The sequence below is a fragment of the Canis lupus genome, chromosome X (assembly GCF_048164855.1).
Source record: "Canis lupus baileyi chromosome X, mCanLup2.hap1, whole genome shotgun sequence".
In the NCBI taxonomy this organism is placed as follows: domain Eukaryota; kingdom Metazoa; phylum Chordata; class Mammalia; order Carnivora; family Canidae; genus Canis; species Canis lupus.
The window spans coordinates 68195924-68338855 of NC_132876.1; the positions used below are offsets into that span (position 1 = coordinate 68195924).

At 45.1% G+C, this 142932-nt stretch overlaps 5 protein-coding genes across 7 annotated transcripts in view; 3 read left to right on the forward strand and 2 right to left on the reverse strand.

Annotated features, from left to right (window-relative positions):
* The first annotated feature begins 8292 nt into the window (after nt 1-8292).
* Nucleotides 8293-13706, forward strand: RPS4X (ribosomal protein S4 X-linked). Of its 2 annotated transcripts, none has more exons than XM_072815576.1 (7): nt 8293-8393; nt 9353-9430; nt 9941-10121; nt 10480-10577; nt 11812-11983; nt 12928-13085; nt 13540-13706. In XM_072815576.1, the coding sequence occupies exons 1-7, from the start codon at nt 8391-8393 to the stop codon at nt 13639-13641; spliced, it is 792 nt and encodes a 263-aa protein (XP_072671677.1). In that variant the 5' UTR covers nt 8293-8390; the 3' UTR covers nt 13642-13706. The 2 variants fall into 2 exon arrangements, with proteins under 2 accessions (XP_072671677.1, XP_072671678.1); XM_072815577.1 differs by having other exon boundaries at nt 8387-8672.
* A 528-nt stretch (nt 13707-14234) lies between these two features.
* On the forward strand, nt 14235-64833 carry ERCC6L (ERCC excision repair 6 like, spindle assembly checkpoint helicase). 2 transcript variants are annotated; one of them, XM_072817299.1, is made up of 2 exons: nt 14235-15312; nt 61131-64833. In XM_072817299.1, exon 2 carries the CDS (start codon nt 61231-61233, stop codon nt 64801-64803), a length of 3573 nt encoding a protein of 1190 aa, XP_072673400.1. In that variant the 5' UTR covers nt 14235-15312; nt 61131-61230; the 3' UTR covers nt 64804-64833. The 2 variants fall into 2 exon arrangements, with proteins under 2 accessions (XP_072673400.1, XP_072673399.1); XM_072817298.1 differs by lacking the exon at nt 14235-15312 and adding an exon at nt 44268-44413.
* A 5284-nt stretch (nt 64834-70117) lies between these two features.
* On the reverse strand, nt 70118-79165 carry PIN4 (peptidylprolyl cis/trans isomerase, NIMA-interacting 4). Its single transcript, XM_072817300.1, has 4 exons — nt 78984-79165; nt 75807-75880; nt 70915-71034; nt 70118-70295 (listed from the first exon to the last, which is right to left on the reverse strand). The coding sequence occupies exons 1-4, from the start codon at nt 79024-79026 to the stop codon at nt 70137-70139; spliced, it is 396 nt and encodes a 131-aa protein (XP_072673401.1). The 5' UTR covers nt 79027-79165; the 3' UTR covers nt 70118-70136.
* Nucleotides 79166-96647: 17482 nt separating this feature from the next.
* The window catches only part of NHSL2 (NHS like 2), a 254111-nt gene continuing 207826 nt past the window's right edge, over nt 96648-142932 (reverse strand). Inside the window, exons 3-9 of the mRNA XM_072815873.1 lie at nt 119226-119381; nt 116082-116209; nt 115579-115774; nt 113612-113743; nt 110100-112427; nt 108265-108397; nt 96648-107477 (exon numbers count right to left, since the gene is read on the reverse strand). Of these exons, the coding sequence (XP_072671974.1) occupies nt 107153-107477; nt 108265-108397; nt 110100-112427; nt 113612-113743; nt 115579-115774; nt 116082-116209; nt 119226-119381 (3398 nt within the window). The 3' untranslated portion in view covers nt 96648-107152. The remainder of the gene's footprint in view (nt 107478-108264; nt 108398-110099; nt 112428-113611; nt 113744-115578; nt 115775-116081; nt 116210-119225; nt 119382-142932) is intronic.
* RTL5 (retrotransposon Gag like 5) lies at nt 119703-124388 on the forward strand. Its single transcript, XM_072815874.1, has 2 exons — nt 119703-123340; nt 123792-124388. The coding sequence occupies exon 1, from the start codon at nt 119923-119925 to the stop codon at nt 121654-121656; it is 1734 nt and encodes a 577-aa protein (XP_072671975.1). The 5' UTR covers nt 119703-119922; the 3' UTR covers nt 121657-123340; nt 123792-124388.

Here is a 142932-nt window from a genome sequence, read left to right on the forward strand (position 1 = left end):
TTCGGCTCAGGGTCTGATCCTGGAGACCTGGGATCGAGTCCCGCATCGGGCTCCCTGCATGGAGCCTGCTTCTCCCTCTGCCTGTGTCTCTGCCTCTCTCTCTGTGTGTCTGTCATGAATAAATAGAATCTTAAAAAAAAAAAAGAAGAAGAAAGAAAGAAATGTTCATAGCAGCTTTCTTTGTAATCGCCCCAAACTGGAAACAACCCGAATGTCTATCCATAGGTGAATGGATGAGCTCATTGTGGTATACCACACAATGAAGCACTACTCAGCGATAAAACAATAAACTATTGATACGTGCAACAACATGGATGAATCTAAAAATAATTATACAGAGTGAAAGATGATAGACAAAAATAGAACATACCGTAAGATTTCCACTTCTTTAAAATTCTATAAAATGCAAATTAATCTGTAGTGACAGAAAGCAGATCAGGAACTGCCTAGGAATGCAGGGGGAGGGGCTAGAGTGAGGGATTACAAAGTAATGGGAGGAAACTTTCAAGGATGATGAACATGTTCTTTATCTCAGTTGTGATGGTTCTGTTGAGTAGGGTATATATGTCCACCAAAATTTGTCAAACTGTATACTTGATTTTGTTTTAAAGACTTATTTATTGGGGCACCCGGGTGGTTGAATCCGTTAAGTGTCTGATTTCTGCTCTGGTCATGATCCTGAGGTCCTGGGATCAAACCCTGCAGCCAGGTCCCTGCTCAACAGGAAACCTGATTCTCCCTCTGCCTCTGCCCTTCCCCCCCCCCCCCCCCCCCCGCACCCTCCACTTATGCGCTTGCTCTCTCTCTCTCTCACTCTCTCTGAAATAAATAGAGTGCGCTAGCAGAAGTAGACGGAGAGAGAATCCCAAGTAGACTCTATACTGAGCAAGGAATCCCATGCAGGCCTCGATCTCACAACCCTGAGAAATCACCACCTGTGTGGAGATCACTGACTGTGCTACCCAGGCGCCCCCAAACTGTACACTTTAGATATGTGCCATTTATTTTATGTCAATTATTCCTCAACAAAGCTGTTTAAAAAAAGGGATCCCTGGGTGGCGCAGCGGTTTGGCGCCTGCCTTTGGCCCAGGGTGCGATCCTGGAGACTAGGGATCGAATCCCACATCGGGCTCCCGGTGCATGGAGCCTGCTTCTCCCTCTGCCTGTGTCTCTGCCTCTCTCTCTCTCTCTCTGTGACTATCATGAATAAATAAATAAAATCTTAAAAAAAATTTTTAAAAATTTAAAAAAAATAAGTTTAAGAAGGGAGTAGCCTGGGCGGCCCAGGGGACTCAGCGCTTCAGCACCTGCCTTCAGCCCAGGGCATGATCACGGAGACCCCGGATCGAGTCCCACATCGGGCTCCCTGCATGGAGCCTGCTCCGTGTGTGTGTGTGTGTGTGTCTACCATGAATAAATAAATAAATAAAATTTAAAAAAAAGAAGGGAGTAGCCAGAAGTGGTCAGGGGAGAACTGGAGTACTGATCCATCCACTGATTGATTCACTACTATGTCCAATGCACTTGATACACCATCCCTGATCCTTACAACCACCTGAAGAGGAAGGATTGTTATTCTTATTTTCTGAAAGGAACCTGTAGTTCAGAGAAGTGAAGCCACTTGCTCAAGCACACACGGAGACAGACCCAAATTGTGCTCTTTCCACTCTGCCTTACTGTGTCCCAGCAATGTGAGAAATGGAGGAGTAGGCTGTGCTGGCTCATTGATTGCTGACAATTAGTGGATCAGGGAATATGAGACATGAAGGGCTACTCTTAAGATGGGGAGGGAGGGGTTTGGACTGCTCCACTCATAGCATCACTTATGACCATGAACCACTCATACACATCCCTTCCCTATGGTAATCTGGAACAGGATACTGAGGACTCGTGTCTCAGTTCTTTCCTCACCATAGACTTCATCTCCCAAGCCCTTATAGAAAATAGAACCATGTACTATATGATTTCATTTAATGCTAAAGCTGTTCTTAGGATACAACAGAGAAGAGAAAGATCATTCAATACACTGCAATGAGAAAATTGGTTAGCCACCTGGGGAGAAATAGAATTTTTTCTTTTTATTTATTCTATTTGTCTTTATCAACCCCAAGTTGATACAGAATTAAATATATGCTACTAAATAGAATTGAGTATTTAGCAGATCTTTGAACTGATGGTAATCTTCTAAGCTTTGAATTGACGAGAAGAAATTGCAGGAGAAAAGATCGATAGATTTAGTTATATAAAATTTTGAGGGGCTCCTGTATGGCTCAGTCAGTTAAGTGTCTGCCTTTGGCTCAATTTGTGATCCTGGAATACTGGGATCAAGTCCCAGGATTGAGTCCCACATCAGGATCTCTGCTCCCTGGGAAGCCTGGTTCTCCCTCTGCTTCTCTCTTTCTGTCTCTGTCTCTCATGAATAAATAGTCTTTAAAAATATATCTAGGGATGCCTGGGTGGCTCAGCGGTTGAGCGTCTGCCTTTGGCTCAGGGCGTGATCCTGGGGCTCTGGGATCGAGTCCCACATTGGGCTTCCTGCATGGAGCCTGCTTCTCCCTCTGCCTATGTCTCTACCTTTGTGTGTGTGTGTCTTTCATAAATAAAATCTTTTTAAAAATCTAAAAATATTTTGAAACTCTGTATATCGAAAAATATAACCAAAAGGAAAATAACCAAATAGTAAAAATATCTGCCTCAAATACAACAAAAGATGAACTTTCATGTTTTGTAGAGCGTTCATGCAAATCAATCAGAAAAACACGTCCCCTAAAGATAAATGGGCAGAGATACTTCACACAAGTGGAAATGGAATGGGTAAGTACACATATGCCAAAATGTTCAACCTCACAAGTGATTCTTTTAAAGATTTATTTATTTATTTATTTATGATAGACAGAGAGAGAGAGAGAGGCAGAGACACAGGAGGAGGGAGAAGCAGGCTCCATGCTGGGAGCCCGATGCGGGACTCGATCCCAGGACTCCAGGATCACACCCTGGGCCAAATGCAGGCACTAAACCGCTGAGCCACCCAGGGATCCCCTCACAAGTGATTTTTTAAGTGCAAATTAAAACGATTGCATAAGTAAAAATGAAAAATAAGTAATTACCAGGCTAGCATGAGTATAGCATAATTGCAAGGCTCTTCTGAGAAAAGTTTTTGGCAATACACGTACACTACTGCAAAGTGTTCAGACTCTTAATGTAACGCTCCTTCTCTGACAGTTATTGCCAACCACTCTTGTGGACTAAGCACAGACCCACCAGTTCTCCCAAATGTAAGTCCTCAGTCCAGACCACACACCTGAGCTCAGACCTGTGTCTATAAGCCATCTCCAATCTGATGTCCTCCTCCCCGGCTGTGCATCTCACTCACACCAAGAATACCTCTTTCTTTTTCCTAGTGGAGTCACCAAACCATAAACCTGAGAGTCATCCTTTTTTTTTAAGATTTTTATCTATTTATTCATGAGAGACAGAGAGAGAGAGGCAGAGACACAGGCAGGCTCCATGCAGGGAGCCTGATGTGGGACTCGATCCTGGGACTCCAGGATCAAGCCCTGGGCTGAAGGCAGGCGCTAAACCACTGAGCCACCCAGGGATCCCCACCTGGGAGTCATCCTAATTACCTCTTTGTCCCTCACTCCTGCACATTCATCTTTTGCATCAGATCCTTCCAATACTCCATTTGCAATGTCTTTTGAATCTGCCTCTTCCTCCTCCCTGCAGTCACAGATATGGGTCTCACCTGCTGTTTCTTGCTCATATAGTTGAAATAGCCCTAACCCATCCCCTCCAAGCCACTGACACTTGCTTCAAGCTATTCTTTAAAAAAAATTATTTATTTATTTATTTATTTGAGAAAGAGAGTGAGAGAGAACAAACACGGGGAGCAGCAGAGGGAGAGGGAGAAGCAGACTCCGTCCTGAACAGGGAGCCTGATGTGGGGCTGGATCCCAGGACCCCGGAATCATGACCTGAGCTCAAGGCAGACGCTTAACTGACTGAGCCACCCAGGTGCCCCTCCTTCAAGCCATTCTACAGGGAGCAGTCGGAGTTATCCTTATAAAATACAAAGCTGATTCTGTGTCATCCTTCAAACCTTTCAACGCCCCCTGCCTCATTGTATACCTACAGGCTAAAGTCCAAGATTCTTTTCTTTTTTTTTTTTTTAATTTTTATTTATTTATGATAGTCACACAGAGATAGAGAAAGAGGCAGAGACATGGGCAGAGGGAGAAGCAGGCTCCATGCACCGGGAGCCCGACGTGGGATTCGATCCCAGGTCTCCAGGTTCGCACCCTGGGCCAAAGGCAGGCGCCAAACCGCTGCGCCACCCAGGGATCCCCTAAAGTCCAAGATTCTTAAGATTCAGCAGCACTCTGTATTCCCGACTGCCTCACCACCATCTTTTCTCTGGTGAGCTTCTCCTGATTTTCCATCCTCTCCTCCTCACTTGCCTCTCCCATTGAGAGCCAGAACTAGATCTTAATCATTTCTGCATCCCTGGTTGGTAACACTGAGGTTGACACAGAGTAGGTGCTCAATAAATGTTGGGTGAAGAAGTGGATTTAGTCTAAAGAACTCATTCGACAGAAGCAAAAAGCTAAGAAGGAAATGGTTCACTATAACAGCATTCATAATGAAGAAAAAGTGCAGAAAACAATGTTCAACAACAGAAAACTTTTATTAATTATGGGACATCCATTTAATGGAATATGATGCAGCCGTTAAAATACTAATTATGAAGATTATGTAGCAAGTCGGAAAGTGTTTATTATATAGTAAAAGCAGAATACAAAATGGTCTGTATGCTAGGACTTAAATTATGTAAAAGTATGCATGCACACAAACCGATCGGAATGAGAACAGGAAAAGGAACAAATGAATACAGATGATGTGTCTAGGGTGTTGGGGGAGGTACTGTTTGTGATTTTCTTAAGCTCTTTGCAAATTCCCCTCATTGTTGTTAGAATGTCTTTGTGCATAAATACAAATTGACAGAGGGAAATATATATATATATACCGAGAAAGGTACTTTGATTCCCCTCAAGTCCTTTGACAAGCCTTAGTACAAACCATGAACCTGGGAGGTCAGAGACTGGCTCCCAACCCGCCAGTCTGGCCCCCACCCCTAACTGACCATGTGATCCTGCTTAGGTAAGATCTGCAGCTCTTACCTAATTTACTTACCCCATTTCTCCTGCCCTCTCTGGCTGGAAGTCCCATGGTTATTCCTCACTCCCAAATCAACTCCCATCATTTCTGTTAGCTATACCACTATCTCCCCAATGATCTCAGACCGAAAACCTCAGAAACCACTGTCCATTCTTTGCCTCATCACCTTCACTCTTTCTAATCCCCACCTCCAATCAATTGCCCCTTCCTTCCAATAATCATTTATAGCATGCTTTACTATGGGCCTAGTTTTATACAAAGAGGAATCTAGTGAACACTCCTAGTGAACAGTGTGTGGTTTAGAAGAGCCACAATTGGGGATCCCGGGGTGGCTCAGCGGTTTAGCGCCTGCCTTTGGCCCAGGGCGCGATCCTGGAGTCCCGCAATCGAGTCCCACGTCGGGCTCCCTGCATGGAGCCTGCCTCTCCCTCTGCCTGTGTCTCTGCCTCTCTCTCTCTATGTCTATCATAAATAAATAAAATCTTTTTTTTAAATTTTTGTTTATGATAGTCACAGAGAGAGAGAGAGAGAGAGAGGCAGAGACACAGGCAGAGGGAGAAGCAGGCTCCATGCACCGGGAGCCTGACGTGGGATTTGATCCCGAGTCTCCAGGATCACGCCCTGGGCCAAAGGCAGGCGCTAAACCGCTGCGCCACCCAGGGATCCCAATAAATAAAATCTTAAAAAAAAAAAAAGAATAGCCACAATTTTTTTTCTCTATTGCACCTCTGCAGACTGCTGAGGGGTCAACTCTCAGAAGTCGAGTCTCAGAGAGGAGTCACATATAAAATGGGACCTTGTGAGGGCAACCCCGGTGGCGCAGCGGTTTAGCGCCGCCTGCAGCCCAGGGCATGATACTGGAGTCCCGGGATCGAGTCCCACGTCAGGCTCTCTGCATGGAGCCTGCTTCTCCCTCTGCCTGTGTCTCTGCCTCTCTCTCTGCATCTCTATGAATAAATAAATAAAATCTTTAAAAAAATAAAATGGGACCTTGTGAATAATGAGCTTGACCACGGTGGGAGGAGTTCAGGCACAGGCTGGACACTCTTGGGGACAGTGTAGCAAGACTTAGGTAGAATAAGTGGGATGTTGACTCAATTTATTTATTCAACAGGTACTTGCCGAGTGCCGGACACAGGGCAAAAGTTCTCTGTTAGGTGGCAAAGGGCCTGCCCAGATGAATTAGGACAGTCTCTGTTATGGAGATTATGGAGATGCTCAGAGTCTAACAGAGGACAGACAAGGACACTACTCATTACAACCCAAAATGTTAAATTCTGTCATGGAGTCTGAACAAAAGGCTCTGGGGCAGAAGAATGTGGGATTGATCCTGCTTGAGGGGGCTGCAGGCTTACAGAGCCAGGACTTGAGCTGTTCTATATCTCCAAGGCTGAGGAGTGGGATATCTGTGGCAGTTCCAAGCTGAGGAATCATCAGGCCCACAGGCAGGAGGCTTGAAAAGAGGTAGCTTTCTGAGAGCAGGAAGTAGTTTGGAGTGGTTTAATCTTTGAGTCTTAGGATGGGGGAAGGGAGCAATGAGTGTCCAGGCACAGTAGGCAGCAGGTGACAGGTGCAGAGATCTGACAGACCAGGCGGGAGCACCAAGGGCAGTTTCAAAGTAGGAAAGTAGTGTGATTAGATCTAAGGTTTAGTGAGATAACCAGATAGTCTCTAATGTCTCCTCTCTTCCCTGAGACTTTATGATATGTGGCAAAAGTGTGGTACAGGAAGTTAGGGGCAGGGTGCCAAGGTTCAAGGAAAGATCCTACCCTCCTGCCCCCTACACTGCACCCCCTCAGCCATCTGTGAGAAGCAAGAGAGAATAAAAATGTTTGTTCTTCCTGGGGTACCTGGATGGCTCAGCTGGTTGAGCCTCTGACTCTTGATTTTTTTTAAGATTTTATTTATTTATTCATGAGAGAGAGAGACAGAGACAGAGAGACAGAGACAGAGGCAGAGGGAGAAGCAGGCTCCATGCAGGGAACCCGATGTGGGATTCGATCCCCAGGATCATGCCCTGAACTGAAGGCAGATAAACGCTCAACCGCTGAGCCACCCGGCTTCCCTGACTCTTGATTTCTTTTTTTTTTAAGATTTTATTTATTTATTCATGAGAGACACAGACAGAGAGAGAGAGGCAGAGACACAAGCAGGCTCCACGCAGGGAGCCTGGCATGGGACTCCATCCCGGGTCTCCAGGATCTGGCCCTGGGCTGAAGGCGGCGCTAAACCGCTGAGCCACCCGGGCTGCCCTGACTCTTGATTTCTGCTCAGGTTTTGATCTCAGGGTCCTGGGATGGAGACACTCATTGGGCTCCATGCTCAGCACAGAGTGGGCTTGGGATTTTCTCTCTCCCTCTCCCTCTTCCTCTGCTCCTCCCCTTGCTCTCTCTCTCTCTCTCTCTCAACAATCTGCCAAATAAATAAGTAAATATCTTTTTAAAAATGTTGGTTCTTTCCGACTTATAGTGTGGGCAGGCTGGCTGGCTCAAGGGAACTCGGAAAAAGGGAAAAAGTATGTTTAAGTATTAATAGGGGTGCCTCATTGGCGGGTAGGTTGCGCGTCTGCCTTAGGCTAGGGTCCTGATCCCTGGGTCTTGGGATGGAGCCCTACTGCTCAGTGGGGGGAGCCTGCTTCTTCTCGGCCTCTGCTCCCCCTGCTTGTGCGCGCGCGCGTGTCCTCTCCATCAAATAAATAAATATTTTTAAAAAGATTTAATATTGGGCAGCCCCGGTGGCACAGTCCCACATCGGGCTCCCTGCCTGGAGCCTGCTTCTCCCTCTGCCTGTCTCTCTCTCTCTCTCTCTCTGTCCCTCATGAATAAATAAATCTTAAAAAAAAGAATATTAAATATCTTTTAATATATATTATACTGATTCTACAATTGTGTGTATGTGGGACTTTAGGTAGCCTCACTTTGCCCTGTCCTTCACGGCAGGGACCATATTCCAGCAGCTAACGCTGAAATCAGGCGCGCACCGGAGGCGCGCAACAAATGTTGCTGGGGGGGCGGGGGCTGGAAGAAAAGAGTGAGAAAATTGCCCAAGCTTCGGCCCTATGACCTCCCACCAGTAGGTGGCAAGATAAAATCCTGGTGTGCCGCGCAAGGGCGGAACTGGGCGGAGCGTTGAAGGCTCCAGCGCGCGCGCAGCCTCTGACCCTCTTTTCTCGTGTACCGGAAAGAGGCGGTCCTCTTTTCGTGCCTAGCGCAGCCATGGTAAGGAGGTTTCTTCGGGAGCTCTCGGGGTCCATCAGCTTCCATCCTTCCAGGGCTGGGGGTTCCCAGGGCTCCGGGGTTCATGCAGAGGGTGGCCGGGTGGAGGCAAAGGGACTGCAGCCTGCGAGTTGGCCCAGGAGAGCGAGGGCGAGTACCGGCCCCGGAGCAAGGGGAAATCGGAGCGGCTGGCGGGAAGGCCTCGGTGTCTGGCCCGGCCACGCCCGACCACGCATCCTGTGACCCTAGGAGGGACAGTTTTCACCGGCTTGAGCCGCGCGGGTAGGCGGGATGGGCAGGTGATGGGCCCGGGGTGAGTGGGCACCGCTTACGTTGGACCAAGAACTCTTAGTTGCTTTTTTTTTTTTTTTTTTTTGGTACGGCCTGACTTGACGTAGTGTGACTGGTAAGCATGTGTACATAGTGTTAAAGTGCTTCCTTTTATTAAAGTGAAAGCGGCTCGGCTTTTGCCCCCTAGAGTACAAGGGAGTAGCCATTGGCAGGCACGTGGTTCTGAGAAAAGCAGGTCGATCTCGGCGCAACTTCCTATGTGATTGAGTAACCAGTAGGAGCACGGATTGGGCTCTTGGCCTTTTCTGTTGCTGGCTCGCTCCGTGACCCAAGGTCCAGCCCCTGACTATTTTGCCAAAATACTTTTCTTAGGAAAGACCGCGTTGAGAAGCGGACACATTTTAAGGGGTAGCTTGAAACTACTTCGAAGAGCCCTCAAATAGAGAGTAATAAGTGTTCTCTGTCCAGTGAGGGGGAGAGAGGTTACAGTCGATGGAGCCTGTAGTATTTGCTAGGTAACTGTATACCCCACGCTTTTAACATTGTACACATTTTGCTAGAGAGAAAACAGACTCACTTGTTTCAAGAAGTTGAAGTCGTAAACTATTCTTGAAACCACCTGTAACCATTTTAGCAGCAATGAAACTTAAACCCCTGAAACTCTCCTTCAGGCTCGTGGTCCCAAGAAGCATCTGAAGCGTGTAGCAGCTCCAAAGCACTGGATGCTGGATAAACTGACCGGCGTGTTTGTAAGTATCCTATTGTGAGCATATCTAGTAAATTCTAAATGTCTTAAGAGACACTTTCCTTTTCCCATTTTGATAGAGATCTGCTTTGACACGTTCAGGGGCCTGTTTTATAGTCTTTTATGTACCCAGGCATCCCTGATTACTATATCCATAGCTTATTTGGGGACAGAACTATGGGAAAAGTCTTGTCTTACTCTGCTTTTGAAGGCCTTGTGCTGTCTACCTGCACCCCACCTCACTCTTAATAGCTCTCATTTATTCCCCGTACCACATAGAAGATGGACTCCGAACTGAAATGTTCTTAATGGCTCTGGACCGCTGAAGGGAAAAAATGCTAATAAAGCTTTAAAGTCTGAAGTAATTTAACAATTTTTGAACACCTGGTTTACCCAAGTTCTGGGGCCGATGTACAGTCTGGTGCCTAGTTGAGGAGTCTCAGGCCGTAGGAAGTAGGTTTGCGTGAATCCCAACAGTAGTTAAAGCTTTTTTCTTTCCCCCATCATTTTACAGGCCCCTCGCCCATCTACTGGCCCCCATAAGCTGAGAGAATGTCTTCCTCTCATCATTTTCCTAAGGAACAGACTTAAGTATGCCCTAACAGGGGATGAAGTGAAGAAGATCTGTATGCAGCGTTTTATTAAGATTGATGGCAAGGTCCGAACTGATATCACCTACCCTGCTGGTTTTATGGGTAAGTGGTTAGTGGTGGGCCCATGGTGCTGGTTCCTTTTTATTGATTTCCCTTCCTCTCCAAAATGGTGATCATATTGAATATCGGTGGGCTTTTAATCAGTTGCTGGAGTAAAGCATGACCTTCCACTTAAGCTTTTTGCTGACCAAGTATAGGGCTGTATATAACCAGGAAGCGGTTCTCAAAACCAAATTCGAATTCACTTTCAATTTTACATATCAAACACGGGGTTTTGAAACCTTAAAAGATGAGCTGGCTGTGATCATTAGTCTTAGGAATTCTTGTTGGTATCAAAATGGAAAGCGGGGGGGGGGGAGAGTAGTGGCTTTATAGTAACCCTAGTTACTGTTGATATCAGATGTCATCAGCATTGACAAGACTGGGGAGAATTTCCGTCTAATCTATGACACCAAGGGTCGCTTTGCTGTTCATCGGATTACACCTGAGGAGGCCAAGGTGAGTGTTGCAAACAGGCTGGGCCTTCATTCAGTAAAGTCACTTGGTTCTAAGTGACAGCCTGGATTGAGTATATGGAGTGGTCCATTGCAGTGAGATGGGTAGATCTTAATGACTTAACAGTCTTAATACCTGAAAATAGCCAGTTCACAGTTTGGGATTCTCTTGTATATGCAATTTTATGTCCTCAAAAGTCCTACCAATCGTTGTATCACTGTCCATTCCTGGATATCTAATAATTGGCCCCCAATTGAAGTTAACACCTTCAACATTGTGTTTTGATGCAGAAATAAATTCCAGTTTAACAGTGGCTTCCAGGTTGACTTTTAGAAGCAAGGAAAGTAATGGAAAATTTATTAGTGCCTGAAGTGCCTTTAAGTATAAGGGACCGGGAAAACCAATACTAGTCCAATCTGATTGGCCCTTTATCATGTCTCCATTTGTGGGTCTAGCTTTACTCTGGAGAGAGGAAAGGTGTTAATGGAGGAGACTGATCCCCCTTGGGGCATTTAAGATAGTTCAAAAAAAAGATTGCAGACATTTAATCCAGTTTGTTGTGGTTTTACAGAAAAGTTTAAGACCCCTTCAGTTATTGGCTATAAATGAGGGTTAATTCAATTGCATGATTCGGCTCCTAATTGCCTTAGCTGCCTTATTATCAGCAGGCTGGAGGACATGTCCAATGGCATCAAAGTGATTTGATTTATTTGGAGAGGTAGGTGGTCAGGGAGTAAAAGTCCAAGGTTGAAATGTTTTGTGTGAAATGTTTGTTGATTAGGGGAACTGGTAATACAATTGCAGTTTGTGAGGCAAAATTCAACTGTGTGATAGAAGGAGCCACCAAATAGCACTTGTTAGGGGGCTGATGCGGAGAAGTTGGAAGAATTCAGGGGACCTGGGAGGCTGACACAGCCTCGGGAAAGAAGGGTGATCAGCTCACTCGCTGAAGGAATCTCCCTGTTGTGGGACCTTGGATGCCTTGGACTTGGACATACAAAGAAAACCTGTAACAGGAAGAATACCTTAGAGAGGGACAGCATAAGAGAAATTGAGGGTGGGAAGTCCAGTCCATTCAGTAGTTTGGGAAACGAGCATTTCCTGTGTGGCTGTTGCCTTTAGCTGCTAATTGAATTTCTAACCCAGTGACTTGCAGTTTTGAAACTACTGTTTCATACATTTCTGGAGCATGTGGTGCATGTGAGCTGAATTAAATGAGGCTAACTTACGTTTCCAGTATAAGTTGTGCAAAGTGAGAAAGATCTTTGTGGGAACAAAAGGAATCCCTCACCTGGTGACTCATGATGCTCGCACCATCCGCTATCCTGATCCCCTCATCAAGGTGAATGATACCATTCAGATTGATTTGGAGACTGGAAAGATTACGGATTTCATCAAGTTTGATACTGGTAAGCAAGGCTCAGTGCAACCTGGGCATTTTCATGAAAGCCCAGGTATAAGAACTATTCTTTGCTTCTCTCCCATTAAATTAAATTAAATGAGAATTTAATCAAGCTTTAGGACTTAACTTGTATGGGGCCTGGCTACAGGGTTTGGTTTTGTTTTGAGCTCTCCTCGGTGATTCTGATGTGACCTAATTAGCAACCAAAACTAGAGGTCTTTTGATGTGGTAAAAGGTCAGGAAGGGGGCAACTTGTGAAGTTTTAAGAAATGTGCGGGAATGTGTTAAACCTTAATTGTGTGTCATCAGCATGGCTTTGTAGTGGTAGTAAGGGTTAGAGATAGGGATGTGTTCTGAATGGGGGAAGGAGTGGCTTTGATGAGGTGTGAGGGGTTGAACAGATTTCTGTTGGATGGAGGGCAGAAACAAATGCCCAGAGTCTCTGCTCCAATACCCAGGTATATGGTGTGTTCACTTCCAGAAGCCCAAATGCTCAGAATATTCTGAGTGGCTGAGATGAGCCTATTACAAGACACCTCAGATCTCCTCTAGAGGTCTCAAAACTTCCCTATCTGTAAATGCTTGAGGGCTAGGCAGGAAGGTGCCCAAAAAGCAAGCCACCCTAATTGTGCTACAGCTCTTAGTCACTTGGGCACCATCCTCAACTTCTGTGAGCAACTGCAGCAGAGAATTGGGCCTTGGAACCGAACAACCTAGGCAAAACATGGTGACCTGGAGAGGTGTGTTTGATGGAGCTTAGACTTTAAGGGGGGAGGGGGAGATGCAGGGCAAATCCTAAGAGGGCCCTGAGTGCTTGCTTGGCTAACAGATTTCCATAGAAGTAAATTCAAATGAGAGAACTTTGTTTTAGGCCTATCTCTGGTCATTCATCACATCGGGTTATAGATTGGCATGGTGCCTTGCCCTGAGCAGATTGCTTCTTCTCTCTAGGTAATCTGTGTATGGTGACTGGAGGTGCCAACCTGGGAAGAATTGGTGTGATCACCAACCGAGAGAGACACCCTGGTTCTTTTGATGTAGTTCACGTGAAAGATGCCAATGGCAACAGCTTTGCCACCCGACTCTCCAACATTTTTGTTATTGGCAAAGTAAGTCCGGGTTTCCCTTCTCTAGCCCAGGGAAACCTGTAAATGTAGGTACTGCTGGGAGTGTAGCACCTGGCTCCTGGCTGGCTTTTGAAAAGTACCAGTAATGAAGTGAATATGCCTTACACTGTGGTTCTTCCAATTAGTGCCTGGGGGTTGGGGAGACTAGTGGTCAGCCTCGGACACTACTTAGTAATTGTAAGTCATTAACTACGAAGGACATTAAAATAATTCACATCTACGTGTATAGGCAGCAAGTTTAATAGGGTGGCCCCAGCAGCCCAGACAGTGGATATTTCTCATAAGCCAGCATCTAAAGGTCTTAGGACTGCCTGGCTGTTGCTTAATGTTCTCAGGCCTCTGTTTCTTTAAATGAGAGGACAAATAGAGCACATGCCAAGCTGCTAATGGGAGTTAGTGTGTGGTGGGTCTTGACACTCCTTGTTCTCTCCTCCAGGGCAACAAACCATGGATTTCTCTTCCCCGTGGAAAGGGTATCCGCCTCACCATTGCTGAGGAAAGAGACAAGAGACTGGCAGCCAAACAGAGCAGTGGGTAAAATGGTCCCTGGGTGACGTGATTGGAAGTCTTTATACTTAATTAAAGATTCTACAGCACGCTAAATGTCTCATGGTGTTTGTTGTGGTCTGGGTTGGGGTTTTGTTTTCTTTTACAGTTGCCTACTTGCCTACTGTTTTATTTCTAACATGAAAAGTAGATTGAATCCTCCAGCAGGCTTGGGCATTCTGTGATGGAGGTCTTCCTGTGAGTGGTTTGGGTTTTTTTTGTTTTGTTTTGTTTTGTTTTGGCTGGACTTGGGCAGTGGGAGGGAGAACACACCAGACTTAAGGAGCAGCAACTAACCCAGGAGGGGGGAGAGCCCAGATTGTTGGCCATAACTCCTCTGTACTGTTGACTCTTCACTTGGAAAAAAAAAAATCGATACCCTCCTTCCCCTGGTTCATCTGTTTTTTATTTTTATTTATTTATGATAGTCACACACAGAGAGAGGCAGAGACACAGGCAGAGGGAGAAGCAGGTTCCATGCACCGGGAGCCCGACATGGGATTCGATCCCGGGTCTCCAGGATCGCGCCCTGGGCCAAAGGCAGGCGCCAAACCGCTGTGCCACCCAGGGATCCCTCATCTGTTTTTTAGAGCAAGGTGAAGCAGTGGGAGAGAATCTTCAGCAGACTCCCCACTAATCATGGAGCCAGATGTGGGGCTTGATGTCATGACCCTGAGATCATGACCTGAGCAAGTCACCCAGGTGCCCCTTGCCCACCAATCTTTTCCCAAGGTTTATTTTAGAGGTGGAGGAGGGGCAGGGAGAGAATTCTTAGACTCCCTGTCCAGCACAGGGCCTGCTCTGGGACTCCCAGGGCTTGCTCTTAGGACCTTGAGATGATGACCTGAGCCTAATCAAGCTTAGGCTGTTGAGCCACCCAAGTTCCCTGCCCACCAATCTTAAGAATTGTCCTTGCTGCGAGGGGCCAGCTCTCTTCCTTTTTCCCTATAAGGCAAGTCTGCTAAAAAGCCTCTTTACCTCCTATAGCAGGGCTTGTCAACCTTCATATTCTTGGTCCAGATAACTTGTGGGTGGCTGTCCTGTATATTGGGAGATAAACAGCATCCCTGGCCTCCAACCACAAGGTTAAAGCATGCCTTCCTCTTCCACCCAGTTGTGATAATGTAACAAAGTAACTCTTGATGTAGCCAGATCCCTCCTGAGGAGCAAAACTGGTCTTGTGTCTCACCATCACTGTTGGTTTTTTTTTTGGATTTGATTTATTCATGAGAGATCAGGAGAGCTAGGCAAAGACATGGGAGAGGGAAAAGCAGGCTCCCCATGGGGAGCCCAGTGTGGGACTCATCCTGGAACTCTAGGATCATGCCCTGAGCTGAAGGCACTCAACCACTGAGCCACCCGGGTGTCCCTCACAATTGCTTGAACATCTTGTTGCAGACCTAACTTACTAAATGATTCCACCATGACAAGTTTTCAGATAAAAAGGCCATTTGGACTTTATTTTTTTAGATTTTGTTTGAGAGAGTGAGCATGAATGGGAGAGGAGACAGAAGAAGACTCCCCGTGGAGCAGGGAACCCATTGGGCTAGATCCCAGGATCCCAGGGATCATGACCTGAGCTGAAGGCAGACACTTAACCAACTGAGCCCCCCGGGGCCGCCCCCCGTTTTGGGCATCTTTATCTGAAGCATGATGAGCCTGGGTAAGTTCACTTCACATGTTTAACTTGGCGCACACAATGGTCCTCCCAGGTGCCCAGGTCTGTGGTCTGACAGAAGGAGGTATGCTGAAGACCTGTGGCTTGCAGTGTCTCCACCCCAGCTGGATCTTGGGCTTGGAGTTAGCCACAGGTGCAAACTGAAAAGCTAAAGGAGGGATCAGCTAAAGGACTCCTGAGGGAGTCTTCCAAGCCGATTTGGTCTCACAGGGCTTCTCTGCCCTTCATTTTGCAAACTCCAAAGCACGACTGGCTGGGGCTTGAGAGCAGTCAACCTGAGACCTCAGCAGGAGAAAGGGATTTTTTTCAAGAACAAGTTCCAATCAAATCAAGCCAGAGGGGTGTGATATTGGGCTTGTCAGACATGTTGCTAAAGTGTAATCCTGTGGAGCTCATCCAGATAGGCAGTTCTGATGAGGAGCCAGGCCAGAAGTAATCTGAAGGTGTCCCTTGGGACGCCTGGGTGGGTCAGTGGTTGAGTGGCTGCCTTCGGCCCAGGGTGTGATCCCAGAATTCCGGAATCAAGTCCCGCATTGGGCTTCCTGCAAGGAGCCTGCTTCTCCCTCTGCTTATGTCTCTGCCTTCTCTCTGTGTCTCATGAATAAATAAATAAATAAAATCTTTGAAAAAAATAAAGGTGTCCCTTGAAAAATAGGCTGATGAGACAGTGAAAGGCCAAAGGGCAGGAGTCCTAAATACTGGTGGATTCTCTTGCTGCCACCCTGCTCCCTGCACCCATGGATGTTCTTTTAGAAGTCTCAGCTCTGCAGATGATGGAAATTATTTGAATTTTAGCTAAGGAAGCAAAGCAAATAGGAATGAGAGGCCTCTCAATTGGATCTTTCCACATGGGCAGGGGTTTCCTAGATGCTTCATCAGCCAGCCATCTTGTGCAATGGGGGAATTGGTGTGTTTGGCTGCAGTCTGCTCACATCACAAGTTTTTAAATGCTTTTTTTTAATGCCTCTACACATAAGTATTTTTTCACATTTTTTTTTTAAAGATTTTATTTATTTGACAGTGAACAAGAGCATAAGCCAAGGGCATAGAGGAGAAGCAGACTTCCCACTGAGTGGGGAGCCTGACAAGGGGCTTGATCCCAGGACCCCAGGATCATGACCTGAGCCAAAAGCAGATGCTTAACCATCTGAGCCACCCAGGTGCCCCTCAAATTTATAATTCCTGTTAACATGAGTTACCAGAGTTATATTAGTCTCAAGTGTACATACAATATAATGATTCAACAATTCTGTACATCACCTGGTGCTCATCACAATTGCCTTCCCTAATCTCCGTCGCCTATTTAACCCACCCCCTACCTCCCCTCTGGTAACCATCAGTTTGTTCTCTATAGTTAAGAGTTTGTTTCTTGGTTTGTCTCTTTTTTTCTTCCCTTTGCTCATTTGATTTATTTCCTAAATTCCACATGAGTGAACTCAGAGTATTTGTCATTCTCTGACTGGATTATTTTGTTTAGCATTATACACTAGCTCCATCCATGTCATTGCAAATGGCAAGATTTCATTCTTTTTATGGCTGAATAATATTCCATTGTGTATATATACCACATCTTTATCCATTCATCAATCAATGGACACTTGGGCTGCTTCCATATCTTGTCTATTGTAAGAGAGAGAGAGAGGCAGAGACACAGGCAGAGGGAGAAGCAGGCTCCATGCAGGGAGCCCGACATGGGACTCGATCCCGGGTCTCCAGGATCAGGCCCTGGGCTGAAGGCGGCGCTAAACCACTGAGCCACCCGGGCTGCCAAGATAGTTGTATTTTTAACTTTTTGAGGAGCCTCCATACTGTTTTCCAGAGTTGGCTGCACCAGTTTGCCTTCCCACCCACAGTACATGAGGTTTTTTTTCTCTGCATCCTCTCTAACACCTGCAGTTTCTTGTGTTGTTAATTTCTGCCATTCTGACAGGTATGAGGTGATAGCTCATTGTAGTTTTGATTTGCATTTCCCGGATGGTGAGTGATGATGAACATCTTTTCATATATCTACCATTTGGGTGTCTTTGGAGAAATGTCTGTTCTTGTCTTCTGCCCAGTTTTTAATTGGATTAATTGTTTTTTGGGTGTTGAGTTGTCTAAGTTTATATATATATATAAAATATGCTAACCGTTTACTGGATATGCCATTTGCCAATGGCTCCCATTCCATGGGTTGCCTTTTAGTTTTGCTGATTGTTTTCCTTCACGGTGCAGAAGTAAACAACATTTTAAATGTCTTTTTTTTTATTTGTGAAGCTAGTGCAGGAATTTTTTTATTTTTTTTAAAGATTTTATTTATTCATGAGAGACACAGAGAAAGGCAGAAACATAGGCAGAGGGAGATGCAGGACTCCATCCCAGGACCCTGGGATCACAACCTGAACCAAAGGCAGACACTCAAACGCTGAGCTACCCAGGTGCCCCAGGAATTTTTTTATTAAAAAGTAGCCCTAATGTGGGAAAGATTTCCATGCTAACAACCAGGTCATGTGGGTGTACTTAGCCAAAGCAGCTTGTATCATCAGACTGAGCTACAGTTTTCCAAATAAAATTGCTCGTGTGTTTGTAGGGCTTTTGAAGGCTTCCAGTTTGATTCATAAAATCTTAGAGCTGGGGCGGCCCGGGTGGCTCAGCGGTTTAGCACCGCCTTCAGCCCAGGGTCTGATCCTGGAGACCCGGGATCGAGTCCCATGTTGGGCTCCCTGCATGGAGCCTGCTTCTCCCTCTGCCTGTGTCTCTGCCTCTCTCTCTCTCTCTCTCTCTCTCTCATTCATGAATGAATAAATAAAATCTTAAAAAAAAATCTTAGAGCTGCAGGGAATCTTAGCGATCATTTCAGCAGGGATGCAGGCAAATGATATTGAGATGAAACTGACTGAAGAAACAGACCTTTACTGGGTTTGGTTTACTTCCCTTGTGCCTTCAGTGGGCTGGGGCTAATGTTCCAGTCAGAGAGTAGCACAGCACAGCTTTGAGAAGAATACAACTAGGATTCATGTAGCACTTTATAGTTTACAAGAGCCATCTTGATTTTTTTTGATATCCAAATCCTGTGTTCCTGCTGCTAAACGAGACATTACAGAGAGAATGATATCCTCCCCACTGCCTCCTGACCGACGCCAGTCAGTTCTATCCATTGTCTTTCCCATCTCAGGTCAGGGCAAACTGTCTTACCAATTACTCAAGCCAAACACTTTGGACACGTCCTTAATCCATCTCCTTTCCTCACACTCCATGTAATTTCATTAGAAAATATCAGGAGTGGAAGGGCACCTGGGTGGCACAGTCAGTTGGGCATCCACCGTCGGCTCCAGTCAGGATCTTAAGAGTCCTGGGATCAGGCTCTGCTCAGTGGGGAGTCAGCTTCTCCATCTCCCTCTATGCTCTTTCTCCCAAGTAAGTAAATAAAAATCTTTTTTAAAATCCCATTGGTTCTACCTTCAAAGTATGTACAGAATTCATGTTTCATGATATTTAGAAATTAATGTTAATTTTTTGTGAGACAATCGTGAAAAGTTTTCCAGAGATACATACTGAAGTATTTATAGAAGAAACCGACAATCTGGAATTTGCTTTAAAATAATCTTGGGGGCAGCCTGGGTGGCTCAGCCATTTAGCGCTGCCTTCGGCCCAGGGCGTTATTCTGGAGACCTGGGATCGAGTCCCACGTCGGGCTCCCTGTGTGGAGCCTGCTTCTCCCTCTGCCTGTGTCTCTGCCCCTTTCTCTCTGTGTCTCTCATGAATAAATAGAATCTAAAATAAAATAATCTTGAGGCGTCTGGGTGGCTCAGTTTGTTAAGCCCCTGCCTTCAGCTCAGGTTGTGATCCCAGGTTCCTGGGATCCGGCCCCACATTGGGCTCCATGCTCAGAGGGGAGCCTGCTTTTCTGTCTCCCCACTGCTTGTGCTCTCTCTCTCTCTCTCTTTCTCTCTCTTTCTTTCTATCAAATAAATAAATGAAATCATGGGATGCCTGGGTGGGTCAGTGGTTGAGCGTCTGCCTTTGGCTCAGGGTGTGATCCTGGAGTCCCTGGAGTCCCACATTAGGCTTCCTGCATGGAGCCCGCTTCTCCCTATGTCTATGTCTCTGCCTCTCTTTCTCTGTGTCACTCACGAATAAATAAATAAAAATTTAAAAAATAAAATCATTTTTATAATGGTTACATGAGGCTCATTACACTAGTTCTACTTCTGTATAGGTTTGACATTTTTCTTTTTTTAAAAGATTTATTTATTTATTCATGAGATGTTCAACTGCTGAGCCACCCAAGCATCCCTGACATTTTTTCATAATAAACTTATAAAGGAACAAATAAATAGTATAGTGTCTGCCCTCTTCCCCACCCCAAGTAATACTGCACTATTTCTTATCACCTGCATTGCTACCACCCTAGTCTGAGGCACCAACAATCTTGTGTACATTACACATTATAGCATTAGCCCCTGACTGGTCTCTCACTTCCAATCTCGACCCAGAGGCCAGAGGGACCCTGTTAAAGTAGGTAAGTCGGGGTGCCTGCCTGGCTCAATCGGTAGAGCATGTGACTCTTGATCTTGGGGTCCTGAGTTCAAGCTTCATGTTGGACACAGAGATTACCTAATTAAAATCTTTTTTAAAAAGTAATAAAGTGTGGGGACGCCTGGGTAGCTCAGCAGTTGAGCACCTGCCTTCAGCCCAGGGCATGATCCTGGAGTCCCGGGATCGAGTCCCACATTGGGCTCCCTACATGAAGCCTGCTTCTCTCTCTGCCTACATCTCTGCCTCTCTATGTCTCTCATGAATAAATAAATAAAATCTTTAAAATAATAATAATAAAGTGTGTTTAGTCAGGTCAGGTCCCTCCTCTGCTCACAGCCCCTGAATGGCTCCTATCTCACTCAGACTAAATGCCACAATCATGAGGCCCTACAAGGCACTCACAACCTGGCCTCTCATTTCATCTACTACTCTTACCCTGGCTCAACCCGTTCCAACCACACTGGCCCCCTTCTCTTTCATGAACACAAGAGGTACTCTCCTCTCTCAGCACCTTTCCCTAATACCATTTTTATATATGTAGTTTATATTATGAACATATTCAAATATATAGAAAAGCCAAAAGAGCAGTACAATGATCATCCATATAGACACCAGCTAGATGCAATAATTAACATTTTGCCATATTTGCTTTATTTCTCTTTGTAGACATACACACACACATCCCTATTTTACCTCTTGAAAGTAAGTCGCAGACATCATGACATTCCATTCCTAGTGCCAAGAGATGGCCAAGGGCTGACTCTCAGGGGCTCCACCCAAAGTTAATTTCCATATTACCTTGGGTACAAACTAGATACTCAAGAGAGATGCTATCTTTTCAGGTAGGACTTTTCTACCCTGAATCAGGGGAATCCACTTATCTGCCCAGATTGTTAGGCTTCAAAAATTCCCCCAAATCAAAGATCAATCCTAAAGTTCAAAGAGAGAGAATGAAAAAGGTTTGATTTGCTCAGGCAGGAGTTTGTGGGTCAATTTCTTCTACCATTGGGCTATGTTTTAAATTTATTTATGAGAGAGACACAGCGAGAGAACATGCACGAGCCTGGGGAGGGGTAGAGAGAGACAGAATCTCCAGCAGACTCCCTGCTAAGCACTGAGTCTGGAGCCAGACACAGGGGCTCAATACAGGGCTCAACATCGAGCTCGATCCCACCATCCTGAGACCATGACCTGAGCTGAAATCAAGAGTCAGTCACCCAACCAATTGAGCCATCCACATGCCCCTACCATTTTGGCTTTTGAGAATGTTGTACTTTTTTTTTAAGATTTTAATTTTATTATTTATTTGACAGAGAGAGAGGAGTATGAGCAGGGCGGGAGGAACAGAGGGACAGGGAGAAGCAGACTCCCCGCTGAGCAGGGAGTCTGACATGGGGCTCAATCCCAGGACCTCTTGATCCTGACCTGAGCTGAAGGCAGAAGCTCAACCAACTGAGCCACCACCCAGGTGCCCTGAATGTTGTAATGTTTAAACAATAATAACAACAACGTTCCCAAGGGACAACAAACATTGTTCAACAACAACATCATCAATAGAAAGAAGAAACTTTCCAAGAGCCAACAATGTTTCAGTGTATTCCTGGGGTTTTCCTAGGGATATACTCATGCATTTTTCTTGGCTTTTCTAAAAATGGTAAACATGTGTAATCAGTGGTGTGGTGGTAAATATTTAACCGCTAACTCCCTAAAAAAATGGGCACATATACATGTTCATAGGTTTATTATAAGTTTCACTGATACAAAGAATGTATGACACAATTTACAAATAATAATGAAATAGGCAATACTCAATTTTTTAAAAGATTTTATTTATTCATGAAAGATACAGAGAGAGAGGCAGAGACATAGGAAGAGGGAGGAGAAGCAGGCTCCACTCAGAGAGCCCAATGTGGGACTCGATTCCTAGGACCCCAGGATCATGCCCTGAGCCAAAGGCAGACACTCAACCACTGAACCACCCAGGTGTCCCATAGGCAATACTCTTTATTGTGAATTCCATATAGTCAGTTGGTTCTCACAGAAAGCTTTCATCGATTTTTGCCAAATTCTTATAGCCATATCAATCTATGATTATGGTTACAAATGATCAAAAAATGTAGTTTTGACAAAAGTGTTGGTTGACATCTGGGTCTGCATTAACAAATGAGACAAAAGCAAAACAACAAAGACATTCATAAGAACTTCACTCATTTGTCAATGATGTGAGCAACTTCTTTGCTGAATCAGATAATAGTTTTCAAATGTCGAAAGAGTATCTTCTTAATTTTTTGTACTAGTTATAATATAATGGCTACAAGACACAACATACTAAGTTTAATCTGCATTTTTAAATTTTTTAAAGGTTTTATTTATTTGAGAGAGAGAGTGGAAGAGCACAAGCAGGGGTAGAGGGAGAGAGAGAGGGAGAAGCAGGCTCCCTATTCAGCAGGGAGCCCGATGCTCAATCCCAGGACCCCAGGATCATGACAGACAGAGGCAGATGCTCAGCCTATCAAGCCACCCAGGCGCCCCAAGTTTAGTCTGCATTTTAACATTTTCTCCATTGCTTCATTTATTCATGAGAGACACAGAGACAGAGAGGCAGAGACACAGGCAGAGGGAGAAGCAGGCTCCATCCAGGGAGCCTGACATGGGACTCGATCCTAGGTCTCCAGGATCATGCCCTGGGCAAAAGGTGGCGCTAAACCGCTGAGCCACCAGGGCTGCCCTCTCCATTGCTTCCTTAACTTTAGGCCATCAACAAAGCAATTAATCAAGTCCTGATTGAGGTGTTTACCAATTTCAAGCTACCATCATGATGTCACTGAATGGGGAGCTGGAAGGAGGTGCACAGCAGCACACCACTACATAAGCATTTCCCCCACATATATACGATGGCATAAATAACCTTGAGTGCATATATAGTAAAATGTAAAATAATTAGGAAGTAATGAGTGTTTAGTATTTATTACCTTTACATTTAATATAATTTGCTTAATTGTAAGTTTATATATTACCATTAAATAGAGTTTTTTGAAAAAGATTTTATATATTTGACAGAGAGTATAAGCAGGGTGAGCAGCAGGCAGAAGGAGAGGGGGAAACAGGTTCCCTGCTGAGCAGGAAGCCCCAAGTGGGACTTGATCCCAGGACCCTGGCATCATGACCTGAGCCAAAAGCAGATGCTTAACCTACTGAGCCACCCAGGTGCCCCTCTCTTCATATCCTTTTGACACTTTTCTTCTAGGAGCTTTTCCCACTCTCAGCTATCCTTCGGGTGTCAGTTGAGATATTGCTTCCTCTGGGAAACTTCTGGGAATGCCAGGGGCCCTCAGCACTCTGTTTCCCTGTTCTTGCCATCCTAGAATCTGCCACAGTATATTAAAATGGCCTATTTACGGGGCACCTGGCTGGCTTAGTCAATGGAGCACTTGACTCTTGCTCTCAGGATTGTGAGTTCAAGCCCCACCTTGGGGGTAGAGGTTACTTAAAAAAAATTGTTTATTTAATTGTCTGTCTCCTTCAAGAGTTGGTGAAGTCCATAAGGCTAATCTTGCTCACCACCATAATCCCCACTATCTAGCCCAGTTACTGGTGTGTTGTGGGTGCTGAACAAATGAATGAATGAATGAGTAAGAGGTATATCCTGCAGTTCCCTTAGAAACCTACCCTCCATCTGTCTTGTTTCCTCTCTGTTTCCCCAAGGACACCTTGTACTTTTTCACTTCCAAAAAAAAAAAAAGAAAAGAAAGAAAGAAAGAAAGAAAGAAAGAAAGAAAGAAAGAAAGAAAGAAAGAAAGAAAGAAAAGAAAGAAAGAAAGAAAGAAAGAAAGAAAGAAAGAAAGAAAGAAAGAAAGAAAGAAAGAAAGAAAGAAAGAGGAACCCAAAGTTTTTGCTTGTGCTTGAGGGGACAAGGTCAGAAAATGTTACCTTCGGAAATTAGAACTAATAGAATCAACATTGAATAGATGAAAGCAGCCATCTGCAAAATAATCCACTTTAAAAGGGTTGGCTTGTAAATGTGGTACAATGCGACTTTTCGGGTCTCTATGGTTACCAGCATGTTGCCACAGGCTGGAGATCTGCCAAATATAAAGAAAGCGATAATGTCAATCAGTTGTAACCTGATTGTTAAAGATAATGTTGTACAAGCAGGAGGGCCCTTGTGTACATGGGTCTTGAAAAGAATGGAGCCAAAAAGCAACACACTTTTTGTGTTTGATCATCATCAAGTGCTACACATGGTCTTTTACAGCGTACAAAGCACTTCCAACGTGTTACCTCAGTGAATCTCCATGATGACCCCACCAAGTAGATCTTGTTCATCATTTTACAGATGACAAAAGTAAAGTTCAGGGAGGTAAATCAACTTGCCCTAAATCTCCCCTCCTATCCCCTGCACAAAACACATATCCTAACACCCACACCTTCACTAGGCCCACAGAGCATGAGATGGTGATGAACCCAAGGAGAGAAATATCCCTAACCAGAGAAAGTTCTTATGACCAGTTGGTTAACTCACTTGCTTTGGTTCATTCTGATTCTATGCTCAGGTAGTAGCTTTTAGCTTTGGAAAGTTTTGGCTCAGGGCCTTGGACCCCCTGAAGAGAGTCAGGGTCGAGGGCAATGAGGGAGGACTGCAGCCAGGTTGGTCTCTTGTTCATTCAGCAGATGTTTATTGGACAACTACTATTACCCAGCAGTGCTAACAGCATGGGATGTAGTGGTGAATAAAACACAGAGCTCCTCACCAAGCTGATGTTCTAATTACAGGCATCTGACAAATAGTATAGTAGTCCCTTCTTATCTGCAGGGGATATGTTTCAAGACCCCAGTGGATGGGGCACCTGGGTGGCTCAGTGGTTGAGTGTCTTGCCTTTGGTTCAGGTTGTGACCCTGGGGACCTGGGATCGAGTCCCACATCAGGCTCCCTGCAGGGAGCCTGCTTTTCCCTCTGTCTGTGTCTCTGCTTCTCTGTGTGTCTCTCATGAATAAATAAAATCTCAAAAAAAAGATTAAAAAGACCCCCAGTGGATACCTGAAACCGAAGATAATACTGAACCCTATATATACTATGTTTTCTCCTCTATGTGCCTATGATAAATTTGAATTCATAAATAGACACAGGAAGAGATTAACAATGACAATGAATAAACAGAACAATTATGACAATATTCTGTGATAAATGTTATGTGAACATGATCATCTCCCAAAATATCTTATTGTCCTATACTCATTCTTCTTATGATGATGATGATGATGTGAGATGATAAAATGTCTACATGATGAGATGAAGTGAGGTGAATGATGTAAGCACTGTGACGTGGTGTTAGGCTACTGTTGATCTTCTAATGCTATGTCAGGAGGAGGACCATCTGCTTCTGGGCCACGGTTGAACTTGGGTCACTGAAACCACGGGAAGCAAAACTGCAGATATACTTACAAATACGGTTATGATAGAGGCTGTAAAAAGGGAACACGGGGTGCTCTGGGGGCCCATTGAAGAGCCATCCACAGTGGTCTTGAGGAGGGTCTGGGCAGGTGTCCCGGAGGAATAGATAGATGCCTGAATTGATACTGGAAGGGACTTAGCAATACAAAAAGAGGTTGGAGGAATCAGGATGGGCAGAGAAAAACTTAATAGAGATACAGAGTGAGAAAACTAGAGGAGGATGGGAGTGTGTGAAGAAAGGTCAGGGGAGGGGGTTGTGAGAAGTGCGGCTGGAGAGATAATCATAAACGCCAAATCAATAATAATGTATAGTAGAATTTAACAAGATCCATGAGGTCCTGATCATGATTATTAATCATTAGTTGATTACACCAATAATAATATATATAGCTGGTACTGATGACTTTATACTTCTATGATCTAACTTGCAATGAGTGATTAGAGCACCTCATTGTGGGGCACAGAGCTCAGCACACTGCACGCACCCTCACAACAACCCTACCTTGTACGAACTGTTATGTCCTACTGTGCAAATGAAAGAATGGCAGGCCAGAGTGATCAAGAGTGTATCAAAAGTCACACTGGCTGTTATACGGCTTGTATGGCATCAGGACTGAGGTTTGATATAGACTCCAGAGTCCATCCTGGAAAATGACTTGCTTAATAGCACAGCACTTCATCAGACATGTATAGGAATTTCAACTTAATCCTAAGAGAAATAAAGAGGGTGCCTGGGTGGCTCAGTGGTTGAGCACCTGCCTTTAGCTCAGGTTGTGATCCTGGGGGTCCCAGGATGGAGTCCTGCATCGGGCTTCTTGCAGGGAGGCTGCTTCTCCCTCTGCCTGTCTCTGCGCCTCTCTCTGTGTGTTTCATGAATAAATAAAATATTTTTTAAAAAGGAAGGAAAGAAGGAAGGAAGGAAGAAAAGAAGTAAGAAAGAAAGAAATAAAAGAGCTGTGGGCCAGAAAGAGACAGCCAGATTTTGCTTTATTTTTATTTTTTTTTCCAGATTTTGTTTTAAAGAACTCACCCTGGGGGGCACCTGCAGGGCTCAGCCGGTTAAGCACCAGCCTTTGGTTCAGGTCCTGATCTCAGAGTCCTGGGATCTAGCCCTGTGTCAGCCCCCTTACTCAGCTGGGAGTCTGCTTCTCCCTCTCCCTCTGCCTTTCCCCCTGCTCATGCTCTCTCAAATAAATAGATAAAGGGGCACCTGGGTGGTTCAGTGGTTGAGCATCTGCCTTTGGCTCAGGTCCTGATCCCGGGATTCAGGGATCTAGTTTCACATCGAGCTCCCTGCAGGGAGCCTTCTTCCTCCTCTGCTTATGTCTCTGCCTCTGTGTGTTTCTCATGAATGAATAGATAAAATCTTAAAAAAATAAAGTTAAAAAAAAGTCATCCTGGCTGTGGGGTGAGGGATGGGTTAGAAGGGGAAGAATAGAGGCAGAGAGGGCAGGGGAAGGCTTTTGCCTTTTACTTCATCTCTGATGGTTGTGGCTTGGACTAGGGAGGTAGCAATGGGGATGGAGAGAAGGGAGTAGATTCAACAGATAGGTAGGAGGTAACATTGCCAGGCCCTGGTGCCTGATGAGGTATGGGGAGTGAAGGCAAAGAAAACTTGAGCATGACTCCTGGAGTTCTGCCTTAAGCAGATGGATTAATGGTGGAGCCATTTCCTGGGAAGAGGAACACAGAGGGAGGAGGAGGTTCTGAGCAAGAAGATCATCCCAACCCTGTGCCACCCCCCCATCCACCCCCACCCCTGCTCCCACCACTGAGTTCACACTGCAGGTGGAGCACAAAGTCCACGCGAGACACAAAGCTGGAGAGATGGTTCTAGACTTCAGAGAAGAGATCTGGAGCATGGATCAAGATAAAGAAGGGGCTTCCAGTGGTGGAGGGATGAAGTCTCCCAGGTGTGCAGGGTGAGAAAGGCAAGGGCAGATGGGCACCACTGTTTGAGGGAGGATGAGTGAAAAGTTTGTATAAGGTACTGCATAGGGTCTGCTTGTTCTTCTGGGAGGAGAAAGCTGGTAGGCCTGAGACTTCAACTCTATGAATGGAAAGGACCTTCAGAAGGTGTTCAGTTCAATTCTCTTGCTTAGAGATGCCTCCCCGAAGAGGGGCATTGCCAGTTTGAGCAATGCTCATTGAGGACGAGGGCTAGGGCTGCCTCTCTACTCAGGGTGTGGGCTGTTGTTTGACATAGGGCAAGTCAGTTCACACCCCTGGTTCTTACCTTTCCAACCTGCAGAAAGGGGATAATAATTATATAAACCTCACAGGGTTTGTTTTGAGGATAAAATGAAGTAGAATATTCCCTGTGGCAGGTGGTAAATTCTATTGAATGTTAGCTGATCCTGGCCAACAGAATGTGTCTGACCTATTACAGTTTCCAAATCCATATTCTCCTCAGCCCAATTGCTCAATAACGTTGCTTAGGGCATTCAAAAAGCAGGAACAACAAAAGTATTTGGGAAAAGAACATAATAGTTGATATTTCAAAGGACTCACTTTGAAATTCAAGGACTAATTTTGACTTTCAAAGTAGTCATCACAGGAAAAATCAGAACTTGGTTGGACTTTCTTTTCCTTTTTACAGTTTGGTATAATTTTTACTCTGAATCACCTAATGATAAGTGGTAGTATTAAAGTGTGGAGTCAGGGGCAGAGGTCAATCCACTCTTTTCAGTCCTTAAAGCCTCTGAGTCACAGTCTCAGATAATCCCATTAGAGCTTTTCATCAAGCCTGCAAAGGAAGTGTCATTTATATCCTTCTTTGTAGAGGTGGAAAATAAGGCTTAAAGAGATGGAGAACAGACATGGGACTGGATGGGAACCCAGGCAGATGCTGTCAGAGCCTCCCATGAAGTGGGGGGATTGGATGGTTCATGGATCTAGAGGGGAGAGTTCTTTGGCATTGGCTTGTTTGTCCCATGTAAGAGGAATTCGTGCTTTTGTGCAAGAAGTAAGGCAGTAAGGGGGCCATAGCAGAGTGATTCAGGCCAGAAGGCAACGATGGCTCTCAAGGCCTTTTGGAAAGCCCCCTCCTTGGGAGCCATATGTTCACAATCAGCGTGTATTTGGCCAGAGTTAAGGGGCCTGTCTTGGCCAGTGGCCAAGGCAGATGTTTGTTGTGTGACCCCTCATAGCATGATCTCAGTAAACCCTCACCATACCAGGAATGTGTATGCCATAGTTATGACCAACTTCATCCCGTAACTGAGAAGGTTTCAAAGGTCCTCTGGGCCCAGGCTGGCCCAAGGCAGAGCCAGAGAGGCAGAAGGTTAGCCTCCCATTCCCTCACACCTCCCTGCTGGGGCCCCTTTCTTTGTAGAAGACTTTCTCTTCCACTCTTTCCATGCTCTCAAGTGCTCCCTGTCCTCCTGCAGGCTTCCCCACCTCAGGACTTCCACTAAGGCCTGCCTGGCCATTGGCTTCATTCCCCCTCCACCCACCACCTCCACTTATTGTGAAGGATGAGTCCCTTTGCCCCTCATTTTCTTTCTTTCTTTCTTTCTTTCTTTCTTTCTTTCTTTCTTTCTTTCTTTCTTTCTTTCTTCTTTCTTTCTTTCTTTCTTTCTCTTTCTTTCTTTCTTTCTCTTTCTCTTTCTTTTCTTTCTTCTTTCTTTCCTTCTTTCTAAGTAAACTCTACCCCCAAGGTGGGGCTTAAACTCACGGTCTCGAGATCAAGTCACATGCTGTACCTGAGCCAGCCAGGTACCCTACGTATCCTTTACAATCTCTAATCTTGCTTGGCTCTGTCGTGAAGCTTCTCCAATTTCCCCAGAAAGGGAAGGACAGGAGACAAGTGTTCAGTGAGCATCTACCCTGTGCCAGTTGTGGAACCTCATTAAATCTTCGCAACAGCCCTGTGAGTTTCTATTCTTTCTTTCTTTCTTTTTTCTTTTTTTTTTTTTGCCCTGTAAGTTTTTACAGGTAAGGAAACCTGGGTTCAGAGATGGCAAGCAACTTGCCCAAGGTACACAGCTGATAAAGGCAGGGTGTAGTTCAATTTAACTCCTGAGTGCCTGTGACCTTGAACTCTCTCCAGTTCATACCACAATGCCTGTCCCAAGACATGTAAGCTCTTGATTACCTTTGACTCCTCTCTTCACCCCACCAATCCTTCAGCAAATCCCACTAGCTTTACCTTCAAAATATATCCAGAATCCACCACTTCCCACCATCTCCACAGGTGCCACCCTGGTCTAAGTTCTCATCATCTTTCATCTGGATTGCTGCGATAGTACCAATAGAACTGCTCCTTTGCCCCTAGCAATGCTCCTACTTCATTCACCCTTGTCCCTCCCTACCCTTCATACATGGTGTATTCATTCCTCACAAGCCAGAGGGATCCTATTAAAACACATGTACAAATCATGTGTCTCTACATCAAAATCCAGCAATGGCTCTCATTTCACCTGTAGTATCCATCCTTACATTGGTCTGCATGGCCTGCGTGTTCTGTCCCTGCCTCTTTTCTAGCCCTCTCTCCCTTGCTGCTCACTCTGCTCCAGCTATACTGGACTCACTGCTGTTCCCCCAACACACCAGGCATGCTCTTGCCTTAATGCCTTTGTACCTACTGTTTCTTCTGCCTGGAACATTCTCGGAAATTAGCATGGCTGGCTGCCTCCTGTCCTTCAAGTCTTCATTCAAATGCTACCTTCTTAGTGAGACTTTCTCTGTCGCCCTGTTTAAATTTGCAACCCCCAACCCACTACTGCTTCCATTCCTACTCTCCTGTTTTATTTTTCTCCCTTGCTTGCACTTGTCAGCAGCTACAGCCACACCTCCCACTGAGCTGTGATGGTTCATTTTATGTGTCAACCTGACTGGGCCACCGTGTGCCCAGATACTTGCTTAACCATTATCTCTGAGTGTGTCTGCCAGGGTGTTTCTGAATGAGATTAACATTTGAATCTGTAGACAGAGGAGAGCAGATTGCCTTCTTCAATGTGGGTGAGCTTCACCCAATCCATTGAAGGCCTGAATACAATAAAAGATTGAGTAAGGAAGAATTACTTCCACCTGACTGTTTGGAGCTGGGACATTAGTCTCCTCCTCCCTTCGGACTGAGACCGGAACTTATACCATAGGGTCCCTTGGGTCTCCAGTTCACCTAGTGCATATCGTGGACCATTCAACCTCCAAAATTGTATGAAGTAATTCCTTACAGTAAAATTCTTTAGGTATATGTACATGTCCTATTGGTTCTGTTTTTCTAGAGAACCCAGACAAATACACCAACTAACAGTATACTTTCATTATATTTTTAAAAGATTTTATTTATTCTTAAAATATTTTATTTATTTATTCATGAGAGACACACAGAGAGAGGCAAACACATAGGCAAAGGGAGAAGCAGGCTTCCCGTGGGGAGCCGGATGGGGGCTTAGTCCGATCCTGGGACTCAGGATCACGCCCTGAACAGAAGGCAAATGCTCAACCACTGAGCCACCCAGGTGCCCCATTTATTTATTTGACAGAGTGACATAAGCAGAGGGAGATGGAGAAGCAGGCTCCTCACAGAGCAGGGAGCCAGATGTGAGGCTGGAACCGAGACCCCAGGATCATGAACTTTTTGGCTCGTGAGACAAAGGCAGACACTTAACTGACTGAGCCACCCAGGCATCCCACCTTTATTATACTTTAAAAAGTTATTGTCTCTCTCAGCTGCAACTTAAACTTCTTGAGAGCAGGAACTTTGGTCTGTTTTGTTCACCGCTGTATGCTCAGCAAGATGCCTGGCATAGAGTATGTACTTGATAAATATAAATTGAATGAATGATGGCCCTTATAATTGTACCCTGTTTGTCTCGCTTTTTTGTTTTGTTTTGTTTTGTTGTGTCCCGGGAGTCTGTGAGCCACTCCACCACAGGAACTGACCTTTGCATCCCCGATGCCAGGCGAAATGCCCATCACCAAAGCCCCAGGGCATTTACGATCCATCCAGAAGATCACTGACCATTCAGGTTTCCAGAACCACACAGGGCAGAACCCTTTCCCAGTGCCGAATTCAGGAAGACCACTCGTCTTTCCCCCTACCGGCCCGTCAAACGCCAACCCCAGCAAGGCTAGGCGCCTCCGCCTGCCTGGGGCGCCCGCCCGCCCTCCCTTCCTCGCCTCTTGCCTCCCTTCTCCCTCCCAACCCTCCTCGCCCGCCTCGGTACAGGCGATTATCTGGGGGTGGTAATTATTGCGAGTAAATTGGAAGTTGTTTTGCACAGGGCTGTGTCTCACGCAGGTCGATTTGTATGCTTCTTGGGCACTTGTGACACTCCAGAGACGCCATAGCAACGGCCCCGGCGCCGCCGGGCTCACTGACGACAGGAGACGAGGCGGGGGAGTGGTGCGAGCCGCGGGCCTCGAGGTGGCGGGCAGGGCCGGCGCGGGGGAGGGGATGGGGAGGGCACCGCGCGGCAGGCGGCCGTCGCCTCTCCCGGCCTGGGTTTCCTCCGTGGGTCCCAGGGCCAGAGCAATGCGACGGAGGCCGTCGCGGGGCACAGATGAGATAGTGGCCTGAAAGGTTTGTAAACCGGTAGAGCCAGGGCTGGCTGTTCGTGCAACGACCGTTCTCTCCCGCGCCATTGTCTTCTCTCGCGCTTGCCCCGCCTTTCCGCGGCTCCCCCTGCCCGCCTCGCCCCCGCCCCGACTCCTTGCCTGCCAGATTCCCCGCCGCGGGAGCGGGGTTCCTGCCGGCCCTCCTTTATTCGGTGCAAAAATCACTGCCCCTGGAACACCTTTTGGCGATGAGGCCCACAGAGACACCGCCAGCGCATCCCGCGGGGGCCGAGCCACTGATTAAATTGTATTCACTCTGCCTTTCGGTCATTCAGATTGGCTGGGACGAGGCCAGCTGGAATTAGTGACAAATTTGAAGCGAGAATATTCACAAAGGAAGGCCATTTTATTGCTTGCAATGACATGATAATTCAAAGGAGGCTCCCCGGTGTTTCCAAGGGTAGCTCTACTTAGACTTTTCTTTTCTTTTATTTTTTGCTAATTATTTGCATACATGCAGACCGCAAGTCCAGAAAATCAGTTTTGTTCCCTTCTTGGTATTGGAAAAACAACCCTTCCTTCTCCAATGGCCTCCTCCCTCTTTAAATTTGAGATCCTGACCAGGAGAAGGCTTTGAAAACAAGACAGGCTACTGAACAATTAATTTCTTCTAAATCCTTTTTGAGCACCTACTATGCCTCAGAACTAGTGTTGGAGACGCAGACATGGAGCTAACATTCTGGAGGAGGAACAGATAATATGGAAGTAAACATAAAGGAGATACTTTTCAATAGTAGTAAGGGCTCTCTCTAAAGGACATAAACAGGATGAGGGAGTTGGGGTAGCTACTTTAGAGAGGATGGGTCAGGAGAGGTCTCACAGGAGAGATAGTGGAGATCTGGATGATAAGAAGGAGCCAGCCATGCTAAGATTTTAGGGGAAAGTGTTCCCCGGCAGAGAGAAGAACACATGCAAAGACCCTGTGGTGGAAATGGCCTGGGTTGTCTGAAAAAGAGAAAGAAAGCCAATGTAGTTGAGGTGAAGTGAACAAACAGGATGATATTTGGACCTGTCAGGTCCCTGGGAAATTGCAGGCCACAGTGAGGAGGTTGGATGGTATGAGTGCATTGTGAACTCATGAAAGGTTCTAAGCAAAGGAGTGATGTGATCTGGTTTCTATTTTTTAAAAAGATTATTGGCTGCTGTTTGAAGGATGGATTAGATTACCCTAATAAGAAAAATGGACCAGGAGACAAGAACGGGAGTAGGGAGGCCAATTAGGAAGCCATTGGTAAATGCCAGGTGGCTTGCAGCTGGGTGGGGAAAAGTGGAAAGATTCAGGATGTATTCTGGAGATAGAGCCTACATGGCTTGGTGATGTGTTGGATGAGGGACAGAGAAGAGACAACATTCCTAATTTCTAGGTTTGGGGCTTGAGCAACTGGGTAGATGGTGGTGTCATTTATAGAGATGAGAGAGAATGGAGCAGATCGGGTTTGAGGGTGGGTTGGGAACCCATACTTTTGGATGTTTTCAGTATGAGATGTCAGAGAGGCCTTGATATAGTAGTCTGGGGCTCAAGTGAAAGGTCTGGACCTAAGAGAGACATTTGGAAGTCCTTGATATTGAGGAAAGAGTTCTCAGGATTCTTGGTGACTTGTTCAAAGCTAACCTGATGCTAGAACAGATAACCACTTCCCTCTCTACCTCCAAAATGACACCCTTGTTCTTCACTTGACCTGTATCAGTGAAGACCTACTCATAGGAGAAATGCAGAATGAAACAATGACTTTTTAATAAGCAGAAGGGCAAAGAGCAAAAGGTTGGAAAACATTGTTAGCAAAGGTGTGGGGAAACACTCATCCTCATTTATTGCTGATGGGCATATAAATTTGCCCATCCCTTATGGAAGGCAATTTAGCAGTTTCTGTTGAGATGAGAAAGACACATACACTTTGACCCCAACAATTCCACCTGTAGGAAATTATCCTACAGATATACTCACAGATATTCACAAGACTGCACGTCCCAGGATATTTATTGCTGCAATGTTTGTAATAGCAACAGATTGGAAAAATATCCACCACCAGGGGACTGGTCAAAGAAATTAAAGTACACTCTTACAATAGAATATATGCAGCCATTAAAATTGAGGAAGTGGGGCAGCCTGGGTGACTCAGCGGTTTAACGCTGCCTTCAGCCCAGGGCCTGACCCTGGAGACCCAGGATTGAGTCCCACGTTGGGCTCCCTTCATGGAGCCTGCTTCTCCCTCTGCCTGTGTCTCTGCCTCTCTCTCTCTCTCTCTCTCTCTCGCTCTCGCTCTCTCGCTCTCTCTCTGTCTCTCATGAATAAATAAAAAAATCTTAAAAAAACCTGAGGAAGTGCTTGAATTTTTTTTAAATTGAGATGAAACTCATGTAACATTACATTCGCTATTTTAACCATCTTATTATTTTAAAGATTTTCTTTATTCATTCATGAGAGACACAGAGAGAAGGGAGAGATATAGGCAAAGGGAGAAGCAGACCCCTGGCAGGAGCCCGTTGTGGGACTCGATCCCAGAACTCCAGGATCACACCCTGAGAAAAGCAGATGCTCAACCATTAAGCCACCCAGGCATCCCTATTTTAACCATCTTAAAGTGTAAAATTCAGTGTTTTCCTGTATTGATATGGAACATCTTCTGAGACATATTGTAAGTGCCTATTCCCACTCACCTGTTCCCACCTGCCTACCTCTGCTGGTGATCCTAGAAGGGACTTTTTTCAATGGGCACCTTTGAAATGTTGCCATGACACAGGAGGCTGAGAGAGTCTGTTGCTAGGGGAAGGTGGTGGTAATATTAATCAACAGTTCTCTACCAGCTGCACATTAGTGTCACTGGGGAAGATCTAAAAAAAGGCCCTTGCCCAGGCCCCACCTCTAGAGATTCTGATTTAATTAGTCAGAGGTGGGGCCTGGACATGATTTTTAAATTAAGGCATAATGTACACACACGTTCAAATGCATAGGTCTTAAGTGTATAGCTCAATGAACTGTGATAATTGTGGGCAGTATGTAACCACCACCCCAGTAAAAACATAGACCATTTCCACCGTTTCCACCATCCCAGTCAATGCCCCCATTCCTGCCAGAGGAAACCACCATTCTTTCTATTGTAGATTCATTTCCATTGTTCTTGAACTGCATATAGGTAGAATCAAGCAGTATGTAACATTTTGAGATTGGCTTCTTTCACATACCATAATGCCTTTGAGAATCATCCAAATTGTTGCATTGATCAGTAGTGATCTCTTCTGCTGCTGAATGGTATTCCCTTGTGTGGACACAATTGTTTGTTTAGCCATTCACACATCCAGGGATATTTGGGTTGTCCCAATCTTTCTGCAGGCACATGCACTCATTTCTTTTGGGGTGGAATTGCTGGATTTATGTTGAACTTACTTGAAACTCCCAGTTTTCTAAAGTTCTTTTTTTCCCCAGTTTTCTAAAGTTCTTGTACCAATTTACACTCCCACCAACAAAATATGAGAGTTACAGTTGTTCCGCATCCTTGCCAACACTTCGTATTGTCATCTTTTTAATTATAGCTATTCTCATGGGTACATGGCGGTATCTCATTGTGGTTTTTTTTTTTAATTTTTATTTATTTATGATAGTCACACAGAGAGAGAGAGAGAGAGGCAGAGACACAGGCAGAGGGAGGAGCAGGCTCCATGCACCGGGAGCCCGATGTGGGACTCGATCCCGGGGCTCCAGGATCGCGCCCTGGGCCAAAGACAGGCGCCAAACCGCTGCACCACCCAGGGATCCCTCATTGTGGTTTTAAATCGTATTTCCCTAATGATGATGTTGGTTATCTTTTCATGTGCTCATCCACCATTCATATATCTTGTCCTATGTAGTATCTATTCCAGTCTTTTGCCCGTATTTTTTAAGTTATCCTTTTATTATTGATTTATAGGGGCTCTGTATATATTCTGGATAGTCTTCCTTTATCAGATTCATGTATTGCAATACAATTCTTATTTAAAAGGTCCCTCCAGGGCAGGGGCAGCCCTGGTGGCTTAGCAGCGGGGGGTGGGGGGGGGGTGGGGGGTGGGGTGGCTTAGTGGTTTAGCGCCACCTTCAGCCCGGGGCATGATCCTGGAAATCCGAGATCGAGTCCCACGTCAGGCTCCCTACATGGAGCCTGCTTCTCCCTCTGCCTGTGTCTCTGCCTCTCTCTCCTTCTGTACCTCTCATGAATAAATAAATAAAAATTAAAAAAAAAATAAAAGGTCCCTCCAGTGACTCTAATATGAATCTAGGGTTGAGAACCCCTGGTACGCTAAAGATCAGCTCCAGAATGTCCCTACTTCTATGAGTCCCTGAATATGCTCCCTAGCAACTATGCCTGATGATTGGTTATTTTTTTAAAGATTTTATTTATTTATTCATGAGAGACAGAGAGAGAGAGGCAGAGGCATAGGCAGCGGGAGAAGCAGGCTCCCTGCAGGGAGCCCAATGCAGGACTCGATCCCAGGACCTGAACCGATGGCAGACACTCAACTGCTGAGCCACCCAGGTGCCCTGATTGGTTCTTCAATCCATGTGAACATATGTGGCCATGAGGATTTGGAAAGTGAGGGTGCCTTGTCAGGCTTCCTCCTGTGGATCTGTCTGGCTTCTTGGATTGGTTCATTTATCTAAACTGTTCTCTCAAAAAATAAAAATAAAAATAAACTGTTCTCTCATCCTCTGATGTGAAACCTTAAGTAAAGGTTTACTTGGCCCTAAAATCTCCCATGTATGAAACTTGACCTTATTGCCTGACCCATTCCTACTATCTGGATATGGTGTACGACAAAGGGTTAAAGACATATTTTCTCCTGGATGGAGCTAGCTATGTCCTAGGCATAGAAGGAGTGTGACTTTCTGTATCCCCTCCCAGCCATTATCCTCAGGCGGATACCTGCTCACTGAAAGGGAGAATCATTTTCTCGTAGCCTTGGCAACCATTTACCAAGGGTTGGGGAGTTGATGGCCTGGTCCTGGTCTCTTTGAATCTGCTGTATACTGCATGACTTTGTGTAAAGCAGTTAACCATCTGAGCCTTGGCTCTTGTGACTCATAAAGGAGAACAGTAATTTCTTGCTTGTTGTGGGGAAAGTGCCTGGGATAGTGTAGGTGTTCACAAAGCCATTGGTTCCCTTGAAAGGGTATCTGGGAAGGCTTGGCTCTGGGAGCACTGCAGCTGGGCAGTGAGAGGAGCTCTCTGTTTGGGGATTTGCTATGCCCTCGACGTGCCCTGGTGTCATGTATCTGCTCCTTCCCTCCACATACAGTTTAGGAAGGCCTAGACTGACCAGGATCCCTCCTGCTGTGTCATCTTCACCCTGCCCTTCTTGGCTAATTTGAACAGAGCATCCAGCAAGGGCCCCTAGACTCTTTAAGCTCAGAGCAGATGGCTGGGAAGCCAATTCTCTGGGACATACAGTTCCTGACTCAGATCCAGGCAGGGGGCCAAGGCCTTCAAAGGGCTGTAGAAAAATGTAACCCTCATCCTCCCCTCAAGAGCTTGTAGATTTTATTGTTGGTCTCTTTTAGTGCCAAGGAAGAACAGCAGAGGACCACAAAGGTTAGGATTTGGTGCCCCCAGTAGTCCCTTCTTGGGCTGACACTGGGGAGTAGCCTTGACTTCAGCCTGTAGGGTAGGTGCCCATGCCATAGAGGGAGCGTTTGCTGCTGCAGGAACAGACACAGGTGGCTTTCTCCCAGTCAGAGATTTGGGGAAGAGAACAGAAAGGGAGAATCCCATTCCTGGGTGTCATTCTGATGGCTCTGTGCTATTTCCAGGTCCTTCCTGAGGCAGGTTTAAAAGGCAATTGCACCCAAAAGCATAAGATACCTAGGAATAAACCTAACCAAAGATGTAAAGGATCTATACCCTCAAAACTATAGAACACTTCTGAAAGAAATTGAGGAAGACACAGAGAGATGGAAAAATATTCCATGCTCATGGATTGGCAGAATTAATATTGTGAAAATGTCAATGTTACCCAGGGCAATATACGCGTTTAATGCAATCCCTATCAAAATACCATGGACTTTCTTCAGAGAGTTAGAACAAATTATTTTAAGATTTGTGTGGAATCAGAAAAGACCCCGAATAGCCAGGGGAATTTCATTTTTTTTTTATTTTTATTTTTATTTTTTATTTTTTTAATTTTTTTTTTAGCCAGGGGAATTTTAAATAAGAAAACCATATCTGGGGGCATCACAATGCCAGATTTCAGGTTGTACTACAAAGCTGTGGTCATCAAGACAGTGTGGTACTGGCACAAAAACAGACGCATAGATCAATGGAACAGAATAGAGAATCCAGAAGTGGACCCTGAACTTTATGGTCAACTAATATTCGATAAAGGAGGAAAGACTATCCATTGGAAGAAAGACAGTCTCTTCAATAAATGGTGCTGGGAAAATTGGACATCCACATGCAGAAGAATGAAACTAGACCACTCTCTTGCACCATACACAAAGATAAACTCAAAATGGATGAAAGATCTAAATGTGAGACAAGATTCCATCAAAATCCTAGAGAAGAACACAGGCAACACCCTTTTTGAACTCGGCCATAGTAACTTCTTGCAAGATACATCCACGAAGGCAAAAGAAACAAAAGCAAAAATGAACTATTGGGACTTCAAGATAAGAAGCTTTTGCACAGCAAAGGATACAGTCAACAAAACTAAAAGACAACCTACAGAATGGGAGAAGATATTTGCAAATGACATATCAGATAAAGGGCTAGTTTCCAAGATCTATAAAGAACTTATTAAACTCAACACCAAAGAAACAAACAATCCAATCATGAAATGGGCAAAAGACATGAACAGAAATCTCACAGAGGAAGACATAGACATGGCCAACATGCATATGAGAAAATGCTCTGCATCACTTGCCATCAGGGAAATACAAATCAAAACCACAATGAGATACCACCTCACACCAGTGAGAATGGGGAAAATTAACAAGGCAGGAAACCACAAATGTTGGAGAGGATGCGGAGAAAAGGGAACCCTCTTACACTGTTGGTGGGAATGTGAACTGGTGCAGCCACTCTGGAAAACTGTGTGGAGGTTCCTCAAACAGTTAAAAATAGACCTGCCCTACGACCCAGCAATTGCACTGCTAGGGATTTACCCCAAAGATACAGATGCAATGAAACGCCGGGACACCTGCACCCCGATGTTTATAGCAGCAATGTCCACAATAGCTAAACTGTGGAAGGAGCCTCGGTGTCCATCGAAAGATGAATGGATAAAGAAGATGTGGTTTATGTACACAATGGAATATTACTCAGCCATTAGAAATGACAAATACCCACCATTTGCTTCAACGTGGATGGAACTGGAGAGTATTATGCTGAGTGAAGTAAGTCAGTCGGTGAAGGACAAACATTATATGTTCTCATTCATTTGGGGAATATAAATAATAGTGAAAGGGAATATAAGGGAAGGGAGAAGAAATGTGTGGGAAATATCAGAAAGGGAGACAGAACATAAAGACTCCTAGCTCTGGGAAACGAACTAGGGGTGGTGGAAGGGGAGAAGGGCGGGGGGTGGGAGTGAATGGGTGACGGGCACTGGGGGTTATTCTGTATGTTAGTAAATTGAACACCAATAAAAAATAAATTTAAAAAAATTCATCTGTTCCCTTAAAAAAAAAAATAAAAGGCACAGTGCTGGCAAGTGCTGGCAAGAAGTGTGGCTGGTATCATGTTTGGACCACCCCCCTTCCTTGGTTCATGGTCTCCACTATTGCTTTGGATATATCACTCCTACCCATGGCCTCATTATAGCTCTCCAACATGGTGTCTGTTGCTCTCCTTTGAGACTCGTAAATTGACAAATTCATCCATCCATCCCAAAATACTTACTTATTAGCTACTATATGTAGGTACTGTGGTAAGCTCTGCAAGGCTATAATGTGAAAAAGACAGATCTGTCCTTCACAGAGCTCACATGATCCTGGGTGAGCCAGAGGTAACAAGGCAGCTACATTCCATCGACTAAATCCAATGACAAAGGCAAGGTGTGTCACATTGTGTCCCAGAGGATGACTATTGGGAAGGATTATGGAAGAAGGTCCCTGGAAGAAGGGAAGGGAGATTTGAGCTGAGAGCTGAGGAGTGAATAGGAGATAGTGAGACAAAAAGGAAGGGAAGAGGGACACCTGGGTGGCTCAGTGGTTGAGCGTCTTCCTTTGGCTCAGGACGTGATCCCGGGGTCCTGGGATCGAGTTCTGCATTGGGCTCCCTGCAGCGAGCCTGCTTCTCCCTCTGCCTATGTCTTTGCCTCTCTCTCTCTATCTCTCATGAATAAGTAGATAAAATCTTAAAAAAAAAGGAAGGGAAGAAAGTCCAGGCAGAAGAAACAGCATGCAAAGCAAGATTTAAGTGGAAGTGGTTCAGTTTGAGAAGAGTGGTGTGTGTGTGTGTGTGTGTGTGTGTGTGTGTGTGTGTGTGTGTGTGATTAGACAGGAGAAGCAGTCAGTGGCCAGATCAGGAAGGCCTTGAAAGCCATGGTGAGGAGCCAGGACTTGATCTGGAGGGCAAGGAGGAGGCTTCAAAGGGTTTAAACAGGCCATGACATGGTCAGGTTGGTGTTTCTGGAAGATCACTCTGGTTTCTGGGTACAGACACAGTGAGGGGGTGGACACAAAATAAAAGCAGGAAGAAAGTCAGGAAGCTATTGCAGTCAGCCAGGTGCAAGATGACCATGGCATAGACCAGAAGGGTGGCAGAGGTGATTAAGAGAAGTGTTAGGGTTTGGGATATATTTTGGAGGTAGAGCCAACAAGACTTATTGTTTTTTTTTTTTTTTTTTTTTAAGACTTATTGTTGAATTGGAAAGATGCCTCCCAGTTTCTGACTTGAACGATTAGGGGAGGGGGTTGGTAGTACTGTTCATGGAAATGAGGAATACTGAGGGAACAGGTCTTGGGGAGTGGGGGGATGAGTTCATCAGTGTCATGTTGAGTTTGAGCTTCCAGGAAGATACATCCTGTAGCCAGTTGGCCATCTAGGTCTGATACTCAGGAGAAAGGATGAGGCTAGAGACAGAATTGTGAGGTTTGGGGAGTGGATGAGGTAGCTCAAAGAGAGGGTAGAAGGCCATGTTTCTTCCAGCACCACTGCCCTGTCAAATGGTTCCTTACCCTTTGGTGCCTGCCTGCTTCAGCTCAAATCCTACGAGGCAGGTTTAGAAGACACCAAAAACTGCAATTCGGTGCAAAAACGTTGCGGATAATCCTCCCTCTTTCCCCTCAGTTCCTGTCATTTCCACAGCATTCTGGACTGATTTGACTTGCTTCCAGTAAGAATTTACCCAGCCCAGGGGGCCAGGTTGGCCGCCATTCTTAGGAAGCTTGGTTTCCGGCTCCCCCTGCTGACAGAACTGGAGATGACTCACAGCTGGGCTGCAGAGCTAGGGAGCACCTTCCCCTCCCCTCAAAAGAGGGGATGGAGATCTCCGGGTGGCTCGGCGGTTTAGCGCCGCCTTGAGCCCAGGGCGTGAGCCTGGAGACTCAGGATCGAGTCCCACGTTGGGCTCCCTGCATGGAGCCTGCTTCTCCTTCTGCCTGTCTTTCTCTCTGTGTCTCTCATGAATAAATTAAATCTTAAGAAAAAAAAAAAAAAAGAGGGGATGAAGACCTCAGCCCCCAGAACTCTTCTCCAACCCCGAGCCCAAATCCCACCCACTTTAGAACCCTTGCTAGAAATAGCGAGAGAAAAGCCTAATTAGGGATCTGGGAATCACAAAAATTTTTAAGTTTTTAAAATTTATTTGACAGAGAGAAAGCAGCGGCAGGCAGAAGGAAAGGGATAAGCAGGCTTCCCACGGAGTAGGGAGCTGGATTGATGCGGGGGTCCATCCCCATCCCAGGACCTTGGGATCATGACTTGAGACAAAGGCAGGCGCCTAACTGACTGAGCTGCCCAGGCACCCCTGGGAATCACAAATTCAATCCTTCCTGTTTCCAAATTACTTTCTTCTTTTTTCTGCCCCAAACTCTTGTTCTCCTTGCCCAGGAAGATTTCATTTGGTTATTTATACCCATCTCTAAAAACACTCTTCCAGGAAGCCTGGGTGGCTAAGCGGTTGAGCGTCTGCTCAGGGTGTGACCCCAGGATCTAGGATAGTCTCACATCCGGCTCCCTGCAGGGAGCCTGCTTCTCACTCTGCCTAGGTCTCCTGCCTCTTTCTCTCTCTTTCTGTTTCTCAAAATAAATAAATAAATAAATGAATAAATAAATAAAATCTTTTAAAAAATCACTCTTCCATTCTTAGTCCCCATGAACAGTATTTTGCTGACACCCAGTTTACCTATCTCCTCCTGTGCCATGATCGGTGCTCAAAAGAGCACTGGGCTAGGAGTCAAGGAACCTCGGTTGAGTCCTGTTTCTGCCACTGAGTCACAGTATGACTTTGGACCAGTCACTTCCTTCTTTACCAGTGACAGTTTGCTCACCTGTGACTCTGGACTGGATGCCAAAAAAGTCCCCTCTCAACTCTAGTATTTTAGGCACCATCACCTGGTGCTCATCACAATTGCCTTCCCTAATCTCCGTCACCTATTTAACCCACCCCCTACCTCCCCTCTGGTAACCATCAGTTTGTTCTCTATAGTTAAGAGTTTGTTTCTTGGTTTGTCTCTTTTTTTCTTCCCTTTGCTCATTTGATTTATTTCCTAAATTCCACATGAGTGAACTCAGAGTATTTGTCTTTCTCTGACTGGATTATTTTGCTTAGCATTATAATGCTAGTGTATACACTAGCTCCATCCATGTCATTGCAAATGGCAAGATTTCATTCTTTTTTATGGCTGAATAATATCCTCGGGGTGTGAGAAAAAAAAAACAGAAAAATCCAGTAGCCTAAGGGCAGGCAAGCTGCAAAGTAGTTCCTTTCTTCCCAGTATTCAGAGTCTTTGGCAGATCACGACAGCTGGGAAACAGGGAGGCGGGAGCCTGGGTCCTGAGGGAGTTCCTTCTAAGCTTTTCTCTACAGCCCACAGAAGGGCAGCTGCCTAAGACAGTAATCAGGGTTTTGCTTTGCTCCATTTTGAGTGCTCAAGTGTTCCAAGGATATAGAAGTGATGATGGTAGACCCTGGAGCCAAAGCACAACTGGAGATGGCCTTCCCCAAATTGACGATGAAGATTTTTTGTGCTCCTCTTTTTTTCCTTTCTTATGGAATGCTCCCCACCAGCCCTTCTTCTCTCACACTCATACTTTGGGTATCCAGCACACCTGCACACTCAACCTACCCCCATCCCAACTTGTCTCCAGGAAAAGAAGTGATCAAACACTTCAACAGGGTAAACAAGCTCTTTCACAAACTGGCTTCTGATTACTTCATCACCCTCATTTCCCACTACTGTCCTCTTCTTTCCAGCAATAAGCAGTGGACACAGTGAATGAACATTGATTTTTGTCTGTATAGACATGGTATTGAATTCTGGCTCTGCCATCTTCTAGCTTTGGAACCTTAGGCAAAGTCACTTGATGTTCCTGAACCTCAGTTTTTGCTGAGGATAATAGTATACCCAAAGCCCTCTTAACAGAAAAGACTTAAAGCCATATGAAAATATGACTAAACATCATGTGAACCAGGAAAATAGCCCATATTCTCTTTTCAGAAGATACCTTTTTAAGCTCCTAATGATCTATGAAATTTACAAAAAGCTTAAAAACCTCAGGACTTAGGGTGGGCATGACTGGGTCAGTTAGGTGAGTTTTCAAATACTGAATGTTAATTAGTACCTTGAAGAATCACAAAGTACGTTTTGAACAATGTAAGAACAAGGACAATTTTTGTTGGCCCACAACCTATTTAGGATCCCCCCAAGCAAGCCACTTAAACTCACTTAGCACGACTCCTGCCTGAGCTCTACGTTTGAAAATATGATTGCATCCTAGTTGGAGCTTCTAAAGAAATGGTGACCATGCTTTATAGCACTACTAATTTCTTAAATGAGAGCTTTGGCTTGGCTCTTGAAGACCCTTCAATGTGAGTTTAAGTCATGGGGACCATGCCTCCCAGGGTGTTTGAATTCAAAGCCTGCTCAGCGCCAGGCAATGGCGAGCATGGAAAGAAGGAAATTTTGGGGCGTGGGCTATGAAGGTCTCTAGGGGCCACTACAATGACTGAGATCATAGCAGGCATTCTACTTCACTCACGAGGGTGGCACACGCACAGGCACAAATGTGCTGAAGCACGGTTTGGATTGGATTGACTACGCTAGAGGAACAGGACACGAAGCCGTCCCACTCCGCTGGGGCTGCAACTGCCTCTTAGCTCCAGGGCGCGTAAGCGCGGGCGCGCGACCTACGTGGGCGGGCTCAGGCGTTAGCGCCGAGTGCGGCGCTGCGGATTGGCCAGCCAGGAGGCCAACGGTTGGTCCTGCCTCTCCTGAGGCGCACGGCGCATGCGTAGCGTGGGAGCGGGCGAAATTCAATCTTCGGTTGAAATACCTGGAACCAAACTGAGGGTCATGGAGGCGTCCCGAGGGTCTGTGGAAGCCGCGGCCTTAAGCCCAGAGCAGGCCGCCCTTTACCAGAGGTATGTCTGGGCCTCCGGGCGGGCCTAGCTCGCAGGCCCCGGCCGGGAGTCGGAGTGGGAAGCCCTCGGACCCTCCCAGCGGCCCAGGCTGCTGAGGTGGAGCCCGGTGAGAGGCGCCCTCGCGTTCTCTGAGTAAGGCGTGGGAATCTGTCCAGATTTCTAAAGCCTGGGGAGCCTCCCGATACCTCTTTTTTTGGGTCAGATAGCTCTCTTAAAATCTTAAAAGCCAGAACTTCCACTGATCATGCCTTTCTTGAGTCTACCAAACGCCAGGCCTGGGGGTTGCAGAGATGAGTAAAACACTGACCCTACCCCCAAAATGCTTATCATTTGGTAGTGGAGAGGGATAGGTAAGCCAATAGTCACTGTAATATTTGATAAGTGCCGCAAGAGGTATAATGTGCGAGGCATAGTATGGGCGGAAGTGGCCAACCACAAAGTTCGGCCTCAGGAGAAGACATTCGTGTTGAAGGAGTAAGCGGTCACCATATGGCTAAGGGTGGGGGGCATGATGATGTGGGAGTGAGATTTAAACTTTTCAGTTGTGATAAAATACATCAAATTTACCAGTCACCATTTCTTTTTTTTTTTTTTTTAAGATTTTATTTATTCATGAGAGACAGAGAAAGAGAGGCAGAGACAAGGCAGAGGGAGAAGCAGGCTCCATGCAGGGAGCCCGATGCGGGACTCCATCTGGGAACCCCAGATTTACGCCCTGGGTGGAAGGCAGACACCCAGCCGCTGAGCCTCCTGGGCGTCCCTATTGTCACCATTCCTAAGTGTACAGTTCAGTGGTATTAAATACATTACTACTTTTTTTTATATAAAGAAACCATTTGTTTTTTTCAAAGACTTTATTTATTTATTCATAGAGACACACAGAGGGAGGCAGAGACACAGGCAGAGGGAGAAACAGGCCCCATGCAGGGAGCCTGATGTGGAACTTGATCCAGAGGCTCCAGGATCACGTCCTGGGCTGCAGGCGGCGCTAAACCGCTGAGCCACCCAGGCTGCCCAAATACATTACTACTTTTGTTATTATTTTTTACTACTGTTGTTAAAGCATCATCCTGTCCATCTCCAGAACTCTTCATTTTGCAAAACTAAAACTACCTGTTAAACAACTTCTCACTCCCTGCTCCCCCAGCCCCTGGTAGCCACTATTCTACCTTATGTCCCAGTGAATTTGATTCTAGGGACTTCATACAAGTGGAATCATACAGTATTTGTCTTTTGGGGACTGGTTTGTTTCAGGTAGCATAATTGCATCACGGTTCATCCATACTGTGTAATGTGACAGGATTTCCTTCCTTTTAAGGACTGAATAATATTCCATTGTATGCACATATCATATTTTGTTTACCTATTTATCAGTGATGGACACTTGGGGTTGCTTTCATCTCTTGATTGTCAACGGGGCTGCTTTGAACATGGGTGTGCAAATGTCTCTTGGTGATTCTGCTTTCAATTCTTTTGGATATCTCGCCAGAAGTGGGATTGCTGGATCACATGGTAATCCTATTTTTAACGTTTCTCTAGTCTTTTATTGCAGCTGCACAATTATACATTCCCTCCAACAGTTTACAAGGGTTCCAATGTCTCCATGTTCTCGCCAACACTTGTTATATTCTGATTTTGTTGTTGTTGTTACCAGCCATTCAAATGATAATGAAGTGGTTTCTCATTGGGATTTTTTTCCTTTGGCATTTCTCTAATGATTAGTGATGTGGAGCATCTTTTCCTGTGCTTATTGGCCTTTTGTATATCTTCTTTGGAGAAATGTTCCTTCAGGTCCTTTGCCCATTTTTTAGGTGGATTGTTTTTTTCTTAATATATTCTGGATATTAACTCCTTATCAGATATATGATTTGCAGATATTTTCTCCCATTCTGTAGGCTGCCTTTTCACTCTGTTGGTAGTGTCCTTTGATGCACAGAAGGTTCTAAATTTTGATATAATACAAATAAATAAATTGGGGGCAGTGAAATAGTTCTGTCTCCCTTTCAATAAAAGTACGTTTCTTTTTAAAAATATTATATTTATTTATTCATGAGAGACACAGAGAGAAGGCAGAGACCTAGGCAGAGGGAGAAGCAGGCTCCTCTTAGGGAGCTCGATGTGGGACTCGATCCCGGAACTTTGGGATCACACCCTGAGCCAAAGGCAGACGCTCAACCGCTGAGCCACCCAGGCTTCCCTAAAAGTATGTTTCAAGGCTGTGATAAGCTAAAAGGTTTCCTTACAGAGGAAGAAAATCATATCTTTGGACTACGTTACATGACTTCTTTAAAGAAGATTTGGGGAAAACAGTGAGGTGGTGTTGTATGGTAGAGTAGTAGCTTTAGAGTTGAGGCATTTGGGGTACTAATTATGGCTCTGCCACCTACTAGCTGGGAAACCTCAAATGAGTCACTTGACTATTCTGAGCCTCAATTTTCTCATCCAGAAAATGGGGATAGAAAGGATTAAGCCCTTCAGCTCCCTCCCCTCCTTTCCCTGAGCAAGCAAGTGCATTGATTTCCCCAACACTGCCTCTCATATGGGTACCTCTTACTTGCTCTCACATGATCTTTCCTGACAGCCTCCCAGGTGCCCTACAGTCATCTTTTGCTCTCACAATCCCACTTTACCCTCACACCTTTCTTGTCTCTCATTGCCCATCAACTCACAATCTCTCTTTTATTTCTCCTACTTTTTCTCCTGTCCTCTTCCAAATCTGCCTACACTGAAACCTCCTCGCACAAAGCATCACCTTCTCTACCTTTTTTTAAAAAAGATTTTATTTATTCATGAAAGACACACAGAGAGGCAGAGACATAGGCAGAGGGAGAAGCAGGCCCCCTGCAGGGAGCCCTATGCAAGACTCAATCCCAGGACCCTGGGATCATGACCTGAGCCGAAGGCAGATGCTTAACCACTGAGCCACCCAGGTGCCCTCTCTACCTTCTTCACTCTTCATTGTCCTCCTTGGCACACTCCTCTCACATAGTTTCTCTGTCTCTCTTCTTCCCTCTCCTCTTTCCCCTTGCTGTCCCTCCTTCCTCATGTCTCTGCCCCTCCTGCCTAAGATACAAAAGAAAACTTTGAAACCTGCTGTCACACACTCTCTGCACGTTTCCTCTTTCACATACCTTCATCTTCTGTCATATACAGTGACTGTCACACACTCTCAGTGTCAGTCATGCTCTCCCTTGGTGATGCCCCCCACCCACCACCTCCTCTCTTGCCCACCGTCCCCTTCTCCCCACTTTTGTCCTATCTCTTCCTGTTATCCATTCTCTCTCCCTCTGTGCCACCCACCTTTGTCACTCACTCTCCCTCTCTGACACTTGTATTTTCTTGCTCCCTCTCTCCCATTGTGTCTCTGTCACCCACCACATCCTTCTATTGCCCCCTTCTCCCTCCTGTCGCCCATTTGTTGACACTGTCATTGACCTGCCCACACTGTTGTCCATTCTGTCTCATCCACATACTCTTTCTGTTTCTGTCTTCCTCCCTGCTGTTGCCCCTTTCCCCTTTGTATGTCATCCGTGATCTCTGTCACCCACTCTCTACCTCTGTTACCCGCCTTGTTCCTGTCACCCTTTCTGTTACCCACTCTCATTCTCTCACCTTCCCTCTTTTTCTCTCTGCCACTGTATCATTCTGGGTCCAATCAGGAGGTAGAAACCGTACAGCATATTGAAACCGGCATTTCAATATAAAGAGTTATTAAATTTTTTTTAAATTTTTATTTATTTATGATAATCACACAGAGAGAGCAAGAGAGGCAGAGACACAGGCAGAGGGAGAAGCAGGCTCCATGCACCGGGAGCCCGACGTGGGACTCGATCCCGGGTCTCCAGGATCGCGCCCTGGGCCAAAGGCAGGCGCCAAACCGCTGCTCCACCCAGGGATCCCAAGAGTTATTAAATTGATAAATATGTGACTGTAAGAAATAAGGAAACTCCATATGGTGTCTTTGGGCTAAGGGAGAGTACCAAGGAAGGACAAAGTTGGAAGGGGATCCTCTCCTCAAGCCTGAAGCTCAGACCTCATTGGAGAAGGTGTAGTTCAGCCCACTGTATAGCAGAGTAATGCTCTGCCTTGCCCAGGCCAATCTGGAGTGCTGGTGGTGAGCAGCCTATCAGCAACTCTTTGGTGTGTACATGCAGAAGATATGGGGGCCCAGGGCACAGGTAAGCTGCCGGGGGAGGTGGTTTCTATTTGAGAGGGCTGCAAGAAGGTTATTGACAGGCCAGGTGGAGGCTTCAAGGTCATCGAGGGACTGCATATTCTGTGTGTGCGCGCCTGTGGGCTGCTCTGTTGTCCTGCTCCTGCAGCAGCAGCCAGAACTTCGGAGAGCCCCTTCCTCCTGTGGTGTCTTTCAGATGCCCTCTACTGAGAAAGATTAGCATCGTGTTCACCATAAAGGACAGATGTTTGAAGGAATTCAGTCCATTATCACAGAATAGGTATTGAGGGGTGAATTTGGAACTGAGGCAATAAATGATGACTGGTAGAGTCGTCCACCCTCTGTTTATTTCTGTCACCCACCGTCTGTCTTATGTTACCCACCTTTTGTCCCTCACTCAACTGTGTTTCTCTCTCTCCCTCTGTCATGCATTTGTATGTACTCTGTATTGTCCATATTCTCTTGCTGTCACTTGTATGCTGCTCTCTTTCTTAATTCTCTGTCACCCCCCAAAAAAAATTCTCTGTCACCCACTTTCTTCTGTCACTGTACTCAAACTGCTTCTGTCAAGGTCACTAATGATTTCATAAACGGTCACTTCATAATCCTCATCTGCCTTGATTTACCAGCAGCATTTGATAATGTTGATCACTTCTCTGTGAAACACTTGATTCACTTGGCTTCCAGGACCCGTTGCTCTCCTGATTTTCTTTTTACCCTGCTGGTGGCTGCTTCTCAGGTTCTGCTGATTCCTCTTCATAGCCTCACGTTTTTTGTCTAACATATGTTATTTTTCTTCACTTTTTTATTTTTTAAAGATTGTATTTATTCATGAGAGACACAGAGAGAGGCAGAGACATAAGCACAGGGAGAAGCAGGCTCCTAAAGGGGAGCCTGATGTGGGACTCAATCCTCGGACTCTGGGATCATGCCCTGAGCTAAAGGCAGATGCTCAGCCCCTGAGCCACCCAAGTGCCCCTTGTCTAACGTACTTTAGAGTAAATTCTAAGACATCCCAGAATCCCATCCTTAAATTCTTTAGTGCATCTCTAAAAAAGAACCCATTTTTATGAGATAATTATAATGTATCAGCTAACAAAACAAGCTAATTCCTTGTTATTAATACACAGATCATATTCATATTTTTCAAGTGGTCTGAAATCTTTTTATAATTGGTTTGTTTGAATTAGGACCTAGAGAAGGTCCACACACTGCATTTAGTTATATTTTTAAAGTCTTTTAATCTAGAACAATCGCTCCCCACCCCCAACTTTTATTTCTATGCCAATGATTTGGATTAGTCTTACAGCTTCCTTGTAGTGTCATTAGCTTGTTCTCCCATCTCCTGTAACTTAAATTTAAGGGCTTGATGGAATGGACAAAGAAATGTCCTATATATACACACACAAATACACAATAGAATATTATTCAGCAATAAAAAAGAATAAGATTTTGCCATTTGTGACCACATGGATGGACCTTTAGGCATTATGCTAAGTAAAATAAGTCAGATAGAAAGACAAATACCATATGATTTCACTTATATGTGGAATCTTAAAAAAAACAAGCTCATAGATACAGAAAACAGATTGGTGATTGCCTGAGATGGAGGGCAGGAGGGTGGGCAAAATGGGTAAAGGGAATCAGAAGCTATAGACTTCCAGTTATAAAACAAATAAGTAATGGATATGTAATGTATAACATGGTTATATAGTTAACTATAGAACTGTAGTTAGTAATACTGCATTGCATATTTGAAAGTTGCTAAGAGAGCAAATTTTCAAAGTTCTAAACCCAAGAAAAAAATTCTATAATTATCTATGTGATGTATGATAACTAGACTTATTATGATGATAATTACACAGTATATACAAATACAGAATCACTATGTTTTACACCTGAAACTAATGCAATGTTGTATGTCAATTGTATCTTAATAAAAATAAAAACTGTAGCAAAAAAAAGATTAAGGATCAATATTTTTGGCATGAATATTTCAAAGGTGAGGCTGTATACTTCTTTTTTAAAATTTTTATTATTATTTTAAAAAAGATTTTATTTATTTATTCATGAGAAACACAGAGACAGAAAGAGGCAGAGACACAGGCAGAGGGAGAAGCAGGCTCCATGCAGGGAGCCTGACGTGGGACTTGATCCCGGGACTCCAGGATCATGCCCTGGGCTGAAGGCGGCTCTAAACCGCTGAGCCACCCGGGCTGCCTTACTTTTTTTTTTTTAAAAAAAGATTTTATTTATTTATTCATGAGAGACACACAGAGAGGCAGAGATGTAGGCAGAGGGAGAAGCAGACTCCCCATGGGGAGCCTGATGTGGGACTCCATCCCAGGACCCCGGGATCATGCCCCGAGCCAAAGGCAGACGCTCTACCACTGAGCCACCCAGGTGCCCTGAGGCTGTGTACTTCTTATTGCCTCATAGCAAGAAGCATATAATGTCGGATAGTCCCAGTTTTAGTAATGTTAAGATTGGTCAGTGGGATCAGGTGCTCACAGGCTGATCACTCCTTTGCAAAATTGCATTTCCCCCCTTATGATGAATAAATAATATGTTGGGGATATTTTGGCATCCTGTGGGTACTCAGTTCCCCATCAGCTTTTCATCCATTAATAATCATTGCCCAAATCAAGTATTTAATTAGAAATTACAAAGTGGTGGGCAGCCCAGGTGGCTCGACGGTTTAGTGCTGCCTTCAGCCTGGGTTGTGATCCTGGAGACCCGGGATCAAGTCCCGTGTCAGGCTCCCGGCATGGAGCCTGCTTCTCCCTGTACCTGTGTCTCTGTCTCTCTCTCTCTATGTCTCTCATGAATAATTAAATAAAATCTTAAAAGAAATTACAAAGTGGTAATTTTCTAACTTTACCATTGTTTTTATATTCGTTAGGTAGAACTCTTCCATAAATGTTCTTAATGTTGCAGTCTTGGAGTGCCAGGTTTTTTGTTTTGTTTTGTTTTGTTTTGAGTGCCAGGTTTTGCTTTTTTTTTTTTTTTTGTAATTATACTCCTTCCTTTGGTGATCTTATCCAGGTATTTGGTTTATTTATTTTAAAAGATTTTTTTTTCCAAATTTTTATTTATTTATGATAGTCACAGAGAGAGAGAGAGGAGGCAGAGACACAGGCAGAGGGAGAAGCAGGCTCCATGCACCGGGAACCCGACATGGGATTCGATCCCGGGTATCCGGGATCGCGCCCTGGGCCAAAGGCAGGCGCCAAACCGCTGCGCCACCCAGGGATCCCTATTTTAAAAGATTTTATTTATTTATTCATGAGTGACCGAGAGAGAGGCAGAGACACAGGCAGAGGAAGAAGCAGGTTCCATGCAGGGAACCCGTGGGACTCAATCCCAGGTCTCCAGGATCACGCCCCAGGCCGAAGGCGGTGCCAAACCACTGAGCAACCCAGGCTGCACAGGTTCTTGGTTTAAATCCCATCTTTATGCAGAGAATTTTCACATTTTTGTCTGTAGCCCTGACCTCTTCTGAACTCTAGATTCCTGTATCCAACTGCTTACCTGACATCTCTACTTCATAGTAGACACAGCAAACCTGTCTAAAACTAAAGGACAAAGTCATATGTTCTTAATAGGTACAGAAAAAGCATTTGAGAAAATATAGTATCCTTTATCGATAAAAACTTAAACTAGGAATACAAGATAACTTTCTCAATCAATCAAATATGTCTTCAGAAACTCGAAGCTGAAAGCTTTCCATCCTTATGTCAGGAACAAGACAAGGATGTCCACCTCTATTCAACGTTATATAAATCAGCATTATAACGGATGTTCTAGCCAGGGCAAATAGGCCAGACAAAGAAATAAAAGGCATGCAGATTGGAAAGAAAGAAGCAAAACTATCTATATTTGTAGATAACATGGTCTTTTTTTTATAGAAAGCCCTAATGAATCCACAAAAAATTATAAGAGCTGATGAAAGAGTTCAGGAAATTTGCAATATATGAGACCAATATTCAATTCAGTTGTATTTTGCCAAGTAACATTCTTCTAAAACTTTTATTCTGAAATAGAAGATACATATAGGAAAATGTACCAAACAATTCAGTATAATGAATTATTATTGCAACCATCACCTAGGTAATGGCTTTTAGATTTTTATTTTCATCTTAATGGAAGAGCTTGTCTACTTTCCCACTGAGGTGGCCTGAAGGTGAATTGAAGGCAGACTTGAGGGTTCAGGACTTGTTTCCAAACACCCCTGGGTCTGTTCAAATTCTGGAACAAGTGCTTGCTTGAAGCACAAGAGTTTTGCACTATAGTGCAGTTAACCAGATAACCTCGGGCTGGCAGATTGGGGACTGGAGGTACTAGAGGTCTGTACCTACTCTAAAGAATTTACTATTGTTCCTGGAGAATTTTTCATTTTTAGTTAGACTTTATCTGAAAGGGCCAGTCAGGATGTCAGCCACCAAATGCTCTCCCAAATGAGGAAACTATTTCCTGCTGAAGCGCATTGGCTGGTATGATCCATCTGGATGCCAAAGCACATCTATGCCAGAAAAAAAAAGATAATTTTGGTTTTGACATAATTATCGATTAGCTGTTTTTTCCGGAGTAATTAGCCAGCAAGTTCAGCTGCTTTCTGAGGGCATGTTGTTAACATGTAAGAAGATGCTGTCTTCTTCCTGTTTATTCTGGCAGAAGCGTATTTGCCCAGTTCAACTAAAACTTTCAGATTTAAGTTACAAAGGAAGGGGACTAGATTCCCCACCTGCCTTTACCCATTTTGAAATAGGTCTTGCTCTACCTGCCTGTTTGTAATCTCTTTGTGACAGGGTAGAGAGGACCTGAAAGCACCAAGAACCTTGGATCTCTTTGGGGCCATATGGTTCAGTCCAGATAGTTCTTATCTGTGAAATCCAAAGCCAGTGACACAGAAAATGAATACTATAGAAAACCTTACAATGCTTTTAAGTGTTTGGTCTTATAGGTGAAACAGTACATAGATGGACATTGTTGAGCCCCAAACCAAACCTTGTGTAGGCTCCTATCCAGAGAGCCCTAGGATATTATTTTTTAGGAGAAAGCATTTGGAGAGAACATCCAGCCAAAGCCAATGGCACTTTTTCTAGCTGAGATAAACCAGAGGTCACATGTAGGACTTATCCCAGGACCCCCGAGATCATGACCTGAGCCGAAGGCAAATGCTTAACTACTTAACTGAGCCACCTAGGCACCCCAAGATTTGTGTTTTATTGTCCCTTGCTATGGAATGAAAATCTCTCTTCTGGGTTGACAGTTTTGCAGCTGAATAGTTCTTTAACATATCAGAACCTCATATGTAAGTGCCTTTTAAAGAGTTACTAAATTGGTAAAAAATAAAAACTGGGGAACCTGGGTGGTTCAGTCAGTTAAGCATCTGCCTTGGGCTCAGGTCATGATCTTGGGGTCCTGGGATGGAACTCCCTGTTCAGCAAGGAGCCTGCTTCTCTCTCTGCCCCTCCCCCCTGCTTATGCTCTTGTGCAGGCATGCACTCTCTCGCTCTTAAATAAAATCTTTAAAAAGAAAGAAAAGAAAAACTAGCCTTCTCCCATACTGTAGCAACTGTTTTTCTCCTTGTTCTGATTGAGAGGGGGTTCTTTCTCCTGAACTGGTTACTTTTCCTTTGTCCCGTTGGCTCCCAAACAGGCCTGGCTTTTCCCCAGCCATGCCCAAGAAGAATAGGGGAATGATTTTGGGGAAAAAAAATATTTGAGCCCATGAAGTGTTAAGTTCTCCAAATCACTGAGGATCTTGTGTGTTATAGATGGACACATGATTGCATTAGTAGTAAAAATGACATTTTTCCTTTCAAGCCCTAGAAAATGGAAGTGATTAGAGGTTGAGTGGCTAAATCAAACTGTATTACAGAAAACACTGTAGTCTTGTAAATAACCAGATAATCCAGGGTGATGCTATAATAGGCAGATTTCATTTTTTCTCCCCAATTCCATTACTGGGAATGAATACTGTCCCAGGTCCAACTTCACTGGTGGAGCAGAGAGGGTAGAGGGGAAGAGCTGAGATGTGGTATTAGACCTGCTAACTAGGGAGGAATAGGGACTGTGAAGCAGCTTGGCTGACCGGGCTTCAACCCAATCAAAAAAGTGGTGGGGACCAAGGAATACTATAAATTCGAGTTGTGGTTGACAAATGTGGGAGTTCCAGAGGATAAGTAGAACCCAGCAATATATGAGTCTTAGTCTGGTAGTAAGAGGTCTGGGCAGACAGTTGCCATTTAAAAGGTTGGTGTATGATTTTGGGGAGTCTGACCTAGAGCTGGGGTCCACAGGCAGCACTTTACTTCCTGGGGAGGAAGCCTGGCTGGAATTAGCAGCCCAGTCCACAGAGGGGTTCAGGATACTGGGTAGGTTACTGGTTTAGGGATTTGGAAACAATCTAATAGTAATAAAATATGATGTATTTTCTCCTTCGAGCTCTGGAACATAGACCCAGCCAGAAGACCAGCAGTCCAGCTGAAGGCACCCTGGGGGTGGGAAGGCAGAGTGGAGAATGAGTTCAGGGGTTGGCACTATCCCCTCAGGTTCAAGACCAGACTAATAGGGAATGTAGCTTATTTCTACAGTGCAGCAGGAATTGGGGAGGTGGGCAGCTGACCTGCCACAGTAGGAATTGCAGTTTTGCAGCCAGTAGGCTCTTTTCTTCCTCTTCCCTCTTCTTCATCTTTTATTCATTTGGCTTTCACTTGAGTGCTCTAAAACCTGATCCTTATCCCTGTTCTCAAGTTCAGGCAGATAACACAAGCAGATCATTTTTTTGTTTTATTTTTTTAATAAGATTTGTTTGTTTGTTTATTTATTGGATAGAAAAAGAGAGAGAGACAGCAAGTGCAAGCAGGAGGAACAGCAGGCAGAGGGAGAAGCAGGCTTCCAACTGAGCAGGGAGCCCAATGTGGGGCTTGATCCAAGGACCCTGGGGTCATGACCTGAGCTGAAGGCAGAGGCTTAAACAACTGAGCCACCCAGGCACCCCTGGTTTTAAACAAAGTTAATTTTTTGGGACGCCTGGCTGGCTCAGTGGTTGAGCGTCTGCCTTCAGTGAAGTGATGATCCTGGGGTCCTGGGCTTGGGACCCGCGTTGGGCTCCCCACGGGGAGCCTGCTTCTCCCTCAGCCTATGTCTCTGTTTCTCTCTCTGTGTCTCTCATGAATAAATAAATAATAGAAATAAATAAAGTTAATTTTATAGTAGTTTTAGACTTACAGAAATATTAGATACAGTGCAGAGGGTTCCCACATACCCCATACCTAGTTTTCCCTGTTGGTAGCATCTTATATTAGTGTGGTATATTGCTCACAGTCAATGAACCAATACCAATACATTATTATTTTTAAAAAAGATTTTATTAATTTATTCATGAGAGACACACAGAGAGAGGAAGAGACATATGCAGAGGGAGCCTGATGTGGGACTTGATCCCAGGATCCCAGGATCATAACCTGAGCTGAAGGCAGACTCTGAACTACTGAGCCCCTGACTTTCTTAGTTTTTGATGACCTTGACAGTTTTGAGGAGTATTGGTTAGGTTATTTTGTAGAATGTTCCCTCAATTGGGATTTGTCACCATTTGTCATGACTAGACTGGGGTTTTTGGTTTCGCGGGGAAAGACTACAGAGATAAAGTGCCCTTCTCATCAAATCCTATGAGAGGTACATACTGTTAACATGATCTATCATTGTTGATGTTGACTGTAATCACCTGGCTGAGGTACTGCTTCCTCTTTACAGTTACTTGTTGGGGATCCCTGGGTGGCCCAGCGGTTTAGTGCCTGCCTTCGGCCCAGGATGTGATCCTGGAGTCCGGCATCAGGTCCCGTGTTGGGGTCCCTGTGTGGAGCCTGCTTCTCCCTCTGCCTGTGTCTCTGCCTCTCTCTGTGTGTCTCTCATGAATAAGAAAACTCTTTTTTTAAAAAAAAGTAATTGTTAGGGACGCCTGGGTTGCTCAGTGGTTAGGTGTCTACTTTTGGCTTAGGTTGTGGTCCTAGGGTCCTAGGATTGAGTCCTGCATCAAGCTCCCCATAGGGAGCCTGCTTCTTTCTCCCTCTGCCTATGCCTCTGCCTCTTTCTGTGTGTCTCTTATGAATAAATAAATAAAAATCTTTAAAAAAAATTGTTAGCCCATACTGCATGGGAAACCGCTTTATCCACTAGAGTACAATGCTTATGTTGTTTCCTTTGCTTTAAGTCTTGCAGATTACATTCATTTCCTAGGTTATTAGATCAGCATGTTTTCCCTCTACCCTTTCAGTGAGATTATTTCATACATTTGTAATACAGCCAGATTGTTTTTTTTTTAGCCAGATTGTTTTTTAAATAATTTTAATAGTGTGTTAAGTGCACTGATAGAGATGAACACACCAGGGAGTCCTGAGGTGGAACAGTTGATCCAGCTGGAGGATAGGGTAGGGATGGAAGGCGTCCTAGGGGAACTGAGGGTGAGACCTGATCTCTACATCAAAGCAGCTCTTAAAATGTCTCTGTACCACCTGGGAACTCTATAGAAATATAAATTCTTGGCCCTCACTACAGAATCAGATAGTCTGGATTTGGGGTCTAGCAATCAGTTTTAATAAGCGCTCCAGGAGATTCTGCCTAACAGTGAGAATTACTGTCTTTACAATGAGTTCAGTGAGTTTAGCTTGGTGAAAGGAGAGTACATTCCAGGAGGAGGAGGGTGGTGTGAGCCTAAGGTTAGAGGATACAAAGTAGCATGATAGGCATAGGGGTTAAAATGTTTGAGGCTGGAAGTGGCAGGAGTTAAGGCAGAGGTCAGCAGTTCCTGGTTGTATCAGGGAGGGCTTGGAATGGCTGACTAAGGAACTTAAACTCCATTATGTAGGCCACAGGAAGCCGCTGAAGAATATTTTGTTGTTAATAGCCTTATGGAAGTATAATTTGCATACTGTACATGCATTTCATCCATTTAAAGTGTACTGTTTAATTTTTAGTATATTCACAGAGTTGTACATTCATCACCCCAAAAAGAAATTTCTTGCCCTTTAGCCATTACCAACTACCCCAAGTCCCAGAATTCCCCAGCCCCTGGCAACCACAAATCTACTTCTTTTTCTCTGTGAATTTGCCTATTCTGGTCATTTCATATAAATGGAATAATAAAACATGTGTCCTTTTGTGACTGGGTTATTCATATAGCAAAATTTTTTCAAGGTTCATTCATGTTATAGCATGAATATTTCATTCCTTTTTATGGCTACATAATATTCCATTGAATGGAGATAAACACACACATACCACATTTTTATCCATTTCTCAGTTGGTGGACATCTGTGTTATTTCCCCTTTTGTTTTTTTTTAAGATTTTATTTATTTATTCATGAGAGATACACAGAGAGAAAGAGGCAGAGACACAGGCAGAGGGAGAAGCAGGCCCCATGCAGGGAGCCCGACGTGGGACTCGATCCTGGGTCTTCAGGATCAGGCCCTGGGCCGAAGGCAGGCGCTAAACCGCCGAGCCACCTGGGCTGCCCTATTTCCCCTTTTGGCTTATGAATAATACTGCTGTGAACACTCATGTACAAGATTTTCTGCAGACAAATATTTTCATTTCTCTTGAGTCTGTACCTGAGAGTAGAATTCCTGGATTACACCGTAATTCCACGTGTAACTTTTTTAAAAAAAATATTTATTTATTCATGAGAGAGAGAGAGGCAGAGACACAGGCAGAGGAAGAAGCAGGCTCAATGCAGGGAGCCCGATGTGGGACTCGATCCCTGGTTTCCAGGATCACGCCTTGGGCCAATGGAGGCGCAAACCGCTGAGCCACCCAGGCTGCCCCCATATATACCTTTTTTGAGGAACTGACAAACTGATTTCCAAAGCAGCTGCACCATTTTACATTCCCACCAATAGGGTTATGAGAGTTCTAATTTATCCACATTGTCGCCAGTGCTTGTTTTTTTTTTTTTTTTTTCTTGCTTTTTGATTCTAGTCATCCTAATGGGCATAAGGTGGTATTTCATTGTGGTTGTGGTTTGCATTTCCCTGATGACTAATGATGTTGAGCATTATTTCATGTGCTTATTAGCCATTTGCAGATCATCTTTGGAGAAATGTCTATTCAGATCCTTTGCCCATGTTTATTTTTTTTTTTTTTATTTTTTTTTTTTGCCCATGTTTAAATTGTGTTATTTGTCTTTTTTAAAAGATTGATTTTGGTGACAAAGAGTGCATGAGCAGGGGAAGGGGCAGAGAGAGAGGGAGAAAGAAAATCTTAAGGAGATTCCCTGCTGAACTTACCATGGGACTCAATCTCATGACCCTGAGATCATGACCTGAGCCAAAATCAAGAGTCGAGTGCTTAATTGACCCAAGCCACCCAGGTGCCCATGTGGTGTCTTTTAATTTTTGAGTTGTAAGATTTTTTTATATGTTCTAGGTACAGATCACTTATCAGATACATGATTTACAAATATTTTCTCCCATTCTTTGGGTTGTCTTTTCATTTTTTTAATGGTATACTTTGAAACACAAGTTTTTTTTTGGTGAAACCCGATTTATTTTTCCTTTGGTTGGGGATCCCTGGGTGGCGCAGCGGTTTGGCGCCTGCCTTTGGCCCAGGGCGTGATCCTGGAGACCCGGGATCGAGTCCCACATCGGGCTCCTGGTGCATGGAGCCTGCTTCTCCCTCTGCCTATGTCTCTGCCTCTCTCTCTCTCTCTGTGACTATCATAAATAAAAAAAAAAAAAAAAAAAATTTTTATTTTTCCTTTGGTTGCTTGTGTGTTTGGCATCATATCTAAGAGACCATTGCGAAAACCAAGGTAACAAAGATTTATGCCGATATTTTCTTCGAAGGGCTTTGTAGTCTTAGCAATTATGTTTAGTTCTTTGATCCATTTTATTTTATTTTTTAAAAGATTTTATTTAGGGATCCCTGGGTGGCGCAGCGGTTTAGCGCCTGCCTTTGGCCCAGGGCGCGATCCTGGAGACCCGGGATCGAATCCCACGTCGGGCTCCCGGTGCATGGAGCCTGCTTCTCCCTCTGCCTATGTCTCTGCCTCTCTCTCTCTCTGTGTGTGTGACTATCATAAATAAATAAAAATTTTAAAAATGTTAAAAAAAAGATTTTATTTATTCATGAGAGACACAGAGAGAGGGGCAGAGACATAGGCAGAGGGAGAAGCAGGCTCCCTGTGGGGAGCCTGAACAGGATTTGATCCCAGGACCCCAGGATCACAGTCTGAATCAAAGGTAGATGCTCAACCACTGAGCCACCCAGTTGTTCCTCTTTGATCCATTTAAAGTTAATTTTTGTGAGAGAGGGGACCAATTTATTTCTTTTGCACATGATAGTTGAAAAGACTATTCTTTCCTCAGTGAATTATTTTGGCATCCTTTTGGACCATAAACCTGAAGAATTTTAAGCAGAGGAGTGACATGATTTCTTTTACATTTTTTCCTTAAATTTTACATTTTAAGACAGTATCACTGGCTGCTATGTAGAGAATGTATCAGAGGGGCCAAGAGTGGATGTAAGACCAGTGAGTAAGAAGTTGTGACTACCCAGGCCAGAAGTAATGGTGACTTGAACCACAGTAGTGGTAGTGGAGATGGAGAGACACAGGTTATACCTGGGAAACAAAGTTACTAGGGCTTGGGGATTATCTGGCTAGGGGAGGGGGTGATTAAAAGAGGGGATATCAAGGATGACCTCATGTGAACTGGAGTCAAGGATGATCTTCAGATTTCTAGCTTGATGGCTAAGTTGATAGTAGTGTCATTTACTACCACATAAATGGAGAAACATGTTTTTGGAGGGGAAATAATTAGTTTAATTTTGGATTAATTCGAGTTGCCTGTGAGACTTTTTCAAGTGGAGACATCCAGAAGGCCGTTAAAATATGGATCTAGACTAGACTTTGGGGGCAAGCCCTGGAATGGAGAGAGTGATTTCATAAACCCATTAGGTGGGGGTGGAAGGCCAGAGGAGAGAGTAAAAGAAGTGAGAAGAAGGGCCAGGACTGAGCCCTATGGGAAGAAGAGCAGAAGAAATGGCCAGTGATGTGGGAGGAAACCAGGAGGAATCTAGAGGAATCCAGTGGAAGGAGGGAATTTTAAGGAGGGAATGATTAGTGTCAAATGTATCACAGAGGTCCAGAAAAATAAAAACTGAAAAGTGCCCATGTATCTTTCCTGTTTCCACCCTCTCATGATATAGGTATAGGTTGGTTGGTTGGTTTGTTTTACAAGAAAATACCACTCTATACTTATGGGTGGCATTTTAAGAAATACTGTGGAACCAGTAACCTTTGCACATACATTTCTCACAAATAGTGCTTGAAGGTGTTGTTGGCAATGTCTCCCATCCTGAATTGAGGATATTAAAAGCCCAACTGCAGTTTGGATTCCAAAATGGACTCTAAAGTGTTATTGATTGAATATTCAATCTGCTTCCTTCCTTTCTAATCTGTGTGTGTGTGTGTATGTGTGTGTGTGTGTGTATATATATATATATATATATATATATTTTTTTTTACCTTTTTAAAACAGATATGTGAAGGAGGCCAAAGAAGCAACTAAGAATGGGGATCTGGAAGAAGCATTTAAACTTTTCAATTTGGCAAAGGACATTTTTCCCAATGAAAAGGTGATGAGCAGAATCCAAAAAATACAGGAAGCCTTGGAGGAGTTGGCAGAACATGGAGATGATGAATTCACAGATGTGTGCAACTCTGGCCTTCTGCTTTATCGAGAACTGCACAACCAACTATTTGAACACCAGAAGGAAGGTGTAGCTTTCCTCTATAGCCTATATAGGGATGGAAGAAAAGGTGGCATCTTGGCAGATGATATGGGATTAGGGAAGACTGTTCAAATCATCGCTTTCCTTTCTGGTATGTTTGATGCTACACTTGTGAGTCATGTGCTGCTGATCATGCCAACCAATCTCATTAGCACGTGGATAAAAGAATTTGTTAAGTGGACTCCAGGAATGAGAGTCAAAACCTTTCACGGTTCTAGTAAGGATGAACGTACCAGAAACCTCAATCGGATTCAGCAAAGGAATGGTGTCATTATCACCACATATCAAATGTTAATCAATAATTGGCAGCAACTTTCAAGCTTGAATGGCCAAGAGTTTGTGTGGGACTACGTCATCCTTGATGAAGCACATAAAATAAAAACCTCATCTACTAAGTCAGCAATATGTGCTCGTGCTGTCCCTGCCAGGAATCGCATCCTCCTCACAGGAACCCCAATCCAGAATAATTTACAAGAACTGTGGTCCCTATTTGATTTTGCTTGTCAAGGGTCCCTGCTAGGAACATTAAAAACTTTTAAAATAGAGTATGAAAATCCTATTATGAGAGCGAGAGAGAAGGATGCTACCCCAGGGGAAAAAGCCTTGGGATTGAAAATATCTGAAAACTTGATGGCAATCATAAAATCTCATTTTCTCAGGAGGACTAAAGAAGAGGTACAAAAAAAGTCAAGTACCCCAGAGGAGATCAGATTTAGTGAAAAGAATCCAGATGGTGATGCCATTTGTAAAATGCCTTCCCTTTCCAGGAAAAATGATTTAATTATTTGGATACGTCTTAGGCCTTTACAAGAAGAAATATACAGGAAATTCGTGTCCCTGGATCATATCAAGGAATTGTTAATGGAGACACGCTCACCTCTGGCTGAGCTAGGTGTCTTAAAGAAGCTGTGTGATCATCCAAGGCTGCTATCTGCACGGGCTCGTCATTTGTTGAGTTTAGGGTCTGTAAAATTCTCTGTTCAAGGTGAAAATGAAGGGGAGGATGCCTCAGACGTGGACCATATTGATCACGTAACTGATGATACACTGATGGAAGAATCTGGAAAAATGATATTTCTAATAGAGCTGCTTAGGAGACTGCGAGATGAAGGACATCAAACTCTGGTGTTTTCCCAATCGAGACAAATTCTAAACATCATTGAACGCCTCTTAAAGAATCGGCACTTTAAGATATTGCGAGTTGATGGAACAGTTACACATCTTGTGGAACGAGAAAAAAGAATCCACTTATTCCAGCAAAATAAAGATTACTCTGTTTTTCTGCTTACCACTCAAGTAGGTGGTGTTGGCTTAACGTTAACTGCAGCAACTAGAGTGGTCATTTTTGACCCTAGTTGGAATCCTGCAACTGATGCTCAAGCTGTGGATAGAGTCTACCGAATTGGACAAAAGGAAAATATTGTAGTTTATAGGCTGATTACTTGTGGGACCGTAGAGGAGAAAATATACAGAAGACAGGTTTTCAAGGACTCACTAATCAGACAAACTACTGGTGATAAGAAGAACCCTTTCCGATATTTTACTAAACAAGAATTAAGAGAGCTCTTTACAATTGAGGATTTTCAGAACTCTGCAACCCAGCTGCAGCTTCAGTCTTTGCATGCTGCTCAGAGGAGATCTGATAAGATACTAGATGAACATATTGCCTACTTGCACTCTTTGGGGATAGCTGGAATCTCAGACCACGATTTGATGTACACACGGGATCTGTCTGTTAAAGAAGAGCTTGACGTGATTGAAGAATCTCATTATATTCAACAAAGGGTTCAGAAAGCTCAATTCCTTGTTGAATTAGAGTCTCAAAATACAGAGCTCTTAGTGGAAAAACAAAGAACTGGAAATGAGGGGACCTGGCTGAGAGAACCTCTGTTTCCTTCTCAAACAAAGAAGAAATGCCCTGAAATGAATAAACCACAGCCTTGGCCCTCATCACATCTACCTACTTACCATATCCAGGAAGAAGTAATCAGTTCCCAGATGGCAAGTGTAATCATTGATGATCTGCCCAAAGAGAATGAGAATCAAGATATCTCCAATATAAAGATGAATGTTACCGTCTTGCAAGATGGTAGTCACTCACTTGTAAGTACATCTGATGCTGACTCTGTAGCTATCTTACCTAAGGGATGTGGATGTGTAGATGAAATCTGGACCAACTCATCGGGAATGGCTATACAAAAAGAGGCACTGCGAGAGGGGCCTACACAGGGGACACTGCAAAAGAACCCTCTGGGAAATTTTAATTATTTCCTTAGTGAATCAGTCAGAGATGATCTTGGGCCAAATCCAGATCAACTAAAGGATGATGAGACTTTGCCTCACTGTAGTCCCTGGCCCATTAATCCCATGACAAATGAAAATCAAAATACAGAATCACACGCATCTGTAATTGAAATAGCTGATGAGGAATGGTCAGCATCCCGCAGTGCACTACAGGATGCTCAAGTACATGAGGCCAAGTTGGAAGAGGAACCTTTAGCGTCCTCATCACAGTATGCATGTGATTTCAACCTATTCTTGGAAGACTCTGCAGACAATGAACAAAATTTTTCCAGTCAGTCTTTGCAGCATGCTGAGAATGAAAACAGCTTGTGTGGCCCTGCAGCTAATTCTAAAGCAGAGTCTGAGCGGGGTGAAGTGCGTCTCAGCTTGGATCTTTCTGAGACCCAAGATGATCCAGAAGTAGTAATAGGTAATATGAAGAAAGGCAGAAGGAAAGCCAGAAGGATCCTTTCAGATGGTGAAAATGAAGACAAAACTTTTCAAGATACTCCAGGCACAAATCTATTCACCTCGCCTTGTCAGTTCTTACCTATAAAACAGTTTGATGCTTCAACTCCCAAAAGTGACATCAGTCCACCAGGAAGGTTCTTTGCACTGAAAATACCTGACAGTATAAATAAGTCTGTAAATGCTAGAAGATCCCTGGCTTCTAGGAGGTCTCTTGTTAATGTGGTTTTAGACCACGTGGAGGATATGGAGGAAGGACCTGACAACAGCAGCAAAGCAGAAGTTGCTGAAGATTATCTGGAGGAAGGAGCCGAGGAAAGCAGTGGGGAAGTCTCAGAATACACCGAAGATCCTCCTGACGAAACGCTGCCTTCAGAACATAAGTCCAGCTGGCTAACTACACGTGAGCCTGGGGCTTTAGTTCAAGAGGCCTCTCCAGGTGACCCTGAGCCTTTGTTGGGCAGACAGTTGGTTGATTCTCCCCAGGATGAGGCAGTAGAGGCTGTCAATGACTATGAGGCTCTTGTAATTCGTGGAAAAGAACTGAAAGAGTGTGGAAAAATACAGGAGGCCTTAAACTGCTTAGTTAAAGCACTTGACATAAAAAGTGCAGATCCTGAAGTCATGCTCATGACTTTAAATTTGTATAAGCAACTTAATAAAACTTGAGAATATAACCTATTTACTGTTAAAGTGAAACACTGAGTATGAATTCATTCATTCTTACAACTGGGTTCCCTGGGGGCATGAAGCATTTAGGCTTAAGGTGAGAGAGAGCTCAAAGAGCAAGTTTTTGTTTTTAACTATTTTGTCCATTTGGCCTTTACTCTGTACTCCTTCCTATCCCCCCTCCTCCATATATACATTCTGGTGTCCTGAACACTAGGTTAATTTACTTCTTTCCTTGAATAGTCTTACATTTTTCTTTTAGGCACACTCTATAAATTTAATAGAACTGTGTTACTTCCAGGAAAGTTTTTATAAAGTTATTCTGGCCATTCTCAATCTTATTCTGGAAATGATCACTTCTGTCTATCACAGTTCAGACAAGAATTGTAAAGTTACTTTTCTCAGGTGTTTTCTCTTCCATTCACTGAGATGATGCTGGCAAATGGATACAGAGGCTCCTTAGTTTAAGCAGGAGCTTGTTAGAATTCTAAATCGAAGATCTGCTTATTAACATGCTATTTTCTGCCTTCAGTTTACTACAGCAGAAGGCTGGGCTATCAGGTGCCTGGGGCCAGGCTTATCACTGGTACCCTACTTTGGGAGTCACTGCCGACAATTTAGCCATCCTTCACTCACCACCAACTGTTCTGACACAGGCTAGCACATGGTGTCTTTGGGTGGTAGACTGAAAAGGAGTTTGGTTGCCCCTCAGAAACCAAGTGCAGTACAACACTCTGCACTTCAGAAAGGGAACCAGCATTTATGGAATACCTACTGTGTACCAGGCTTCTTGTTTAATCCTTACCATAATCCTTTGAGGTTGAGGGTCGCACTTACATTGTTTTAGTTGAGGAAACTAAGGCTTAGTATGGCTGTGACCTGCTGAGATCACAGTAGGGGGTGAAATGGATTTAACCATATGTTACCTAGTGAAAAGTTGTTATAATAAATTGTCTTTACTGCAGTGAATATACTGGGCTATTTCTACTGACAACCCTTCTGACCTGTGGAGGTCTTCCATACCAAACAGCCCTCCAGTTCTCGGCAGATATCTACTGGATGTCCTATGTTCAACTCTGTCCTGACATTACCTGTTATTAGGGTCAGACTCCACAGGTGTAAGGGCTTACTTCCATAACACTGCCTTCACTTCCGATGCCAGGGGCTAGCATTGGGCCCCATGTTATCCATACTTTTGTCCAACGTGGCTACAAATTGAGGATTCTCGTGACTCTACCTTCAGATTCAGTAATTTGCTAGAACAGCACACAGAACTCAAAATATGTAATATATATCATCTAAATAAGTTGTATATAAAAGTTTAAAAACTACAGTTAATCCTTGAACAATGTGGGGGTGGGAGTACCAACCTCCCCACGGTAAAAAATCTACATAATACTTGACTCCTCAAAAATTAACTAATGGCCTACTGTTGACTAGAAACCTGATAACATAAACAGCTGATTAGCCTATTTTTCATGTTATATGTATTATATACTGTATTCCTACAATAAAGTAAGCTAGAGAAAAAGGAAGTCATAAGGAAAATACATTTCTAGTACTATACTCTATTAAAAAAAAGTCTGTGTATAAGTGGACCCACACGGTACAAATCTGTTCAAGGCTCAACTGTTTTTTTTTTAAAGATTTTATTTATTTATTCATGAGGGACAGAGAGAGAGAGAGAAAGGCAGAGACACGGGCAGAGGGAGAAACAGGTTCCATGCAGGGAGCCCGATGTCAGACTTGATCCCAGGACTCCAGGATCATGCCCTGGGCTGAAGGCAGGCACTAAACCACTGAGCCACCCAGGGATCTCAACTGTGTTTTGGTTACTGTTTCAGTATAATTGGCATCCTTTGTAATACTAGTATTTTACTTTATTCATTTGTTTGGGTTTTGTTTTTATTTTTTTAAAAGATTTTATTCATTCATCCATGAGAGAAAGAGACAGAGAGACGCTGAGACACAGGCAGAGGGAGAAGCAGACTCCATGCAGAGAGCCCGACATGGGACTTGATCCCAGGTCTCCAGGATCACACCCTGGACCAAAGGTGGCACTAAACCTCTGAGCCACCCAGGCTGTCCTGATTGGTTTTTTTAAGATTTTATTTATTCATGAGAGACACAGAGAGAGGCCGAGACACAGGCAGAGGGAGAAGCAGAATCCTTGTGGGGAGCCCAATGAGGGGCTGGATCCCAGGACCCTGGGACCATGAACTGAGCCAAAGGCAGATGCTCGATCACTGAGCTACCCAGGTGTTCTTATTTTATTCATTTGAAAGCAACCTTCTGAGAAGGGACCCACTGGCTTAGGCAAACTGCCTAAGGGCTCCATGGCACAAAACAGATTAAGACCCCTGATCCAAGGGTATGAGATAAAATCTCTTACCTACTTCTGCCCCCAGTTCTGGATTGCCACTCCCAAGGATGGTCTATGGATGTAGAAGTACAAGTATGTATATATGTATATGTAGGTTTTTACCCAAGTGACAGTATACTATATACCCTGTTCTGTACCATCGTTTTTAATTTTAACACAGCTGTATATTTTATTGAATGGGTATACCATCTGTCATTTATTGGCAGACAAGGTGATGAATATCCTTGTACCTTTTATACACATTATATCTACAGGATAAATTCTTAGAAATGGAGTTTTGGGGTCAAAGGGCATATTTATAATTTTTATAAGTATTGCCAAGTTGTTCTCCAGAGGTTCTAATAATATACAGTTCCACAATTAATGAATACCTGTTCCTCATGCCCTTGCCAACAACACATAAATGCCAATCTGATAGGTAAAAAGCAGGTTCTCATTTTGGTTTTAATTTTCAATTATTTTACTCTGAATGAAGTTGGTTCATTAAGCATTGAACTTAATGAAACAAAGATACATTTTTTAAAGATTTTATTTATTCATGAGAGACACAGAGAGAGAGTGGCAGAGACACAGGCAGAGGGAGAAGCAGGCTCCATGCAGGGAGCCCGATGTGGGACCCGATCCCAGGACTCCAGGATCACACCCTGGGCTGAAGGCAGGCGCTAAACTGCTGAGCCACCCAGGGATCCCCAAAAGATGCATTTTCAAAGCAGGATTAAATTCATGAGCTGTACTATGTATAAATCCCTAATTTTTTCATTTATCAACTCCTTTAGAACCTTAGTTGCCAGTTCAAAATTAACTTCCCAAAGGTTTGCTTGGTGTCAGAGACCCATTCCTGCTCTACTTTCTCGCAAGCTATCTATAGCTGCTTTCTCTCTCCATGCCACAAATTAGTTTGCTTCTTCTACTCTACCTTTCCAGCACTCCGGCTTCTTTTGTGGGTGACACCCGTGCAAAAGGCATTCACTTGGTATCCTGGGTAAGCCAATGTCCTGAGCAAAGGATGCTAACTAGGTCGTGTCTCATGCATCTAAAGCTTTTCAGAATTTTCTTCAAGATTTTCAGAATTTACAGCCCTTATTTAGAGACACTGTTTTGAACGGGGTTTTAAAAAACAGTTTCATCTTATATGCCTGCTATTTTGAACATCTCTCAATACCATACTGGTATATCTGTACTCAGGGACTGTGGCATCTGTTTAGTCTGCTCAGTGGGTAAAATCTCATGGAGGCATAACTGCTGGAGATGCCCAGAAACCCCAAAATAAGAAACTTATATGTCAAATGCAGCTGAGTGAGAACACAGTGTGTTAAAAGAATCACCGTTATGAATCACATGGTTGTATTGGCCAAGTTTTATTTAAAAAAAAATTTAAAGTAGGCTCCATGTGTATCGTAGAACCCAATGTGGGGCTTGAACTCAGGATCCTGAGATCAAGACCTGAGCTGAGATGAAGAGCCAGACATTTAACCGACTGAGCCACCCAGGCACCCCTGGCAAAGTTTTATTTTTGAAGCAATATAGTATTTATAATATTCCTTATACTTTTTATATGTCATAAATATGGCATTGTGAAATTTAAAAATGCAGACACACAGAACATTGGCTGCTTAGTCTAGTACAAACAACTGGTAGAACTGAGTGCCTTCTTTTCCTCCAAGAAAGGTTTATTTAAAAAGAAGAGTTCATAATGAATTCACTCATGTGGATCTTAAGAAACAAAACAGATGAACATAGGGGAAGGGAAGGAAAAGTAAAATAGGATAAAAATAGAGGAAGGCAAACTATAAGAGACTCTTAACTGTAGGAAATAGTTGCTGGAGGGGAGGTAGGTGAGGAGATGGGATAACTGGATGATGGGCATTAGGGAGGGCCCTTGATGGGAGTGAGCACTGGGTGTTCTATGCAACTGATAAGTCACTAAATTCTACCCCTGAAACTAATAATACACTGTATGTTAACTATATTGAATTTTGAAAAAAGGTTCAGGTTGAATGGCCATTATGTACAGTGTATAGTATTAAGACAATGGAGCAGGACGCCTGGGTTGCTCAGTAGTTGAGTGTCCACCTTCAGCTGAAGGCATGATCCCAGAGTCCTGGGATTGAGTCCTGTATCAGGCTCCCCGTAGGGAGCCTGCTTCTCCCTCTATCTATGTCTCTGCCTCTCTCTCTCTGTGTCTCTTAAGAATAAATAAAATCTTAAAAAAAAGACAATGGAGCTAATAACTCTCCTGGCAGATCCAAGTTGGCTAACTTATAAAACAAGTGTTGCCTAGGAACTTATTTTTTTAATTTTTTTTTATTTACTTATGATAGGCACACAGTGAGAGAGAGAGAGGCAGAGACACAGGCAGAGGGAGAAGCAGGCTCCATGTACCGGGAGCCCGATGTGGGATTCGATCCCGGGTCTCCAGGATCGCGCCCTGGGCCAAAGGCAGGCGCCAAACCGCTGCGCCACCCAGGGATCCCCCTGCCTAGGAACTTATTTTATGATTTTTCATATACTATTCCATCTATTTTCTATCCAATTCAATGTGTTTTGAATAGTGTGAACTAGGTATTTGGCTCCCCCAGAGATGGTTTTTGAATTAACTTATGGGATATACTGAGACTTAGAGAGTAGTTCTGGGAGGGAAGAGACTACAGGTTAAAAGGAGTCTGCTTATCTTTTAAATCTTTAAAAAAATTATAAAGGAAACTCTTTACCCAATGTGGGCCTCGAACTCACAACCCTGAGATCAGGTGTCACATGCTCTACTGACTGAGCCAGCCAGGTGACCCCGCTTGACTTACCTTTGAGAACAACTACTACAGTGTGTAATAACCTTTCTCCACCTCATTTTATGCCTACAAACCCACAATAAAAATAAAAATACAAGGATTACTCAATACCTTTTAAAGAAATAAACAGAATGTATAAAACATGTTCAGTCTTTCATACCATTTTATTTTCTCCCTTCAACCATAATAATATGATATCCAAATTCTGTCCTAATTGGAGGGTCGGTAAACACAGGCTCATCTGGCCCACTTACAGGCAAGGCAAATGCTGCTTCTTGAAATGGTCCCACCATGGAACCTCTGGTCATCCAACCCAAGTCGCCCTGAAAAACCCAAAAGATATGTGATGTCAGGTGGCCCTGAAGAGGCAACAGTTCTACTGTAGCTTGAGAATTTCCCAACACAAATGCTAAGGTTCCTAGGTTTATTCATCTGGACTGTAAAGAAGCGTGCTTGACAAGGACAAACAGGTAGAAGAGATCCAACCCTGGACTGAACACATAAACACTCACAATGTTGCTGGTTGTCTGTTAGCTGTGCCAGTTTGGTAATGCCTAGTTTTAGACACAGGTGACCTGTACTCAACTGTTCACAAGTTGGACATTTCTGCTTTTAGGATCTTTAAACCAAGACAAGGCTAAAATTAATGGCAGAATGCAGAAATAATCCCTACTGCTGTGTGTCCTCCATGGCGGAAAGACTTTTTTCCCCCTTTTTTTTTAAGATTTATTTATTTTAGAGAGAGAGAGAGAGAGCACGAGCTGGAGGGGCAGAGGGAGAATCTCAAGCAGACTCTGCACTGAGCACGGAGCCCAACTCAGGGCTTGATCTCACAACCTCGGGATCATGACCTGAGCTGAAACCAAGAGTCAGATGCTTAACTGGACTGTGCCACCCAGACACCTCAGGGAGAGATCATTTTAAATGATAACAGCACCATACCCCTTGCCTGGCTTTATCTTCACTATACTGTGTGGCCACTTCATTGAATCTCATTCCAGACTTTAACTTTTCCATGGCTTCCATGATTTTCCCATGTTTTTCACACAGAATGTGTCTAACCTACAAGGAAAAAGTATGTTCACATGGTATTTGGGACATGCAAATGGTTCCCTTTCTTACAGTATAGCAGTCATGTCTGGATTACTTCCATAGTGAGAAAACACATCAGGTTCATAGCAACAAAGTCCTGGAAGTCTGCTCCGTTGGGCGATGGCCACAAACCCATTTCCTGTGTCAAGACACTATCTGGGAACTCTGATTTAGACAGCAATAGGCACAGGGCTATGAGAAGCTCCCATCTTTACCATGTACTTCAATGGTAACAGGAAGAGGAAACATAACGGTTGAAAGCTGGGGCCCTTGAGTCAAATCCCAACACTGCTGTGTGATTGGAGGCATTTTCTTAAACCTCTGTTTCCCCATTTGTGCCCTGAGATAATAACAGTAACTATGTGTTCCCGTAGGGTTGTGAAGACTGAGATAACGATGTTAATATTCAATAAAGGTTAGCCACTACTTCCATCAGAGTGGGGATGATACTAAAAAAAACCATGAGGAAATACTTTACCAAAAGAGGCCCAATGTATAAAACTCCTCAGAATCTGGCACTTTGAAAAAGTATCTTATGTTAAGTATATTCAACCCTATGGAAGTATTCAAGTTTGACTTACGTTTATATAAAGCCATGTTTTTTAAAAACACAAATCACTCTACCTTTAAAAATGATTTTGTCAAGGTAGCTGTTCTACATGATTTCCAATTTCTCATTCAAACTCAATCCATAGTTTCATATTGTACATCATACTCTGGAATGGGAGTTAACGGTGTCTCCCTTATGAATGCAGAGGCAAGCAAATCAAGCCTGGCCTCAGAGTTCAACTACTGGAATTGAGGGCAAGGGGATTCTAGACCCACAGGAATAACTTCCTGTCTGGAGAAGCTACACAGGAGATAGGAACATAACAAAGGAAATGATCTGTCAAAAGGCAGGGCTCTGAGAGGCAAACTTCTAGAGAATGTGTCCAGCAACTGTCCAAGAAAGACAGGGACAAACAGTCTGGACACTAGAGAGATACATGTTGGGAAACAAGGATGGTTCATCAGACCTCAACTTGGCCTAGCTAAAACAACTTTGAGAATGCCTCCCTCTTTATGATTCCATACTTCTGGTTGGTTTGATTACTGGGACATGAATGAAACACTCATGATAAAGGAAAGAGGATACCATCTAACATTTTATCAATGAATAAACAAGTATTCTGGTCTGGACAGCCTGACAGGTTAGACATGAAGTGTCTGTAGTATCTGTGGCCTCTGCAATGTGACAGACTGACTGGCAACCATGTAGACTCCCATCTTAGAAAAGAGCTGACCCACAGAGGATTTGGGAGTGATTAGCGTGGAGGTAGCGCGGGATCAATCCTCCACTGCAGGAGGGAGGAGATTACCCAGGGAGGCTACATAGAACAAGAAGAGGAGAAACAAAGGCTAAAGACATGCTTGGAGAATATTGACATTTAGGCCACAGCAAAGAAAGATGCTCTATACATAGTGCAGTACGAAGGCCAAATAGGTAGGACAGAAAGGCGTGTTCAGGGAAAACAAGGCAAGAGACAGTTTCAGGGAGGAAATGGTCAACAGGCTTAAATGCTGCAGAGTGACCAGGTAAGAAGTACAATCAATTTAGTACTGAGACATCGATGACCTTAGCAAAAGCAGAAAGAGCAGAAACCAGGCTGTGGCAGGCAGCTCAAGGAAGTAATGGAGGGTGGGAAGGGAAGGCATGTGGGGTACTCCCCCAGATGAGTCAGAAAAGGAGACAGAGCTCTTATTAGAAGAAAAAGGTCACAAGCACGTGTCTATTTTAAAGGTCCCTGGGCATAATCTCAGAATGAAGGGAAAGATGCAGTCAGGAGAGAAAGGCTGAAGACAGCAACCAAAGAGGGTAGAGAAGATGAAGGAGCAAGGCATGGCATTCGGTGCACTGCTTGAAATATCTGTGAGCCTTAGAGGAGGAACACTGAGAAGACAGAGAGGGGAGGTGTGGATAAAGAGAACTTTGTTGGGAGGGGGGCTGGAACGCCAATGAGTTACTGCTTATAGGTCTGGTTTCCATTTTCATGTGAAAATTTAACAATATTTAAAAGTTAGTATTTGCTAGGCTAAGCACTTTGCACGCATTCTCGCATGAAATCCTCACACCAACCTTGTGAGACTGGATCAGTGTTTCTCAACCTCAGCAGCACATCAGAATCATGCTCAGCACTGCTATAAAATCCATCAAGGTCCAGGGCCCACCCCCCGGAGATTCTGAGGCAGCTGGTCTGGGGTGGGACCCTGGGCCCCAGTAGTTTTAGAAGCTGTCTAGGGGAATCTGAAGTACGTCAGGGTTGAGAACCACTGGATGAAATTGTCTGCTGCCTGATGAAGCAGGGTGGCTGACAGCTGAATGTGAGCGGTAAAGGACTGCTGAGCAGTACTGAGGGCCTGGCTTAGGTCAGAGACCAGGAATCAGTGGTCCCAATTCGCAAGGCCATGTGACTCTCCAGCAAGGCCCAGCACTTCTGGGTGTAAATGTAAAGGAAGTAGACGACAGGATTGATCCCAAGTTGGAGACCGGGAGGTGGATGCAGCAAATGACCAAAAGGAAAGAGCTAGGGCTCTCAGATCCAGTGGTCAAGCTCTTTGATCTACTTTCCAGTTTATAGGTCATACAGGGCTTGGACAACAGATATGAAGCCTGGGAGAAGGTAGGGAGAACAGGTGGGCTCGAGGGCTTGAGGTCTGTGTGCAAAGAAGACCAGAAAAACAATCGGGAGGCAGGAGGGAAGCTATGGTCGGCAGATGGATTTCAGAATCTGGACTGCTCTAGAGACACAGGGCAGGGTGTGGGCTCAGGAGTGGGGTTGAAAGCAAAATGGCAGGATATGGAAGGAGCATAGCCCTGAAAGGCCAGAGGGTTCCAGGGTCTTCTCCCTGCTGGGACCTTTACAAACCACTGGAAACAATCCAGATGTCCTCTAGCAGGTGAACAGTTAAACATACGGCACATCCGTTCAGTGCACATTACTCAGCAACATAAAGGAACAGACTATTGATAAGTGGAGTAACTGGAATGAAAACTCCAGAGAATTATGCTGAGAGTGGGAAAAGCCAGGTTACATATTGTATCATTTCATTCATGTAACATTCTTGCAGTGATAAAATTACAGAAATGGAGAACAGGTGCCAGGGGTTAAGGATAGAGAAGGTAGGGGAGGGAAGTGAGCATGGCTATAAAATAGCAACAAGACAAGATCCTTGGGGTGATGGGAATCTTCTGTATCTTCACTGTATCAATGTCCATCTCCTGGTTGTGCTATCGTACTGGAGTTTGATGTAAGTTTGATGTAAGATGTTACCATCGGGGAAAGCAGGGTAAAAGGTAAATGTATTATTTTTTTTACAACTGAATGGGAGTCTAAAATTATCTTAGGAAAATTTGGTTCTAATCAACTTTCCTACCTGATTATGTGCCACTTCTTTCCACATACCTCACGCACAGCCACACTGAACTTACTTTTTTCCAGAAAAGGCGAGGTGCCTCTTCAAATTCACATGCAGTGGAGCAGTCTCTTAGGCTGGGTGCTTGTACAAGTCAGAACGTAGGGGGAAAACTGCACGTGGCCAAAATTACCCTATAACATCCCTTATGAAAATGCCATACCAGAGACCCAACACGTCAGCCCTCATTAAACCCAACATAGCCTGTCTCTCAGGCCTGTGGCAACAATGACCACTTCTACTGCTGAACACCAGATGAAGTACTTGGTTTGTATTTGGAACTATGTTTCATGAAAACATTATGTTTGGATGCCAGAGTCCCACTTCACATAACTGGATGCTTATATGAGAACAGAGGTCAACTGTGGAAAAGCAGATTCATGTCTCCCATCTCATGCTTTCTCTGGTTCACTGAGTAGAAGAGTGGGTAGAACAGCTCACACTATATTATTTCTCTCTTTCTCTCTTTTTGGCTGCATGTGGCTGGATTTATAGGACACTACTGCAGCAATGTATTTATTTGACTAACTGCTCCAACTGCAGTAGGATAATAAAATCCACCTCTTACTTCCTGTTTTTTTTTTTTTAAACCCAGAACTTAGTACACTGCTTGCTACAGGGCAGAGGTCACTAAATCCATACTGAACAAATGAATCAAAGTATGGAATCCCACACCCTGACCAGAACATGGAAATTGCTTGTTACATAGCACTAAGTAGTATGGTTTTGTTCATAGACTGTATTTTCCCAGGGCAGACACTCCCCTGGGACTAGCTAGTTCCAAGTAATTATCTGTGATTTGTCTCCCACCCCAGTTTTAACAGTCAGGACCCTGGCTTGTAGTTTACTAGTGGGGAGCTAGCTACCTGATGGGACTGGTTGGTACCTTTGCCTGTTTATCTAAGCCCTTGGTTTTATAAAATATTTTTCCTTCTGAGAAATAGTTCATTTGTTTATTTTCTTCATACTTTGTATTATTTCTTGAAATGTACACTTAATACATTTCAGAACACAACAGGAAGGATTAAGAAATTTGGAATGTTTGAGAAAGCATTTGAGGAAATCCTTAAAAGGAATTACCGTTTGTAAGTGAGACTGGTCACTACCTTCCAATTTTATGTTATCTTGATTTTATATCAGCATTAGGCTAGCCTCTTAGAATGAGTTAACCATTACATTCCTTCCTTAGAATGAGTTAAGCATACCATCTTCCTTTCCTGGGTACCAAAATAAGAGATGTATAGAAGTAATTTAAATTTAATGTGAAAGGAAATTAATGAGTAACTCACCTTTATTGTATTACCACCACCTTTGGGACCCTGGGCCTTTTTGTCAGAACTGTCACTCCCGGAGGCGGCTCCCCCTTTAGAGAAGAGATCACAGGTACTCGTTTATAATGCATCCTGATATTTACAGAAAGGTCCAATAAAATAAGAGTTGATATTTCTGTCCTAGCACCACACTTCCAAAGGGCACTCGGCCAGACACTTTACTACAAGAGGCTAAATTAATCTGTGACTCACCTCCCATAAAGCAAGAAATTTGTGTCCTACATAAACCCTTTGTGGAAAATGGATATACAAGTGAGTGTGCTGATAGATGGAGAGCACCAAAAGCCTGGTCCAGACTTTCTGGACCTAATTTGAAATCCTGCCTTCAAAGGGCAAATCCTTGAACTCTTGCAAGATGTCTAATAAGCACTGCAACTATGTATCTGAGTAGTCACAATTCCAGTAAGTCAAATCTCCATATATATTTTATTTATTATTTTTTAAAATAATTTTTTATTGGTGTTCAATTTATCAACATACAGAATAACACCCAGTGCTCATCCCGTCAAGTGCCCCCCTCAGTGCCAGTCACCCATTCACCCCCACCCCCCGCCCTCCTCCCCTTCCACCACCCCTAGTTAGTTTCCCAGAGTTAGGAGTCTTTACGTTCTGTCTCCCTTTCTGATATTTCCCACACATTTCTTCTCCCTTCCCTTATATTCCCTTTCACTATTATTTATATTCCCCAAATGAGTGAGAACATATAATGTTTGTCCTTCTCTGACTGACTTACTTCACTCAGCATAATACCCTCCAGTTCCATCCACGTTGAAGCAAATGGTGGGTATTTGTCATTTCTAATGGCCATATATATTTTAAATAAAAATCTTATTTTCCACCAGCCATATTTGGCTAAATATACTATCATCATGTCCAAATTCCTGGAGTCTATGACATTGCCTACTGATACCTTCCTAAGAAAAGTTGTTGATATTCAAGAGTAACAACCACAGGCAGCATCTTAGATTTTACTATGATGTCATCTTACCACTGTGTTAACTTCTGTGTTCATGGCCGCATACTTACTGTTAGAGGTGGATGTTTGTAAGAACTATGGCTGGGTTAAATGTTAAGTTCAGTGAACATTTCCTAAATAACTACTAAGTTCCAGACACTGGAGATATAAAGATGAACAAGCAATGGTACCTTCCTTCATGGAAACCATACGTTACTGGAGCAGAGAGACATGTAAACAGATCATTTCAGAATGACCTATGATCTATGGACAGAAGGCTGTGGAAGCACAGAGGGCCATTTTAGCCAGTCAGGGAAGATTTCCTGGATGAGCAGAAACTGACCAAGTGAAGAAAGGACAGGGATGAGGAGCCACTCCAGGGTGGTAGAACAATGTGGTGTGTGTCGGAAACTATGGATGAAGCCAAATCTGAGGTGGGAGTGTTGTGAGATAAGCCCAGGGGAGGTGGCTGAGAGTTAGGACATAAGGTCCTAGGAGTCCGACTAAGGAACCTGGAATTTATCCTTAGAAAAGGGAGCAACTGAAAAGTTTTAATCAAGAGACTCCATGTTACTTGTCTTAGTATCTCCAATGCCTCGCACAGTACCTGGCACACTGAAAACCCAAAATACCTGACTACCAAATGCCTAAGACAATGTTACTGCCAAAGGAATTTTATCCCACCAAACTCTTAAGTGGGTTTGCTGTATATTCACTCTCAAATGATGATGCCTTCCAGTTATCCCAACATCTGGTGGCTATCTTCTGACTGCCTCCTCACTCCCTTTGACTGACTGAGGATGCTGGCAGTTTCAGGATTCCTTTCTGCCCTCACTCTCGCCATCATCTTGGATGACCTTGCCACCTATGATGAGGAATCATCTAGTGACCTAAGTTCACACTTCTGGACCTCCCTCCTGAATGTTGATGCCTTCTACGTGGGGCCACTGTTCCCAAGGGCACACGATGGAATCATGTTGAGAACAGTTCAGTCTCTGGCTACAACTTCATGTTTTTCCAGCCTTATCATGCCTCACTCCCACAACACTGGCTCTTTGGCTTCACAGAAACCACTCCCCACTTCCATACCTTTATCCTGCTATGTTCCCCTAGACTAACAAATTTCTCCTTCCCTTCGGAGTCTGGAAACCTTGCTTGATCATCTGTGTTCCCAGTGGCACCCTTAACTACTTTGTCTTGCTATTCTATTATCATTGTCCAACAAACCAACCTTGGCTCAAGGCGACACCTAGGTCTTTCCAATCCTATATTGCGCCAGTTGCAAGTTACCAGGTAAATCATGAGTGTGTGGACTGTGTCCTCTACAAATGCATGGACTTCAATCCTAGGCTCTCAGCCTTGAGGGCTGATCCTTTTATTAGTGTTTTGTTCCCTTTCCCATCACCCTCAATGGCTATTCCAAACCTTTATCACTCAAGACCCACACTCAGTCCCTGCCCCTCAGTCTTAAAAACTACCCTTACCTCCCACTTTCATAAGAATTTGAGGCCATTAATCATGATATCCTATAAACTCCAGCTCCCAGTCTGGCCCCAATTTTTACAACCACACCCACCCTCGTTCCTTTCCCTATGGCCGCAAGCATAATGTATCCCTTCTTGGGACGCTTGGGTGGCTCAGCGGTTGAGCGTCTGCCTTCGGCTCGGGGTCTGATCCTGGAGAGCTGGGATCGAGTCCCGCATTGGGCTTCCTGCATGGAGCCTGCCTCTCTCTCTGCCTATGTCTGTGCTTCTCTCTCTGTCTCTCATGAATAAATAAATAAATCTTAAAAAAAAATAATGTGCCCCTTCTCCTATTCAAAGGTCAACTTCTCCACCTCGGTCCTGGACCCCGTTTTCTCAAACCTCACTCCTCTGGACCTTTACATCCCTCTAACTCTACTGGATTCTTCACATCAGCCTCACTCTTAAGTTTTCCCCATTCTTAAGTAACAAACAGAACTTTCTCTTCGTTCTGTCTTCTTCTAGTTACCATCTCATTTCCATGCTTTTTCAATTAAGGCTTTCCAGAGAAGTCCGCACTGATTGTCTCCCAACTTCTCACTTCCCCGGCCAGTCCTCTAGTCACTGGCCATCCGCTGCCCCCGGGAATCGCCGCTCTGCTCCCTCCCCTCGCTCCTCACCCGACCCCATTCTCCCTGGCCGTTCTGGCCGCTCTACCTTTCCCCCCTTTCCTGGAACCGCTCTTTCCCTTGGGCGGCATCTCCGAAAACTGCGACCGAACCCTCAATGGCTTCCTTCGCCGCACAAAGTCCCTTCAGGCCCCACAGGCATGTCCGGAACAAACGCCTGAAAAGGGCAACAAAACTGACCGTCTTCGCTGCGGCCCTGGAAGCAGGCATAATCTAGGGCAGACCGGGTCCTTGGGCCCTCGCAACAGTGGGGATGAAGCTGGCTGACCAATAGGAAGTTTGGTCGGTTGTGGGGGTGGTGGTGGAACCAAAGGTAGAGCAGGGGCGGGAAACTCCGCCTTTGCGTTTTTTGTTTCTTTGGTCACGGGCTCTCGTTAGCGCCAGTTCTCATTCTCCCCCACCCCGGCGGGTCTACCTCAGGCGTCCGTAGTGGAAGGCGCAAGCCTCTGCAGTCCCTTAGCGCCAGCTCTAGCCAATCCCGCGGGGCCTCCAGATAAAGGGAAAGAAGAAAAAGCCGCGGTGGCAGCTTTCTCCTCCTGCTCCCTCCTACACATAGGCCTGCCCTCCCTTGCGGTTTTTCACTTTTAAATTTTATTCTGCATTTGTAGCTGATGGGATTTAAAGGGTAGTTTTATTAAAAAAGGCTATCACCCCTCTGCCTCTTGGCAGAACTCTGTCATGGAGAAAAATTGGAAGCAGGCCTAAATGTCTGTCCGTCTGCCAGCATTAAATGGCAGACGCACCTGACAAATATTGAGTGCCTGGAACATTGTGAGAGCTCTACGTGTTCCAGCAGATAACAGCAACAATAACAAGCAAGACTGTGTAAGTGGCTGAACTTAACCCAAGCAGTACCTAGAGGCCAATAACTCAAAGGAGAAGAGGATGGGCATAGGTCTGCTGGGGGGTTTCAAGGTCAAAAGCACTATAAGACAGATTCAAAATCATGTACAATCTCAACTATGCAGTATGCATCATGAAAAGATGGGGAAGGAAAGATGATGAAATCTTAAGTGTTAGGGGTGGCTGGCTGGCTCAGTCAGTGCAGCATGCAACTACTGATCTCAGCATTGTGGGTTTGAGCCCCAAGCTAGGTGTAGAGATTACTTAAAACATTAGGTCTTTGAAAAAATTCTTCGGGTGCTTGGGGTGGCACAGTAAGTTAAGCGTCTGACTCCTGGTTTTGGCTCAGGTGATGATCTCAGGGTAGTGGTATTGAGCCCCACATTGGGCTCTATGCTCAACGTGGTGTCTGTGTTTCTCCTTCTCCCTCTGGCCCTCTACTTCCCCCACTCTTGTGCACTCTCTCTCTAAAATAAGTCTGAAAAAAATTTTTAAGTGTTCATTCTGGAATGTGAGTTTGTGCCTACCTTTCATTTTTTTCTATTTATATTATATTCTGTTTCTATCAATTGGCATGTATTTTTATTTTATTCAAGAAAAAAGAGCAGTAAACGTTATTTGTAAAACAAACACCAAAAAAAGCTAGCTCCTCTACAGGGTTAAGTCTGCACCAGTCTGTGGAGGCCGACTGTGAAGGAGTCTGTGGAGCAGAATGACAAACGAACATAAGAGCCGGCGGGGGGGGGGGGGGGGGGCAGAGGGAAGAGAACTTCATCCTTGAAACCATGGTAACGACTATGGGAGTGTGCACAGTGAGTGAGTCAGAGCCAGGAGTGGCTGCCAGTTGTATTTTCTGTTCATTATCTCCTCAGACTGATTCTTCCATGTATTTCTTAAATGAGGAAAATTAGGAAGGGAAGCTGGCAGCCCTCACAGACCTTGACCGAGACTCACTGTCCTGCCCTACCTGCCCCACAACCAAAGGGCTGCAGTTTCTTTTCCATCTGAGATCCCAGAGCTTATTCTGAGAGGGGAGTTTGAAGCAACAGAGTACAGGATCTCTTTGATCCCATTCAGGGGTGATCAATCCATGGGGAGCTCTGGGCCCTCAGCTTTTGGGGACAAGGGTAGAAAAAAAGTCACCTTTGGAAACAAAGCGAGAAAAATCAGTACATGGTGGATGAGGTCAGCCTCCTGCAGAAGTAGCCACCCATCCTGGCCAATGGATGCAGGTATATCGCCAATGGGATGGTTGTGTCTCCTGAGCACAGTCGGTGGCCAAACACTTTTCTAATCCTTTTCATGCCATTGTAACATGTCTGGCATGAGATAATGAAGCTTTGAACAACTGATTGCTGAAAAAGGGCTTCAAGGGCACCTGGGTGGGTCAGTTGGTTGGTTAAGCATCCAATTCTGGATTTTGGCTCAGGACATGATCTCAGGGTCATGCAATCAAGCCCAGAGATAGGTTCTGTGCTGGGGGTGGAGCCTGCTTAGGATTCTCCGTCTCTTTTTGCCCCTCACCCTTCTACCTCACGCTCACACTCAAGAAAGAAAGAAAGAAAGAAAGAAAGAAAGAAAGAAAGAAAGAAAGAAAGAAAAAGAAAGAAAGAAAGAAAGAAAGAAAGAAAGAAAGAAAGAAAGAAAGAAAGAAAGAAAGAGAAAGAAAGGCTTCAGAGAAGAAGAATCCATCTATGTTTATCCAGCATTGTCTAAGCAAGAGCTTCAGTTTCTGGAGAACATTAATATTCCAGTATCTAGTGAGGTGGATTTTTCTCTGAGGCAGTGTTCATTTGAGACAGTGGAGAACAACCAACACAAGTGGCATATGTAGCAGGATGCCTGGGTGGCTCAGCAGTTGAGCGTCTGCCTTTGGCTCAGGTCGTGATCCTGGAGTCCTGGGATTGAGTCCCACATTGGGCTCCTGGCATGAGGCCTGCTTCTCCCTCTGCCTATGTCTTTGCCTCTCTCTCTGTGTGTGTCTTTCATGAATAAATAAGTAAAATCTTTAAAAAAACCAAGTGGCATATGTAGCATGAGCCACGTGCTTTCCCATTATCTCTTTGAGTTTTAACAACAGTGTTTCGTTTTAAGATTGTGTTTTTAAGATTTTTTTATACATTTATTTGAGAGAGTGAAAGCGAGAGAGCAGGGAGCCCGATGCAGGGCTCAATCCCAGGAACCCAGGATGCCCCTTAAGGTTTTATTTTTAAGTAATACCTACCCTCAACGTGGTGCTTGAACTCACAACCCCAAGATCAAGTGTCGCATGCCCTACTGCCTGAGCCAGCCAGGAACCCCTGTTTTCACGGCAGTCTTATTTGTAGAGAATCACCATTGCCGTTTTAGAGCTGAAGAAACAGGCTCAGAGGAGTTAAGAAACCTGTTCAAGGTTGCAGATCTAGGGACTGTAGCAGGGTCGGGCTCGGAACTCAGATCTGTCTGACTTCCAAGCTGGTAGCTTCTTTTTTTAAAAAATATTTTATTCATTTATTTATTTTTGAGAGGCTCAGAGAGAGGCAGAGACATGTGAGGAGGCTGACACAAGACTCGACCCCAGGATCCCAGATCACGACCTGAGCCAGAGGGAGATGCTCAACCACTGAATCACCCAGGCATCCCAAGCTGGTAACTTCTGCATGATGACACTGCCCTAGGTTTTGCTAGCCCCTACATGAAACCCAAGAACAGCCAGTTCCCTTTGTTCTGAGTGCATATTGAAGTCGGTTTCCCCAGCACCTGACGCCTTACTAGGGGGCATTCTGCCCAAGGGGTGTCAGGGGCAAGTTATGCCCCCACCATACAGAAGTCAAGTCGCCTCTGGTTTATGTGTCAGTGTGTTGGTTCTGAGTAGTCATGAAGGTGATTGCCTCTGCCTAGTTGCACAGAGGCAAGAAGAAACATGGTGTTGGGGGGTGGGAGCAGTGGGCAGGGTGCTGTAGCCAGGCCACAGGGGATGCAGTGGGGAAGAGGTCTTCTGTATCCTCACCCTCAGGGACTGGTCTCCATGTCTAATGGATTCTGTCTTCCAAACACCTCATCTCTCTGCTCCTCATTGTTGTACAGTGAAAAAGGAACACTCTGCAGAGATTCACCAAGCATTTCCTGCCTTTGTGCCCTGCCCTCTCTGCCCCTGCCACAGCCTTTTGTATGTTTTTTGGACCATTGGAACAGCCCCCACATGTGGTCTCTCAGCCATCAGCCTCATACCCTCCGAGCTATGCTCCCTAGTGTCTGGCAGAGAGCTCTCAGAAACACAGATCTGACACGCATTCCTCCAATTAAGACCCTTCAGTGACTCACTGCAATCTGAGAGGCTCTTCAGCTTGGAGACCCAAGGGTCTTTCTGCTGACATCTGCAGTCTTATCTCTTGCCCTACAGGATTTCAACCATGTTGAGGTACCATTTACAGGCCCTCAAATGTATACTACTCTCTTAAAACTTCGTGCCTTTGAACATGCTGTTCTGTCTACCTGGAATGCTCTTCCTTCATTTCTTATCTAGTTACCTTTTATTTTCTTTTCAAGTCCAAGTGAGGTGCTACTTCCTCCTGGAGGCCTTCCCTGACTCTCTTCTCTACTTCTCCCAGGCTGGGCAGGCACTCACCTGCACTGCCAAAGCACCCAATGCTTATCTCTAATATTTGTATGATTTTCAGTAATAGCCCATACCATAGATGGACCAGGTTGTTTAACTGTTCACTTGTTGAAAAACATTTGAGTTATTTCCATTTAGAGGCCATTACAAATAAAGTGGCTATAAACATTTGTGTACAGGTTTTTATGTGAATGCAAGTTTACATTTCTCTAGGATAATTTCCAAGAGTGTTATTGATGAGATGTATGGTAAGCATATGGAGTTTTGTAAAAGAATGCCATATCCTTTTTCAGAGTGGCTGTACCGTTTCACATTCCTACCAGCAATGTATGCGTGATCCCATTTCTCTGCTTACTTACCAGCATTTTGTGTAACCACAATTTTTTATTTCACCCATTTGGATAGCTGTGTACTAATATCTCATTGTGGCTTGAATGTACATTTCTTGATGGCTAATGATATTAAGCATCTTTTTCCATGTTAATTTGTATTTTCATGTGTTAATTCATGTGTCTGTGTATGCTCTTCAGTGAAACAAATGTCATGTCTTTTGTCCAGATTGGATTCTTTTACTGTTGAGTTTCAGGAGCTCTTTATATATTCTAAATATGAGTACTTTGTCAGATATGTGATTTGCAAATATTTTCTCCCAGTCTCTGAGCTTATCTTTTCATCCTTTTTAGAGGGTTTTTTCCCAGAGCAAAAGTCTTTTGTTTTTTCTTTTATGGATTATTTATGTTATGTCTCAGGACTCTTTATCAAGCCATAGATCTCAAAGATTTTCTATTTAATTTCTAAAAGTTTTATAGTTTTATGTTTGACGCTAAAATCTATGATCCATTTGACTTAATTTTTGTGGAAAGTGTGAGATTTAGATTGAAGTCTATTCTTTTTTTGCCTATAGAGAGCCAAGTCAACGGATGAAAGTGGTCCTGAGAAACTGAGAGTGGCCCAAGGCTGTCAGCCAACAAAGAAAAATGGGACTTCAGTCCTACAAAAGCTCCCTGCATGGTGCCTGTTTCTCCCTCTGCCTGTGTCTCTTCCTCTTTCTCTCTCTCTCTCTCTCTCTCATAAATCAATCAATCAATCAATCTTAAAAAAAAATAGTAAGCCACGGTAATTGTAAGGCTCACCTAGTTTGTTTCTGGTCCCTCAGGGATCACTGAGGTTTGCTTTTTTCATTAACTGACACCCAGTGTCTTAAAAACCATAATCCAAAGTTTCATATATTTTATTTTTGTTTTTGTTGTTATTTCAGACCGGAAGATAGTCTAGTCCCTGTTACTCCATCTTGGCCAGAAAGGGAAATTCTAAGCTTCATATAGGTGGAACCATATATAGTAGGCATTCCTCTGGATCTGACTTTTTTGTGAGTAGCAGCAGTTTGTTTCTTTTTAAATTGCTGGTAGTATTACACTGTATGAATATTTCCTTTTTTTTAACATTTCCTTTTTTTTAAAGGATGCATAGGATTTTTTATATGAATGAATCATAATTTATCTAACTGGTTTCCTACTGATTGACACTTAGAGATTATTTCTGGTCTCTTGTTGTGACTAACAGTGCTGCAGTGTACATCTTGAATGCACATTGTGCACAGATGTGAGATATCTTTGGGATAGATTCCTGCACATGGAATAGTTGGGACAAAAGATTTTGAACTTTGCATAGTAATTGTCAAATGTTTTTCCAAATGGAAAAGACCAGCCAATACTCCCATTGACCATGTGTAAGGATACCTGTTTCTCCACCAACTTGTTATTCTTAAATGAGCTGCCTTGATCACTTAATTAGCTAATAGTATAACAAGATTTTCCTATAAAACTTTTTCTCTGTATCCAGATCATAGGACTGCCTCAGGAAGGGAAGTTGCCATCTAGCAAGGGTATCTCATTACTTCAGAAGTAAACCTCCTTTGGATTCCATCCAGGGCCTCTGGCCTGATACTAAATTGGCTTTATAGGGAACAGTGCCATGGCAAGGTTCCAATGTGGTAGTCTTTGCTCTGCTGAAACAACATTTCTTAAGCAAAGTAAATTAATCACAGGCCTTTGGAGGGCTATTTCCTTTGAGATTAGGATTACACCTAAAAGGTTTCAAGATAGTAGTTGTTTTTTTTAAAAGATTTTATTTATTTATTCATGAGAGACACAGAGAAAAAGGCAGAGACATAGGCAGAGGGAGAAGCAGGCTCCATGCAGGGGAGCCTGATGTGGGACTAAATCCCGGGACTCCAGGATCATGCCCTGAGCCGAAGGCAGATGCTCAACCACTGAGCCACTCAGGCATCCCAAGACAGTAGTTGTTGTAGCAATGTTAGACATGTTACTCCTTTGAATGTCAACAAAATGCATTCTCCAAAAAGGATATGAAGTTCACATGGTCCCAGGGGGTCATTTTAGTGTCTCAAAGTGTTGCCTTTTCTAACTTAATGATGTGAAATTATGTTAGGTCTGCTTTAAGAGGTTAGTATGAACTAGACAGTAATCACTGTTAATTGACTTAAAACAACACAAAAAGTGGGATCCCTGGGTGGCGCAGCAGTTTAGCGCCTGCCTTTGGCCCAGGGCGCGATCCTGGAGACCCGGGATCGAATCCCACATCGGGCTCCCCATGCATGGAGCCTGCTTCTCCCTCTGCCTATGTCTCTGCCTCTCTCTCTGTGTGTGACTATCATAAATAAATAAAAATAAAAATAAAAATATAAAAAAACAGCACAAAAAGTGTATCTGTATATGTCAGTTTGTAGTGAGTATAATAAGGGTAGCACTGGAACCCAACTGTCTGGGTAGGAATCCTAGTTTTGTCACCTACCAGCTATAACATCACAGGTAAGTTACTTAACATTTATGGACCTCCTCTATAAAACAGGGTACTACTAGTATCTTCCTCATTGAGTGTTGGGAGGATTAAATAATGAATTTGAATAAAGCACTTAGAACAATGCTTGACACATGGTACACTCTCAATAAACATAAGCAACAATTATGTTCACATGAGCCAGTATTTTTTTCTTTTTTGGCAAAATGTATCAATTAACATAACAAAGCTCCATGAGATGATGTCCTGGCGGATGGTGGGGTGTTTTACAGTGTAAGGTGCCTTCTCCTAGCAAAATCTATGACAATCCTTAGGAGCTATTCCAAAAACAAAGAGAAAGCAACAGTCACACACACAGAGACATGTTTGACAACAATGAATAAATGTCCGTAAAGACAGTTTACACTGGAACTCAAATCACTTCTGTGATGGAAACTCCACTGTGATCTTTCATTCCAGATACTTGCGAGTAGGGCTTATTTGCCTTAATTAGGTACATAAATGGGCTAGTGGTAGTGGCAATGGTAGGGCCATACCTAGAAGCTAGAGGGAATTGATTTGGAAGCATGAAAGCATAAACAGAGGTCAAAGTTCAGGGATAGACTGAAGAAGACTAGAGGGGAGGTGGATTTTGAGTAAGGTTTACAAATCCATCTCCTTTTAATTGAGAGCAATGTGAAAGCAGTGCCTCATATATATCATCTCTTTAGGTTGAAGATGATTCAGTAAATATTTGTTGATAGAACTGAGTGGAATTAAAATTAAACAGTCCATAAGGATGCCTGGGTGGCTTAGCAGTTGAGTATCTGCCTTCAGCTCAGGGTGTGATCCTGAGGTCCCAGGATCAAGTCCCACATTGGGCTCCCTGCATGGAGCCTGCTTCTGCCTCTGTCTCTGCCTTTCTGTGTGTCTCATGAATAAAATAAATAAAAATCTTAAATAAAACAGAATAGAATCCAAACTTCTCGCCACAGTCACCGTGCTTCACTTCCTATCCCCCAGCCGTGCTATGGCTCTTCCTATTTCTTGAAAACAGCAAACTCTCCCTCTTTGGGGTCTTTGAATATGCTGTTTCCCTGCCTGGAAGGCTCTCCCTTCAGGCGAATTGAGGTCTCAGTTCAAAAGTCACCTCCTAGGAACCTTTCTGTGATCAGTCAACCCATTTGACCTAACTCCCAGTTCCTATCTATTAGGAATTCTAATAGAATGTCACCATATTAATTCTGCTGCAATCGGGGTAATTTGGGGGCATTTATTTGCATTTAGCCTCTGCTGACTGGAATATATGAAGGCAGGGATCTTGTCTCTCTGGTTCATTGCTGTATCCTCAACACTGAAGTGTCTGACACATCCAGTAAATACTTGTTGAATGACTGAAAGTGTACTCTAAGAAGTCCAGGGGTAAAGAAACCTTTTAAATCTGGTATTAAAAAAAATTAGTAATACCCTACATGTTTGGGGGAAAATATTTCAGGAAATGCTGATAAAGGTATTTTTTTCATATTGCAGAGTAATGTAATGAACATAACAGAAGTTTATTATTCAGGCAGATGTGTGCTCAAATCTTGGTTCTGCCACTCACAACTGTGTGATCTTTGGTGAGTTAACTTCTCTGAGTTTCAGTTTGGGGGCATCTCACTGTTTAAATGGAAGTAACAGTAAAAGACTTTGGAGGTGGTTGCATTTAACTAGATAAAGTAACATACTTACTTATTATAGTATATGTCAAAAAGTAACACTCAATGAATGTTAGTTTTCTTCCTTCCCCCATTATCATAATTATGATTATGATAATGGCACTTAAAGTTGCTATTCAATGGTTTACTTGTTGAGGTATACTTGAGTCATTTCCAGATTCATTCATCTAGCCTTTTCCATCCTTTGTATAATTTTCCTAGTGTAGATTTCCAGAAGTAGGATTACGGAGTAAAATGGTATGATTATGTAGTTTCCTGATGCATGTTGCCAGATTTTATTTTAAAGGAATGATATTTATTCATAGTGTGAACAGCCAGTAACCATGCATCCATTTGGTACTCTTTAAGCCTGACATATTGTAATTTCTCCCGCCTCCCCTCAATTTTAGCTACTATAATAGGCAAAAAATGGCCATTCAGTTTTAAAAATTTTGTACGCCTTTGCTCATTAAGAAAGCGTAGACATTTTCCCATATGTTTGCCTTCTAATAGTATTTATTCTCATCTGTTTGTGCCTTCGTTCATTTTTCTCTTGTGCAAGCATACTCCTGTCACGGCTATAAGGACATGGCTAGTGTCACTCACCCCTGCTCTCATGTGTTCTGCAGAGCAGGGGTGGATGAGAGTTGGTGCTGTTGTTCACTCCCTTTGGAAATTTGGGAGTTCCTCCTCTCTTGGGTTGCTGCCTGCTGTCTTTTTTCCTAGATTCCTTTCCTTTCGGCCCTTCCCGTAAATTTGGTGTAACCCTCAATTGTATCCTGGGTCTTTAAAAAATGTTCTTATTATAAAATATATAACACACGTACATGAAAAAAAGTGCTTAAAACAAATGTGCAGTTTGTACACTTGTAAAAATAGCTACAAGGGCGCACAAGTGTGACCACCACCCAGGTCCAAAAATAGAACTTCACCCATACTCAAGAATCCTCCCCTGTGTCTTCACCAGTTATAATTGACCCTTCCACTTCCAAGGAGCCACTCTCTTAACATTGAGGATGACAATCTCCTTGCTTTTCTTTATAGTTTTATCATCTACCTGTGGATACCTAAGTAAGGATTTAGGGTTTTTTTTTAAGATTTTATTTATTTATTCATGAGAGACACAGAGACAGAGAGAGGCAGAGACACAGGCAGAGGGAGAAGCAGGCTCCATGCACCGGGAGCCTGACGTGGACTCAATCCCGGGTCTCCAGGATCACACCCTGGGCTGAAGGCGGCACTAAACCGCTGAGCCACCCAGGGAAGCCCAAGGATTTAGTTTTGATGGCTTTTGCACTTTATGTAAATGGAACCATCCTGTATGTGTTCCTATGCATCTTGTTTCTTTTGCTCAACTTTTTATTTCTGTTGTCCATACATGTTGTTGCATGTGCTGTAGTTTAGTTGCTTTTGCTGTATAGAATCCCACAGTTTGGGGTGCCTGGGTGCCTCCATCAGTTGAGCGTCAGATTCTTGATTTGGCTTAGGTCATGACACACCCAGATCTCATACCTCAGGGTCATGAAATTGAGCTCCCCACTAGGTGTGAAGCCTGCTTAAGATTATTCCCCTTGGGATCCCTGGGTGGTACAGCGGTTTGGTGCCTGCCTTTGGCCCAGGGCGCGATCCTGGAGACCCAGGATCAAATCCCACGTCGGGCTCCCGGTGCATGGAGCCTGCTTCTCCCTCTGCCTGTGTTTCTGCCTCTCTCTCTCTCTCTCTGTGACTATCATTAAAAAAAAAAAAAAAAGATTATCTCCCTCTCCCTCTGGACACACCCTCCCCCCCGGTTGTATGCACATACCTTCTCTCTTTCTCTCAAAAAATAAAAATAAAAGATAAAAAGAATCCCACAGTTTGCTTGTTCTCCTATTGATGGACTGTTCAGTTGTTTCCAGTTTGGGCTGTTATGTGCAATGTGCTATGAATCTTCTCTAACTCTTTCAGGAAAGATGTACACATTTCTCTAGGTTATATAGCCAGGAGTAGAATTTCTGGGTCCTTGGGAATGTGTATCTTCAACTTTAATAGATAAACACAAACTGTTTGCCAAAGTGGCTGAACCAATTTAGATGCCCACCAGCAGCGTATCAGAGTTTCTGTTCTTTCATGTCTCTCTCAACACTAGTTGCTGCCAGACTTAAAAATATTTTTCCAGTCTGGTGGATGTGAAATGGTATGTCATCATGTGTGTGTGTGTTACAGCTTTATTAAGGTATCATTGATGTACAATAAACTGCACACATTTAGATTGACAATTTGATGAGTAAACATCTTTGAAGCCAGGAATTGAGATAATGAACATATTCATCACACCCAAAAGTTTCCCCCTGCCCCTTTCTAATCCATCCTCCCTCATTCCTCATGTCTCTGCCAATAGATGAGCCTAAGCATCTTTCTATGCTTATTGGATATTTGAATTCTTTGATCATGAGCCCATGTAAGTCTCTTGCCCATTTTTTATTGAGTTCCCTGCCTTTTTATCACTAATTTGTAGTTCTTTGTGTATACTGAACACTAGTTTTTTGCGGGTTGTATGTGTTGCAAATATCTTTTCTTTTTCTGTGACTTGCCTTTTCACTCTCTAAATGGTTTCCTAGCTTTAAAGGAGCTGAATTTTCTCACTCTTCCTTTATAGTTAGTGGCATTGTGTCTTGTTTAAGAAATCCTTTTCTACTCTGAGGTCATGAGAATGTTCTCTTATATTATCTTCCAAAAGCCTTATAGTTTTGTTGTTCATATTTAGGTTTTTATCTGCCTGAAACTGATTTCTTAGTACGGTATGAGGCTTCTTTTTTATCATGTGAAATAAATGCAATAGGATGATAGGATCCTCAACACTTATTGAGCCTCTATGGCAACAAACCAAACAAGGAATAAAGGGATACAAGAGAAATTTATGTGGTAGAGTCCGCAAAGCTTATTGGATACTGGGGAAGGAGTCATCCAGGGAGATGCCCAGGCCTCTGTGCAAATGAATGGATGGTGATACGATTCATTGAGGTAGGAAACAGGGGGAGGAACAGTAGATGTGGATGACACCACCCAGGGAGAACTTGTAAAAGAAAGGGGGAGAAGGTGTGGGACCTAGGCCTGTGGACTCCAGTGCTTAAAGGGAGAGTGGAGGAAGAAGCAAAGGAAATCCTGAAGGAGCAGTCAGATGAGTGAGAGGGGAAACCAGAGGAGTGTGGCATTGAGGAGGTCGAAAGAAGAAGCCTTTGGGGAAGGAGGCAGTGGTCAACAGTATAAGTATAAGATAAAGACAGAAAGCATCATTGGATTTTTTTGACACAGAGATTGTTAGTGGTCCTCGGGACAGCAGACCCAGTGTAAGGATGGAGGCAGACACCAGATCACAAGGAGTTGTAAGTGAGAGGCAGGTGGTCAGTGCTGACAGTGTTAGTCTTTATGGTGTTAGTCTTAAAGAGAGGAGATGAGGCCCAGGAAGGTAGCTGGAAAGTGATGTGAGGTCCAGGAAGAGAGATTTTTCAGATGGAGAGATGTGGCTATGTTTCTGTTCTAAACAGAAGGAATCAGGAGGAAGAATCCCACCCAGGACGCCCTGTGGACCTCCACATTGCCTTGTTATTTCCAGAGAGACTGACCCCTTCCCCAAGAAGGCTGCACCATCTCAGCTGGTGGCTTGGCTTCCTATTTCACTGAGAAATTAGAAGCAGCCAGAAATTAACTCCCTCAGGCTCCTACATCCACAGAAGTCCATATACTTGTGTCTGTGCCCAAATACTCTGCCTTCTGTCCTGTTTCTTTCTTTTTTTTTTTAAGATTTTATTTATTTATTTGAGAGAGAGAGACAGAGATAGCGAGAAAGCATGAGTGTGGAGGAGACGGAGAAGCAGGCGCCCTGCTGAGCAGGGAGCCCGGCCAGGGGCCCAATCCCAAGACCCCAGGGCCATGACCTGAGTCGAAGGCAGATGCCCAACTGACTGAGCCACCCAGGTGTCCCTTCTGTCCTGTTTCTATGAAGGAAGTATTCTCACACTTATAAAAATTCTTCCAACTTTCTCCTATGTTCATGTTATTATTTACTCTCACCTTTTTTTTTAAAAGATTTTATTATTTATTCATGAGACATACACAGAGAGAGGCAGAGACATAGGCAGAGGGAGAAGTCGGCTCCCCTTGAGGAGGCCGACGTCGGACTTGATCCCAGGACCCCTGGATCACGACCTGAGTGGAAAACAGACGCTCAACCTCCCGGGCAGCCCAGGTGGCTCGGCAGTTTAGCAATGCCTTCAGTCCAGGGTGTGATCCTGGAGACCCCGGGGTCGGGCTCCCTGCGTGGAACCTGCTTCTCCCTCTGCCTATGTCTCTCTCACTCTCTCTCTCTCTCTCTCAATCTCTGTGTGTTTCTCATGAGTAAATAAATAAAATCTTATAAATAAAATAAATAAAAATCTCATTGGTTTGTTTACTAACATGTTGTCTGTTCCCTCATGCTGGAATGTATGCTTCTGAAAGTCAGAAACCTTGACTACTTTGCTTACCATTATAGTCTGAGCTCCTAGCATAGTGCCTATCATATAGTAGGTGCTCAATTAGTATTTGTTTTTTTAAATTTCTTTTTATTGGAGTTCAATTTGCCAACATATAGCATAACACCCAGTGCTCATCCCGCCAAGTGCCCCCCTCAGTGCCCGTCACGCAGTCACCCCCACCCCCCTGCTCACCTCCCTTTCCACCACCCAAGGGGTGGTTCATTTCCCAGAGTTAGGAGTCTCTCATGTTCTGTCACCCCCACTGATATTTCCCACTCATTTTCTCTCCTTTCCCCTTTATTCCCCTTTACTATTTTTTATATTCCCCAAATGAATGAGACCATATAATGTTTGTCCTTCTCCGATTGACTTACTTCATTCAGCATAATACCCTCCAGTTCCATCCACGTCGAAGCAAATGGTGGGTATTTGTCATTTCTAATGGCTGAGTAATACTCCATTGTGTACATATACCACGTCTTCTTTATCCATTCATCTTTCTATGGATACCGAGGCTCCTTCTCAATTAGTATTTGTTGAATAAATGTTCATTGAAAAGGAGAAGTTGGGCAGAGAGAGGGGGTAAGGAAGCATGCACTTACAGATGGAATTGTGGGTTTTTTGGGACAGTAAGAGACTTCCTGTCTGATGGTTTCTCTGGGAAATCATCTGCCAGAGAAATAACAGGGAGGAGAGGCAAGTGGAAGGTTTTGAGTCTGAAGAGAGTGGAGGTTTGAGGTTTTGATAAATAGGAAAGAGAGCTGACTGTTGAACCAGAGAAGGAATTTTTTTGAGTAGAGCTGAAGATCCCCTTTCGGTAGGAGAACACCACTTTGCATGACTGCGTGTGGTCTTCTCCAGCAGCCTGGATATAGGAACAGAGAATGTGGACAGTTGGATTGATCCAGGTGGGGTTGTGTCTGCCAGATGGGAGGAATGACACTGGAACAAAAGTAGTGGAGGATGTTTGCAAGAGAGTTGTCAAAATGCTAGACCTGAACAAACTGGTGAAGGAGTTAAGATAAGAAGAAGGGCTGAGAGATAAGGGAACAGTAGCCTGAGTTCCATGAGAGCAGGGATTGATTATATTTGTCCCATTCAAAGCTGTGTCCCCAGTACTTAATGGCTTCTTTGTGGTAGGTGCCTACTGAATGTTGAATGAATGACTGAATGAAGTTATTAGAGGTCTTAATGAAACTGGACAGTGTAATGGGATAGTTGAATGAGAAAGAGTTGGACAGATGCGAGTTTGTGGGACATTAAAGTTAAGATGTCAGAGATGCCTGGGTGGCTCAGTGGTTGAGCATCTGCCTTTGGCTCAGGTCATGATCTCAAGGTCCTGGGATCGACAGGCTCCCTGCTCAGCGGGGCGTCTGCTTCTCCCTCTCCCTCTGCCTTTGCCCGCTGTTCATTCTCTCTCTGTCTCAAATGAATAAATAAAATCTTTTTAAAAAATAAGAATTTGTGTTTAACTGGCATCATTTCTGGGAGCAACACCTGTGATGGACACAGAACCATGTCACCCAAGTCCTCCTTCAAGGGAAGACTTGCTGCCTCAGCTGCTGAGGGTGCTGTTAACAAAAATCTTTCTTTAGCTGTCAGCTCCCTCGGAGATTGCCTCAGCTAGAGAGAATCACTTCACCCAAGGTCAGGCCCTTGGTCAGGTGGCCCATAGCCAGTAACTGGATCAGGGGCAGGAAGGTCTACGTTTGGACCAGGGTGGGACAACTCTGATGGGTCAGTGTAAAGCCAGAGCTTGCCATCGAGTCAGACGAGGCTTTGTGGTACCTGCCTTGCAGCCTGTTTCTCTTTCTACCTAAACCTATTTCCTTTCCTTCTCTCCCACAGAGGGTAATCCTGAGGGCATTCTCTAATAAACATCCTGCTCCCCAAACTCCACCCCAGAGTGCTTTCTGGGGGGACCCAACCCATAACTACACTTTGATGCAAGGTTCATGGACTCAAACGCCTTCAGGGGCGGAGCAGGCAATATAATGAATGAAGCTGGTTGGGTTGAATATAATAACAAGGAGTGCTGGGGAACTAGGTAAATTGGAGAAATTGTGCCCCCCCCTAAATTTTTAAAAATTAATAAATCGTGCCTGGGTGGCTCAGTTGATTGAGCATCTGACTCTTGGTTCCGGGTCAGGTCATGATCTCAGGGTTGTGGGATGGAGCCCCACATGGGGCTCTGTACCCCAGCAGGCAGTCTGCCAGAGATTTTCTCTCTCCCTCTGCCCCTCCTCCCACTCATGCACGTGCATGCATGCACTGTCTCTCAAAATAAAGAACTCTTTTTAAAAAATTGGAAAAGAACTTAGTGTACTTCAGACAGTGTGTGTGTGTGAGCTCAATTCAGCCTGCAGGCCTCCTGTTTATAACCTTGGTGTATTTTTTTTTCAAGATTTTATTTATTTATATTTTTAAAAAGATTTTATTTATCTATTCATGAGTGACACACACACACACACAGAGGCAGAGACATAGACAGAGGGAGAAGCAGGCTCCATGTAGGAAGCCCGATGTGGGACTCGATTCTAGGACTCCAGGATCACACCCTGAGCCGAAGGCAGATGCTCAACCGCTGAGCCACCCCGGTGTCCCTAGATTCTTTTTTTTTTTTTTTTAAGGAGGCTTTCTTTTTTTGAATGTGGCCTGAACTCACAACCCTGAGATCAATACCTGAGCTGGGATCAAGAGTCAAATGCGCTTGGGATGCTTGGGTGGCTCAGTGGTTGAGTGTCTGCCTTTGGCTCAGGGTGTGATCCTGGGGCCCCAAGATCAAGTCCTGCATCGGGCTTCCCGTGGGGAGTTTGCTTCTCCCCCTGCCTGTGTCTCTGCCTCTCTCCGTGTCTCTCATGAATAGATAAATAAAATCTTTTTTTAAAAAAGAGTCAGATGTGCTTAACCAACTGAGGCACCCAGGCACCTCAAGGTTTTATTATTTTATTTTTTTTAAGATTTTATTTGAGAGAGAGAGAGAGCTATATCATGAGCAGGGGGAAGGGGTAGAGGGAGAAGCAGACTCCCCACTGAGCAGGGAGCCTAATGTGGGATTTGATCCCAGGACCCTGGGATCATGAACTGAGAAAGACAAATGCTCAACCACCTGAGCCACCCAGGGGCCCCATTACTTTATTTTTAAGTAATCTCTACACCAAGTGTGGGGCTCAAACTCACAAACCCAAGATGCAGAGTCGCACGCTCTACTGACGGAGCCAGCTGGGTGCCCCTATGACCTGTACTTTAAAGGTGTATTCTCTCTTTGGTTAATTAATATACCAGACCCTGCCTTTGACATGTCTTTTGTGAGTTTGGTCAGTGTGGGTTAATGCCTGGAAGCTTCCCCAATACGTAGTATGGTAACACAGGGAGGCTCTGACCCTGCCAGGGTGACCACTGGACTGTGAGCCACAGAGTTCAATTGAGATCCTGCTTGGCATGGGGTCTGCCTCAAGCCAGCCTTTCTCTGACCCTTCTCTTAAATCTTAACACCTGCTATTGTCTGAGAGTTGCCTTGGCCACTCTCCCTTCCCTTGTGGGTTTTCCAGGTTGTTTCCAGCTTTGCTTTGTCTTTTCGGACGAACAGCCTGTTATTGTCAGGGGACATGAGTGGATGTCTCCTTGGGGAGACAAGGATGTTGGCTGCAAGAGCCTCAGACTTACATGCCTGACAGAGACCAGAGAACAAAACTCCTTTTGGATGGGAGTTGACCCTTAAATGTAGCTGTCACTACCTGCATAGGGGGATCATACCCTTTTGGACATGATGGAAGTGATCTGGGCCATTTCCGGTCTGGTCTGTGTTTTTTTGCTCCCAGCCCAGACTCACTCTGGTCTGCCCTGTTGGATGGCTTCATTGAGCCAGAGAACAAAGAAGAGTGTGTGCCCTGAGCACAGTTACCACGGCAACCTCCTCCTCTCAGGAGCCTGGCAGCTGCTGCCCACTTCACCAGGGCCCCGCCTCATCTGCAGCTCCTTGTTGCTTCCATAAGCAGTTGTATTCAAATCCCAGAGATGAAGCCCTTGGATGTGAATTACCTGCCCGTGTAGCTTTGGTTCACCGCTCCATGGGCCAGGTTTCTGCAAGACCCTGTGTCCTGCATATTGGCTTTGGGCTCTCAGGGGTTTGTGAGAATCAAACCCCCTGTGTGTGGGTCCCACACTTGTGTGGTCAGTAATACATGCTCCTGAACTGGGCTCTGTGTCTGAATAAAGGCATCACTGCGACAATGAAAACCACAGGGTGAAACGGAAAATGATTTTTAACAGAAACAGTTTATTTTGAGAAGACACAAATAGCTCTAGCTATATAAAGAATACACTTCAATTGCTGGTAGCAAGCCAGTATGGAATGCTTAAAAGGAAAGAAAGAAGAAAGAAAGAAACAAAAGAGACAAGAAAAACTCTTTGTAATATCACCCCACAGAGGGCTTCCTTCCATTTTTTGTTAGGATTCTAAAAAGACTGGGATTATGATCTCTCCTAGTTTCTGCTGCTTCTTGAAATTTTATCCAGGGACACTTTTTCATCGCCGGGGGAATGGCCTTGTCCCTGTCTTCCAGTTTAGGATCTTGGTCTGTAAATGCCTAGCTCCCTTATTTTTCTTAAGCATGCTGTTGGCACTCAGTAAGCATTGCCCAGTGAGTGCTAATGTAACAAGAGTCTGTCTCCCAGTTACACGTAGTAGGACTAGTCAATCCTCCTTCCTCCTTTTGTTTTTGGCAAATGTGGTTCTTTTGCTGCCTTTGAGTCCAAGGCACAAGCCTGGTTCCCCTCCTGTCTGGAAATCTTAAACCAAAGTCAGAAAGAAACTGTTTCATAGATGCTTTCAAATAGGGAAATCCTCAAAGGTATACTCACACCTCTGACTTTTTCAAATTTAGTTTTACAAAAAAAAAAAAAAAATCAGTAAGTGGGTAGATAGATCCCCGGGCTCAAATGACAAAAAGCAAGCTGAAAGGTCCTAAGAAGCAATTTGCTTAGATAGCAAAAACTGCCGCCTCAGAGGTATGTCGGAGCAACTGAGTTCTTATCAAATTAAAGTCCTAGCTCTCTGTATGCCAGCCTGTCCACAATAGTCACAAGGGAGTTTCCTCAAATGGCTTCCTGAGAGATGCCAGCACAAGCCAGTAGATCAAGCCAGGTGCCCCTATGACCTGTGCTTTAAAGGTGTATTAAAAAAATGAATGGATAAAGAAGATGCGGTCTATGTATACAATGGAATATTACTCAGCCATTAGAAATGACAAATACCCACCATTTGCTTCGATGTGGATGGAACTGGAGGGTATTATGCTGAGTGAAGTAAGTCAATCGGAGAAGGACAAACATTCTATGTTCTCATTCATTTGGGTAATATAAAAATTAGTGAAAGGGAATAAAGGGGAAAGGAGAAAAAAATAAGTGGGAAATATCAGAAAGGGAGACAGAACATGAAAGACTCCTAACTCTTGGAAATGAACTAGGGGTGGTGGAAGGGGAGGTGGGCGGGGGGTGGGGGTGACTGGGTGACGGGCACTGAGGGGGGCACTTGACAGGATAAGCACTGGGTGTTATTCTATATGTTGACAAATTGAACACTGATAAAAAATAAATTTATAAAAAAATAAATAAAAAAAGAAAAAAGATAATGTCAAATTTTGGATGATATAGTACTAGAGATAAACTTATTCTGGATACAATAGAAACTTAGAATAATAAAAGTTAGACTATTATGTGTTTAAGTTGGCTCCTATTACTTCTCTCTGTGATGTTCCAATAAATACTTGACCTGAAAAAAAAATAAAAAAATAAAAATAAATTTAAAAAAATAAAAAAAATAAAAAATAAAGGTGTATTAAGATGTAAAGGATGTAAAGATGTAAAGGATGTTTATTAGAGAATGCCCTCAGGATCCTGAGGATTTCTCCTGTTTCAAAAGACAGGAAATGCATCAGGAGTCCCCACCATCCCATTCCCCTTGACCAGCCCCATCAGACCTAAACCTGGGCCAGAAAACTGATGAGAACCCTGGATGGAGTGTGCACGTGCACATGGAGAGAGAGAGAGAGAGAGAGAGAGAGAGAGAGAGAAGGATACATTAGTCAGTGGGGCCTTAGTCCCAGTGGAGAAACCGTGCTCATGCACACAGGCACACACCTTCTTTGCTCATACTCTTCAATACTTATGTGAGCAAGTGTGAAATTTTCTTCTCTTTCTTCTTCTTCTTCTTCTTCTTCTTCTTCTTCTTCTTCTTCTTCTCCTTCTTCTCCTTCTCCTCCTCCTCCTCCTCCTCCTCCTCCTCCTCCTCCTCCTTCTTCTTCTTCTTCTTCTTCTTCTTCTTCCTTCTTCTTCTTCTTCTTCTTCTTCTTCTTCTTCTTCTTCTTCTTCTTCTTCTTCTTCTTCTTTCTTCTTCTTCTTCTTCTTCTTCTTCTTCTTTCTTCTTTCAAGGTCTAGGCCCAATGCAGGACTTGAACTCACAACCCCAAGATCAAGAGTCATATGCTCTACCCCCTGAGCCAGCCAGGTGCCCCTAGGGAATTCTTTCAAGGGTTCAGAAAACAGGAGGCAGTGATATGCCAAATGCTTGCTGGTTGTAGTGCTGCACGAGGCATCCCTAGGAGTCCATCCTGGGGCCTGGGGGCCCAAGAGGCAGGGATTTAGGATTTAGGATTTAGGCAGGAAAACACCGTGGGCACAGAATACTTTCTATACCTCACTGGTTTTCTTGCTGGGGATAAATCTACAACAGATCCAAATTACATTATAGAAAATGGACACATGGACATTCTGGGTTTTAAAACCACCCATGGGAACCCAGAGGGCTGGCTATTTTCCTAAGAAATTGTAGACTGGACTAGAATCTCATTGCCTGGGATGCCAGACTTTCCAGAGACAGCCCTAACCTCATGATGGCAATATGGGGTAGGGCAGGTCAGATGACCCCGGGTAGGGGTCCCCCAGCCACAGTTTGGGAGACCAATGATGGGACAAAAGAAATAAGAAAACTCAGAAAGCCATTCTTTCCTGCCAGTTTACCATAAACTTCAGGAAGAAGAGGCACACTGGATAACTAAGACAGGAGGTCTGGAAAAAAGGATGAGGGTTTCTATACCAAGGTAGTCAGTGGGAGAGAGAGAGAGAGAGAGAGAGAGAGAGAATGATGAAGAGCATCCTCTTAAAGAGTAATGAGCTGACACATACAGCCCTTCTCCGCCCACTTCTCTGCAGACTGGTGTGACAGTGAAGTAGATGGGAGGGCAGTGAACCACAGCATCCAGCATACAATCCAGTTATTGCATGGGGTCAGCCGTAGAAATGCCTGTCCCAGAAGACTGTCTGGACCAGGGGTCAGTAAACTATGACAAGCAAATCAAATATAGCCTGGGGCTTTCTATGGCCCAAGAGCTAAGTAAGGTATCTACATTTTAATTTTTTATCATTTTAAAGATTTTATTTATTTATTTATTTATTTATTTATTTATTTATTTATTTATGAGAGACACAGAAAGAGAGAAAGAGAGACAGAGAGACAGACAGACCCAGGCAGAGGGAGAAGCAGACTCCATGCAAGGAGCCCAATGTGGGACTTGATCCCGGATCCTGAGATCACACCCTGAGCCAAAAGGCAGACGCTCAACCACTGAACCATCCCGGTATCTACATTTTTAAAGTATGGTAAAACAAAGAAACCAAGTAACGACAACAAAGAAAAATATGCTACAGAGACCATATATGCCACCCCCAAACCCAAAATACTTAATATCTGGCTCTTCTACAAAAGTTTGTCAACCCCCGGGTCTAGATCCCACCAATCTCTGAGCATTCCTGAAAATGGAAACCAGAGGAGGTCCAGTAGAAACAAGGGAATGATGGAAATACCACTCCATATGATTGGTACAGCCCTAAAGGGACACTGCCTGTGGTTCCACAGCATAGTAAGGTATGCATGAACCATGGAAGGAAGCCCAAGAATAGCTAAAGAGAGAGTCACACTAGGCAAAAAATGTTCCAGAAAAGAGCATGCATGCAGAACTCAGTACTGATTAGGGAATTCTGTTATTTTCTGATAAGATGGGGAAAGAATTTGAGTACAGGGATTGACATAACATCAAGCTAGATGAAGTTTCTAGAACACAACTACATATCTCATGAGTATCTAACAGTCTGAAAACATCTCATAGAGTTTAAGGAGGGAAGGATAAAGTAGATTCTAGGAAAGCCTATATTGGCTTGCTCTACTTTACATAAATGCCAATTTAAAAAGTTCACACTAAAAAGAAGTAGATACATTAGGGAACGTTGACAAGGGGGTTCTTTGTTTTTCTAAAGACGTTGCAACATAAGACATAAGACACTTCTCTACCAAAAAGTGGAATTTGATCCACAAGAATTCATTTTTCAAACACCTCTTAGGGAAAACATTACAAAGTAGGAACATCTACTGAATTTGGAGGGGAAACGAATGTTTCTAAATTGAAAATTGGATTTGTCTTCAGATTCAAGTAAAGAAATCTTGAACATTTTCCCTTCAAGCATTTATAATTAGTTCACTGAAATACCCAGGAAATTCATGTGTCATAAAAGTAGAAGTCAGCTGTGGGTCTTCTATAAATGCAGTGCTTTAAATGAAAACACACTGGCCCCAGAGGCAGGAAACCTGGGATTGAGGCCAGGCTCTGCTACTGTGTACATGACCTTGTGTAAGTTATTTGACCTTTCTGGGCCTCATGTGTAAAATGAGAGGTTGGTCCCTTTTGGTTCTAACATTCCATGACTACAGATAAATATAGAAATTAGAGAAATACAACCACCTAGAAATAAGAAATATTACCTAAAGTAACCTTTGGAGTCAGTAGAAAAGAGTAGCAATGAAATATAATAAGAATAAAATTTTAACCACTAGCCAGAGTAAATATATCTCATTTAAAAATTAATGAAAAGATTTGTCATTTACAGTTGATCAGGAGAGGTAAGAACATACATATTGATATTTCTTCACCATCATACATACGGAAGAGGAAATGAGTTTGGGGTGATTTATATAATGAGCACAATGCTGCGTCTGCATGCATAACATTTTATAAAATTGGACGTTAAAAAAAAAGCTGCACACCACATAAGGAATAAGTTCCTATAAAGCTTGGCATTAAGGAGAAGCTGAGAGGGGTTAACTGGTTGTTCCAATTCAGATTTTGTTGGTGCATTTGTTGATATCAAATTCCACTCTGTAGGCAAAATCTTAAAATCAGAGCCCTCGTAGAAAACAGCCACCATGGTGAAGATAGATATTTAAGGGTTGGCAATACCAAACAGACAGAACACTTCTTCCTTTTTCCTATTTGTAAATTAAAAAAAAAATTAAACCCCGAACAGGCCAGATGTGCTGGCTAAGTCAAATAAAGGGTTTTGCAGGTTAAGCAAGTAGTTGATTCAATCTGATAATTTCTTAACACCAAACAAATGTATACCTGACCAGCACGACAATATACATCACTTGGCCAGACACTGATCACTCTAATGACAGCAGAAACAACAGGAAAGGTTGGAACCATTTGGACAGTCGTGACCATGATGATTCAGGGGCTTGAAGAAGTAACATCACTGAAGAAGAATACACACACACACACACACACACACACATACATAATACAGAGCTGCTGCTGGTGGTTCTGAGATCACACTGTGAGAACCACTGGCCTCAATTTTCGGCTTACTTTGCCGAACAAACATATATACATATTTCACACAACCCTTTACTTATGCAAATTTATTTTTGCTACACTTATTATAAGCTCCTCAAATATTTGTCTTTAACCATTTACTACTGTATTCCTATATAAATCTGTTTCAGAATACTCTAAAACTTTATTTCATGTCATTGGAATGGAATTCTTATTTTTAAAAAAGATTTTATTTATTTATTCATGGGAGACACAGAGAGAGGCAGAGACATAGGAAGAGGGAGGAGAAGCAGGCTCCATGCAGAGACCCTGATGTGGGACTTGATTCCAGGATTCTGGGATTATGCCCTGAGCCAAAGGCAGATGCTTAACCGCTGAGCCACCCAGGCATCCCTAAATTAGAATTCTTGATGCTTTTTGACGAAGGCAGCTATTTGTACCTCTTTCCCACTCTCTTGTCCTTTTAAATCCCTAATATCTTAGTGACTTTTAGCTGAAACACAAGCAAAGGCTTTGGAGGGACTGGGTGCACTGGCAGAGATCTGGTCTCTCTCACACCAAGCTGAAGTGATAGCACAAAACATAAATAAGAGGAAGGGAAGCAGAGACTTGTGTTCAGTAAAGTTGTACCTCCAGAAAGTTTAATAATTATCACCAACACTGGGCAACCAACATCGATCAGACATTGATTGGACAATTTCACCTTTCACGAAGAGGATACATTCTAACTCTAACTCCTTGTGTTCTTTTGCTAACATGATTAGTATTCCATTTGTGTCAAAATGTTACTTTACAATAGGAATGATCTCAGCCTTCTCCGTGGCTCTCAGGAGCCATTGCTGAGAGTCTCTTGGTAGATGTGGTCCCTTGGTCCCCTGTCCAAGAGAACAGCACTGGGTATCAGGACTATGTAGCCAATCAGTGGCAATGTAATAAAATAATTCCAGGTTCTATATTTTGAAATTAGCTGACAGAGAATTTGGCCTTTCCGTGGTGAAAGATACACTTTGGCAATGAATTGGTGCCTAAAATTCTACAAGTAGAACTTCAATTCCTTCGGCTTTAGGCTTTTCCCCTGTTATAATGCAAGCGACCCTCACAATGTCAAAGTAAAGGACTTCATCCCTTTCCTGAGAGCACATTTTTCTTATTGAGGAGAACAAAACTAGGAGGCACTCAGAAGAGTTGTGCTGGGAATCAAGGTCTGGGGCACATGGAGTAGAAAGAGGAGAAAGGGGATCTCAGTGGCAGGCCTCCAACTCATTCACAATTTTGGTGAAGGACTGACCCCCTGTCTGCATCCCTATTGAAATGGGTGCTAGCTTGCCACCCGGAGCAGGTTGCTTGAAAATTAACCATGTTTTCTGATAATTTTGAAGACCCTTTAATGTATAGGCATACAAAGGTTGATAGCAATGGAAGAAAATAGATGGTAATAAAACATTTGGAGCAACAGCAGATAGGGAGCCATCAGAGGAACCACACTTCTGCACAGGAAGAAGATAAACTTGTATTTGTAGAGTGCAGAGTTCAGGGCTGGGACAAGGGTAAGGCACCTGCTCAGCCCTGAGAGTGGGCACTTCATTCACCTCACTCTGGTCTTGGCTCTGGCAGATCAGATTAAAGTGAAAGCTTACTATTGTGTTATAGACTTGGTGAGGATGGAAGGCTGCACTGGTGAGGAACAGAGCCCTGGCCATGAAATCATCTTTTTAGGGATGAGTTTGTGAGCAAGAGGGCAGGTGCATGGACACATCTGCTCACACAGATTAGGTACAGCGGGATCACAATCTGATCTGTGTTGTCTAGAGAGTTGAAATGGATGTCCAGTGAAATGCTCACTGTAAGCCTTGCAGAATCTCCTCCATCTCTGCACGTTCCAGGTAATGCCTTTGGACCAACTGGTTGATTTGTGGTCACTAGGCTAACTTGAACTATTTAGCTGCCTGTGGTCCTGCCTCCTTAAAGGATAAGCTGTAGGCTAGGCATGCAGTTCATGGGGGTTGGGGCTGCGAGACAAGTTGCGGCCAGGTGGGAGGCCCAGGCGAGAGATGACGAAGGGGGAGGAGAAGAGGGACCAGCAAGACTTATTGTACCAAGAATGGCTTGCTCTCTACCCTCAACATCTGAACCACAAATAAGTAATGAACACCCACTTAGAGCAAAGCACTCTTAGCTACCCATTAACAATCCTGGGGATGACTCTCTCTACTTGTGACCAGAGTGAAAGTCAGTCTAGCAGAGCCACCTGCCACTATTGGTTGGAAAACAGAGCAAACAGAGCAAATAGAGGTATAGAAACAACTTGAATTGGAAGCTGACCTCCTAGGGCCAACTTCATTTCACTTGAGCCTTCTGGGCTTTCACCTTCAAAAACTATTATCATTATGATCTGTATAAGTAACAATGGCAGTTGGAGGTTCTGTGAAAGCCTGCCAAGAGGGGCTTTCAGCCTGTCTTCTCCAGTCTTAGCAGAGTAGGTGTAGAAGGCAGCAAACATTGTGCTATGTGCCTCGGTGGGAGAGAGATTTGGTGTTATGATACTCACGGGGGCAAGAGAAGTTTGGCGTTAAGAGCAGAAAAATGTTTGGTGTTATGGTCATCAAAGATGAGCAAATTTTACAGTTTGGTTGTTTTTTTGGGGGGAGGATTAGGTCCCCCACTTCAAAATTTTAAAGGAATATTTCTAGTCCTCAGAGTTATCTCTGCCCATACAATCATTGCCCCCAAATCCCCTTGTGCTAATAGAAACACCACTGGGCACTCAAGGGTCACAGTAATGCTGCAGAAGATGTTATAAAAATCCCAGGTAGACAGACTACTGTAGAGGAAAGCAAGACTCAAGGTAATGGAAAAATACAAAAGTGTCTGGGCATTCAGCTTGAAAATCTTTTGGAAAAACCACCAGAGACAGCAAGTTGGGGGGAGAGGTGAAACCCACTAGAAGTAGCAAACAAGAAGCTTCTAGAAAAAGCAGCAGAAGTAACACAATCTATACTTATGTGAGTTTCACATTTGGCTTCAGAGTTCAGCTGTTCAAAGTGGTTCCCAAGGAGAAGGCCCTGGCAGCCTTTCACTTTTGTTAGGCCAAAGCATGAACACACCCCTTTGTTTCCCTACAGGAGAAAATGTTTCTGTCTTTTGGAATTCTGAGTCTGAGGCAGACAAGTGTGGCATTCATATATAAATTCAGGCCAGGAACCAGTCTATTTTATCTCAGGCAAAACCCGTGAAATTCGATCAGGACCTTCAAACCGAGTAGTCTGAATGCTTTCGAAAGCAACTGGGTTCTCGCTGTTTATTATTTTAAGTGTCCTCTGCCAAATCAGGGGGAAGTGCTGATTGTGAAGAAGTTGGTGAGCCTGGCCTGTACTCAGAAGCCTAGAATTCAGAACCATACCAACCAAGGGCCTAGGCTTAAGGCTTCCAAGTGAGAGGCCCAAGTCTCCTCAGCGATCGGCATGGTTTTTCAGCTGCTCTGTTAGAGTGTGGGCAGTGGAGCTAAAAGCTTGCTTCTCATTGGTGAGCAATGAGACCTATCAAAATCAAGATTTACTTGTCTCCGGGGCAGTTTCTGCATCCTCCAGGAGGTCGGCCAATGAATGGGGGGGGGGGGGGAGTGGTAGTGAAGGAAGAAGGGGTCCAGCAAGCAGGCTACAATTTCATTGGATTTTTCTTTTCCCTTCTTGGGAAGGTGGACAATTAACCTTCCATTACTGGTCAGCCAGTTTTTGTTCAATGCATTGTCTGTTTTCTTCCTTCAGCCTCCCAGAAACCAGACATATGAAAATCAAACAAATCACTGCTTTTGCTCTGCCTATAAAGTTGAACTGACAAGCATAGTTAGTGCCTATAAGCTTGCGTGTGTTGGGGGGTGGGGGAGAAGGGGTCACAAGGATTGTTCTGGGGCTCTGTCAGTATCCTGTTTTTACCAGCCTCTACACTAACCCCCTCCAGCACAGTTAATTGAATGTTAGTTACACAGTGGAGCCTAAATGGCCAAAAAAAAAAAAAAATAGCCCTTTTTTTCTCTGTGTGTTATGGACCATAGCTACTGGCAAGGCTGCCTTTTAGGTTTTGGATAGATCCCTTTTAGTCCATACATTCCTGGTTTTGGAACAGAGTAAGACTTCCTTTAAACAAAACAAAAGCAACCACAACCCACAACCTAAATCGAATGGAGGTGGACCAGTTACACTTACTTTCTCTCCTCCTTGAGCCTTTGATGCTGCTGCTCCTTCAGCTAATTACTTCCTGTAATGAAGGTTATATGCAAATGAAAGGAGAGTTCTTAGAGTGCAGCATGAGCTGGGCATCATCCTAACGTTGTTGACAGACACTTGAAGGATCTCAAGGCGCATGCGCGTGTCGTTGGCTACCTCTGAGCGAACGCATGGCGGCCTCGTTTGTTGGCTGAACTTGGTTAATCCAAAGCAACCCAGTCCTGACTAGCTAAAGGGTTTTTTTGGGGGGTCGGATCTACATGTTTATTGAAACTCATTACCCTAATCACTGTGTAGACAATCAAACTGGAAAAGGCCTGAATTTCGAGACAGAGTTACATTCATATTTTGCACGACAAAAGCCAGCCAATCAAGCCCATGCTGCAATAAGTGTACACCCGCAAACCTCTTGGGGTGGGGAGCGGAGGAGAGCTAAACTGTGGTTGAAGAGACCTCAGAGTCTTTCTGCTTCCCCGCAAGGCCTTGCCAAGGAAAGTGAATGATCAGCTGCCGGTTGTGGCAGCTCCAGCCCTCTCTCGTGAGACTCCTCCTAGGTGACAGGAGTCAGGGCCTGAGCGGCCCATTCAGTGAGTGAAAAGATGGTGCCTGCTAATCTCTCCTCAGGGCACACCACACTTGGGGGTTGGGAGAAAGGAGCAAATTGGTAGTCAGATTGAAAGGATGAAAGTGTAAAATGTCTGCAGATGATTCAAGGGCCTCTAGATGCATTGGCCTCTCTTTTGCTGTCCAGAGGGTGCATTAATGGAAAAGACGCATAGGCTCTTTTGTGATTTTCATAGTTCCTTTCGAAAACCCTCTCTTCTCCTTTGTCTAACTCAAGTCCAGTCACTCAACCCTGTGCGCTGAACCCAGGACTTAGGTACCAGGGTTGTTGGTGGTCTCATACTCTTTGGAAAATTGTGCAATAATTCTCCGAGCCAGCGGATTAGTGGTCTTGAGCAGTTCAGCAGCTGAGGGGCGGGACTTGGGGGTTGCCTTGCTTCCCTTCTTTTGCAGCAAGGCCTTGAAATCATTGTTTCTGCCAGCATCCAGGTTGGCGCTGCCACTCGACCCCGCAGAGACAGCTGACTCACTGATGGAAAAATCAGCTGTGTTCTTTATTGGTGAATGGGAGCTTGATCTGCTGCCACCAGCAAAGGCCTCCCCAGGCTCTTTCCAGCCAAGCAGCTTTCTTTTGGACCTTTAAATAAAGAGACAGTTGGCTTTGAGTGAATTTACACGGCAGACATTTCCTAATGCTTCATATAATTTCACAAAGGTCAGTGACATGATCTGAGAGCGTCTGCACAGCAGCCTTGCTAGCACTTGTACTTCCTAGTTTTCTCTGTCACTGCTAAGGCCTCAGGGACCCCTGTCTAGCTCCCTGCCTCAATGCTCCTTCCAGTGCCCTCAGCTGGGGTGCCTGTGGGCTTGGCCCTGCCCAGGTTCTGGGACCAGGGAAAAATTGAAGGAGTCGAGACCAGTAGCTCAGTGACGGGGACTCAAGACAGCCCGAGAGCTAATCCGGTCCTCAACTGGTGCTCCCGCTTCAATAACTGAACTCTTTCCAGTTTTTTTCACCACCAAGCCCCTGCGTTGTGCCCCTACCCAGTGACTGGGTTCCGGTCTGGTCCCCCTCTGCCTGAGTGCCCGCTTTGGTATCAGGCTTGGCGCTCCACCGCACTTCTCACTAAGATTTTTTTGATACAAGGAAAACTGTGAAGGGTTAAATGTCTCTGTCTCTAGACAGCTACTGAGGGAGCAGATGGAGCCACAATAGGTTGCTAGGAGACAAGGGGCCTCCACTCGGCACCTGGTCCTTCCTTCCCCGCCCCTCCTCCACTTCACCCAAAGATGGCAGTAAATTGCATATGGGAGGCCCTGTGGCCTGCCAGTCGCCCTTAGTTTCCAGTTTCAATTCTCACGGCTGCTTAGAGGTATAAAAAGGGAAGGCAATCACAATAGGAATTAAGAAAATGGGTCTCGACCTGTGTATCACAGTAAATAAATCTTCGGTTGTGCGTGAAGCCACAAACACGTCATCATCATCTTCGGCGATCCATTCAGCTGTTTTGTCACTGATTATGCTTTTTTCTGCAGTGCTCGGTTCCACAGAACTCCCTAGGCATAAGAATTCAGAAGGAATTAAATACTCTGACCACAATAGTTAGGACCAAGCACATTCTCATATGAATTTCATTTGATGTTCAAAAGCAACTCTGGAAGGGCTGCTGGGCAGACTTTTAATGTCTCCATTTTGCAGAGGAACACAATGTTCAGAAGGTTAGTGTTTTGGCCAAGGTGGAGTGAGTGGTGAAGTTCAGCATGGGTCCCTGTTTTCTCATGCTTTTTACATTACAACAGGTTGCCTGAGCATTCTCTTGCTTTGAATGCATCATTTTTAAAACTCAAGAAGCTGAGAGTAATCTAAAGCAATGACTCAACCAGTAGGTGGGAGCAAGACTTACCTGAATCTCAGAGGGAGCCTGTGGAGTTTGACCAAGCTTATTCCAAAATTACCTGTGGCTTTGATTTGTTTGCCTGTTTCATTCTCTAGGATTTAACTTATGTTGGAAATGCAAATCAGCTTAAGGAAGGTCATAAGATTTTTTAAAAAGATTTTATTATCTGAGAAAGAGAGAGAGAGAGCACGAGGTGAGGGGAGGAGCAGAGGGGGAGCAAGAGGGACAAGAGGACTCACAAACTGCACTGAGCAAGGAGCCCTATGTGGGACTCGATCCCAGGACCCCAAGATCCCAAGATCATGACCTAAGCCGAAACCAAGAGTCGGACGCCTAATAGAGCCACCCAGGTGCCCCTGGAAGGTGATCTTTTGTGTTAAGGGTTCAAAAAAGGATGAGAACCATGGATGGATCTGGAGGACAATATATTAAATGAAAGAGGAGGTCAAAAAAAGACCAGTGCAGTAGGATTCCACTTACATGGGGTCCCTAGAGAGAGTCAAAATGATAGACAGAAAGTAGGAGAGTGGTTGCCAGGGGCTGGGGCTGGTGAGTTATTGTTTAATGGATAGAGACCTCAGTTCTGCAAGATGAAGAGAACTCTAGAGAGGGAGGGCAGTCACAGCTGTACGACATCGAGCATGTACCAAACAGCACTGAGCTGTACACTTAAAAATGGTTACGATGGTAAATTTATGTTATGTGTATTTGACCACAATTACATTGGAAAAGAGATGTGGGAAAAAAGACCCCCAAAAGGATGGGACCCCAAAAAGACCCCATCATCTAGCTCAGACTTCTTGTCCTGAGAAGAACTAGCCTTCAAAGAATCCAAGCAAGCAAGCTCCCTTTCCTCTAGAAAGCACTAAGAAAGGGTGCTGCTGGAAACCATGCCACGGTTTCCCAGGCTTGCAAGCCTGCTGTGGCACTGAACTCAGTCTGGGAGGCTACTTAATCCCATACATGAAGCAAAAATCAGTGTGGCCAGAAAACAGTGCTGTCCAATGGGGTGGAGAAAGTGTTCCTCGGCCAGGGGATGTATACTTGCCAAGGTAGATGGGCTCCTCCTAAGGCCCTAGGGTGCTAAGACCTAATTTGATTTTATTCTCTTAGCACCGGGGGCTCTGGGGTAGACTGGCCCAAACTGGGCCCTGGAGAGCCACCCCTGGGTCATTCCTAATCTGAAGGGCAGCGAGGCCTATTTGGAATAACCCAAACCCTCCAGAGATGTCTCCTAATGCCCTGGTTATCCTGGACTCAGAATCACTATTTGGGGGGCATTTGCTTCTGTCGCTGGCACTCTGCCCTCACCTCATCTTTCCTGGGATTGAAAGGAAAAGCCGGCAGACAGTTTTACTAACCTAGAGGACTTGCCTCCCTTTCACCTTCAGCCTGCAGCGGTGAAGTTGGCCTCACACCAGGTGCCTTCAGGGGGTCACTGGTGGGCGGACACTTGGTGTCTTCCTGCAGGGTGATGATGGGGCTGTGGGGCAGCCTCAGTTCGGCCCTGAACACCTCCATGTGTGCTGTGGGTGATGTGAGAGGCAGGTACAGCACGCTGGGTTTTTTGGGGACAGGAGGTGGAATCTTGCCTTTCTTTTTCTCTGCTTCTTCCTGGCTCTGGAGGCTGATTCTTTCAGGCAGGGCTCTCACCTTGGGGCCCCCATCCTCCAGTGTGCCCTGGGGAGGTTGCTGTGTTCCTGAGAAGAAAGCACCAGAGGAACTGGCAAAAGGTGTGAAAGCAAGAGAAGAGGGCGCTGGTGGCTCCCTGGAGCCTCTGCCCTCGGGGAAGCCGGGGGACTTTGGTTTCCGCATCACCGTGTAGATGTCTTTGGGGAGTGGCCGCATGTGTTGAACAGAGATCTTGGGGGTCACAGCCAAGGTCGGTGAAGTGAGTGGGTACTCCTCAGGGGCAGATGGTGGCTTGTGGACCAAGCTGGGAGGACTTCGGGCCACAAGGGGCTTCTCGGCTATGGGAGGTTTCATCTTTCTCTCCAGCAATACGAAGACCTCTGCTCCTGCGTCCTCAGCATAGTCAGGGCTCTCGATGTCATCTTCCGGCTCAGACTTGCTGACAGACCTCAGGTGAATGGAACGTAGGTCAGACTGAGTGACCATGGGCATAAATGGCTGGTTGGGGCTCTTTTTCAGGGCCAGCTTAGCCCCAAAATTTGTATCTGAATGATGCCGGCTCACCTTGGTTTTGCTTCGGATGGAGATGCTCATCCCAGACAGATCCAGGTTGGTTGAGGAGGTCAGTGGCAGGTCAAAGGACAACCGGGACTTGGAGATTTTCTCCATAGGCGATGTCGGGGGGAGTGATGACTTCCTCTCGGGTACCACTGGCCGCACCCGGACACTGCCACTTGGAGGGGGCAGGTGGCCCAGGGTCAAGGACATGGAGACAGTGGGTGTTGGTGTCTCTGATTGGCTGGAGTAGCCACTGGAAGGTGACATCAGCCCAGTGGGCCTTCCTGGGGAGGACACTTCCCTGGCCTCCACCTCGATAGAGAGTTGGGAAGGTGTCGTGGCTCTGGATGTGGAAGGGGAGGCAAGAGACTCTGAGCTTCCCTGAACTTGAGTGCACTCGATGACTGTTGTGCCAGTGGCCGTGCTGGAACTGGACAAGGATTGGTAGGTGTCGCCAGACTTCCAGTTAGTAGGATACCAGTGGTGGGAGAATTGTGCACCTTCTGGATCTTTGACGGTTGGCACAGCTGGGTGACCCTGAGCATCTGGGTGGGATGACTGACGCCCTTGGTGTTCCAAGGAGAGGCAGAGACTCCTGGGCCTCTGGTCCTTGGGCAGCGCTGACCCATGTTCTGGCAAGAGGACTGGCCCATCTTTGAGCAGTGAGACACTGCGCATCGGTGGGGAAGGCTTCTTCTTGGCCTTCCGGAGTGAGATACTCTTGGATCTCTGCCTTCTGGGCTGGGCCTCTTGTTGGGTGCTAAGGGAGGCAATGTTGTCAGTACTGTTACTGCCCTCAGAGCTTGTACTGGCATAAGGCAGGGCACAGGCTTCACTGGCCTTCTGTTCCTCATCATAGTCCACATCCGTGGTGCCAGAGTCCATGGGCACAGACAGTGACCGCTCCCGGAACCTGCTGGCACCCCCCCGGCCTGTCTCCAGCCTTGAGGTACCACTGGTGAGAAGGCCCATCTTGGAGGGTCGCTCTGATACTTGCCTTCGTTGAGTAGGATGCTCAGAGTTGCCAGTTGCCCCACTGCATCCTGTTGGGTTCTCTCGGGTAACAAAGAAGGTAGTGGCCTCCTTGGGGACTAGAGGTGGCAGTGTGTGCAGAGAGACCCAAGCATTCCCAGAGGAAGGATTTCTTCCATTTTGACTGATTTGATTGTTCTGACTGGTGACACTTGGAGTCATGTAGGTAAAAGTATCTCCCTTCCAGGAAGCAGAGAACGTTGATTCCGTTGGTCCATTGCAAGAACTGGGGATGCTATACACCATTCCTATGCTCTCCATACCAGGAGGGTTTGTGCCACCACATGCCTGGAGAGGTTCTTCTGAATCACTAGAAGGACTCCTCAGTACTGGTGAGGTGAGATTTGGGAACTGAGCTTCCTGACCAATGGCAATTCTTCCATGAACCCCTTCTGGGATGGAATGACTGGACTTGATGTCTGAGGTGGCAGAGTGGGCCACACTGCCTGCAGGCCTGTTGCTATGACCTGGAGGAGGTAAACACAGAGAGTTAGTGCTGAAGCCAGGGATCCCCCAGCAGCTGTCTCGAGACAGGAGCACCAAATTTTTGCCAAGAAGCAATTGTCAACAACTCGGTTGGGATTCCTTGGTTCTTCCTTTCCATAGATGAGGATGCTGGGGAAGTTCTGCCCCTGCCCATCACCACACAGTGAGTCACAGGGTTCCTGCCCTTGAATTGTCCAGGAGGCTGTCAAAGACTTTCCAGCTTTAATCATTCCTTTTAGAGCTCAAGTGGCATGTGAGACTACCTCGTTTTTCCCGAGCTTTCACTCCAGCCTCGTGAACCATCTCAGACCTCAGTGTTCCCCTCTCCTGAGATGAGATCAGATGCTTTTGCACTGATAAAGGACAGCGCTGTGTGACTTTCAGCCCTAGCAGTGAATCTGGAACATGCCACAGCTGGAAAGCTCAGAGTCTGGTTGCATGTTTGGTATCTGTCACTTTTTAGCTTTGCAACACACAAGAGACTTAGGACAACCCACAGATGTGAGGAAACCATTCAGATGTTCAAAATCCCTGAAGATTTTCCTACATACAGTTATTACTGTCACGTCACTGCTGCTACTACTATAATACTTTATAAGAGCAGCCACTATGTGTCGAACACCCACTATGTACCAGGCACATGGTAGGAAAATTATATGTAATAACTCTAATCTGCACAACTCCACCAGGTTGGAGTATGATCCCCAATTTAAAGATGAGGTGCTGAGGCTCAGGGAGGTTTATGTAAATTGGCCAAGGCCTCACGGTTTTAGTAAAGTGGAGAGGCTGGGACTTGCATCCATATTTCACAGCCCTTTGGCTGGCTTCCATTTAGTGGCAGTAATGGCTCTGTTAGGAAGGCACTTTTTGCAATGATTTCTGCCTTTATCTATTTGCCTAAATCTGACATATATGGCTATATTCCATGTAGAATGGGAAAAAATAACATAACGGACTTATTAGCCTGGGAGATCTGCTTTCTGTATTCAGTTGATGTCCTTGACAAAAGGCCCTTGGTTATCCTTAATTAACACATCGGCTTTTTTTGGGGGGGACATTCAAAGCCCCCCCACACACACACTGAATTATTCCTGGGTGGCAGGACTGGTGGAAGTGAACAAGGGATAAGGGGAAGGGTCTGGGGCATCAGCTGTGGTGGGGTCACCTTGGTCTCGCTGGGAAAAGTTAGAGAATCCAATAATGGTCCGCCTCCGCCTCAGGGTGGATTTGGGGTTCACAGCTGTCTCTGTGTTAAACAACGAGTGTCGCAAACTTGCATGTTTATCAAACTGCTGCCCTGTAGCCAAAATAAAGACACTTGGGTGCATCCTGGTTTCTGTTTACAGTACAGTGGAAATTGGTCTGAGGTAAACAGAAGGGATGATGGCAGTAGCAATGAGCATGAACAGAGTCCAGGCAAGTGGCCTTTCTTCCTCACCCCTCCCAATTCAGCCCTGGGCACCCACAGCCCCAAGGCATACATGTTGTCTTTCCCAGGTCGCAGTCTGGGTCATGGATGTGACCTCACCTAGTGAGGTCTAGGTGGCTGAGAGCCAGAGTTTTCAACCCTGATTTTTCAAAATCAATTGAGTAGCTCGTGAAACTCTAGTACCTGAACCCCACCAAGAACACTTAAATCTCTGGCTGTAGGGCCCAGGGAGAAGCATTTTTTTCAGCTCCACAGGTGATGGATTATTCAGGTGTACAGCCTGGGGTGAGGACCACTGGTGTAGAAAGACAGGTTGAGACCAGATGTTGCTTGATTGTAATTGTTTCTCAAAGAAAGCCTTTGTATGGGCCAGGAGGGACAGTGCCTCCAAGAAGCTGCTCCCACTGCTCCCCACCATCCAGGAAGCAGCCCGATAGTCTGTCTTCCAGTCACCTGGTCACATTTTATCAACATTTATCCCAGTGTAGTGATTGAGATCTATTTCTCTTAAAATACTGGGCCAGTCTTGGATCCAGGGGAATTGCTGGGGCCGGGGTGGGGTAAGGCACACTGCCCCCCCCACTGTCTCTCACTGGGCAGCCAGTGGGCTAACCAGACCCCTCCCCTCTCAGCCCCACGGCTGCATGTGTACCCACTCCCCATTCATCCCCCAGCAAGTGGCTCTGTGGGCAAAGCTCTGGGCCAGCCTCATTGAGAGTAAGGTGGAAGTTTAAAAACAAAGCTCCTGCTTTCACTTTGTGAGTCTCTCTTCTTGGCACTGGCTCCTCCTGGTACATGTCTCTAGGCTCTGAGCTCTGCCTCTGATTTCCTGAGAGGAAGCCAGTGGCACTGAATGACCCCATATCCAGGGAGCACTACCACATGTGGCCAGACCCGTCCTCATCACCTTTATCGCTTTTTCCATCAGCATACGACTAGCCACTCCTGGCTCACAAGATGCCTCCAGTCCCTTTAAGTTATAAGGTCTTCACGGCATCAGGTGGTCAGCCCTAGTCCCTTCTGCAAGGACTCACCTCCTCCTCCTCCTCTTCCATTTACTGCTGGGAGAGTGTGGAGCATAAATTAATAATGGGCGTGGTCTAGGGGGCCACATGCCCCTGAAGTCAGAGCCAGCCCAGCTGGTTTGCCGTGGCCTCTTTCTATGACTTTTCTCATAGCACGAGGTGAAGACACCCACCTCACTAGAAGGCCCAATGTCCCCTTAAAGTGCCACGAGGCCCCTGCTCCGTGTCCTGGGGTGTGAGCCTCCCTTTCACCATCAGCACTACAAACCTCATACTTCTACTCTGCCTCCTACCCGTGTGCTACAGATCTGGCTTCTGGCACAAGAAGTTTCCCTTCCCCATACCAAACCTAACTCACAAACTTTAAGTTTCCCCTGATGATCCAAAGAGCACACACATTCATAAAGTTTTAGAGTTTTCTGTTAAGAGAAATTTGTTTGCTATCAAATGGGCTCAGTTAGTGTGCTAGTGCCAGTAGAGAGGGAAGAAAGAGCAGCCAGAACCCCCTCTTGTGCATGCCCCTGTTCCCTGGCAAGAGTCATGACCTTGACCGTGCAGGGTGAGCCAGCAGCAGTCTCGCTCCCCCCACCCCCACCCTTGGCACCCAGTGCATTTGGAGAGGATGGTCTGTGGCTGGCATGGAGGGAAGCAAACAGAGGTGGTGCTAAGCAACTCTACCAGAGATGTTGATGGGCACAATGTCAGATTGCGTGGAGCAAGGCTGAAGCCACCGCTTCTCCTCTAGGATGGGCAGAGGGAAGGGGCTATTCCAGGCAGCTTGCTTGTCGGCTGTGGTAGACAGGCTCGAGGAGGCCTCAGGGGCCCTCACACCCTGGGTGGTAGTCTCATCCTCGCTCAGCTGCCGTTTTGTAGGCTGTTGGGAAAGAAGGTGATGGGAAGGGGTGTGCTCCCGACGAGATGAGCTGTGCCCATGGGATGGCTGTCTAGACAGAGTGGCCAGAGGCTTTGTCTGGGAGGCAGGAAAGTGTGGATGGGCTGCCAGGCTAGACACCTGCTGTGGAAGGCCCATGTTGGCTGGGCCTCGGGATAAGCTCTGCTGGAGAGCAGAGGTGAACAGCAGCGTCTGGTGGGTAATGTACACAGCTCAAGATCCCCTGTCAATGAGTGCAGAGAGAGCTCTGCCATGCTGGCCCTCACAGGTTGGGGAAGAGGCAACTCACCATCAATACAAGCTCCAGACGCCTGCCAGCCTGGGGCCTTGGGCTAGGAGTGGCCTCGGGGGCCTCATCAGCAGAGCGGAAGGTCTGCCCCAGAAGTCTGGCCTCTGAGTACTGTTCCTCATATTCTTCTGAAAAATAGCACAGTAGATACACACTCTAGGGGGCCACGGCCAGGCATCAGGCCGGGAGAGGACCGCAAGTGGGGGCTCCTGCCCTAGCTGCCAGGCCTGACTTGCCTTGTTTCCTTCCGGTTTTTCCCTCAGCATCTGAACCTCTGGATTCAGAAGCTGAAAAATGCCCAATTCCTAGGGCTACTAGGGCCGAGGAAAAAAGAGAGTCAATAAAATCAAGTCATGCTGGTTCTGAGACCAAGCCTATGTCTTGATGGCCTCCACCTTAGGCGCTCAGCTTAGAGCAGAGACTCAGGGTGCAGATACCTTTGCTACCTTATGTTGCAGGGTCCTCACTCTGAAGCCCCGCAGCTCTTTAGGTGTTCTGCAAGCCTGGCAGGGAAAGGACCTGTGTGAAGCCTGAAGAAATCTGCACTGGGAAGCCCAATGCGGATTGCTCCCCTGAATCTCAAGAACTCTCATCTGGGCCTCCGAGGGCCTGGTTCCCTGCACCTCAGTCTCACTGTGGGTGGTGTTGGGTCCAGGGGTGCTAAGGTGAAGTAGAGGGAAGGCAGAGGTAGTGGCAGAGAAGGAAGGAGAAGTAGAGGGGTATTGTCAGTGAGTATGAAGGATGCACGAGATCTGAATGGGCTTCACTGAAGTGATGAATTTGATGAGTAAATGAGGAATGTGAGAGCAAAGAACCAACAGGTGGGGCTCTCTGCACATTTCAACAAGACTCATAGAAACTTGGACTGGGGGGGGCAAAAGTTCTCTGATCCAACACCCCATTCTGGGATCAGAGTTCCTCCTCAACATCCCTTCGAGATGCTTCTGCGGCTTTCACACAGACCTGCAGAGAAGGGGAGCAGCCTTCCTTCTAAGGCAGCTCATCCCATCCAAGGACAGTTGGTGTTGCCAGGCATGGCAGGAAAGTTCTTATCTTGAGGTGCTATCTGCCTCCCTCTAGGTTTCCACCCACCAGTCCTAAATTTGCCTATGGTGGCAACGTAGAGCACACCAACTCCTTTTCTGCATGGCAGCTCCTCTTTATCTGCACACAAGACACATGGTGTCCCTTGGAATATTGCTTATCTAAGGTCACTACTGCTCTGGCAAGGGAGGCAGGTGTTTTGGCTGTCATCCACTTGGGTGGCCCATCTACCATTTTCTATTCTCCCTAAGAGTTAACCTTTGTTGGTATGGATAAATGAGAGCTGCTAAGACTTCTTTTCACACGTAATGGACACTCAACAAATGTCTACTGAGCACCATTTGGAGATCCAGCTCTGTGCTGGGTTCTTCTGGAAACCCAAGGGTACCAAGAGATGTGATTCCTCCTGTCGAGAAGCTCAGTCTGGTTAGGTGGACAAACTATAAGCCCAGGCCTAGTAGGTGAATGAGAAAATGAATGAGCAAATGGAAGCAGCAGCAGTTTGGAACTCTTTGCAAGTCCTCTGGACCTGGATGGCACAAGGTGGCTGGCAGGAGTGCTCAATGAAGGGAATGAGCAAAGTGTAGAACTAGTGTTCAAGGGTTTTTTTAAATTTTGTTTTGGTTTTTGTTTTTCGATAAGGCAAACAGAGAACTTTGAAGAAAGCATAAGGATTGGAGGTTGGAAGACAGAGGAAGGGCTTCTGGGCTTGGAAAAGAGGCCTCAGCAGGACAGTGAGTGCCTTGAGTTAGGTATGGAGCTTGCGACTACCACTGAGATTTTATTTGTATTAATTACTTCATGGACATATAACTTACATACGGTTAGGTGCACAAATCCTCGGCGCACAGCTCAGTGAATTTTGACATATGCACATCTCTTGTAACCTCCATCTGGATACCGTAACCCCCAGGTTGTCTCTCTTCTAGCATTGAGTTTTAATCTCTTTGCCACTTACATTGGCTAAATCCCTCTGGTTGATGTATTTGGTTTACATAGGGTAAGGTCCTAGCAGTGACTGAATCGTTTCCTCTTTTACATTAACTTTAATACTGCCCAATTAAGCCTGTGTTTCAGAGGACACATACTGGGAGTGGACGGTGCATCTTATTGGGAGTCTCTCCAGGTACAAGATACTCTTGCTGAGCAGGTTACATACCCTTTTTAATTCCCACAAAACTGCTATTTGGGAACTGGAATCTCACTTTAAAGATAATCTGCACAATGTCCCACAATTAGTTAGGTGTGGGATCTGAATGAGATTCTAGCTCTGTCTGATTTCAGAGTCTGGGTTTTCTCACTCTGCCTGGTACATGCAGTGCGACTGCTCAGGCACTCTGACTGAGCTGTTTTTCCGGGTTGTGTGAACCTAGCTTTGTGTACAGTGTGCTCATCTGTATACTCCAAAGGCACGAGGCATGGAATTGGGGATGAGGAGAGCTCTGTATACTGTGTATTGGGCTCACCTTTTGGTTCAGGTAGGTTCCACGCTCGGTGTGGAGTCCGAGGAGGGGACCAAACCCAGGACCCTGAGATTAGAACCTGAGCTGAGATGGAGAGTAAGATGCTCAACTGATTGAGCCACCTGGGTGTCCTACTGGGCTTACTTTGAGGAGGCAGTAGCTACCCAGGAGATAGGCTGACAGGTTGTGGCAAGTGCAGGGCGGGTGAAGCCCAGAGGGGGAGACCCTGCAGATGCCTCCATTGTCCTTGGGTGTGAGGATTCCAAAGGCATGGGTGACGTGGTGAGAGGGTCTAGAAGGTCTGTGAGGCCACGCTGTGGGAGTCTCTCACCCAGCTCCCTTCGTAAATGGCTTGACCAATACCCTGCTTCTGGCTCAGTCCCTTCCCCTCCTGGCCTCCTGAACTGAAAAAGAGAGGGGTGGGGAGGGGGGAGTGAGTAAACAGCTGGAGAAATGGAGCCCTCTCGAAGCTTCTGGAAGGTAAAAAGATGGCAAACGTGTTTTGTTTTTCAGTGGGGTTTAAACTGTTCTTTTTTTCCTCTCTCGCTGGCCCCTGTCCTCTTTCTTCTTCGCCTCCCTCCAGCCGCTGCGCATCTCGCCTGTGGGCTCCGGCCGCAGCCCCCCTCCCTCTCAGTACCTTGCAACAGGCTCTGGAGATTGAGCTGCGCCTCTCGAAGCAGCTCCTCTACACTCGGGGGCCTGCCCGAGGAGAGGAACACGTTCACTGGCTGTCGCCATGACGACCTCGAGTGGGCAGTCGCTGTCGCATTTTCCCGACCCGAGTTAGCTGCAGCTAGGGAAGGAGAGAGTCAGTGAGAAGCGCAGGCGGGGGGAGGGTAGGGGGGGCAGCCCGGGCCACTGGGCGCCTGCGGATCCCTAAGACCCGCCCCAGCCGGGGGTGGGGGGCGGCGCGAGTCTGCGCTTAAAAGGCGGGGACTCGTCAGCCGCAAGATTTTTCCTCGACAGATCCTGCCGCAGTCTGCTTCCCTCCTGCCCCGCCAGCCTCCGCCCGCCCCGCCTGCCGCCTGCCGCCCGCGTCCTCTGCCCGGCACCTCCCGGCTACCGCCGCCGCCGGCCCTCTCCGATCCCCGATCCCCCGGACGAGGTAAAGCGCCCCGCGGCCCAGCCGCTGGGCCCTCCAGCCGGAGCGCCCGCCCTCCGGTCTCGCCCCAGTGGGTGTGGCTCGGCCTCTCCCGCGCCCCGCCACCGCGGCCCTCCGATCCCCTCCCCCCTCCGCGCCCAGCTGCCGCATTTCAGCCTCCTCTCGCGGCCTCCAGCTCCCCACCCCCACCCTCGCCCCCGCCCTCAGACCCAGGGCCCCCGAGTTAATCCTAATGTCCGAGGCCGCAGGAAATCTAAACAGCCTGCGCATGGCGAACGTGGCCCTGCGAGAAGAATTAAATGCTCTTCGCGGGGAGAATGCCAATTTGGGCCTTCAGCTCGGAAGAGCTCTAGCCGAGGTTAATTCCTTGCGGGGCAACGTCTCGAGCTACATCCGCTGGCCAGTGCCGGTGGTGCCCGTCCTTGCCGAGGAGAACTTTGAGTTCCCGCTCAGCGAGATCGACGCAGTTCCCGAGGGGGAGCTGCCGTTCTTGTGCTGGCCTCCCCCTCGCGCGGAGCCCGAGTACGCCTCGGACGAACTGTTGATTAGCGTGATCCAGGATTGCAGTACCTCCGATGCGCCGGTCGACCCTCCCCCGCTGCCCATCCCGCCCCCGCTGGCGCTGCCCCCGCCCCCAGCCAAGGAGCTGCCCCCGCAGCCTCCTCTGCCGCCGCTGGAGCGGCCTGAGCTAGAGCCCTTCTCGGGCGACCCAGTCTACCTGGCTGAATTCCTGATGCAGCTAGAGACCTTCATAGCTGACCATGAGGATCATTTCCCCGGGGGCGCCGAACGGGTGGCCTTTCTGATCTCTTTTTTCGCGGGCGAAGCCAAGGACTGGGCCATCTCAGTCACCCGGGAAGGAAGCCCCCTGCGAGCCAACTTCCCACGCTTCCTGGATGAGATCCGCAAGGAATTCTGCGGCCCCATCCCCCCAAGCGTGGCTAAAAAGGCCATCCGCAAGCTCAAGCAGGGGGACTGTACCCTGGGCAGCTATGCGGATGCTTTTCAGTTCCTGGCCCAGTTCTTGTCTTGGGATGACTGCCGCCTTCAAAACCAGTTCCTTAAAGGCCTGTCTGAATTCTTCCGCAAGGAGCTCTTATGGTCCACTGAAATGGCCGACCTGGACGAGCTGATTCTCGAATGTGTGGAGATAGAAAGAAAAGTGCGTGTCCCCAAGCCAATCCCGCTCCCTGGGGTTCGCAACATCTTCTTCCCTTTTGCTGCGGACCCTAATAACGATGACAGTGATGATGAAGAGTACTACAGTGACGAAGATGAAGAGACACGCAGGCGCAGGCTTTATGACCGGGAACAGCGGAGGCGCATGAGAGCTATTCAGCAGGAGGCGAGGGAGGAGGAAGAAAAGAGGAAGAAGGAGGAAGAGAAGAGGAAGAAGCAGGAAGAGATGAGGAAGAAGCAGCAGGAGGAGATGAGGAAGAAGCAGCAGGAGGAGATGAGGAAGAAACAGGAAGAGAAGGAAGAGGAAGATGATGAGGACGAGGAGGTGGACGTGGATGGGGACGTGGATGTAGAGCTGATCAAGGATGAAGACGAGAATAAGGGCGAACGTTTGGGCCCTCTGCCAGAGCCAGACCCGGACCAGGAGCCAGAGCCCGAGCCCGAGCCGGAGTCAGAGGATGAAACCCAAGATGATGACCTCGATGAGATGATGGAGATGGAACCCACTGTTGCCCACGCTTCATCCCAGACCACTGGGTTCTACCATGAGAATTTCCTGGATGCCTCGCCCCCCATAATCCAGCCCAGCAGGAGGAGGAACCAGAATCGAGTCCCACTTCTGGAGGGCCTTCCAGGTACCAATTCACCCTTCTATAGTTCGCCGCCACTGATTCGCCGTGCAGGCCGCCTGGGGCAACGCCAAATTCGAAGACGTCCCCCAGTGCTATTCCGCCTCACCCCGAGACAGGGGGGCCACCGGGCCGCACGTGGCCGAATTCGCGTGTGAGTGGCTGGGGCAAGCTCACCACACAGAACACACCCTTCTACTGCGTCCCCTGCCCCTGCTATTGCTGCCACACCTGCCCCATTTGCTGACCAGTACTTGAGGGAGTTCCAGACCCATAGAGCCCGAAGAAAGACCTACAGAGCTCCAGATCGTATTGCAGCCATGACCAGGGAGTGACACGGGAGTGACACGTGTCCAGCCAAGGCCACCTGCGAAGGAAGGGATCAGCAATAGTTGTCCCCTTGGAGTGCACTGTGCTCAATCTTTGCCATGAACTAGAGAGCAGGTTTCTGGGCCTGTTCCCATAAAAGAACTGGTCACCCTCTTGTATTTTCCCCTCTAGTTGTTCCTAACCCTCACCTCTCCTGCGTTTATTCATCCTGTGTCCTACGGTTTTATCCTCTGACTGGCTCGCCAGGACTTCACCCAATGCCTCACTGACCTGCCCCAGTGAGAGAAAGGACAGGCTACACCGAACTCGTAAAGCCACTGAGGCCACTTACTAGATAGAATCAACTGAAAGCGGGATGGTATCAAGAGATATATGAAAAGCCTACACTTGTTTCAAGCTCCCCCCCTTTCTGGCAGAAGGGCCCTGAGGAGAACATTGCATCCAGCCCAGGAAGTGTGCACAAAGCCACACGTCAGATAGACACCATGGCTGAGATATGCTTTTGATTGACTGACCGAGCAACTGGTTCCTCCTCCCCACAGACTCCTGTAGCGGGGCCCTTGGGTCAGCTCTCCAAGTCCGGGACCCTCGCCTCTTACTAAATTGCCTCCCTGGGCATCCCCAGCAGACGAAGCCCAGTGTTACAGGCTCTCACCCTTTTCTTGATGTTGCCTAAAAGGTGGAGGAGGAGAGGAGGGGGGCGGGTGGCGGCAGTGGAGGAGGAAACAGCAGCAGCAACGACTCAGCTTGACATTGTAAGGAGTGAATCTTTCCTTAGGGATGGTGGTCTCCTTCCCTGGCTAGACCTTGGACTGCAGCCCCCAGCCAAAGGTCTTTGCAGGAGCCTTGCCATCCTAAAGATTCCAGAAGAAGCATCATTGGCCTTTCTTCCCTGGACTTCCAGAGATTGAGAGAGAGAGAGAGCCAGCCCAAGCTCTGCTCTTTGACATTGACTTAAAGGATTCCTTGGTTCTGAGAGGAGAGAGGAAGATTTTGTCTACAGCCTTGCAGCTGGGACATCTTCATGTTTCTCATATGGGGTGGGAGGCGAGCCATGGCCTGGTGCTGGGCTTCGGTTAGACAACGAGACTTAAGAGGGTGACTGCCTCCTAGTAACTCCTGGGACTTCTGGATACAAACCCAGGGACCCTCATAGAGTCCTGCTGCTTGTCTTGGGTCCAGAACACACTGCTTTTGCAGTGAAAAATACACACTATGTCACTCTGGCCACAGAATGCCAGCCAAATACATTGCTGGCCTGAACTGCCCTCAACACTGAGCTTCCTGCACAGTGCCTGGCAGCTGGGCAAGTGCAGCCAAAATGTCTGGTGGCCAGAGGGAAGAAAACAGTAAATTATGCCTCTGTTCCTCACCGGAGTCTGACAGATAACCTCAGCCCAGCCTTAGGATTTTGAGCCTGGAGGCAAGAGGAAGGCGCTGGAAGAAGAGGAGTAACAGAGAAATCCAGTCCTCTGGCTGGTTTCTGGTGAGGTCTCTATTCATCAGTGGGAGGTAAGAAGCCCTTCTGTTTAAAACACACTTCTCAGCCCAGGGATCAGTGGAGCTGGGTTCCTATAATCTGTTGTTACCTTTTAAGAAAGGCTCCCCACTTCTCTAAGGAGAAAAGTGACAGATAATCATAATAGAAAATTTGGAAAATAGAGAAAATTATAAAGGACAAACACCCCCCAGGCATTCAGAATCTGGGCACACAGATGCAAGTACTATTAACACTTTGTTGCTTTTCTTTCTAGCATGTTCTCTGTCTTTTCGAAGCTGAGATCATCCTGTAAGCTCTTGATCAGCAGGATTTAAAATGGCTGCCACCTATGCAGTCATGCATACTGAGTAATTTATTTAAGCAGTCTCCTGATTCGTTGCACATTTCAATTGCCTGGTTTTCTCCATTCCCACCAGTACAGGAGTCAACAACCCTGTAAAGAAAATTTTGTCTGTTTTTCAGCTGTTTCCTCAGGAGAGAGTTCCAGAAGGGGAACTGCTGTCCTAGGCTGTGGACCCTGTTTGCTGATGGTCGACACACTGGCCCTGCTGCCCATGTCCCTGCCAGAGAAGTGCAAAGGACAGGTGCCTTGCACCCCGACCTCCAGGGACCCTTCAGCACAGGCCCTGCTGTTCCCATGGTGCTTCTCACCCTGAGCTCCTGTAGCCTCAGCCAGGGAAAGAGTGGATGAGCAGTGAGCTGGTTTCTTGCCCTCCAGTGGCAGCGGGGAGCGGGGGGGGGGGTTGAGCTTCCCTTTGACCCTCTTCCCCCCCTTTCCCAGATCTTCAATATTTGTTGTGATGTAACAGCTACAAGAGCTGTAAGAGGAACTATGGGCTTTGGGTGTTTTCTTGGGTTGAAAAGGGATGGGGGGAGGGGGGGGAAATGCATGCAGGGGTATGAAGGCAGCCCAAGGATTCCCAGAGACTCGGGAGGAAACCTGTTTGAAACAAAAATGTGTTATTGTTATTGTGTTATTGTTGCATTACTGTGTTGTGAAGATAAATTGTTCTGTATGCTAAAGCTTTCTCCTCAATAAAAATATAAAGGGTGTGTAAAGACCATGTCTCTCTGGCTTATTGGGCAAACACAGGTGGGCACTCAATAGCCATGGGGCATTTCCCAGGCACCTGGCCTGAAGCCTTGCAATCCTTAGATGAGGCAATTAAGGCACAGCAAGGCTCAAGGGACCTGCCTAGAGTTCTACGCACTTGTGAATGGCAGTTGTTGGGAGGGAGGTAAAAAGACTGAGTCATCTTGAAAAATAGCATTAGTTCTCCACTTACTGGGATATCAAGGTATGGATGGCCCCATCCTATCATTCTATAACAGCACCTCTCCTGGACCCCAACACACACACACACACACACACACACACACACACACACACACGCGCACGCGCACGCACACACGCGTCCACAGCTCTGAAAGAAGTGGGGAAGGCGGTAGGGCCCTTCCACTTTGGGGCACTAGGTGGTGCTACTGTACACCACTGAGCTAGATGCTGCAGATTTTTAAATACACCTGCCCAGAGCGGTTCACAGAGAGACCCTCAGCAAAATTTCACAGCTCCTCACAGACTGTAGGGTTAGAAGACCATCCCATTCTTGGATTTGCTAACGTTTCCCAGCTATGGATTGGAATTTCTTACCCCTGGGACAGCGGGTGGGATGTTCATTGAGCCCCCTACAAGTTAGGTGCCAGTGTTACGCCAGGCCCTTCATATCCTGTTACCTCATTTCATCTTATCCTCATCTTACAGATGAGGAAACAAAGGCTTAGAGAAGTCAGGGGCCCAAGGTTTACAGCTGGAAAATGGCTTTTTACACAGTTCCACTGGCTGCCCACTAGTCACCTCCAGGGACCCTTGGCTCCTCTGGTGGTCCTAGTGCCTCCTGGGTTGGCCTGCCCACCCTCCCCCCAGCTTACAGAAGCACAGTGGGAAACAAAGCCTGGTTTCAGAAGCACATTCGTGTTGCGCCATTAAGAGGGAGGGAAGGAGGAACCAGCATGTTTCACCGACAAATCTCATTTCATTCCCATAACAAGTCAATGTCTCCTTTTAGAGCCGAAGGACCTGAAGTTTCCATGGGGGACCTCGGGTCATTGTAACTCCCAAACCCATACTCTGTCAACTATAATACATCCAAGCTAATCCCAAGAAAGCCCTTTGATGAGCTCACGTGGCAATGTGACTGGATTCTGGGTCTTTGCCAAAGCAACCAGATCTGTGCATCAGGTGCACTGCCTCTGGAGGCTCTGGGGGAGCAGCCAGGTGGCAGCAGTGCCCTGCAGGAAAGGGCCTGCAGAGTATGGTGCTGAGTTTAAGGTGATGAGCATGTATGAGTGTGTAGCTGGCTGACTGTCCCTTCTGGGTGAGGGACAGGGCTATGGCACTGTGGGCAACCTCAGTGGGCACTGGGGCTGCCTGCTCCGCTTCAGGGGGATGGGATAAAGTCTCTAGTGCCCCCAGAGTTTCTTATCACAGGTAGGGATCAGTGAGCCCAGATTGTGTCATGGCTCATCAGAGCAGGTGGGGGGAATAAGAGTGGGGTGAGCCTTGCTCCACACCTCTGCAGTCATAAGCCCTGTGAGTACAGGGGAGAGAGCCCTGGATTCCAGTATGGCCCTACCACACTGACTTGATTTGGGACCTTCGTGAGTCCCACTCCTGTTCAAGCCACAGCTTTCTCATGGGTCTTGTCACTGTTGGGTGTCTGGTGTCTAGCACAAGGCTGGGTACACAGTAGGAGCTCAAACCTAGTTTGGTACAAAAATGAAAAAGTGAGGGAATAAATGGGCTGCTGGATTTAAGAAAAAAAAAAAAAAACCCAAACCACCCTGTTGACAAGGGGTGGAGGAAGGCAGAGAACATTTTGCTGCCTCTGAAGCAGGCCCCACTGTTGTCATCATTTATTCTGTAAGGAACTGGCAGCTCAAGGTGGCTTGCTTGAGTTGGACTGTGTTTGACGCCCAGCAGTTTGACGCCTGAACTCTTAACCTCCACCCTCCACTCACACCCACCCTGGTGGAATCAGAATCTCCAGGAGTTTCTATTTCTAAAAAGCTCCCTGGGCAATTCTAATGTGTAGCCTAATGCAGAAAAGAGCCTTGGGGACGACCGTCCCAGGTGACATTTAATGGCCAGTTTGGTTACGAGCCTTTTCTCGGAGCTCCCCAGAGCAGAAACCAGCCTGGAGATCCTGTACTAGCACATAGTAAGTGATCAAGAAAAATGCGTGCCATCATCTGCCAGTATGTCCCCCAGTCTGGTGTGAGCTCCCCCGTCCAGGACACCTGCTCAGATTGCATCCTTCTGTAAGAGATGTGCCATAACATGGACACAGAGTTCTGGCCCTGAGAAACCAGGCTCATTGGAGCCTAAGCCTTAAACCTTGACCACCAGACCTGGCTTGGGTGGAGTCTGGGCCTCTCCCCAGGGAGAAGGACAGGCATTAAAGAGATAAGAGATTACCCCCTAAAAGGGCCTGGGAGGCTCCACCTCTGGCTAGCACTTCCTGCATCCTGACCAGCTGAAGGAAAGCTCTGCAGGCCACTTCTCCCAAGGGACTCAACAGACACAGAAACACAACAGACACAGAAACACAAAGCCTGAGGTTCTCAGTTGCCATGGCAACAGTGGGACCTACTTGGAAGAAAGCAGTCTCTTGAAATGCTTAGGAGGTTGGATATTTCCTTTGACAGAGGGCGGGCTCTGACCTGTTCCTTGTGTCCCTTCTCCCCCTCCTACCTGCCACACATCCAGGTGTATCTGAGGCCACTCACCCCGGCAACTTGCCTGCTAGAGGAGTGCCAGAAAGTAGGGCCCTGGCTTTTTATTCTGCTCTTTGCTGCAGGCTGTTAAGAGGAGAAAGAGGCTAAAGGGGAAGGTGTTAGAGTGTGAATTCATGGCAACTGTCCTCTGGCCTAAGGAAGCCCTGCTTCATGAGACCCTCCACACCCTACAAACCAAACTTGAGGGGGGCATGTGCCTCCAGCAATTGCAGTCCTACCTCTTCCTCACCACTTAACCATGGACACAAGAACCAGAGAGAATGTCCAGGAGTTCCAGACTTCTCCCCCACAGTATAGCCTCTCCTCATCTGTCACTTGGACTACTGAGGTAGCCTCCCTGGGGGTCTAACCAGCTTCTAGTAGTTTCCACCCCTTCTAATCAATCCACCTTCCCATACACTTGAGGGGTAGGTGGGCATGGTCCTTTGAACACACAAATCCAGTCCTGTTGCCCCTATTCAAAAACTTTCCAAGGGCTCTCCTTCCTCTACTGGATGACTTGTGGATCTGATTCCAGCATTATTCACTATCTAGTTTTAAACTACCTATACCATCTCATCTGCCCATGCCATCATTCTTCCTGCTTCCATGCAGTCCAAATCCCAGACATCCTGGATTCCTCCCTTCTTTCCTTATGTACTAGGGCCTTTCATGGCTCTGGGCCTTTGCACAGGCTATACTCTTTGCCTTAAAAATTTGTTAGCACTCCTGGCCCCACTCAAACTGGCAATCTTCTCAGCTCAAAGACCACCTCCTTCGCAAAGCTGCCTTCACTTCCCAGACAAATTCTTGCCCTTCTGAGCCCTCACCTGCTTCCCTGCTTCCGACTCCTCTGTGAAGTTTGAGTTCTTCCACCTGGGAGTAGAGGCTGGTTCATGATTCCAAGTGAATTTGTTGTTGCAAGGCTGCTTGCTATTTAGGGTGAGAACATGCACTTGTCCCCTTTGCAAGTGGGGGCTGCATTGGCGGTAGACTTTGGAAGAAGTACTGACCTCCTAAGATCTGGCTGAGAGATGATGGTGGGCAAGCAGTGCATTCCCACACATCTCAATCAAGTTGGAGGTGTCAATAGTTGGAACAAGTTAGGTGAAGAGAAAGCAAGAGTTTGCCGAGCTGATTGTTCATTACCAATTGACCACCTATTGGTGGCCCCCATCTCTTTGGGGGACCATCGCTCCCTCTCAGCAGTGTGGGAGAGAGTAATCTCCACTGGGCTTGAGAATCACACAGACCTGGCTTTGAACCCTGGCTCTGCCACTTCCTTGTCAGATACCCTTGGTACCCTCTCTAAGCCCCATTTCCTTCTTCTAAAATTAGAGATAATAATAGTATATATTAGCAAAATAATCAATATGAACCAACAACAATAAAAATAGCTAACGCTTATTAGCACTTAACTATTTGTTGGGCAGTAGCACTTTACATTTACAAACTCATTGAATGGTTACAACAATCATAGAAAGTAAGTAGCATTCTTAGTCCCCACTTTGCCGATTAAGAAATGGCATGGATACAGGGTGCCTGGGTGGCTCAGTTGATTAAGTGTCTAACTTCTGCTCAGGTCATGATCTCAGGGTCCTGGGATTGAGTCCTGGATTGGGCTCCATATTGCTCAGGGGACAGCCTGCTTCTCCCTCCCCCCACACTCATACACTCTTCTCATAAATAAATAAATAAATAAATAAATAAATAAATAAATAAATAAATAAATAAAATTAAAAAAAAAGAAATGGCATGGAGAGCTTAACTCGCTCAATGTCATAGCACTAGCATGCAAGTGCTTTTGAGCCCTCCAGTAATATAAGGAAAGTTCTGTGGATCAGAAGTGAGGGCAGCAGAGCAGGAGAGCACCAAGATCCAGAGCAGGGGTCTTAATCTCTCTTAGGTCATAGGTCCCTCTCAGCAATTTGATGAGGCAACTGGACCCCTTTTCAGAATAATATTTTCAGGTGCATAAAATAAAATACATAGAGTTACAAAGGAAACCAATCATACTGAAACAGTTATAAAATCTTTTTAAAAAATAAAAATAAAAAAAATCTTTTTAAGACATTGTGATCTAGTTATATTACCACTTTAATAATGCATTAAATCACAAGATTCAGTGGTAAATTTATAGGTAAGAGTTTTGAAGTAGTGATGAGCTTAAGTAACTTTTTTGAGCTATAACTGCAGTGTGATATGAAAATATTTGTGAAAAAAAAAGAAAATATTTGTGATTTCTATTGGAGATTAACTGATTCTGCTAATACTATCACAGCTTGTTTACATTCCTCATGTGAGGAAATGCTAGATTTCTATTAGAGGCTAGTGGAAAAAAGATAAAATAATTTTCCCATCCAAGTTCATAGATCCCTCTAAATTCTCTCCACGCACCCTTCTGACGTTCATGGAGCTCAAGTTAAGGAGCCCTGCCCTTGAGTGTCAGAGGAAACACAATGGCTGCACTGTCAGCTATGAGGAGAAGCTGGGTGCTGGCAGAAAGACAAGCGTGTGGTTTCTCTTTTAAGAACTGTTTACAGAAATCATGAAGTCTGGCAGCTCCCACTTCCTCTTGGTCCTGAGACAGCAGCCCAGGGTGGAGCCAAGGCTGTCATACTTAGTTTGAATTTTAAGCTCACCACACACCCATCCCTAAGAGTTGATTTGTTGCCACTTTCTTATGAGTGAAATCTAGGTGGGCTTTGCTCCATTTTAAGATTTGGACCTGCTTTCACACACAGATATCTCCTTAGTCTGGAAATAATCGTTAAGTGGACATTTTATTGGCTCTAAGACATTTTCTCAGCTAATGGATTCTTTTACCCCTAACATTCCAGCCAGGCTCTAGGGCTCACAGAGAGAAGGGGAAAAATTACTGACTGTGCCACAAATCCCCGGACAATAGTCAGAATCGATACTTTCCCAAAATACCAAATGCTTTCTTCCTGACTTCCTAACTTTGCCACCTGTCAGCTGAGTCCCTGCCAACCAGGGTAGCACAATCCTGGGCGCTGTGGCCAAGGAGACAAATGGTCAAAACAGCAGTGGGCCTCTGCCTTTCTAACTTGCTGCTATTCCCATTCAAGACTCAAAGAGAGCATTGTTCATAAAAACCAGGCCCCAAGCCTACTCACAATTCCTTGCTTGGGGCAGGGTGGGGGGTCCCAGCTGGCCAGAGTGTGCTGCTTTCTTCTCTTCCCTGGGCCCTGATATTTTTTTAAAAAATATTTTATTTATTTATTCATGAGAGACACAGACTGAGAGAGAGAGAGAGGCAGAGACACAGGCAGAGGGAGAAGCAGGCTCCATGCAGGGAGCCTGATGTGGGACTCGATCCTGGGACTCCAAGACCACACCCTGGATCGAAGGCAGGCGCCAAACCGCTGAGCCACCCGGGGATCCCCTGGGCCCTGATATTTACTCAGAAATGCACAAATACTTGGCTGATGTCCGTGTGCTAAGAAGGCTGCAGCTCATGTTCCAAAGTGAGAGGGTAAAATTGTGACAGAAAGCTATCAATGAACTATAGCCATTGGCTAATAAAGAAGCTGGTTCAGAATGAATCTATCTCAAAAAAAAAAAAGAATGAATCTACCTCAGTTATTCAAAGGAACAGAATGATATGCTTTGGGGGCAGAGGGCAGGCTGAGAGCTCCATACGCTGGAATGTGAAGAAAGCTTAAATTAACTATAAAAGAAATCTGTGTATGTTCTTAGTTTGGTTGAGGCTCCCAAACAGGTAGGAGACTGGGGACCAAATGAAAATACAAAAGAACTTTGGTTGGCTAGATTGACTAGGAATAAAGGAAAGAGGGACGCCTGGGTGGCTAAGTGGTTGAGTGTCTGCCTTTGGCTCAGGACGTGATTCTGGAGTCCCAGGATCGAGTCCCCCATCGGCCTTCCTGCATAGAGCCTGCTTCTCCCTCTGCCTCTGTCTCTGCCTCTGTCTCTCTCTTTCTCTTTGTTTCTCTCATGAATAAATAAATAAAATCTTTTAAAAAAAAGAATAAAGGAGAGAAGACCTCAATTACTAAAATCAGAAATGAGGGAAGGGACATCACAATCAAACTGGAAATCAAAATGATTAGAAAGAATAACTATGGACAATTGTAGGACAAATTATATAACTTAGATGAAATGCATAAATTTCTAGAAAGACAACAACTGCTGAAAATGACTGAAGAATAGAAACTCCAAATGAACCTGTAATAAGCAAGAAGATTGAATTAGTAATCAAAACTACCGGGCATCCCAGGTGGCTCAGCAGTTTAACGCCGCCTTCAGCCCAGGGCCTGATCCTGGAGACCTGGGATCGAGTATCAGGTCGGGCTCCCTGCATGGAGCCTGCTTCTCCCTCTGCCTGTGTCTCTGCCTCCCTCTCTCTCTGTGTGTCTCATGAATAAACAAATAAAATCTTAAAAAAACAAAACAAAACAAAAAAACTACCCACAGGGATGCCTGGGTGGCTCAGTAGGTTAGGTGTCTGCCTTCGGCTCAAGTCATGATCTTGGGGTCCTGGGATTTAGCCCTGCATCAGGCTCCCTGCTCAGTGGGGAGTCTGCTTCTTCCCTTGCCCCTCCCCCCTACTTGTGTGTGTGTGAGTGCGCACACTCTCTCAATAAACAAACAAAATAAACAAACAAAATCTTTAAAAATAAAAAAACTACCCCCAAAGAGGGGTACCCAGGTGGCTCAGTTGGCCTAAGCCTATGACTCTTGATTTCAGCTCAGGTCATAATCCCAGGATTGTGAGATCATAGCCTGTGTTGGGTTCTGCACTCAGTGTGGAGTCAGCTTGGGAGCTCTCTCTCCTTCTCCCTCTTTACCTACCCCTGCTCAGGCACTCTGTCTCTCTAAATAAATAAACGAATGAATAAAATCTAAAAAAAAAAAAATCAAACAAACCAAAAAGCCAAAAGAAACAAAAAACCTACCCACAAAGAAAAGTCCAGATACATATGGCTGCTTTGGCAAATTCTACCAAACATTTAAAAAAGAATGTCAATTCTCCACAAACTCTTTCATAGTGTAACACTTCTCAACTCATTCTATGAAGCCAATATTACCCTGATACCCAAACTAGACAAAAACATAACAGGAAATGAAAACTACAAACCAATATCTCTTATAAATATGGACACAAAGTTCTTCAACAAAACAATAGCAAACCAAATCCAGCAATATATAAAGAGGATCATACACCATGGCCAGTAGGATTCATCTCATGAATGCAAACTTGTAACATCCAAAAATCAATTGATGAAATACAGCATATAAGTACAATAAAGAACAGAAACATAGTTACCTCAATAGACAAAGAAAAGGGATTTGACAATATCAAACACCCTTTCATGATAAAAATGAAAAAAAAATTCAACAAACTAGTAATAGAAAGGAACTTCCTCAAGCTGACAAAAGTATCTATGAAAAACCCACAATAGCATCACAATGGTGAAGCACTAGAAGCTCTTCTGTTCTAAGATCAGGAACAAGATAAGGGTGTCCATTCTCACCACTTCTACTCGACATTGTACTGGAGGTTATAGCCAGAGCAATTTGATAAGAAAAAAAATTAAAAAGCATTGGAAAGATATTGGAAAGAAGTAAACTATATGTGCAGGTTACATGATCTTAAATATAGAAATCCTAAAGGATCTGCTAAAAGACTATAAGAATTAATAAATGAGTTCAACAAGGTTGCAGGATATGAAGTCAAAATAAGATTTTTTATGATTTTATTTATTTATTTGAGGGGGGCAAAGGCAGAGGGAGAGGGAGAGACAGTCACAAGCAAACTCTACACTGAGTGTGGAGCCTGATGCAGGGCTTGATTTCATGACTCTGAGATGAAACCACGAATCAGACACTTAACTGGCTGCACCATGCAGGTGCCCCATGATATAAAAATCTTTATTGCTATACACTTGCAATGAACAATCTGGAATAAATTAAGAAAATAACTCACTTTATAATATCATCAAAAGAATAAAACAGAATAAATTAAGCAAAAGTGGTATAGGACTTGTACACTGAAAACTTAAAAAACATGTTGAAAGAAATTAAAGATTGAAACAAATGGAGACTTGTATCTCCAACATATAAACATGACTTATAAAGCAATAAGTTCATGTTCATGGATGGAAATACTTAATACTGTGAAGATGGCAGTACGCCCCCAAATGATCTACAGAGTCAATGCTATCCCTATCAAAAGCCCAGCTAGATGCTTTGTAGAAACGGACAAGCTGGGACACCTGGATGGCTCAGCAGTTGAGCGTCTGCCTTTGGCTCAGGGCCTGGTCCTGGAGTCCTGGGACCGAGTCCCACATTGGGCTTCCTGCATGGAGCCTGCTTCTCTCTCTGCCTGTGTCTCTGCCTCTCTCTCTGTGTCTCTCATGAATAAATAAATAAATTCTTTAAAAAAAAACAGACAAGCTGATCCTAAAATTCATATGGAAATTCAAGGGGCCCAGAATGGCTAAAGCAATCTGAAAAAGGACAAAGTTGGAGGACTCCCAAACTTCCTGATTTCACAACTTTATACAAAGCTACTGTAATCCAACTAGTGTGCTGCTGGCATAAGTATAGACATATAGATCATTGATGAAGCACAATTAAGAGTCCAGAAATAAACTCATACACCTGTGGCCAACTGGTTTTTGATAAGGGTGTCAAATCTGTTCAATGAAGAAAGAACAGTCTTTTCAACAAGTGATGCTGGGACAACTGGATTTCCACACGCAAAAGAATGAAGTTGAAATTTATTCTCATGCTTATACAAAATTAAACTCAAAATGAATAAAAAGATTTATACATTACAGCTAAACCTATAAAACTTAGAAGGAAGTGGGAGACCTCAAATTAGGCAATGATTTCTTAGATATGACACTCATAGCACAAGCAACAAAAGAAAAAAAAAACAGATGAATTGGAACTCATCAAAATTTAAAACTTTTGTATTACAAGCAATGCCGTGGAGAATGTGAAAGGACAGCCTACAGAATGACAGAAAATATTTGCAAATCACATGTCTAAGAGACTTGTATCTTCAACATATAAACGTGACTTATAAAGCAATAATACAAAGACAAATAACCCAATTCAAAAATGGGCAAAAGATCTGAATTGACATTTCTGCAAAGAAGGTATACAATGGCCCATGAACACATAAAAAGATGTTCTACATCGTTAGTTGTTCAGGAAATGCAAATAAGGAGCACAACGAGATCCCACCTCACACCCTCTATAATGGCTATAATCAACAAGCCAGACTAATAATGTTGGTAGAGAATGTGGAGACACCAGTACTCTCTCATATTGCTGGTGGGAATGTAACATGGGCAGCTGCTTTGGAAAATAGTCAGTTCCCCAATATGCCAAATATGGAATTATTCTAAGACCCAGCATCTCCACTCCTAGGCATATACCCAAGAGACATGAAAACACATGTCCATGCAAAAACATGTACAGGAATGGTCATAGTCGCATTGTTTACAATAGCCAAAAAGTGGAAGCAACCTAAACGTGCATCACCTGGTGAGTGGAGAAATAGACACAATGTGGTATAGTCATGCATTGGAATGTTATCCAGCCATAAAAAGGAATAAGGCTTTGATGTATGCTACAAGGATGAACCTTGAAAACATGTCATGTAAAAGAAGAGGCACATTATGCCACATAGTGAATGATCTCATTTATACGGCATGTCTAAGACCAGCAAATATTTGATATATATATATATATATATATATATATATATATATATATAGAGAGAGAGAGAGAGAGAGAGAGAGAGAGATTTGCTAGAGAGAGAGAGAGAGAGAGAGAGAGAGAGAATGGATTAGTGGTTGCCTAGGGCTGGGGAAGGGGTTGGAGGGAAATGGGATACAGTGTTTCTTTCAGGGATGCTGAAAATGTTCTAATGTTCTTTATATCTACTAAAACCCATGGAATTGTACATTTTAAGCCAGTAGATTGTATGGTGTATGCATGCCTCAGGTCTCAATAAAGCTCAATACAGAAAAGAACCTTGGTAAGTCAGAAATGTACCACAATATCATACTCAAACATCAAAACAAAGGCCACAACAAGAGATCAGGGTAGCCCTGTGATACACCGCAGAAATTCTAAAGCATCTTAGAATATTCCATAGTGACCATGTATCAATAGACATGCTCCCATTGAAAAGTAAACTATTTCCTGGAGTGCAGAGAAACACTCTGCACCACAGTCAGATCTTAGTAGACTCTTAATGGAGTGTCTTTGTTCTAAGTACCATAGTTTAAAAGAGGAAAATGGGGCTGAGAGTGGCACACATGGATAGAGCTTCAGGCTCACCACATGCTCACTCCAACAATCTGACCTGGATTGTGATCTTGAAGCCAGCGATCCTGGACCTATGCCAGGATTTTACAGCCCAATCAGGAGTCCTCCGATACCTAGAGATATGTAGGTGGTTGGATGGAGATACAGACCCTGCTGGCTAGCTGTACTCAACTCCTTTACAAACAGAGATCTAGTTGAAGTTCTAACCTGAATGCTGAGCCTTTTCCATAAGCAGTCAGCAGGGTCTCACAGCTTCCAGCACCATGCTGGTTCTCCGCTGGCCTCTTTCTTCCTTCCTGTTGATGAGTCCATTGCCCAGTCCTCAGGCTCAACTCCCAGTGTCCTCCCTGGGGCCAACCATCCTTGGTACTTTTTAAAAAAGATTTTATTTATTTATTTGAGAGAGAGAGAGAGAGAGAGAGAGCGTGCAGAGGGAGAGGGAGAAGCAGACTCCCCACTACGTGAGAGCCCTACATGGGGCTCGATCCCAGGACCCCAAGATCATGACCTGAGCTGAAGTCAGATGGTTAACCGACTAAATTACCTGGCACCCCAATCCTTGGTACTGTTATCGAGTTTCCTCAGGTGGACCAGACTCTGGCTCACATCTCTTCCCTTCTAACCCCAAAGGACCTTGAGCTTTGCTCTGATGTGACTTGATGAGCCCAGAACTACCCTCTTGTCCCTGGGTAGAGATGGGGACCCAGGTATGGTCCTATATCTTGAATCCTCTAGAGGAGTCTTTAACTTCAATCCTGCCCATTGGGTATCTATGATCCAATACATTTCTCTTGTCCAATTGAGTGTTTTTATTTTATTTTTTTAAATTTTTTTTCAATTGAGTGTTTTTAAAATGTATTTAATATCTAGACTCCAAAGATAAATTCTATTTAGCCACATTTCAAACGTTTGTGATTAGAGAAAGAAATCACCATAATTTTACCTTGTCCACATCTGTACATATTTTTATATAAGAACAATCACAGGAAAATACAATTTTGTATAATATTTCTTTTTACTTTTAAAATCATAGGAACTTTACAATCCAATATCTTACTTAGAATCACTGTCATGCTAAGGGAGCAGATGGAAGTCCTGGGTTCCATTATTTCCAATAATAACAGTTACATCTATCTATCTATCTATCTATCTATCTATCTATCTATCTATCTATCTATCTACCTGCCTACCTATCTCCCTTACCATGTCCTGGACATTGCTCTAGGCACTTCGCAAATGTAATCCTCACAACAATCCTATAAGGCAGGTCCTATTATATCCCTCATCTAACATACAAATGACTGAGACACTGAGAGGTTAGATGGCTTTTCCAAAGTCATACAACTAGTAACCCAGGTGGCCTGGTACCAGAGTTTGTGCTCCTGACTCCTCCAGTGGCTCTCAAACGTTAGTAAACATCAAAATTCCCCAGAGGGCTTGTTACAACACAGATTGCTGGGCCCTGCTCCCAGAGTTTCTAATCGAGTAGATCTGGGATAGAGTCCAAGATTTGGCATTTCTCACAAATTCCCAAGCAATACTAATGGTGCTGGTATGAGGATTATGTCTGAGAACTGCTACCCTACATGGCGCTGCCTCCTAACAGCAGCACAGAGGTTAGGAATACCTGGACCCTCAAACCAGTCCTTAGAGTGGTCAGGAGGGGGGCATCACTTGCTATCCACTCTCTTTTCTCCTTCCCTCACTCTGCACTGACAGAGCATCCACTGAGAAACACCACATCACAAGAGAGTTGCCTGACGACAGGGTCCATTCCTGCCAGTCTCAGACTTGATTAGCTAAGTGCAATGCCATCCATTAAAAGGAATGATAAATCGGTACCTGGCTGTCAGGTTGCCCTGGCCACTGCTGAAATAATGCCTGTGCTGTCACTTGCCTGGTGCCTGTGATCTCACAGGTTAATAAGATTAACTCAACCAGGTGGCCTTCAGCCTCCCAGGTCCCCTAAATTGGGAAGGCTCAGGCCTGTTCCTGGTGCAAGAAAGCTCTGTTCTCCTCCAAAGAGAGCAACTTTCCAGGAGAGCCAGGGCCATCTTGTGTGGTATGTACTAAGTCCAATTTCACTTTGTGGTTTGCAGGATTGAGATCTCAAGACTGATTGGTGGGTGTGGGAAACAAACGGGTCCAGCATTAATGAGGAGGAAGAGATTTGTCCATTTGACCATAGAACGAAACACTTGAAAAGTTTGGGCAGCTGTGTCACCAGGGAGAGGGGACCCAGGGTTGGACAGAGCTGGCTCTGAGATTCTGCCTCATCTCTACCTAGCACTATCTCCTCTCTGAATCCGTGTTTTCTTATTGTTAAAATGGGGCCAATAATACTTCCACCCCCTCGGCATTCCAGAGCAATGAAAAGATCCTACTAGACAAAGCCTAGAGCAATGTTTTGGATCCTAGGAAACATCCAGACTAGAGGCTGGCCCATCTATGGCCCTCAAAGGTCACTGCCACAGGAGACAAATCAGGAATGGAGATCAGAGCTCCGAATGATGGAGGGAGCCGGGCCTCTGAGTTTAGAAGTGAAGTTTTCTTCTTCGAAAATCCGCCTAATACCTGCCTATAACCTTGTCCTTCGTGGAGGTCACGTCTCCCAGGTAGTTCCCTTACAGCAGATGCTGTGAGGTGCCACCTAGATCTTACTTCAGAGACAAACAACTGACTCTCCTAAGGGCTGGCACAACTGTCTTAAGGCAGCATTGCACTGTCAGCCCTCTATGGGGATTGCCTTGCCCAGTGTCACATCTCCTTCCTGGGCTGGCTCCTTCATCCCAGCTGAAGACAAGTCTGAGGGGTTGTCTCAGCACCAAAGACTCCCATTCAGATGGACTGATGCTTTGGTCCTGACCCACTTTCCATTGCTGTTGATCCCAAGAGCTCCCCTAGTAACTTCCCTGCATACTAATCTCCATCTCAGAGCCCACTTTCTGGGACACCCAACCTCCCTCAGCAGAGAGGGCGCTCTGCAGTCTGGAAGGTGCATTAAGGTATCACCTCTGGCAGAGATGAGGCGGGCTGCTACCTTTCCTGTTCCCTTCTCTTGCTGATGGCTTCCAGGCAACTTCTCTCTCTTTGTAAAAAAGTAAACTTTAATTTCTTCCCTCATAGGCTTTTTTTTCTCTGGTTACAAAGGCAAAATATGTGTATCACAGTGAAAAATCAGAATATACAAACTGAAAGAGGAAAACAACATATAATCCTACACATCAGAGACAAGCACTGCTGCTACCTTGGATGTATCTTTCCAGAAACTCTCCTATGCCAAACGAATAGAGGGGTCATACTGTAATATTGCTTTGTGGTTTGCTTAAACTCTCTCATTCCCACAAGAAAGAGTTTCTGCCAGTCATGCTTTACTCTCTGGGAATGGGGAAATGAGGACTCAGAAACCTGTGGGCAGCCAAGGACCCTAGTCCAGCCTCCTCAGACTATAGATATGTGGAAACTGAGGCCCAGAAAGAGAGCCTTTTCTCAGGTCCCATGCTGAGTAAGTGTGACAGATCACCTCCTGACCTGGCCCTGAGCCTGTCTTTCCAGATGTCTGAGTTGCCCAACCAGGTTCAAACCAGGGAAAAAGCAGGAAATAGGATTTGCATAAAAGAAATGCAGGAAAAGGGGCACCTGGGTGGCTTAGTGGATTAAGTGTCCAACTCAGTTTTGGCTCAGATCCTGATCTCAGGGTCCTGGGATCGGCCATGAGTCACGGGCTCAGTGCTTAGCACAGAGTCTGCTTCTCCCTTTCCCTCTGCACCTCCTCCACTCCCACTATGCGTGCATGTGCACTCTCCCTCTTATAAATAATTTTTTTTAAAAAAACAAGAATAAAAGCAAGAAAACGAGGACAGCATGTCAGTGCTTGTGCCTGTGTCTGGGCTACTTTGCAGGGCTCAGAGGCCAGCCCTCAATCAGGAGGCTGAGGTTCTGCATTTGGTACTCAGTGGAGTCAGTGAGCTTTGCAGAATACCCCTTACTGCCACTGCCATTCCCTCTTCTGGCTCAGTACTCTGCAGCCCTGCCTCCCATCTGTGCCCAGCACACTGGCCAGATGACTAATTCTCAAAAATCAGGGATGAGGCAATGGAACCTTAAATATGACACCAAAAGCTCAAGCAACAGAAGACATAGGTAAACTGGGATACATTGAAATTAAATATGTCTCAGGGGACCTGGGTGGCTCAGTGGTTGAGCATCTGCCTTCGGCTCAGGTTGTGATCCCAGGGTCCTGGGATTGAGTCTAACATCGGGCTCCCCACGGGGAGCCTGTTCTCCCTCTGCCTTCGTCTCTGCCTCTCTCTGTGTCTCTCATGAATAAATAAATATTTAAAAGATAATTAATTAAATATGTTTGTCCTTCAAGGACCCCATCAACAAAGTGAAAAGACAGCCCAAGGAACTGGAGAAAATACCCCCTAATCAAGTTCCCTAAGGAACTTGTATCTAGAATCTATAAAGAACACTCAGTAAGAAAAAGACAACCCAACCCAAAAAACCCCACAAAACCCCCAAAACAAAACAAAACAAAACAAAACAAAACAAAAAACAGGCACAAGATATGAATAGACTTTACTCCAAAGAACATATCCAATTGGCCAATAAACAAATATAAAGATGCTCGGCATCTTTAGTCACAAGGGAAATGCAAACCAAAACCACAATGAACTCCCGTGTTGCACCCAACTAGGAGAGCTAGGATCATGTAATAACAAGTGTTGGTGAGGATGTGGAGTAATTGCAATCCTCATACACTGCTGGAGGGAATGTACAATGGTGCAACCACTGTGAAAATCAGGCTGCACAATGTCCACAATAGCCCAACTGTGGAAGGAGCCTTGGTGTCCATCGAAAGATGAATGGATAAAGAAGCTGTGGTCTATGTATACAATGGAATATTACTCAGCCATTAGAAACGACAAATACCCACCATTTGCTTTGACGTGGATGGAACTGGAGGGTATTATGCTGAGTGAAGTAAGTCAATCGGAGAAGGACAAACATTATATGGTTTCATTCATTTGGGGAGTATAAAAAATAGTGAAACGGATTATAGGGGAAAATGAGTGGGAAAAATCAGACGGTGACCAAACATGAGAGACTCTTAACTCTGGGAGTTAAGAACAAGGGGTAGTGGAAGGGGAGGTGGGTGGGGGGATGGGGTGACTGGGTGACGGGCACTGAGGGGGGCACTTGACGGGATGAGCACTGGGTGTTATACTATATGTTGGCAAATCAAACTCCAATAAAAATATACAAAAAAAAAAAAAAAAGGCAGGCTGCAGTTCCTCAAATGATGCAATGTGGAGTGACTACATGACTCAGCAATTCTGCTTGTGATTATACATTCAAGACAATGGAAAACCTTTGTCCACATAGAAGCTTGTATATGGCTGCTTATAGCAGTACTATGCATAAGAGCCCAAATAGGGAGACAACTTAAGTGTCCATCGATCGGTGAATGGTTGAACAAAAGGTGGTGCCCACATACCATGGACCGTCATTTGGCAATAAAAAAGAATGAAACTCTAATATATCTTGGAACATGGACACATTATGATAAGTGACAGAAGCCAGTCACAAAAGGGTACACATGATATGATTCCAAAGATACGACATGTCCAGTGTAGGCAAATCCATAGAGGTAGAAAGTAGATCAGTGGTTACCAGTGGCTGGGGGTTGGGAGGATAATGCAAACATTCTGGAATTAGATAGTGGTGATGCACATACCTGGGAATATACCAAGAACCACTGAATTGTATGCTTTTAAATGGGTGAAGTGTACAGCACATAAATTCTATCTTGATAAAGCTATTATTTAAACAAGAAGTATATCATATTTCATTGCTTCCCAGCATATCCCCCCCATTGCTTCTCATCACACCAGATTAAAATGCAAAGTCCTTACCAAGATCTGGCCTCTGGCTCCCTCTTAAAAACCCTTTATTGGGGCACCTGGATCTCTGTCTTTGGCTCAGGTTGTGATCCCAGGGTCCTGGGATCGAGTCCTGCATCGGGCTCTCCGCAAGGAGCCTGCCTCTCCCTCTGCCTATATTTCTGCCTCTGTGTCTCTCATAAATAAATAAAATCTGGGGCAGCCCGGGTGGCTCAGCAGTTTAGCACCACCTTCGGCCCGGGGTGTGATCCTGGAGACTCGGGATCGAGTCCCACGTCAGGCTCCCCGCGTGGAGCCTGCTTCTCCCTCTGCCTTGTGTCTCTGCCTCTCTCTCTCTCTCTCTCTCTCTCTGTGTGTGTGTGTGTGTGTGTGTGTGTGTCTGTCATGAATAAATAAATAAAATCTTTCAAAATAAATAAATAAAATCTTAAAAAATCCTTTATTAATTCCCTATTATACGTCAGGCATTTGGTATCCCTATACATACATTGTCTCTAATTCCTACAACAAATGTTCATCTTAAAAAGGAGATTGAGGGGGCGCCTAGGTGGCTCAGTTGGTTAAACGTCTGCCTTCAGCTCAGGTCACAATCTTGGGGTCTTGGGATCAAGTTCTGCATAAGGCTCCCTGCTCACGGGGATCCTGCTTCTCCTTTCCCTCCTCACTCATGCTCTTTCTCACTATTTCTCCCTCTTTCAAACAAATTTTAAAAATCTTAAAAAAAGAAAGGAGACTGAGAGTCTCTGTAAATTGTCCAGGCGACACAGCTAGTAAATAATAGCCCTACACTGAAATTTAGATCTCTTGGGACTGTTAATTTCTCAGCCCAACCTGCAGAAACAGATATTATTTCTTTTTTTCCTTTTTTAAAAGATTTTATTTATTTATTCATGAGACACACACACACACACACACACACACATACACACACACAGAGAGGCAGAGACAGGCAGAGGGAGAAGCAGGCTCCATGCAGGGAGCTGGATGTGAGACTTGATTCCAGGTCTCCAGGATCACACCCTGGGCAGAAGGTGGGCGCTAACCCGCTGAGCCACCCGAGCTGCCCCAGATACGATTTCTTAATCAGGTATCCGCAGTGGTTCCAGTGGGCAGTGGAATTGTTAACGCTGGGTGGAGTATAAACAGTGCTGTGAGTGTTAAGGCAGTCCACAGAGTCATACTGCAGTGTTCTGGGTGGTTCTTCTAGCCCAGGAAGCTGTGAGGGTTGAGAGCCTCTGTGGTTCTTTTTTTTTTTTTTTTTTAAGATTTTATTTATTTACTTATGAGAGACAGAGAGAGGCAGAGACATAGGCAGAGGAAGAAGCAGGCTCTCCATGGGGAGCCCGATGTAGGACTCAATCCCAAGACCCCAGGATCATGACCCAAGACAAAGGCAAACGCTCAACCACTGAGCCACCCAAGTGCCCCACCTCTGAGATTCTTCATCCCAGCTCTGTCACTCCCCAGCAATGTGACCACATATGGGCATGTCACCACCCCTCCGAGGGCCTCTGGTTTTTAAATCTTTCATAAAATGGAAAAAATAGCATCTACCTTAGGGTATAGATCACCCTAAGAGAGAGAAGAAATGTTCA

Bases quoted from the DNA above. Each gene is read 5' to 3' on its own strand.
- RPS4X (XM_072815576.1), top strand. The intron at 10,122-10,479 runs GTAAGTGGTTAG...TGTTGATATCAG, and splicing joins CTACCCTGCTGGTTTTATGG to ATGTCATCAGCATTGACAAG. The intron at 13,086-13,539 runs GTAAGTCCGGGT...TCTCTCCTCCAG, and splicing joins ACATTTTTGTTATTGGCAAA to GGCAACAAACCATGGATTTC.
- ERCC6L (XM_072817298.1), top strand. From the start codon at position 44,280: ATGCGTAGCGTGGGAGCGGGCGAAATTCAATCTTCGGTTGAAATACCT. The intron at 44,414-61,130 runs GTATGTCTGGGC...TTTTTAAAACAG, and splicing joins CAGGCCGCCCTTTACCAGAG to ATATGTGAAGGAGGCCAAAG.
- PIN4 (XM_072817300.1), bottom strand. From the start codon at position 79,026: ATGCCGCCCAAGGGAAAGAGCGGTTCCAGGAAAGGGGGGAAAG. The intron at 75,881-78,983 runs GTAGAGCGGCCA...TCTTCTCTAAAG, and splicing joins TTCCAGGAAAGGGGGGAAAG to GGGGAGCCGCCTCCGGGAGT. The intron at 70,296-70,914 runs GTATGGTGCTGT...TGGGTTTTTCAG, and splicing joins AAGATAAAGCCAGGCAAGGG to GGCGACTTGGGTTGGATGAC.
- RTL5 (XM_072815874.1), top strand. From the start codon at position 119,923: ATGTCCGAGGCCGCAGGAAATCTAAACAGCCTGCGCATGGCGAACGTG.